Source organism: Lynx canadensis, chromosome C1 (genome assembly GCF_007474595.2).
Source record: "Lynx canadensis isolate LIC74 chromosome C1, mLynCan4.pri.v2, whole genome shotgun sequence".
Classification (NCBI taxonomy): Eukaryota; Metazoa; Chordata; class Mammalia; order Carnivora; family Felidae; genus Lynx; species Lynx canadensis.
In genome coordinates, this window is record NC_044310.1 from 28,721,376 (window position 1) to 28,842,465 (window position 121,090).

At 51.8% G+C, this 121,090-nt stretch overlaps 3 protein-coding genes across 4 annotated transcripts; 1 reads left to right on the plus strand and 2 right to left on the minus strand.

Annotated features, from left to right (window-relative positions):
- Positions 1–47,261: 47,261 nt before the first annotated feature.
- CC1H1orf109 (chromosome C1 C1orf109 homolog) lies at positions 47,262–53,720 on the minus strand. Of its 2 annotated transcripts, XM_030326231.1 has the most exons (5): positions 53,424–53,719; positions 52,955–53,229; positions 50,925–51,104; positions 48,805–48,923; positions 47,262–48,672 (listed from the first exon to the last, which is right to left on the minus strand). In XM_030326231.1, exons 2-5 carry the CDS (start codon positions 53,227–53,229, stop codon positions 48,635–48,637), a joined length of 612 nt encoding a protein of 203 aa, XP_030182091.1. In that variant the 5' UTR covers positions 53,424–53,719; the 3' UTR covers positions 47,262–48,634. The 2 variants fall into 2 exon arrangements, with proteins under 2 accessions (XP_030182091.1, XP_030182090.1); XM_030326230.1 differs by having other exon boundaries at positions 47,262–48,923; positions 53,424–53,720.
- Positions 53,721–53,811: 91 nt separating this feature from the next.
- On the plus strand, positions 53,812–69,272 carry CDCA8 (cell division cycle associated 8). The gene is made up of 11 exons (XM_030326229.1): positions 53,812–53,981; positions 54,141–54,263; positions 54,396–54,524; positions 57,254–57,294; positions 60,227–60,299; positions 62,520–62,602; positions 63,957–64,021; positions 64,585–64,680; positions 65,803–65,929; positions 66,699–66,785; positions 67,918–69,272. Exons 1-11 carry the CDS (start codon positions 53,825–53,827, stop codon positions 67,960–67,962), a joined length of 1,026 nt encoding a protein of 341 aa, XP_030182089.1. The 5' UTR covers positions 53,812–53,824; the 3' UTR covers positions 67,963–69,272.
- Positions 69,273–74,771: 5,499 nt separating this feature from the next.
- EPHA10 (EPH receptor A10) lies at positions 74,772–113,241 on the minus strand. The gene is made up of 17 exons (XM_030327947.1): positions 113,135–113,241; positions 111,162–111,226; positions 109,766–110,444; positions 103,622–103,777; positions 102,737–103,087; positions 90,800–90,933; positions 88,075–88,246; positions 84,384–84,492; positions 80,870–80,931; positions 80,621–80,746; positions 79,374–79,559; positions 78,873–78,934; positions 78,443–78,646; positions 77,993–78,142; positions 77,607–77,800; positions 76,772–76,927; positions 74,772–76,613 (listed from the first exon to the last, which is right to left on the minus strand). Exons 1-17 carry the CDS (start codon positions 113,238–113,240, stop codon positions 76,499–76,501), a joined length of 3,027 nt encoding a protein of 1,008 aa, XP_030183807.1. The 5' UTR covers position 113,241; the 3' UTR covers positions 74,772–76,498.
- Between the last annotated feature and the right edge of the window lie 7,849 nt (positions 113,242–121,090).

The following is a 121,090-nucleotide window of genomic DNA, read 5'->3' on the forward strand; positions in this document are numbered from 1 at the left end:
CCCCGACAAGCTGGCAGACTCTGCGTGGCCCTCTGGGCTTGGCGGGAGAAAAGGAAGTAAGGCTTCCCCCGGCCACAGAAACTCTGACACAGCAGGCCCTGCGGGCCTGGCCTTTGTGAGAGGATAAAAGAGGCAGCGATGCCCGCCCTGGCCAGAGACACAGAGAATGGGGATAATCCCCCAGCCCAGCGAGAGCCAGGTCTCTGGACCTGCTGGCCCGGGTGATGGGGGCAGGGGGAGCTGGTCCCTCCCCAGTGAAATGTGTCTGGAGCCCGACCGGGGAGTCCGAGGCCGAAAACCCCGCTTCACGCTCAGGATCGCGCGCTCCCACACATTCTCCCAGCAGAGAGGTCTGCCCGAGCACTGCCCTGAACACTTTGGTGCGGACCCACCCACGCTCACCCAGGGATAGAAGGAAACAGCGAGCCTTCAGGAAGCTTTGGAGATGCCAGGGAAGCACTGCCCTCCCGTCTGCTGGTTGGATGCCTCTGAACGAGTCACTGAGCCTCCCTGAACCTCAGTTTCCTCATCTATAGAATGGGGACAAAGATGCCTATTTCACAGGCTTGCTCTGAGAGTTGGCTGAGTTTTTGGCTTACGAATGAGAAATCTGAAATGCTAGAGTGGCAGTGCCCCGCCCACCCCATCCCAGTCCCTTTCCCCTTCGCCTCTCAGGGAGGCCCCAGTGAGCCCACCTGCATGGGAGATAAATCATTATCCCACGAGGGAGTTCAGCACCTCCCTCCTCGGCCTCTCCCGCCCGGCTTTGAAGGCCAGTCACACTCAAGTGGTTAAGCTGCCCGGAGAAGTGTTTACACGAGGCTGACGGGTCCCACCTGGTGCTGCAGCCGGAGCCAGGGGAGACGCCCCCAGCCACCCCCAAATGCCAGCCCCTACATGCCCCTCCAGTACTCCCTGCGTGAACTGCCAGAGCCTCCCATGCTCCCCAGCCCCCACCACACACTTCCATCGCCTACAAATCACCGTCATCCGGCTGAGCTTATCGAACTGGGGTCTTCAGCCAGAGGTTGGCCCGTAGAACATACGACGGTTAAGGGCGGAAGTCAGATCACCGTCCTGGCCACGCTATGTGTTAGCGGTTACCGCAGGTGGGACTGGGCGGTCGCCTCAGTGTCCTTATCTGCAAGAGGGTGGTTGTTTTTCATGGCTTAAACGAGTTAATGCACGCCGCTGCTCAGAACGGCTCACTCAGAGCTGTTGTATTTTCTGTGACCAAGAAGACACAATTTTGTGTCGACACGCCAATGGTCATCTAAAGAGCGAGACGGGCGTTTCATTTTGTTTTGGTATCATCTGGATCCCAACCACGATGCTGAGCACTGTTACGCAATCTCCATTTTTGGATCTTTATGGTCAGTTGCCTTGGCCCCAGTGCGATCACTCAGCATGGCAGGGTTAACTTTTAATTGAGGCATGTGTGGAACTGAGGTCCTGGGACCCCTGGCAGATACATGCTCGGGGTGCCGTGAGTCCTTACACCGGACAAACACTGCAGGAGAAGGCCACGCAGATCAACTGGTGTTAAATCCTGGGTCTCACTCTGCGATCAGTATCGATGATGGGGTCCTACGAGCAGGAAAGGTCTCCTATGCATCTCCTGTGTCTGCCTGGCTCGGTGCCTGGCACGTCGGGCTTGGTGCTCGGCAAAGGTCAGCTCCCTTCCTTGCCCTGCCTCTACTTTCCTTCTATTCCCTTCGATCCTCCCCGCCCCCACCCCCCACCCCCACTCTGGCTTAGCTTTCAGCCTGGCTCTTGCCATGCTCACCCTGGCCCTCTCCCACCTGAATCACTATGGAACCACGATCTCAGCTGGAAAATGGGCAGGACGATCCACATCGGAATTTCACTGGAGCAAATGACACTGGCCTCCCTCACCTATCACTGGATGGGAAAAAGTTCAAGCACTTTCAGTTGATTGATTGTCGATGGGCAGAAATAATGGTTTCATATGGTCAGACCTTCTGATGTTTTTAAAAAGAGAAGCTGAAAATTCAGAATCGTATGTGAAATGCAATTTTTAAAGCTGGACAGGTCTCAGACTGAAAACACGGTAGAACCCAGCCCCAGAAGATCACAGGTGGGTGCATCCAGCTAGCTCCAGCCAGCCCCTGCCCGTCCTACCCCCCGACCCTCAAGGGCAGTGGACACACACAGACTACCCTGGATGGGCAGAGCCAGCCATGGGAACTGCTGGCAGTAATCAAGGTCTCAGGCACCCCGGGGGGGGGGTGGGGGGGAAAGGAAGGGCATTTTGTCTCAGCCAGGGTGAGGGTGAAAGGCTCACATTCATCAGGCACCTGCACCACCTGCCATGCGCTAGGCCCTCATTCACTGAGCACAACTCTAGGAAGGAAGTAGAATTACTCCCACTTTTTTTCTGGTCCAGACAGGTTACGGGTCTCAGGGCTACCAACCTTAGGACTGGGTGTCTGGAGGGCGAGGCAAGGGACAGGGAGCTGACCCCGGAGGTGGGGAAGGAACTGGCGGCAGAGGCAGAGCTGGGGCGGGAGACCCAGGAGAGAGGCGGTGCCCTCCCTGTTAGGTGGTCTCGCCAGAGAAGGGCACAGGCTGCGGAGGGGAACACAGCCGGGGGGTGGAGCTGAGGGCGGGGACTCGGTGCCCCCATAAGGTTGGAGTCACTTTCACCTTCTTGCCTGTAACACTATCAGGATAAATTGGTACTCCGTCCGGGGCCGGATACAGACCCAAAAATGTAAACCATCCCGATAATTTCTCATTAACCCTCCCCGGGACCGGCTACGGGTGGAGAGTTTCGCGGCTGGCGGGGCGGGGGCAGAAGCATTGCTGGGCGGGGGGCGGGACCAAGTACGTGCCTGCCCGACCTGTCGGGATTAGCGTGTCGGCCGGAGCCAAGCCAGGTGCTGGGGCCGCCCCCCACCCCCCAACACCGAGGGCACTGGGGAAAGGCTCCTTCACGTCCCTCCATCTGCGCCCCACGCGCGCAAATTCTTCTTCCCTCCCCACTATCCGGGAGAGGCCCAGCAGGTGCAGGGGGAGGGGAGGTGGACCTCTGGCTGTCCCCCCAAATCCAAGAGGACTCTCCAAGTCTAAGAGGCCAGTTTCACAAGAAAAGCCCCGCCCCCAAGCGCCCGCACCCAGAATCCGTCGTTGCCCTCCTTTGAACCCCGGGCGAACACAGCCCCCACCTCTCCCCGACCAAGCAGCACCCCCGTCCCTCAGCGCCCGACCCGCGTGGGTCAGGGAGTCGCGCCACCTCGCAGGGCACCGGGGGAGGCCGTGCTAGCTGCCTGCCACGTCGGACCCGGACCCAGGCTGCGGGACTGGGGTGGGGGGAACCGGGGGCCGTGGGATTCAGGGGGATCCGAGGCGATGACACCAGGGGATCGAGAACTTCTGGCTTGGGGAGGAGGGGTGAATAGGGCGGATGGGTTCGGGGAATCCAGAACGATCAGCTTCGGTCAGTTTCAGAGTCAGAGTCAGATGGGATGAGATTCAGAGCGAAGACGGTCACCGGGGGCTGCGGGGTTGAGGGGAACCCCGGGCAGCAACCGGGAGGGGGCTGCGCGTTGGCTTGAGGGATGACGGAGGTGGCGGGACAAGCAGGAGCGGCTCCAGGAGGTGCCCTCTCCCGCCCTCCGACCCGACAGCAGTCAGAAGTCCCCTTCCCTTCGCTGTCGCCCCCCGCCCCCACCCCCCGCACTCAGCTCGGCGGAGCCCCGACGGCACGGCCCGCGGAGCCCCGGGTCCCGGGAAAGGGGGCGCCAGGGAGAAGGACGGGGCAGCTCCGGGGGCACTCACCTCCGCGCTGCCAGCCGCGGCGGGGGCAGGCCCGGGAGGGGCGAGGGCGCGGCCGGCTCACCCGCCCGCCCGCCGCAGGACTGTCCTGGGCGCCCGGCTCGCCCGCGCTCCGCCCGCGCGTTCCCAAGTTGCTCAATCTGCGGGCGGCTCACGCCCTCCGGGGCCAGCGCCCCACCCGGCGCATCGGTCCTTTGGGGCGGCTCGGTCCGGCCCTCGCTCTCCGCAAAGCCCCACTCTGGCGGTCCGCTCCCCGCTCCCCGCCCGGCGCTGGTGCTCTCCGTCGCGCCTCCGCTCGGCCGGAGCTCCCAGCCCGGAGAGGGGCCAGTCCTCCGCTCGCACGAGGGAGGGAATCCCCCCCCCCTTTGCAGTCCCACCCCCCGAGCCGGCCCCCCTTGCCGGGATCCGCAGCAAAAAACGGACTGGAGTGCCAGGCCCGGGAGTCCGTAGCCCCCTCCCGCAAGCGCTCGCCCGCAGCTGGGGCGCTGCGCGTGGAGCGCGGGGCTGACCGCGGCACATGTCCTCTGGGGCCTGGCGCAGACCCTCTGCCCTTGCCTCCTCCCCTCCCCACGCCCCGCACCCTGGGGATTCCAAGCAGCCGCAGCACCCGCCGCAGCTCCAGGCATCGTGGGGGTCAGAACTGGGTCTGAGAGCCTCTCGAAACCTCAGTTTCCCTATCAGGAATCTAGAAAGTGACAAGGAACAGGCTCGACAGGGCCCGTGGTCCTGGCCACGCCCTCCTCCTCTCAGGGTAGAGTCTTCAGAGCATCTTCCCAGTTCAGAGGAAATGTGAGGCTGTGAGATTCTGGTAAATCCGGGCGAGGACGCCTCCACACCGACATGCTGCCGAAGAGTGAGGGGGAATTCTGAAATAAAACCCAGAGTCAACCCCCTGCTCCATCACTTACCAGCTGTGTGGCCCTACCTAAGTGACTTAACCTCTCTGAGCCTCATCTGTTTTGAGGGTTCAGTGAAACGAAAGCTACAACAGCCTGGTAAGTGGCGGGGGAGCTGTGAATGCCTGTGGAGTGTCTTGAAGGGCTGCGGACACCCGCAGGGACCCACATGATGTTGAAGTCAAGCCTGATGAAGGGAGGGAGGGAGACTCACGTCTTGGGGCGGCAAACAGCTGTTCTCCAGCTTCATTTCAGACTGGTTAAAGGAAAATGGGCTAAAACTGTAGTTAGCAGGAGTTAAGTTAGAGCAGAAGAGCTATACTGATGGCGGGGGGGGGGTGGAGAGGTTGGGGACTCGGATAGGGGTGGTGAGTAATCAAGACAGGCTGTGGGATCTCCTCAGGACGGGAGGCGGGAGCCCTAACTATTGAGACAAGGGTGCAGGGTCTTTTACAGTGACAGGGGAATAGATGGAATGACCCCTGGAGTGTCCTGGTGGCCAGGGAACAGGGATGGTGAATGGCCAAAGAATGTGGAGCAGTTGGGTCCCAAATGCCCAGTGGCTGGGCTCATTCAGCCACAGCCTTGCCAAGTTTGCAAGAGGCAAACAGCCATTTCCAAGTTCCTCCTGCCCCCACCCCCGGCTCCCTCTCAAAGCCGCTCCCCTGTCCACTCTGCCCTGAGCTTTCCCTATGTCTCACCGGCCCTTGGCTCTGCTCCGTGCCTAATCAAACAGCCCCAAATGCCGAAAACGCAGTGTTTATTTTATTTTATTTTTTTACACACTTGCATAACTCCCTGACAAGCCACGCCAGGCGTTGGGCTTTTTGTTTGGTTTTATTTTGTTGCATTTAGGGGAAAAAAGAGAGAGAAGAGAAGGAATCACACAAACCATCCAGCCCTAGAAGATGTCTTAGGCCAGGCCGTGGGCTCGGGTTTCCTGCCTGAGGAAAAGTCTGCGGGAGTTGGGGGGCCTCACTACTAGGCTCAGGAATGAGTGAGAAAGGGAAGAAAGCCACCTGGGTCAGGGAAGATAATGAATTAGAACCATGTGACGAAAATAAAGAGCATTTCTTGTGCACCTAATATATGCCAAGCCCTGTGCCTTGCATATATATTCTGTTGCCTAATTTTGCAGCCATTTGCCTTTCCTTTTTTTTTTTTCTTTTTCTCTTATAAATGTGAGTTCTGAGCCTCAGAAACATCAAGTAATTTGCCCAGAGACATATGACCTGTAGGTGGCCAGCCCGGTTGCCATTACGCTACATGACTTGTGATTTTCCCCGAGGGAGCCAGGTTGTCCTGAATTTGCATATGTTGTCCATTCTTCCAAGAAATGCTTTTTTTTCTCTCTGACCCTTTCTCTTGTTGTCTTTCAAAATGCCCTCATGAAGTTTTACCCAGCCACCTTGCACGTCAGGCTCTGGACCTTGTGTAGACCTATACATCACTCATCACTGGCCTGTGATTGTCTCTCCCACTGCACTGTGAGCCTCTTATGGGCAAAACCTGTGTCTGATTCATCCTGAGGACCCCAGCACCATGGACATACCTAACTGATGTTTGGTGAACTGAACCTCCGGACAGCTAGGATTGTGCCTTTTGTAGATCCTGCCAGCTGATTCAGATGACATCTCAGGTCATTATCATTCCTTACCCAAACCAAGATCACCCTTCTCATTAGAAGACCAAAGGTCAGCGGATCCAGGCCTGGGCTGTAGCTCCTAGAGATCAGCAAAGTTCCTTATAGTTTACGTCATCCTTTACCAGGTGAGAACTGTTCTCCCAGCTGGCTTGTCACCTTACCAGTATACCTTCAGCTACAAGTAACAGAAGACCAGCTCAAAAAAGCTTAGACAGCAGGGTGGTTTATTATCTCATCTATCAAGATGGGCAGAGGTAGGAATGATCCAGCAGCTCAGCAACCACATCGAGAATCAGATTCTTTCCTATATTCTCATTCTATCATCCTCAGCATCACAGCTACTGCCCTCCTGCTCACAAGATGGCTGCAAGAGCTCCAGGCACCACATCTTTCCCCACTAAGTCCAGCAACAAGTCCAGCAGTCTGTTTTTAAAGAGTTAACTGGCATTTTAAAATGCTTAAAATGGTATATTCTGTGTTACATATATTGACCACAATTTTCTTTAATTAAGCTAACCGGATCACATGTCCGCCAGTGAACCAATTGCAGACAAGAATGATGATGCTATCAGCTTAGACCAATCAGGATTATGTGGGGAAGAGTGTTCATGGACAAAAGCAGAACTCTGTTGCACTGAAGAAGGGACAATGGGCTTCTGGGCAGGCAACCAACAGTGACCGTGGCCATCCGTGTTACACACACACACAAAACTGACTTTGTTAATATCAATTTATCACAGACTCCCCCACAAACCTTAGTCTCCCCGACTCTGTTAATCTCTGCGATCTTGTTATTCTCTCTTTCATGGGGGCAATATAGGATAATGGTTAATCGCATTAGCGATTAGCTCGGTTAGCCCTGAGTTCAAAGCCCATTTCTACCACCAACTAGCTCAACGTCCTTGGCGCAAGTCACTTCGCCTCCCTGAGGCTCAGTCCCCTCACCTGTAAAATGGGTATAAGGACAGTATCTACACTACCCTTCTTGTGGGGCTAATATAAAGTGATGGATTTATTTTATTTTATTTTTAACATTTATTCATTTTTGAGAGACAGAGTGTGAGCGGGGAGAGGGGCAGAGAGAGAGGGAGACACAGAACTCGAAGGAGGCTCCAGGCTCTGAGCAATCAGCACAGAGCCCGTCGTGGGGCTCGAACTCCCGAGTCCTGAGATCATGACCTGAGCTGAAGTCAGATGCTCAACCGACTGAGCCACCCAGGCGCCCCAAAAGTGATGGATTTAAAGAGCTTAGCACAGTGATAGGAATTATACTTAGTACGCGCTGGCTCTTGTAATTAGCTATGAGTTTGTCCTCTAGTGCATTAAATATTAACTGAGTGTGACTGTATCCCAGGCACCAGGCTGGTGATGGAGGGTGGAGACACGAACGTCACACTGTCTGTCTTCCCGAGGGGCTCCGGGACTAGTGGGACAGACCGATTTATAAGACAAGGAAGACTGGGAAAAGTGATTAGCACAAAATAAGGGGTGATCACCACTCCTGGAGGGAGTCAGAGAAGCTTCTCCAGAGAAGCTTGAAAGACTTGTTGGCATTTTCTAGGCACATGAGATGGAAAAGGTGTTCCGGGCAGAGGGCGCGGTGCGTGTGGGGGTCCAGAGGCCTGATGCACGGTGGCGCCCTTGGAGACCTAAGGAGTTCTGCTGTGCGGAGATTTAGGACGAGAGCGAGGTGGCGGGAGGGCGGTAGACGATAATTTTCCGAGGGGGGCTTGGGTACCAGGCTAAAGAGCAGGGACTTTACCTTGAGAGCAGTGGGCCACCCCCAGCATTGACGAGGTGGGTGAGAGGCAGGTTGGGGGAGACATGGCAGGGGGTGAGGAGCCCCCGCGAGAGAGGATAAGGGGGTCATCCCAAAGAGCACAGCTCTGTTTTTCCCCTTCCCCCCTCCACATCCCTTCCAGAGGGCCGGCTGTGCCCGGGACACCAGAAGCACAGCCTCCCAGGTTCTCCATCTTGTCGTAACGGAGACGGGGTTCCCCTAACGCACACCTGGGACACGCAGCTCTCACCCTGCGGGGTCCGGAAAACCATTGGCTCTCCCTCACGAGGAGTGAGGAGCCAGCCTGTGCCAGCGGCCTCCTCTCCCCCTGACCCTCCCTTCATGGCCCTCCCTCCACCATCCTTCGAATGCCCCCAATCCTTTCGATTCCTGCTGCTCTCCTTCCCCACCCCTCCTCACCCACGTTACCTGCCACAGGCCCCGTGGTGCCTTCTTTGCTCCCACAGGACTTTGACAACGGTCTCAAGGTCCTCTTCTCCACAGCAGCCTCAAGCATCACCCTGGGGACCTTCTCCACGCCAGCGCCACTGTCACCTCCTGGACCTCCCAGACGGTGCTGATATTCTCGTCCACTTCACTGCAGGCTCCTGCTCACGTGGCCGTGCCCTCTTGGCCCCCAAACTGTTCCATCCCTGACATCACAGGCTCTAAGACCCACCTCCCAGAGCCCCCAGGCCCCCCACCATAACCTCCTTCTGCTCCAGACCCCTTGCTCCCTTCCTCCTAACTCAGGTTCTTGACATATTGACGACTCAGTGATGATTTCGGTGCTGGCCTTCCCCGGGCCAACCCTCTGCCTCTTCCTGCTGAGCTCCGCAGGGCAATCCCCCAGCTACCTGGGACGGGGGCCGCTGCAAATCCACAGGCTCAACTGGGCCCTCGGCCACCAGCGTTGACCCCTCAAGCCACCCGGGCCCCACCCTCGTCAAGACAGCTGAGACAGCCAGGGGACGCCTTCAATTTCCTTCTGCTAACACTAAACTCGTGATCCCTACCCAGAACCTCTTTCTCCCCAGATGCCCCCTTCTTGGTAAACAGCAGTGAACCTGATAAACAGGAAACTGGGAGTTGTTTTCATTCTCACCCCTCTCCCCTCCCACATCCACTCCATCTGCAAATCCTGTCGGGTCTACCTCCAGACCCGGCCCAAATCCACGGACTCCTCACCTACTGCTGCTGCTTACCTGGCCGATTGTGAGCGTCCCCTACTATCCCCCCTGCTTCCGCTCTATCCCCCCACCGGCACAGGCTTCGCACGGTAGCCGGAGAAAAACCTGAAAAATTATAAGGCAGATCCCATCACTCACTACCCTGTTTAAACCTCCCAGTGATTTTCCATTGTACTTGGAATCAAATCCAAACACCATCCCTTATAAGGCCGCATCCCTCTGGCTTCAGCTGTCTGCTCTCTCAGCCTCTGCCTCGCTGGGCTTCTTCGACCACTGCAAACCCTTCCTCGCCTCAGGGCCTTTGCACAGTCCTTCAGATGGACAGCTGCCTTGCTTCCTTCCACTCTCAGCTTCCCACCCCTGTGTCAGAAGGGCCACCCTGACCTCTCTGTCTCAGTAGCTCCCCCATCACCCCTCACCACGGCCTCCTTTCTGTTGGACGTTGTGTTTGCTCATCATTTCCCTGTTTGCTCCCCTTCCAGCCGCCACTTCCCGGTGCCTGTGTGCGAAAGAGCCCTTCTCTCTTTCACAGCCCTCTCATGCCCTGCAAGGTCCATTGCCAAGGTCACGGACAACCTCCAAATCGTCCTATTCTGCAACTCCTTTGTCTTCCTCCTTCTCTCGCTCTCTGCAACTCTTGACGCCCCCTCCTTCTTGGAATGCTTCCCTCCACCCTCCTGGTCCCAGTTCCTTGTCCTTCTGCCTACTCTCCTCCAAGCCCTAACTGTAGGCAGGCCCAAGGTTATTGCTGGCTCTCTGCCCTTCCCTTCAACCATGAACTAATCATACAGATAAAAAACACAATATCCAATAGTAAGGAAAGTAAATGTGATGGTTAATTTTACATGTCAACTTGGCCAGGCCATGGTACAAACATTACTCTAGGTGTTTTTACATGGGATTAACATTTAAGCCAGTGGAGTCTGAGGAAAGCAGATCACCCTTCATGGTGTGGGTGGGCCACATCCAATCAGTTGAAGGCCTTAATAGAACCAAGACTGACATCCACTGAGCAAGAAAGAATCCTGCCAACAGTCAGCCTTGGCACTCAAACTGCAACACCAACTCTTCCCCAGGTCGCCAGCCTCCTGGCTTACCCTGCAGATTTTGGACTTGCTAAGCCTCCACAATTGTGTGAGACAATTCCTTAAAATACACACGCACGCGTGCACACACACACATTATCGGTTCTGTTCCTCTGGAGAACTCTAATACACTAAGTGATAACTTAAAGTTAGCCAAAACAATCTGAAACTCTTTTCCTTTTTTTTTAAGTTTATTTATTTGTGAGAGAGAGAGAGAGAAAGAGCATGCACGTGCCCGAGTAGGCAGAGAGAGGGGGGAGAGAGAGAATCCCAAGCAGGCTTTGCACTGTGGGCGTGTGGGGGCCAACGTGGGGCTCGAGTTCATGAACCCGTGAGATCATGACCTGAGCCGAAATCAAGAACAGGATGCTTAACTGTGCCATCCAGCGCCCCCCGCCGCCCGGCCCCAAACTCCTTTCCTTAATAAGATTATTCTCACAGATCCAAGTCTGTTGGGCCTGAGAGTCTGGATATCTAGGCGTCAGTCCCAAGTCTGCCACAGGCTGGATGGATGATCTCATCTAAGCTCCAGTCGTGCTCATATCAATAAAAAAAGCACCTTCAGTCACCTGACCGCTCGAGGTAAAACCTGAGAGATTCGGTTGGCAGCTTTCCTCCGATCCCCAGGTCTGGTCCACTAGCAAGTTGTCTCCCTTCCACCTCCAGAGGGTCTCCTGGCTCCAAACACTGGCTTCCATCGGCTCTGCTGTCATCCTGGTCCCCGCAACACCGGCACCTGCCTGCCGGAGCTGTCTGCCCCGTTCCCTCCTGCTTTACAGTCCATGGCAGCCAGAGCGAGTTTTAAAATCGCTCTGATTTCTAAAAAACATAAATCCTACCGTAGTGCTTGTATTAGTTTCCTGTGGCCGCCGTAACAAATCACCCCAAACTCAGTGGCTTAAGACACCCAAATGTATCATCTTACAGTTCTAGAAGTCAGAAGTCTGAGATGGGTTGCTGGGGCTGCGTGCCTTTTCCACCTTCCAGAGGCTGCCCACACCCTTAGCTCATGCCCCCTCCTTGGATCACTTTGACCTTTGCTCCTCTGACTCTGACCCTCCCCACGTCTTTTTAACAAGGATGCCGTGATTAGACGAGCCCACCTGGATGACCCAGGATAATGTCCCCATCTCAAGATCCTTAACATAGGCACAGGTTTTGGGGATTCAGATACAGACATCTTTGGGGGGTGTCTAGCTCAGCTCTTTAATCCTCCCAATGGGTCCCCACTGCACTTAGAATTAAAAGCAAACATTTCCCCTGCTTTACAACACCCGCCCCCCCTCCCTGGGAGCCGGCCCGTATTCACCTACTCTGCCCATGGAGGCAATGTTGGTGTCCCCTGCATGCACCAAACACAGTCCTGCCATAAAGCCTTTCTCTTGCTTTCCTTTCTGACTCCAAAGTTCTTCGGCTCCGTCTTGTCTTTTAGGCCTCAGCCCTCCTCAGAGAGGCTTTCTCTGATCCAAAGTGCCTCCCATGGGCCATTTGAAATTGTTTTCTTCGTTGGACTTAATCTGTGCCTGATGTTTTCTTGCTGATTATTTATTTGTTGGTTGTTCATCTCCCCCATTAGAACGCAGATGTCTTCAAAGCTAGGACCCTGTCGCTCCAGTATGCCGGCAGTGGAACTCAAGTAGTATTTGTTGGATACATCAGTGAGCCTTGGCTTCCTCATTTTTCTTTTCTTCTTCTTCTTCTTCTTCTTCTTCTTCTTCTTCTTCTTCTTAATGTTTATTTTTGAGAAAGACAGAGTGTGAACAGGGGAGGGGCAGAAGAGAGGAAGACACAGAATCCCAAGCAGGCTCCAGGCTCTGAGCTGTCAGCACAGAGCCCGACGCGGGGCTTGAACCCACAAACTGTGAGATCATGACCTGAGCCGAAGTTGGATGCTCAATCGACTGAGCCACCAAGGTGCCCCTCCTCATCTTCCCAATAATCTTACTTTCTGTCTTATCAGCTTCTTTTGAGGAGTAAATGAGGTAATGATAGCTACCACTTTTTGTTGCCAATAATGAGTCAAGCAATGCACTAGGAACTTTACGTTTAACATAGAATGTTCATGTCTTACGGGCACCTGGGTGCCCCTTAGGGTGCCCCTAAGACAATGTTCATGTCTTAGGAGCCTGCTTCGGATGCTGTGTCTCCCTCTCGCTCTCTGCCCCTCCCCCACTCATGCTCTGTCTCTCAAAAATAAATAAACGTTAAAAAAAAAAAGAATGTTCACGTCTTAGTTCAAGGTCATCAGTGACAAGAGAAAGAAAGAAAGAAAGAAAGAAAGAAAGAAAGAAAGAAAGAAAGAAAGAAAAGAAGCCCTCTCAAGCCAGCTCAAGGAAAAGGGGGTTTATTGGAAGGCTGTAACCCATGATCTTCAAGCATCCAAAGAGAAGAAACAAAAACGAGAGACGGGCTGCTTCCTGAGGACCCAGAGGTGATAGCTGTCACCCTCCATCCCTCCCACTATGAGGCTGCCTGCTCCTTCATCACCACTTCTGTCTGCACTCACTGGGCCTTCTCTCTGAAGACCAGCTTCTTCTGCGTAGACATGGCCACCCATGGCTCATCACGGCCTCAACTCTCTACTACCCTACGGCATAGCTGCCCAGGATGAATTTCTGTCTCCCGGGGTCCCCAGCCTCTTCCAGAAAAAGAGCATCCAATTGCCCTGAATAGAGTCCACGGTACAATCACCTGTAGGCGGGATGTGGAGATCATGAGGCACATGTGGCTGCCTGGGCACGTGCCTTCAGGAGGGGTTGTGGATGGGGGCCGATTCCAAAGAAAGGAGCGTGACCAGGTAGTGACCCCCCAAACACATCTGCTATAATGCAGAGCACTTGGCACAGCCCGGCACATAGTGTGTCCTCATCAAACATTCTCCCCTTCCCACCTCCCTTCCGTTTTACTGGCCCATAGTTCTCTGGCTTCCCAATACCTCTGTCTCCAGCGTGGCTCTCTTATCTTTACACCTGTCAATACTACAGGCTGCCCTCCATGTCTTCAAATTCAGCTCAGAAAAAGCCAGATTCTTCTTCCCCCCCAAATTGGCTCGTGTCCCTAGTTCTCCTGGCTCTGCCCCAGCCCAGCTCCAAACCCTGCATCTCCCTTCACCCATCCGAGAGCCTCGGACAGAGTGTCTGCTTTCCTGTCCCCACCCAGCCTGCATGGTTGTCTCCTCCTGACCCCTGCCCGGTCCCCATCCCCAGAGAATGAGTGTGCACATGCACGTGGGGCAGAGTGGTGAAGCCCCACGCTTTGGAGCCAGACAAACCCAGGTCCAAATGCCAGCGCTGCTCATTTTGTCTCTTGAACTTGACAAGTTCGGTCTCCTTGTGAGTGAAATAATAATAGTATGACATAGGGGCGCCTGGGTGGCTCGGTCGGTTGGGCGTCTGACTTCGGCTCAGGTCACAATCTCACTGTTCGTGAGTTCGAGCCCCACGTCGGGCTCTGTGCTGACAGCTCGGAGCCTGGAGCCTGCTTCGGGTTCTGTGTCTCCCTCTCTCTCTGTTCCCCCCTGCTTGCGCTCTGTCTCTCAAAAATAAATGAAGATTAGGGGCGCCTGGGTGGCGCAGTCGGTTAGGCGTCCTACTTCAGCCAGGTCACGATCTCGCAGTCCGTGAGTTCGAGCCCCGCGTCAGGCTCTGGGCTGATGGCTCAGAGCCTGGAGCCTGTTTCCGATTCTGTGTCTCCCTCTCTCTCTGCCCCTCCCCCGTTCATGCTCTGTCTCTCTGTCTCCCTCTGTCCCAAAAATAAATAAACGTTGAAAAAAAAATTAAAAAATAAATGAAGATAAAAAAAACATTTAAAATAATATAATAATATAATAATAATAATATAATAATTATTATTATAGTTCCTGCCTTACAGCGTCCTTGTGAGAACTGATGTCGTTCATGTGAAGCAGGCCTATGTATATTTTCTCAGCGACTGATTAGTTTCCCAGCAGCGTGCCAGGAAAACAAAGATAAGTGAGAAATAGTCCCTTTAAGAAACCTGAAGTTTCCTGACAGGTCTGCGTCACTCACTTGCAATAGCTTTTTGACTTCCTGCCTGGCAAGGCCCTCCTGGCAATACATGAACCATTAATTATAGTATATAGCTTTAATTATATATAACTAGCTCCCAGTTATGAGAGCAATTATAATGATTTAGAAAACATACAGGAGGATTAGAATGACCCTTAATCCCCCCTTTGCGGTAGAATCCACTCCTTCCAGGTACGCTGTTTTGCAACCATTCTATCGCTCGTCGTGTGCAGCGTGTATCAATGATCATTTTACAAGCATTGGGCTATGTCACGAAGGGGCTTTGAAGGGCCCCTGTAAGCAGCTTCTGTAGGTGAAGTGGCGAATGTAACAACACATATTTGCCCCCTTTGGTTGTCGGGACGCGTGGGCGGGCTTCTCCCCCACCACCAGTAATGCCCAACGGGTAGCAGGCCTTCACAGTCTCTGCCACTTGAGGCCTGGCGTTTTATGCCTGCGGTTCGTTTCGTGCTCAGGCCAATGCTGTGAGCGGATATCATTATCCTCATCTTACAGGATGAGGAAATAGGCCTTGACCATTCGGGCAGCTCCCCTGCGGTGCCGCGGCCACGAATGACACACTCCGGGTTTGGATCCACATCCGTGTGAACCACCGCCAGGCTCAGTCGTGTCAGTCAGTGTCACAGGCACGACTCCTTTTTGCATGGCTGGTGTGAGTCCTCTCCAGGCCCTTCGTCCATATTGCCGATGTGCTTACCAGAACCCGGACGGTGCCGGGCACGCGGTAGAGGCCTAAGAGGTACTGAATTGACACGTGAAAAGGGGGACAGTGTTTGTCTTTCTCATTATGGCTTCACTACACTGGGTATTCTCTTTAAAGGAAAAAAGGGGCGCCTGGGTGGCTCCGTCGGTTAAGCGTCCGACTTCGGCTCAGGTCACGATCTCATGGTCCGTGAGTTCGAGCCCCGCGTCAGGCTCTGTGCTGGCAGCTCAGAGCCTGGAGCCTGCTTTCGATTCTGTGTCTCCCTCTCTCTCTCTGCCCCTCCCCCGCTCACTCGCTGTCTCTTTCTCTCTCAAAAATAAACATTAAAAAAAAATTTTTTTAACAAAATAAAGAAAAAATGCTTTGCTAATTTGACAGGCAGAAATGTTATCATTGCTTTCACTTGCCTTTCTTCGATGCTTGAGAAGACATTTTACAAATGTCTATGATTTCTCTCCTCTGAATTTTGTATCCGTATCGTTCGCCCGTTAATCTACCGGGGACTTTGTGGGGCTGTTTTCCCCCTTAAGCTGTATAAGATTGTCATATGGTCAGAATATTAGTTATCTGCTTATCATGTTCATTGCAACTGTATTCGTCAGCCTCTCATGGGCCCTTCGCCTCAGATTACATTATTTTGTCTCCCAGGGCTCCTGAGCAGGCATCCATTCGCTTGGTTAGACCATCAGGTTCAAAAAGCAGGCAGCACGTTCACCTCAGACCTTTCCCGTATCTCTCAAATCCTTGTCAGGAGCCTGAGCACAAAGCAGATTTCTAATAAATCGTTCTTCTGGGTCACATGACGTTTCGTGTGCTTTGTGGACACTCTCCCTCCTTTTGATCAAAGGCTCCCCCACAGGGAAGGGATTACCATTTCCATTTTGCTGACGGGGCACAGAGAGGCTGAGCGACCCACCTGTGGGCAGCACTGATTGTCGGCGGCCAAGCCTGGATCCGAATTCATACCGCCTGACCCTCTGTCCGTGCTCCCTCTGTCACTTGGAGATGCTGGGGAAAGCCCAAATCAACAACGCGCAGCTGGCGTAGGCCCCCAACCCCTTCTTCTTGCAAGCTGGACTCACGGGCTCCGGCTGAGCTGTGGTTTTGCCCACTGTCCGTGACCGTGTGTGTGTGTGTGTGTGTGTGTGTGTGTTGCATGAGATGAGTGGAGGGAATGAAATAAAGAAGAGAACGGGGCTGAGAACAGATTGTGGAAGGCCCCGAATGCCAAACCAGAGTCAGGCTTTATGGAGTGAAGGATGCTCAGATTGACCACACACATCCTCGCCCCTCCCAGAAAACAAGACCCAGCCCCGCCCAGACCACAGGGCCCACAGTAGGGAAGCCCGAGACCTTGGGGGCACGTGAAGTGGCACGGCTAGAAGGAACTTAGGAAGCACGTGGCATGGCCATCGGCGTCCCTCCACCTCACAGAGAGGGAGCCAGGCCCAGCAAGGGGAGGTGCCTTGCCCAAGGTCACACCGCAATTTAGAGACTGGAAGCCAGGTGTCCCCACTCCTCGCTGAAGCCCCCATCTCCTAATCCCCCAGCCGCTCCAAGCAAAACCAGGGACGCAGACATTTCATTTACTCAGTTCTTATGTGTGAAGCGTCTGCTGTATACCAACTTCTCAGCTAAGACCAAACAAAACTAGAAATAAAATGGCAACACGACAGTCTTCATCTCTGCCCGTGAGGGCAGCCCAGAGGAGGAGAGGGACAAGGAAGGTAGCTATTACAATTCAGAGGGGTGGTGCTTCCTTTGGGATGAATTGGAGGTAGTGGGACCACTGAGCAGAGGTGGACAAGCCATAAAGATTCCTGAAGACAGTGACTCTCAAGCTGGCACCAGAGAGAGAGCGCACGCTGGTTAGGCCAAGAGTGGGGAGGAGAGGTCTCTCTCTATTTTTAGTGTTTTATTTACTTTCGAGAGAGAGAGAGCATAAGAGGAGGAGGGGCAGAGAAAGAGGGAGACAGAGAATCCGAAGCGGGCTCTGCACGGACAGCAGCGAGCCCGAGCGGGGCTCGAACCCACGAACCGGGAGATCATGAGCTGAGCCGAAGCCAGACGCCTACACGACTGGGCTACCTACCCAGGTGCCCCAGGAAAGGTCTATGAGGGCAAGAGCACATGGGAAGTCCTGGAGGCTGAAGGTAGATTATCATCAGAGACCCAGGAAGTAGGAGATGGCCGAGTTCACACTGTGAAGTCGGAGTGACAAGAGATGATGCTACGTGAGCAGGGCTGGTGGGGGCTGCCTGAGTCTGGGTGCACAAAGGCTGTGCCTGCCCCTCCTCCGGCCAGCCTGCCCCAGACAGGAGTGACCCAGAGTGGCCACGGAGCCTGTTAGGTTCAGGCGCCGCGGCCCCTGGACTCTGGGGAGGCCCCTCACCCATCCTTTAGAACGAACCCTCCGTTCCGTTCGGTCTAGCCTCCAATGCAGTTCAGGGCCTGGGCGAGCTCGGGTTTGGGGAAAAAGCGTATCGGGGCAGGGTGCATGGGGCAGGTGCAGGGGCAGGAGCTCCTCCCAGGAGCATGAATCTGTCTGAGGACCTGCATACGTGTGGCCGCCTGCTATGTGCAACATGAACCTGCGTCCCTGGGGATGGGAGCCCGTGTCCGTGTGTGCATCCATGCACGTTTGCACACGCGAACACGTGTGTGTGTTTGTATGTGTGGGAATCAACGGTCATAGACACGTGCTTGCACCCGTGTGTGTGCTTGTGTGACCGTGTGTACTTGCGTGTGTATGTGTTCTCACTTAACTCTAGATCTGATGCGCCCCTCTTTTTCTGGGAGTGGGGAGGAGGGTGAGCATTTGCCAACCCCGGCCCAAGCATTACTCTGCACCCCCGGTGTCCACCCCCGGCTGCCTGCTCTCTGATACACTCCTACCCGGTGGCACCAGGCCAAAAGCTGACTTCTTCTGCCTTCTTCGTGCAGCCTTCCCAGGACCCTGTTTTGTCTGTGAAGAGTTGAACGCCTGGGGCCAGGTGGGCCAGGGTCCCCGAGGCAGAGAAGCAACTCACGGCCACATGCACACGCGTGCCTACCCAACACGCCCACACGGGCAGACATGTGTACACGCGCGTGCACACCATGTATGAGGACAAAGATGCACACACATTCACACTCTTTGGGCGCTGGTTCAAGAGACGGAAAGAACCGACCAGGTTGCGGTGTGCCCCAAGCGGCCCGGGTGCCCTGTCCTTGTCCTGCGTCCTACATCCCACGTCCAGTCCATAGTCAGTGGGTGCCCAGGTCACATGAAGCTGGGGTTGGTGCATGCCCAGGTTTCTGGAAGCCCTCATGGGCATGCTGAGACACAAGAACGTGTAAGGACTTCTGTGCGTGTCTATGAGACTGTGGGGGACAATGTACCCCTTCACAGGACACTCTCATGCCAGGGCACCTACCCACACAGAAGAGCTGTGGTCCTCTGGGCCTGTTTAACAGTGAAGGGGACAGAGCAAGGGCTTTATAGCCAGACAGGCCCAGCTCTGCTGTTTTTTTTTTTTTTTAAAGTTTATTTATTCATTTTGAGAGAGAGGGCATGAGCAGGGGAGGGCAGAGAGAGAGAATACCAAGCAGGCTCTGCACTGTCAGCGTGGAGCCCCACACAGGGCTCAAACCACAAGATCACGACCTGAGCCAAAACCAAGAGTCGGACGCTCAACCGACTAAGCCACCCAGGTGCCCCCCCGCCCCCCGAGCTCTGCTATTCACTTGGCTGTGTGACCTTGAGAGAGTCACCTAACCTCTCTGAGCTTCAGGTGAAGATAATAACGGCACCTACCTCACAGAGTTATGAGAGCATGACGGGTACAAATTCCTTTGTTCAACACGTATTTACATGCCAGTCACTGTGCTTTAGGCACTGCGCTTACAACACTGACCAAAACGGAGAAAAATCTCAGCCGTCCTGGAGCTACATTCTGGTAAGTGCATACTAACATGCGCATTGTCCTGAAGCAATGCCTGGCGCACAGTAGGTACTCAGCAAACGTTTACTTGTTACCCTTTCCTCCCATCTGGTATCATTTCCCCGGCAAGGAGCCCCTCTCACTCCCCCTCCTCCCTCAGCAGTTCTTGACTCCAGCCCAGATTCCTGCAGAAGCCTTCTTCAAGGGCAGGAATGGGGTGGGTAGAGCTGTGAACCCTTCAGGAGTGCAACAGTGAAAAGCACAGCAGTAGCCAGTGCTGCCCTTGGCCTTGGGGCAGGGAGGGGAAGAAGGGCTTCTGTCCTGACTGCCCTCCTTGCGCCTGCAAGGAGAGGTCCCCATCGGGGGTCACTAGGCAGCTCCAAACATCACCAGCACCACCTGCCACCCAGCAAGCACCCCTCCTTTCCCAATGGCGTATGGCTCCTTAGGATTCCGGGGACCGACAGGAGAACCGTAAGAGCCAGAAGAGTCTCCTTGAGGGACACGCTGCCCCTGCTCATCCAGGCAGGATGCTCTCCGACCGAGGTGGACGCCCACATGGGGGTGCTTGCCAAAGGATGGGATTCCCGAGGGTACAGCCTGCCCTGGACTGGAGACAGGTCTCGCTTCAGGATTGAGTCAACGAGCTTTTACTGAGCACCTACTCAGGGCCAGGTGCTTTGGTGACCCAGAGGGTCCTCGCTTGCAGGGAAGTAAACCAAAGCTCGGAGGGGTGAAATGCTTTGCCCCAGATCACAGAGCAAGTCGATGGCAGAGAGGATCTGAACTTGAGTCTGTTCTGACTCTCAGAACAGAAGGAGGAGGCCCTGGTTTGCCTCAGAGCCCAGAGTGTGAGCAGGGAGGGGAGGGGCACCAGGGCACTGGCGGGGGCTGGGGGGGGGGGGTAGTCTCTGGCAGCGGGGCTCACACGTGTGCCGAGTTCTGCTGGGGAAGGGGCTGCTCTGGGCTCACCGAGATCTAACGAAGAAAATCCTCCCACCTGCTTTGGCGATCTGGGCTGGGGGAGCAGGGGCTGTGACTCACAGACAGGAGGGTGAGCTTGGGGGGAGCGGAGGGAGGAAGGGTGGGCCCTGGGGGCCTCAGCTCCTTGCTCTCCGGTTCTCAGAGCTCCTCAGTCCCACAGCAGCCCAGCACTGTGCCCGCCCTCTTAGGGGTTCAGAGAGTCTGCCTGGAGTGCCCCAGGCAGGAGCTATCTGATTTGGTCTGACCGAGCCATGATGGAAGCCACCTGTGGTTGGCGGGAATGCGGAGGGGGGTGGAAACTCTTATTTCCAAGTTCATGGCTCAGATCTGGGAACTAGTGTTGGTGGACAGGAGGTGCCAACCCATGGACTCTTTGGGCAGGGGAATCATCACCTTGACCCTTCACCCTCCTGATTCGCCCCTCCTCCCACAGAGATTCCCTTTCACCTGGAGCTTCTGGAGAGTTCTCCTGGGGTGTGTGTGACTGGGGTGAGGCCTGCCACTCCGGGTGTTTATCATCTCCCACCCTACCCACCCCGGGCCCCCAGAGTCAGGGGGGCTGGTCCCCCTGTCGTAATGTCCCCAGCCTGCCCAAGAAGCAGGAGAGCGGTTGACTCCCTCCCTCAGCCCAGTAACCGCCCCCCTCATCTAATCCCCAGCTCCTCCCACCCCCCCAAACCTCCCAACTGGGTAGGAATGTGTGAATGGGCTGAGAGGAGAGTGTGAGTGTGCACTATGGTGTGGGTGAGTGTGTAGGTAAGTGCGGGTGTGTTAAGGAGCGTGGATGTGGGAGGTTTCACTTCTGAGTACAGGTCCACTCGTTCACGTGCGTGTGTATGCGTTGGGGAGAGTCTGGGCTGCCGAGCGCGTGAGTATGCACAGCTGTGCTCCTCTGGGGTTCTGGGATCACGGAACCCCAGTGTTCCCAGGGACCCTAGAAACCTTTCAGTCCCACCCTGTGCCCTTGCATTTAGTGGAGGAGCCAATATGCATGTGGGGTGCATGTACGCAGAAGATAGAACGAGGAACAGTTACAATAACCAGGGTTCTCTTCTAAGAGCAGCAGCTGGCCTGCTAGGCACCAGGCCAGGTGCTTGCACACAAGATTTTAAACAGCACAATAGTCCCATGAGGTAAAGAAGGTGATGACCACATCAAAAAAAAAAAACTTCTTTCTTATTTATTTTGAGAGAGAGAGAGAGCGAGCGAGCAGGGGAGGGGCAGGGAGACAGGGAGAGAATCCCAAGCAGGCTCCACACTGTCAGCACAGAGCCCGATTCAGGGCTCAATCTCATGAACCATGAGATCATGACCTGAGCCCAAACCAAGAGTCAGACACTTAACCAACTGAGCCACCCAGGTACCCGGGTGACGACCCCCCTTTAAAAAAATTTTTTTTAAGTTTATTCATTATTGAGAGACAGAGGGAGACAGAGCATGAGTGGGGGAGGGACAGAGAGAGAGGGAGACACAGAATCCGAGGCAGGCTCCAGGCTCCGAGCTGTCAGCACAGAGCCCGACGCGGGGCTCGAACTCAAGAGCTGTGAGATCGCGACCTGAGCCGAAGTCGGATGCTTAACTGTCTGAGCCACCCAGGCACCCAGGTGACAACCCCCATTTTATAAACCGGGGAACTGAGAGGCTCAGAGGGCTAGAGCAAGGTCACAGGACTCAGAGGGTCAGCGTCCAGGCTGGAGCCTAAGGCTTGATCCCGGCCACCCTCTGGCGTGCGAGGCTCACCTGGGACTCGTGAGTATTCAGATGGTGGAGGACCTGGGGGGGCGGTGCGTGCGAGGCCCCAAGAGGGGACAAGTGCCCAAGATGTGTAGGCGTGAGGCTGTGCACGCTGGGCGGTGTGTGTCGACTTGTGCACATCTGCGGAAGCTGGGGCTCAAGGGTGGTGTGCGTACCCACGTGAGGTGGGGTGGAAGTGAAGGAGACCTGAGAGTGGACAGAGCAAGGGAGCGGACCCTGAAGGTCTAGGGTGGGGGGGAGGGGGAGGCGGCTGGGGAGGGGGGTGCTAATGCATGTGCTTTTGAGTGAGGGTGTGTGAAGCGTGAGTTTTCCTTTCTTCTCTCTCTTCTCTGACTTCAACCAGGAACAGATGTCTGAGAGGCTAACGAATTGGAAACATCTGAAACAACTGTCCGAGCCGAAGTATAATAAATAGACCTTTCATCGCATTCCCTGCAAGGGGGTTGCTGGGGACGGGCTCCAGGGAGGATCCAGAGGGGCTGGGAATTGCCAGTGGCCTGAGGATGTGTGGGTGGAAGGACAGACAGACTGGCCTCCCCTCTCCCCGGAAGGAATGGCTGCCCCAGAAGGACAGGAAGGCCGACCTGCCCCCAGCTGCCCTCTTAGCAACCACAGGGCTTGGTACTTCTATCTGGGTAGTGGGCTTGGCGTTAGTTCTGGGGTCTGAAACATGGCACCCTAAGGGAGAAGCATTTTGAACTTGGAGACAGGGTAGCAGTTGACCAGACATGGTGCTGAAGGCTATAAGCCAGGACTGAGCAACCCAGCAGACAGATCGATGCCCTCACCACCCACCCCCTCCACACCCCCCCCAACCCCCCGGCCCTGAGCTCCTTGGGCCTGGCTTCTGCACCCTCCGCAATGCACACCAATGCCTCCTCCTGGACTTCAGCTTTCCAAAGGAAGATGCATCCCTGGATATATTAGTTTGAAGGGTCTGGTAAGAAAAGCACAGAGGCTGGGGCTGGTGAGGGAAGGCAGGGGGCCTGGAGGCCAGCATCAAACAGGGGGTATCCTGGCAGGCCTCACCCCAGGCTCACATCTGCCACAGCAGATACACGCTCCTGAGAACTGCCCAGAGGCCTCAACCTGACAGGGGCCAGATGCGGCACCCAACAACTCCAGGGAAGGAGACATGGGCAGAGGCGGGCCCAGTAAGCGGGAGAGTCCGGTCCAGGCCATCGAGAGGCTGGGTGTGGGAAGAGGTCAGACCACAGGCTTAAGGATGGACAAAGGTCCCCTAGAAATTGGGGCTCTGGGGATTTGGGCCAGGTTCTGGGCTAGACTGTGGAATTTATAGCCATGACCTGTTGGGTCTCTGGGCCTCTGCACATGCTGTTCCTTCTGCCTGGAACACCCTTCTTCCCACTCTTCAGCCGGCTTCTCCTACCCACGCTTCGGGTCTCACCTTGAAAGTCCCTGCCCCAGGAGGCCCTTCCCCCAATCCAATACCCAGGTTAGGATCCCCTGCTTTGCGTTCCCTAAAGTCCTGCCTTCACCCACTACAACACTTCTTGCACATTATTGTGACTACTTGATCAAGGATGGCACCCCATTCTGTTCTCTAGCCTCCAAAACTTTGAGCTCATTGAGAGCAGGCACTATGTTCACCTTACTCATTGCTGTATCCCCGGCACCTGTCAGTGTTTAGCATACAGCTGTAAATTTTTTTAATGTTTCTTCAGTTTTTAGAGAGAGACACAGAGACAGAGACAGAGTATGAATGGGGGAGGGCCAGAGAGAGAGGGGACACAGAACTCAAAGCAGGCTCCAGGCTCCACGCTGTCAGCACAGAGCCCAACCCGGGGGCTTGAACTCACCAACCGTGGGATCATGACCTGAGCTGAAGTCAGATGCTTAACCGACTGAGCCACCCAGGCGATCCCAGTTATAAGTTTTTTTTTTTTTAAGTTTATTTATTTATTTTTAGAGAGGAGGGATGGGGGATGGGGGAAGGGGGAAGGGTAGAGAGAGAGGGAGAGAGAGAATCCCAAGCAGGTTCTGTGCTGTCAGTGCAGAGCCCAATGTGTGGCTCAATTTCAAGAACCCTGAGATCATGAACTGAGCAGATATCAAGAGTTGGATGGGACGCCTAACCTAACCTCAGATGGACGCCCAACTGAGCCACCCAGGCTCCCCCGAAGTTGTAAATTTCTTTAAGCTAACATTTACCCGGCACTTACTTTGTGCCAGTTGGTGTGCTGTGAGTTTACAAGCCACAACTCATTCAATCTTAACAATCCTTGAGGAGGATACTATTACCACCTATCTTTTAGAGAAGATAGTCAGTGGCTGCAGGTGGGGCAGCTGGTAAGAGAGGCTGAGTAAATAAATGAATGAGCCCCAGAAGCCACGCCCTGGGTTAGAGGAAGGCTCTAACCCAGGAATGAATGAGTGGAATAAATTAGTGGAGCCAGGGTCACCTAGAGCTCGGGCCTTAGGCCCAATGGAGGCGAGTTTTGTTCTAGCTCATTCTCGAAGTGTTCATTCTGATCTCTTTAGCCCCAGACGGGGCGGGGAGGGTGTCTCCTCCTTCAAATGACCCTCATCCCCTTCCTCTCCCCCACCTCAGAGCCCAGGATCCTGTCCCTCCCTGCTAAGTCCCTGCCCAGACGAGGGGGTCCAAATCAGCTATCCTGCCCAGGTTTCCTGACCTTCCCCGCCTTGTCCCCGCCCCCACATTTTCCCTGTCGGCCAAGGGCATCCGGCATCATAGGGACAGGGGCCTGAGCTTCTTACTTCTCCTCCTTTGTTTAAGCAAACAAGCCAAACGTTCTCAGCTTGGACCGGACAAGGTGTCCTCCCTAATCCAAACCAATGCTTCCCTTTGGCAAGGGCTCCCTGTGAATCCTCCTCCCGACCCTCCCCTCCCCAGAGCCCCATCTCTTTCAAAACCAGCCTCGGGCTCTAGCACCTGAGGCTTTGAGTCACTGGAGGTGGATCCCAAAGGACCAGAACAGTAAGATCCATCTGACCAAAATCGGATGTGGTGAGAGCTCCTTGACCTTGGAGCCAGGACCAAGAGCCGGTCTCCCCCCGGGGTGATATTGCAGCAGCTGGGGAGGGCTGGGGAGAGCCTGCCAGGCATAGGCATTTTCAAGGTCCATACACTTTCAAGGTCCCTTCTAGCGCTGGAGCCAAGGGTTCCTTGCATATAACCCTGCCCTAAGAATGAGGACACGCCTGAGTGTGTCTGCGACAGGCGTTAGCGTGTGCGTCATTGAGTGTGCCTGTTTGTGCATGCCTGAGCACGTGCCCCCAGAAGCGTGTTCGAGTGTGTAAGTGACCCTTAAGTGTCTACCTAGGGTGGCTGTCTGTGTGTGTTCACGTGTTAGTACCTGGCATTGCGTGCGTGTGACTGGAAGTACAGGCAGCTGTGAGTGCCTGTGTGTGCGCGCACGCGCGCGTGTACGGGTACACGTGACTAACCAGGAGTGAGGGTCTCACGTGTGTCTCCATGTGCCCGTGCGGCCGGGACAGGGCGTGTTCGTGTGGATTGGGAAGGGATGAGGGGCTCCAGCAGCTCGACTTTCACACCCTGCCCTGTCGGGGTGGCCTCTGCACTGCCGGGAACCTGGCTCGGACTCAGAGGATTTCAGACCGTTGGAGAAGGCGGCATCCTGGCCCCTTGTAGTCACCCAGACAAACCGCTGGGTGGGGAAGAAACCGGAGCCTTTGGAGGCTCCCGTGGGCCTAACTCAGTTATACGCTCATTACACAGCTTCTCCACTGTGAACCCAACGTGCCCCCATCCTAGCAGCTCTGCAGCCACTGCCCCCCACCCCCCACCCCCATGTCTCCTTCAGGGTATGGGGAGAGGCTGAGGGAGAAAGCGTTGGTTCTGGAAGGGTGTGAGGGGCCCCAGCCCTGCCTTCAGGGAGCCCTAATCAGAGAGATGGTATAAAGATGCCTTTGGCTGGATGTTTCTTCCATGTCCCTAAAGGATACAGATGAAGGCAGTGTGGCCTGGTCTCAGCGCCACCCCCCCGCCCCCAGCTCCATGCTTTAAAGGACTCCCCTCAAAAAGCCTGTTTGTTCCCTGCCTCTCTGGACAGCTCGCGAGGGCTGGGGGCACAGCTCCGAGTCACTCTGGGAAGTGGGAGAGGCCTGACGGCTCTCCCCTCACACGAGATGCACAGTTACTCACACCCCCAAACCTTCACAATTAGACGTGCGGTTTGCAAAACCCAACGCCGGCCTAATGAGAAGCACATTGTCTCCCAGAAGAAGCTGGGAGGAGAGGAGAGGGCAGCTCAGCGCCCTGCCGCCCTGGGGAGGGCCTCCGAGCCCGAGGGAAGGAGGCCAGCCAGGCCCTCTGCCCATCTCCTCCAGCCCCCCACCTCTCCCCTCCTTCTCTTGCAACAGGGTCCCCAGGCCTTCGCCTTCCCTCCTGGGGGGTCATTTGGGAGCCAGATGTGGAGCTCCAGCCTCTGGGAGGGAGGGGGGAGCAGAAGGAGAGAGAGGGAGAATGGCCTTTGGAGTCAAACAGATGTATACACTGGAATTCGGGCTCCACCACTTGCACATGAGCTGTGTGATCCCGGGCATGTTTCCGGACCTTTCTGAGCCTTTGTGCCAACACCTCCATGCCCAGGGGTTGCCCGGGGATTAAAGTAGATCATTAACTCAACAACTGTGAAGCAGTGCCTGACACGGTAGGTGCTGGGCACTTGGAGACTCCGGGGGGGGGGGGGGGGGGGGGGGGGGGGGAATGCAGGGAAGGGGGTCTTTTTTTAGCTAATGTGGGTGGAGGCCAGTCTCGGGTGTTCAGATGCGAGGCCTATGGGAAATCCTGCTCTGCCCCTCAGACTCCCCCAGGGTGGTGCGCAGGTCCCAGCACCTGTACCATAGGGTGTGCAGGACAGAGCGCAGGGCTGGGGCCAGGTGCCAGGCTCGGTCCCTGCTCCACGATTACCAGGTGTGACCGGGGACAAGCCAGTCCCCTCTGGAGGCCGGGATTTCCTCCGCTGTAAAGCAGAGAGGATCACAGTACTACCTACACCAGAGTGGCGACGGGAGAACTAAATTACCGTAAAGGGCTCCTGATGGTGCCTGGCGCTGGGTCAGCCTGCAGAGAAAGTTCTCTCTCTCTCTCTCTTAATCTATTTAAAATTCTCTGCGATTTACTGATCCAATCACTCGATAGACAGGATCTTATTTAACCCTTGAAACACCGTACAAACAACCCGAATGTCCGTCAACTGATGAATGGACAGACAACACGTGGCCCGCCTGGAAACAATAGGACTCAGCAATAAAAAGCCACTACGTGCTGCTACGTCTCCAACATGGGTGAGCCTCAAAACGTGATGCCAAGTGAGAGAAGTCAGACGCCAAATCCCACATATTGTGTGACTCCGTTGATAGGAAATGTCCAGAAAAGGCAAACCCATAGAGACAGAACCCGGGGTGTAGGGTGGGAACAGGGAGTGGCCTCAAACGGGCACAGGGGACATTTGGGGGGTGATGGGAATGCTCTAAAATTGGACAGGGGTGATGAGCACAGCTCTGTATGTTCACTAAAGATCACTGGATTATACACTCCAGGTGAGTGGGTTTTATGAGTGAGGGTTATACCTCAAGAAAGCTATTTAAAAAAAACATACAAGACGAACACTATTAGTCTTTTTGTGCTTAAGAAAATTCATAGGAAATTTCTGGAATTCAATGCCAGGGTTGTTTGCTTCCAAAGCCCAGTATTGCAGTCCTTCAATCTGGGAGACAAAAACCAAACGAACAGGGGCGCCTGGGTAGCTCAGTCGGTTGAGCGTCCGACTTCAGCTCAGGTCATGATCTTGAGGTTTGTGGGTTCGAGCCCTGCATCAGGCTCTGTGCTGACAGCTTGGAGCCTGGAGCCTGCTTTGCATTCTGTCTCTCTCTCTGTCTCTGCCCCTCCCCTGCTCACACTCTGTCTGTCTCTGTCTCTCTCTCTCTCAAAAATTAAAAACGAAAACAAAAAATGAACAAACAACTGGAGGTGGACATCCCGAGTCCAGTTTACTCTTTCCACTCAGTAGCCAAGAACTGACTCACAGAAGTGAGGTGAGGAGCAAGGAGGGGGTACCGAGCCCCCAAAACAGGCCTTCCCCGGGGAGGGGCCTCTGCCCTCGCCTTCCCAAGGCACCGCTGAGTGCCTGCTGCCACGGCCCCCACGCCCTATATACACAGGTAGCATATACCGTGCATTTAAAGCCGTATTTTGAGCGCCTCTTAACTTCCAGGCTTTGCACTCAGTACAGACGTGTTTCTATACTTCACAGTGATGCTACAAAGTAAGAATTATCCTTTCCATTTTGCAGATGAGGAAACTGAGACTCAAGTAGACGAAGGAGCTTGGCCAGTGCTCGCTTCGGCAGCACATATACTAAACAAAGCAAGGCCACACGACTGCATACCAGGTGGGCCTTTTAAAAGAGGTTGAAAGTGCAAAGCCTCCATTTTTGCCGGTTCACCAAGGTGCCCCGGATGAATCGTCGGCCATCTATTTCTCTCTGTCTCTCAGAGTCTCTGTGTCTACCTCCCTCGGTCTCTGTCTTCCCAGCTCCCTCTTCTATCTGCCGGCCTTTCTTTGTCTCTCTTTGCTTGCCTCTGTCTCTGTCTCTGTCTCTGTGTGTGTGTGTGTCTCTGGCTCATTTACTTTTTAATAACCACAATAATGAGAAAAGCTCCTTTCCGACCCTCCTGGGGAGGGAGACAAAAGGAGGGGAGTTCAGGGAAGAAGGGGAGGGATAACCTCCCCTCTTGCTCCTGAGAAATTTAATAAAGGGCCTGAGAAAGTGCTGGGCTCCCCCGGCCAGTACCCTGGGAAAGGGGGCGGCCCCCTCCCCCACCACAGACATCAGCTCTGCACGGGCCTGGGGTCAGGGGAGGGAATGTCTCCGGGCTGGGCCCCCTTCTCCAGCTCACAGGCTTTATCTCTCCCCTCCCTGCTGGTGGGAGCAGTTCCCCCAGCTAATCCGCCCCTGAATATGGTCCATACCAGACTCCCTCCCCTTGACCCAGACCTGCCTGCTTTCCCAGGAGAGCTGCTCAGAGGGGAGAATCACTTATGAATTGTAGCCTCTGGACGCACAGGAGGTCAGGCGGTCCAGCCCTCCCCTGCCGTGTCCAGGCCAGCTCCCCACAAGGCCGTGCCCAGCCCCCCACCAATGTCTGGCAAGAGGGGGCTGGGCCTGCCCACCCCCACCCCAGCCTATGAGGAACCTGATGCCAAAGTGTTCAGCTGACTCCAAGACCCTCCCTGGACTCTCTAGCCCCCAGCGGGAGAGAGCCCAAGATCCTAGGAGAGAGAAGGCTCAGCCCTCCCTTCTGCCCCCCTTGAGGACCAACGATGCCTACGATAGGTTACAGGCGTCCACCAGCCTCCCTGCACCCTCCAAGGGTCACCGGTGGAAGACTGTCCTGGTCCAATCTCAGGGAAAGGAAGACCAGACGCTGCCATGCAGCTGACACGGACCCACAGTGAGCAGTGGGATTGGTAAGATGAGGCCAACTCATCAGACGGAGCACTGAAGCCAAGGGCGGTGGTACAGGTGGGCAAGTTTGGCTCGCCAGCCAGGAATGTGCTCCAGGGTCCTGTCTGCCCAAGGAGGCTGTCCGGGCATACTCATCCTGCTGCTCCCAGGTGTCTGGACAGCCTTTCCCGTCCGCCAGGAAACCACACTTTGGCAAAGCTGACAGGGTCTCCCACCTGGCCAGGAACTAGAAGGGGGGGAGCTGGGGCGTGGGGCTGAGGACTGAGCATGCCTTCACGCACTCATTGGCTTGCTCTACTGTTCCTGGTGCTGATTCCCAGGGATGGAGGGAGAGAACTGACAATGGCTTGTTCTCCAGGCGGCTTGCAAAGCACCAGGTACCGCATTAACGCCTGATCTCACCACGCTGTCGTGGCGATGTCACATGCCATCTGCACTTTAAAGCTGAGAGAGTCAGGGGTGCGGAGAAGTTAGGCCGCTTGTCTAACGTCACGCAGCCGATCAAGAAGAGTCACATTTCAAACTTGGCATTGAATGGCATTGATTGGAGCATGGCTGCCTCGGAGGCCTGGGCATGCTGAAAGAAAGTCCCGCACAGAAATGAAGCAGGACTGGGTTCTGGGAGGCACTGGGAGGGGCAGGAGGATGGGAGCCAAGAGACAAGAGGGTTTTGGAGATGGCTTCAGCTGGGACTTAGTCCTACTTCATTAGGAACAGGGAGGCAGAGCAGTGACCTCACAGGCACTGTTGACAGATCCTGGCTGCTGACAGGCTCTGCTCAGACTAATAGAACTGCCTGCCTGCCTGCCTGCTCGCGTCTCCGGTGCCCAGTGGGCAGCCAGAAGCAGCCCACACCCCTGCACACCTGGACCAAAGGGCTGGCCTTGCCTTTCCCTGGGCCCCTTGCCTGGGGCCATGGGCAGAAGAAGGGAGAAAGGGCCAAGAGATGGATGGAGTGGGGAAACAAACACATCCCCAGCTCTCAGCCTGATTCTGCGCTGTGCTGGGGCCTGCGATGTGTATCGATGAGGCCCCTGGGCAGCTCCCTGCCCCACCTCGAGGAACCAACAGTCTGGCATTCTAGAACCTTCCAGAGAGCTGTGGCCGTGGTAAGTGGAGTTTGGTGGGCACCGAGTGGAAGGCAGAGAGGCCAACTCACAGAGTGTCTGAGCTCCCAAAGGCCCCTCTCTTGGGCTGTCAGACAGCATGGTGAGGGAAGGCCTGGCTGATTCCTTTTCTAAATCTGCAGAAGCAAAGGCCAGAAAAGTAAAATATTTCCCAGCTACCCTGCCCCCACTGGCAAAGCACTTTGTGCCTTTTAAGACCCTTCCTTGTTCTCTCAGATTATTTTGGTCCTCCAGTCCTTCAAGATAGGAGTTACAATCCCCATTTTAAGAAAGAACCTGAGGCCCAGAGAGGTAAAGAGCTTTGCCTGAAGACACACAGCCAATAAGGAGCCGTGTGCGGAAGCTGCATCTTCCAGCTCCTTGTGTCTGGAGTGGGGAGGCCTCCAGGAGATGCTGGGGTTGGCCCAGCTTGAGGGAAGCTGAGCTGGTTCTGAAGCCTTCTCTCCTGGGGAGGAGCGGGGTGGGGGGGGGGGGGCGCAGCTGCAGGTGGACCGGCCCAACTCCTGCCTGGAGTTTAGCATCCGCCCGCCCCACCCCCGTGGCCGGTGGGCGAGCAGAGGTTTTTCGGGACACGTGTTTCCACTTTCACTGGAGTTGGGAACTAATATCAGAAAAACCTGTGAAGCTGCTAATGGGATAATGGAGAGAGTATTTATTTATTTTTCGAAGGAGGCCTGTGAAGACTGGGGCAGGCTCAATGTGAGGCCGCAGAGGCGGGAGGTCAGCCTGCTGTTAACAGGGATTAAGCAGATAGCGTGGAATGAGGGGGTTTCCGGGGCAGAAGCTGGAGGCAGGGGCTGGCCCGGTGCTCTCAAAGTTAGCTCCCCCAGGAGAGAGCAAGTCTGGACACAAGGACTCAAGTCACTTCTAGACGGGGTCGGGGTTCGTGCTCGGAGCTTTCCTCCACGCCTGCTTCCTGCTGTCCCTGCCCAAGGTGCAGGCCCCCAGAGGTCATCAGATCGGTCTCCTCTAGGCAGTGTGTCCCCAACGGCATCCCGAGGAAAGTCCGGGTCTGCCTCCGTGCACAGCTTCAGGAGGGAGGCGGTTCATTTTGGTCCTTCAGGTGGAGCAGGACATCCCCAGGAACCTAGTTCTGTTTGAGAAATGTCCTCTTCACAAGCATGCCACAGCGGGCCTAGCATCCTCTGTCCCCACTACTAAACTGGGCTCTAGCATTGCCCTTGAACCTCCCAGTCCTAACCTGCTTAGGAGCCCCACTGAGCTTGAGAACAAGTGTCTTAGAGACCATGCAGTCCCATGGCTTCTAGCCATGAATTTGGCAGAGATGCTCAGAGGCACAAGGGCATGGTGGGACCCCAGGCCCTCCCCCACCCCAACCAGAGCAGCCCCACTTTTATTTGTTTTCCTTCTGGGCATTCTACCTCGGATTTCTCTCCAAATGCTAAAGTGCCTACTCCTGTAAAAAGCAAGAAGCACTTCATCGTCTCGCCCCTCACCCACTCCGTGTGGCAGAAATAACTCAGGGCTCAGAGAGAAGAGACTTGCCCAAGGTTACACACACTGGGGCCTGACTTCAAGTTCCTTGCCTCCTGGTCCAGGGCTGTCCCACCACGACCCTGCTGGAATCACCAGCATGAATTTGGGAGACTGAAAACATCACTTTAAGGAGCGAGGAAGTGGGGAGGAGAGTGTGGGTTGCGGTTTCCTGGGCCCCTGTAAATCCGTTTCGTCATCTCTCTGGGCCAGCACAGGGCCTGCTTTTCTTGCTGGGCTGCCGGGGGGCGAGTAGTCCTGGCCCGGGTTCTGGGGTCCTCTGTCCAGGTCAGGCTGCATTTCTCTTTTCGACGCCAGCCTGGGAGGCAAAGGTTCTGGAGACTTCCACCCCACTGCTTCCTCCACTACCACCTGGTAGGCATTCCAGGATTCCCGCTGCCTCAGGACATGCACTTGCCATGCTTCGGGGAGGCCTGGCTGCCCATGGCTTGAGAGATCACCCCCCTCCATCATGGGTGCCTCTCCACCAGGGAAGCTCTTAAGGTTCTGGTCATACACAGCTCTGCTTTGCCAAGCCCTACTTACCACAACTACGTTCTATTTCCTCGGGAGCATGGGCTTGACATTTGAAAGTTCCACTTCCAACCTGTCCCTCACCCCCACTCGCTTTCCTATTCTGGTCCCTGGTGCAGTCTTTCCCTCAGGGAAGCAAGGAGAGGTGTTCAGGGAGGACACCCATCTGCCCCCATGCTGCCTGGCTGTGGGACAACAGGCTTAAGTTATTCCTGGAGATTTAGGCAGACATCGGGAAGAACTTCCTGACCAATAGGGACTTCGAAACCAGAACAGAAACCAGAGGAAGACGGCGAGATCATTGGCCCTGGGGATAGTCCATACTGGCTGGGTGTGGGGGAAGCCTGAGGGACTGTCCAAGGTGGAGGTTGGTTACCTCTCAAGGGCCCCAGTCCTACACCTGGTCACAGGCCCAAAGTCCGTGTTTCACTCCTTTGTTTGACAAATATTTGTGGAGCACCTACTCTGTGCTGGACATCTACTGGTTTCTGGACAAGAGTAGACAACAAGAGACACGGTGCCGACCCATCCGAGGTCATGGACAAGGAACTGGGCAATGTCAAGGTATACATTGTTAGTGATAGAGAATGGGGAGCTGATGACAGGACACGTGAGCCAGTCAAGAGGGGAACTCGGAGGACTTCCTGGAGGAAGAGGGCTTGGACCAGAAAAAGAAGGAAAGCCCTGAACAGAGGAAGATCCTAGAACTATGTGGGCCTGGGACCTGTGCCCCAGTGAGATGCACCCAGAACCTCAGCTGGGCTCGTGTCAGGGAGCCTTTCCCTTTCATGGGTGATTTGCAGAAAATGGATAGCCCAGCAAAGAGGAAAATGAAATCACCAGATCACATGAGTGATAGTATCCTGGATAGACATCCCTATCAACTGTACATTTTGAGCCTCGCGCTTGGCACACACTAGGACCTCAAGCAATTTTTGTTAAATGAATAAGACATTTGGTCAGTCTGGAACTCAGTCCTCCCCTTCCACTGGCCTCCTTTCTCCTCCAAACCTGCAACTCGTCTCAGCTCAGGATCCCACCAGGAGGAATAACCTCCAAGACATCCCAAGAAATGTGTTTACCAGGTCTTTCTCCTATAACTGTGCCCTACAAAGGAGTAAAACCAAAGACAGCTGTGCTAAGAGTATAGTGACGTGTGCTGAGTGCTTTCTATGTGCCAGGCACCGTTCTGATCACACCCCATTCACGCTCACATCCAGCCTCACAACCGCCGTGGATGATGCACTCCATCACGGTCTCATTTTTGCAAATGAGGTCACTGAAGCGCAGAGAAGCTGTGTATCTCACCCAAGGTCATGCAGCTAGTACATGTGGGAAGAAGCACTTTCTGTGTTCTGCAGGGTGTCAGGCATAGTTGGGGCCTTTAGTTCTTAGACGAATTAAGAGAAGCAGGTATCATCTAAAGCTCGGAGAGTGAAGTGGCTTACCCAGCCTGGAAGGATGCTCCTTGCCTCGCAGTACAGTGCTCTCTCCTCTGCACCCCATCAGTTCCCTGGGGTCTTTCTCAAACCGGGGTGCGAAGAGCTGCCCCTGGCCAGCTTTGGGAATGAAGCAGCTCCAGGAGGAGAACTGGCCCAGTGACTCGCCAGCAGGATTTATGTCCCGTCTAGGGCGGACAGTTTGGCTGCTGTATGAAAGGCTGCGCAGAGCTCAAAGATGGAACTTGTTCCCATTAAACGATTGCAAATGTCAGGCAGCACGGCCTGGGAGCTCCTTGTGCACGCACCCAGGCGGCTGGGGGCCAGGCCGACCGGAACGAGCATGCCGTCTGACCTCATGGTTCCCCCTAATGCAATTAGAGCCCACTAGGAGACAGTGGGTTCCAACACAGAGCCTGAGCAACGTGCTCTCCAGGGGACACGGGGCACCCCGCCCCCCTCCTGAGAGATGGCGCTGGGACAGAGGGTGTTGTTCTAATTAATTGACTGAGATCCATTCCAGTGCAGATGGATGCAGAAATTACCTGCAGATGTGACTGTGCACAACCATTTTAACTGTCTGGGCTGTCACGCAGGCTCGGGGAGCCAAGGCTTCTCGGAGCCGGGTTCATTCCATGCAGCCCCCTGTCGCCGGACAGGGCAGACTTGTGCCAGCCTGAACTGATGAGTGATTGCTACCTCGTTCGGGCCTCCTGGCCATCAGCGCTTCTAGGGTCTGTGTTGTCCAGAGGCCCAGCCGGCAGGGGGTGACTCCCCCGTGGTGCTGGCTAATGGCTTCATGGAGGGCTTCTGCAGGGGCACCTGGAAGCAAGGTGCCATGCTCCTCTGCACACGTTCTTGCTCCCGGGGGGCCTGAGTCCTCCTCCACACGCTGCAAAGTCCCTTCCCTGGGTCTTCGAGTCCCTATGCACTTTTGGATTGTACAAAACCAGATAACAAGCTATAGCAGTGCTTCCCACACTGATGACACAAGATCCATGAGAACACTGATTGATTCTTCCTCCATTTTCAGCACCCATGAGGCTCCCGATTCTGTTCCTTGCTGGGACATAACGGAGGACCGGGCCTGGCCCCTGCTCTGGAGGAGCTCACAGTCCAGGGGAAGGAGTGTATAAATAGCTGGTCACCATAGAACGGGATGGGCTGTTCTCCCGGAGTATGAGGTACTGGGAAGCCTCAGATGAGGGAGGCGACTCGGCCTGGGTAATCAAGGCAGACTTCACAAAGGAGGTGATGTTTCAACCGTAAGCAAAAAGAACGTCCCTGGGTGGATACAGGGAGAAGGACTTCCGGGCAGAAGCCTGCGGACAAAGGGATGGGGGCAGGGGAGACCTGAGCAGTATGCTGGGAGATGAAGAGAGGGGTCAGCAGGCTAAGGAGAGGCTGTGAATATCCTGCTCGTTTCATGAAGAGTTTGGGTCTCTACCTGGACACTCTGGGAATCTTTGAAAGACTTCAGAAGTAAGAGGACCACATAGTTAGAGCTCCACTTTGCAGCAACCCTCTTGGCAGAGGGTGGACTGGAAGGGGGGAGACTGGGGGCAGAGGCAGCAACAGTCCCGGCAGCAGGAAAAGGGAAGGACAGATTTGTGAGAGGGGTGGACAGGGCCACCTCACCTGGAGTGGGATGGGGGAGGGGAACGAGGAGGCAGGAAAGAAGAGGAGTCAAGGTGGATAAGCCTGGGAGGGAGCCCTGGCGGGGAGAAGGAGGAGGGTTCTGCTGAAGGCACGACCCCGTGGGTCCCAACTCAGGGAAACGACAGCTGCATTACGGTCCTGGCTGCGTTCAGTTTTGTGAAGCCTTCCCTTCCCTCAGCCTCTATTTCCCCATATCAAGTGAGATGTTAATTCCTACCTCTCTTCCGTCCATTTCCTCCCAATATGGAGAGGGTAAGTGGGAAATACTAGGGGAAGGTATGAGGAGCTCTTTGAAGGGAAGTCCTTCTTCAAGCCAGTCTGTGGTGTCCTCTGAGCCCCTGGGTCCACTGTGGGTGGAGGGGGGTGGGGGTGGGGGCAGAAGAATCCCAAGCCAGGCTTTCTGTGAGCCCTGAAACTTCCTCACGTAGCCTCCTTGGCAGCCGTCCAAACCTTCCCTCTCTCTTCAAGCCCCCGCTGGCTGGTGCCCCATAGCAAACCACCTTGCCTCCTACCTGCCACCCAGATGATGCTCCTTCCCTTTCCTCCCTCGCCCCACACCCATTGGGACTGCTTGTGTCCTTCCCTGCCCGGGCCTGAGCCAGCCTCTCCACCTGTGCCCTGGGACTCGGTGCCACCAACCATCCCCTCTCACCTACACAAACAGTTCCTGTCCCCTCCATTCTAACAGAGCCTCTACACCTCCTTCAAGCTATTGTCTTCCTTTCCCTCTTGGAAGTCTGCACTCTTCACTCCGTGGCCTCATCCCATGTCACCCCTCAGTCCATGCAAGCTAGCTCCCCTACAACCCAAGAAACTCATCTTTTTTTTTTTTTTAATGCTTTATTTATTTTTGAGACAGAGACAGAGCATGAGCGGGGGGAGGGGCAGAGAGAGAGGGAGACACAGAATCCGAAGCAGGCTCCAGGCTCTGAGCTGTCAGCACAGAGCCCGACTCAGGGCTCGAACTCACAAACCGTGAGATCATGACCTGAGCCGAAGTTGGACGCTTAACTGACTGAGCCACCCAGGCACTCCAAGAAACTCGTCTTAAAAAAAAATTGTTTTTAATGTTTTTTTATTTTTAAGAGAGAGAGAGAGAGAGAGAGAGAGAGAGAGACAGATCATGAAAAGGGAGGGCAGAGAGCAAGGGAGACGCAGAATCCGAAGCAGGCTCCAGGTTCTGAGCTGTCAGCACAGAGCTCAATGAGGGGCTGGAACTCACAAGCTGTGAGGTCATGACCTGAGCCAGTCAGATGCCCAACCAACTGAGCCACTCAGGCACCCCTCTCCCCACCAAGAAATTCTTCTTACAGAGATCATGGCCTGCGTGGTTCTGTCCTTACCCTACAGAACCCCTCTGCACTCTTACCAGCCTAGACCTTCCTCTCTTCTTGGAACTCTCCTTCCTTGGCTCCTGGCCCCCCAGGACCTTCTGGTTCTCCTCTGACCCTCTCTGACATCAACTTGGGCCATGTAGTCCAGGGTGAGATTCCCTAGCAAGGTCCCTCGGATGCCTCTTCTTCTCTCTGCACACATTCTCCCAAAGCTTTATCACTCTAGTGCTGACTCCTCTGATGATGTCCAAACCTATCTGTCCAGAAATGGGCTGGGCATCCCCCCACCCCTGACACTACTCATATGCTGTCTCCCACCACCCACCCCAAAGCTCATTCAGCTCCTGTGTCCCCGACCTTGGTGTATGGCTAACAACTTGAAGCCATTGTCCCTCATTCCCTACATTTATTACCAGCTTGGTTGACCCCACCCTCCAAACCTCTCTGGAATGGGCTTCTCTTCATCTCCACTGCTGGAGCCCTGGTTTGATCTTCTATCTCACATCTGGACAGCCTCTCTGTCCTCCTCCGCCTGGGGTGACCCTTCTTCCAGGTCCCCGTATGCCTGGCCTTGGGCTTCCCCTCCCACCTCATCTGCCACTGACACCTCTCTCCACTCTGCCCCCCTTGCCTTCCTGCTCCTTTCTGAACATACCAAGCTGGCTTCCACCGCAGGACCCTCTGGAAGACTTTTCCATCAGATCAGCAGTTTTCAAACTTTTTGGTCTCATGACCCCATTACATTTTTTTAAATGTTTATTTTATTCTGAAGGATGGGCAGAGTGGAGAGAGGGAGAGAGAGAAAATCCCAAGCGGGCTCCGCACTGTCAGCACAGAGCCTTCATGGGGCTCGATCTCATGAACCGTGAGATCATGGCCTGAGCTGTAATCAAGAATCGGACGCTTCACTGACTGAGCCACCCAGGCGCCTCGGCACCATTACATTCTTAAAATTGAAGACCCCAAGAAATACAAATCAAAACCACAATGAGATACCACCTTACACCTGTCAGAATGGCTAACATGAACAACTCAGGCAACAACAGACGTTGGCGAGGATGTGGAGAAAGAGGATCTCTTTTGCATTGTTGGTGGGAATGCAAGGTGGTGCAGCCACTCTGGAAAGCAGTATGAACGTTCCTCAAAAAATTAAAAATAGAACTACCCTACGACCCAGCAATTGCACTACTAGGTATTTATCGAAGGGATACAGGTGTGCTGTTTCAAAGGGACACATGCACCCCGATGTTTATAGCAGCACTATCGACAACAGCCAAAGTATGGAAAGAGCCCAAATATCCACCGACGGATGAATGGATAAAGAAGATGTGGTATATATATACAATGGAGTATTACTCGGCAATCACAAAGAATATGAAATCTTGTCATTTGCAACTACGTGGATGGAACTAGAGGGTATTACGCTAAGCAAAATTAGTCAGAGAAAGACAAATATCATATGACTTCACTCACATGAGGACGTTAAGACACAAAACAGATGAACACAAGGGAAGGGAAGCAAAAATAATACAAAAACAGAGAGGGGGACAAACAGAAGAGACTCGTAAATATGGAGAACAAACAGAAGGTTACTGGAGGGGTTGGGGGAGGGGGGACGGGCTAAGTGGGTATGGGGCATTAAGGACTCTACTTCTGAAATCATTGTTGCACTATATGTCAACTAATTTGAATGTAAGTTTAAAAAAAAGAAAATTAAAAGAAAAACTGAGTAATTTACTTGTTAAATCAAAAGGATTATGACATAAAAAAAAAAAAATTGAGGCCCCCAAAGAGCTTCTGTTTGTGTTTATGAGGGTTACGTGGGTTATTAGAAATTAAATCTAAGATGGGGCGCCTGGGTGGCTCAGTCAGTTGGGCGGCCAACTTTGGCTCGGGTCATGATCTCGCGGTCCGTGAGTTTGAGCCCCGCGTCGGGCTCTGTGCTGATGGCTCAGAGCCTGGAGCCTGTTTCGGATTCTGTGTCTCCCTCTCTCTGACCCTCCCCCATTCATGCTCTGTCTCTCTCTCTATCTCAAAGATAAATAAACATTAAAAAATTAAAAAAAAAAAGAATTAAATCTAAGAATGTTTGAAACAGTCGAGCGCACAAGCACGTGTCCTATTAGCTGTCAGAGCAATGATGTCATTACATGTCATGGGGCATTGCAAAGCCCCCTTGTACACTCATGAGAGAACGTGAGTAGAAATAATATACAGTGTGTCAGTGTTATGCCACGTTTTCACCAGCGGATCCCCTGAAAGGGGCCCCGAGTCCCAGACACACTCTGAGAACCATTGCACCAGATAACGCATCTCTGTTTCTTTCACTTCATTTGTGCACACGTTACCTTCTCAGAAAGCCTTCTCTGCCCCTCTTGGCCCCTCCCCGAGTCAGTCTATCCCATTACTCTTACCATCAAAATTATCCATTTTCTTGCCTCCTTTGTCACTCCCCACCAGGATGCAAGCTCCATGTAGGTGGAGGTCCAGACTCTAGTTCAGCTTGGGGCCCAGCATAGCACCTGGCACAGAGTAGACACTCAAAGACCGATTTTTATTTATTTTTTTTAATGTTTATTTATTTTTGAGACAGAGAGAGACAGAGCATGAATGGGGGAGGGGCAGAGAGAGAGGGAGACACAGAATTGGAAGCAGGCTCCAGGCTCTGAGCCATCAGCCCAGAGCCCGACGTGGGGCTCGAACTCACGGACTCACGGACCGTGAGATCGTGACCTGAGCTGAAGTCGGACGCTTAACCGACTGAGCCACCCAGGCGCCCCAAAGACAGATTTTTAAATGAATGAGTTGTTCTCAAGCCTTTGCCGTGTATTAAAGTCATGGGGGAGAGGGCTGTGCTTTTAAAATGACTGCATTCCCGCCAATTAAACCAGAATTGTGGCGGTGGATGCAGGCATTGGCGCTTCTTAAAGTGCTCCAAGTGACTCCAGTGTGCAGCCAAGAATAAGAACCACTGGTCTAAATTTTTTTTTAATGTTTGTTTATTTTTGAGGGGGGGAGGGGCAGAGAGAGAGGGAGACACAGAATCCGAAGCAGGCTCCAGGCTCCGAGCTGTCAGCACAGAGCCCGATGTGGGGCCCGAACCCACGGGCTGCAAGATCATGACCTGAGCCGAAGTCGGACGCTTAACCGACTGAGCCACCCAGGCTCCCCTGGTCTAAATTCTTAAATCCTCGCCGATGGAGAGGCTGTTTTCCCTGACTCGGTCAGAGTTACACACAGAGTATAAATGATGGCAGCTCCAGGGCTTGCCAGTCTCCTGCTGGCCCCCGCAGCCAGACCTAGGGGTGGTGAGTTGGAGGAAGCTATTAGGTTAGAGTCCTCCAAGGGGGAGGAGTGCCCTCGGATCCCACGTCTTGGACCAAAGCGGCGGGTCCACAGCGTGCGTCACTGGCACTGGTTATGCTCACGCACGTCCACAGAGCTCTCTGCACCAGGTGCACTTGCCCCCATGCAGTGGCATGGAATCCTCATGCTTTGGTAACTCACGGAGAATGACGGTGACTTCAGCGGATAGACACAGAAATGAGGCAGGTCCCCAGATCGCCCTGGGCTGGGGGAAGTCTCAACATCCACCGCCCTTGCCTCTGAAGTATAGCCAAGTGCAGCCAGGAAATGACACACCTTCCTCTCCTATGTGAGCAACGCTTCCCTCACCTAGCAGTCACCAGAACCCCTGCCTGCTTCAGGGACTCTCAGGCCCGTGCTGGGAACTTCTGCTCAGGGCTGGTGTCAGCCACCATGCGGCCCGGAGCAGCTCCTGAGGCGAGAGTTCCTAGGGAGAGACGATGTACCCAGCACCATGTTGGGTGTGCTCCACACGCGGGCTTGTTTTATCCTGGTGGTTGTCAGAGGGAGGTAATGGTCTCCATTGCCCAGGGGAGGAAACTGAGGCACGGAGAGGTTTAGATGACTTGACCAGGGACACCCTGCCCGGTCTGTCTCAGACGACTATGCAGTAGATTGAATACTGGGGCTCGTCAAGGATGAAAATCGCAAATCGGCAGTGTGACCTTGGAGAAATCACATGACCCTCCTAAATCCGGCTCCTTAGGGAAACAGTGCCTACCCCACGGGGTTGTTATAATGGATACAAAGCTCTCGATATAAGCATGAAGCAGAGAGATTGCTCAGTAAATAGTAATTACAGGATTATTCCTGTTGGTTCCCCAATCCTTTCCATTACACCCCGGCACTTCTCAGAGGAAAATGACTTGTACTTGTATAAAATTTAAAGTTCTTCCTCATGTATCAGCCCATTTACTTTTTTTGCAGTGGCCCTACGAAGTTGAAACTTTTGTCCACCCCACTGTGTTTTTGGTCTTTTGATCAAGACAGTGGGGTCCAGAGAGGTCAAGTTACCTGCTCAGGTCCCCCAGGGGTGAGTGGCAGACGTTCCCACTCCCGGTCCAGAACCTTCTCCCCCACACTGCAGCAGCAGCTGCAGAGGCCCATGACCGACCCTGATCCCAAGCAGAGGTTACGCCCTGGGTTCCTGGGAAGGAGAGAGGCGGGGAAGCCTGAGGTGGGAGGGGGTGCAGAGAGGAGGGTGGAGCTGTGTCCTTGATGTGGTGGCTGGGCCCATTCGGGGTTGTCGCCACAGTCCTAGGGCTTGGCTGGGGCAGCAACCGCCGTTTCCGCTGGTGTGGCAATGCCGGGTGGATCTGGAAACCCACGCCAGGCGAGGTTGGGGGAGGGAGGATGCTCTGCCTGGCCTGGTCCGTGGCTCTTTGTCGGGGTGGGGGTCCACTCCTGGCCTGTTTGATTTCCATCATCTGGCCCTAGGGTGCTCCTAGACCCCTACTTCCTCCTGCTGGAGTGCATTAGCCAGAAATCATTTCTGAAAGGTGACAATGGGCCAGGAGCAGCTGAGTGGGACTGGGAAGCACCTCTTCAGGGCCTTTGAAGACATGGTCGCATGGTGGGGATGGCCTGTAACCAGAAGGTCGGGTAATAGGAGCCTTTGGGAGCGGAGCAAGGCCAGATTCCTCACTGATGGATAAGTCATCTGCTCTGCGCAGGCTCAGACTTGGGAGGAGAGGGGGTCTGTCCACAGTCTGAGGGAGCTACTACCAGGAGGAAGCAGGGCAGGACCAGCAACATACTTTGCAGGGCCCAGTGCCAAATGAAAATCCCCCCTTCTTGTCCACAAGCTATTAAGAATGTCCAGCAGGTGACGGCAGAGCATTTAGCCAAGGCGGGTGACCCTTAGATGCACAGGTCACATGTCCATGAAGCCACCCTGAAGTGGGATCGAGGGAAAAGTGAGCCAAGGAGGAAGTCGCACGAAGGGCAGCCACAGGGGTCTTCTTTCGGCCCTGATGACCTCCTGACCAAAACAAAGAGAAGCTGCAAACATAAAGACGAACAGGTCTGGAGCCACACTCAATGTTTCCTAGACCGACAGCACGCTCCACTGGGGCATTTGTAGCTCTCCCGAGTAACCCGGTCCACCTCGGCCAACCAGCGTCCTCAGAGCGTCCAGGTCTTGCCTTATTTGGAGGAGGGAGGGCATTCAACTTGTATCTCTGTCTTGGGGGAGTTCGAAGTGCTGGGAAAAGATGTCATGCCTTTTTTTTTTCTTCCCCCATTTGGGAAAAAGGCGTCTGGAGCTATTCCTTTAGTTTACGGAACTGACAACCAAGGATGGTGAGTACAAAGGGTGATGGCCCAGGAAAGAGTCAAAATATTAATAACGGGCTTGGTTGGCACTGTCCTCCAGTCCCCTGCCCTGGGGTTCGTGTGGCCGGGAAGCCTGATGTCTCTGTTTCAGCAGTGGGATCAGAACCAGCTTTCAGAGCAACATAAGCCAGGGGTAATTTTTAGCACAGACGTAACTTTCTAGTTCTTTTTCCCTACCCCTCATTTTTCAGTTGCCTTTAAAGAGGCCGCAGAGAGCTGAAAAACAAATCCAAGTTTAAAGAGACAAGTGCAAAAATGCAAACCGGGCAAGGGGACAGAGCCACCAGCTGGACAAAATGTGCCTGGAAAATAGCATCCTCTGCTTGGCAGGTGCTGGGAATTTATGGCTGAGTTTTGCAGACTTTCACCACGTTACGAGCCAGCTCAGGAGACCCTCATAAAACCCTGCTTATATGAAAGAACAAACTAGCTGATAAAAGTCAGCTGCTGCCTATAAACGCGCTGTGGGGATTGCAATTGAGTGGTGGATTTATTAGTCTGGGCTCTTTGTGCAAGTTAAGAACTACTGCCCACGGCAGAATCGGGAAGGGTTGCTCTCTGCTCACATGACGACAAGCGGGCCATGCTCACCCCTCCCCGGTTACTTTCTCCATTAGAGACCGGAGGGAAGATTCTCGCTGAGATTAGGTTGCTTGGGATCTACTCTTACACTCCCCTTTCTTCCCTCCCACAAAAACCTACTAAAAGAATCAAGTCACTCTCCATCTGCACTCCACACGTCCTTTATGACAGCAATTCTAACATGGGCTTACCTATCTGCCTGGCCCGCTGGACCATGTACTTCTGTCTCTTTGTATCCCCAGCAATCGGTTCTGTGCTGGGCACGCAGGGAGGCCTCTGAAGGAATGAATACAGATCTGGCAGACTATAAGGTGCCATATGCAGAAGTTACTCCCAGCCCTCTCTCTCTGCTGCTTTTTCTTAGGATTAAAGCCATCTTTCTTTCTCTTTTTTTTCTTTTCTTTCTTTCCTTCCTTCTTTCTTCTTTCTCTTTCCTTCCTTTCCTTCCTTCCTTTTCTTTCTCTCTCCCTTCTTTCTTTCTCTCTCCCTCTCTCTCTTTATTTTTAAATGTTTATTTACTTATTTTGAGAGGGAGAGAGAGAATCCCAAGCAGGCTCTGTTGTCAGCACAGAGCCCACCCCGAGGCTCCGGCTCACAAACTACCGGATCATGACCTGAGCTGAAAACATGAGTTGGACGCTTAACCAACTGAGCCACCCAGGCGGCCCTGGATTAAGGCTCTTTCTTTAAAAAAAAAAAAAAGAAAAAAATTCTTTTAATGTCTATTTTTGAGAGAGAGAGAGACAGGGAGCGAGCAGGGGAGGAGCAGAGGGAGACAGAGTCCAAAGCAGGCTCCACACTCTGAGCTGTCAGCACAGCGCCCGACGTGGGACTCAAACTCACGAACTGCGAGATCATGACCTGAGCCAAAGTCAGCTGCTTGACTGACTGAGCCACCCAGGTGCCCCCCAAGGCTCTTTCTTAAAGAATGACCCTGCAACAGAATAAAGGTGCTTGATAAGAATGCAGGCATTTAGCCCCTCCTCACACAGGCCAGATCAGAATCTCTGGGGCTGGGGCCCTAATATGCTGTACCAGGTACCAGTCTCAGAAAAAAAAAAAAAAAAAAAAAAAAAAAAGGCTTTCTTTTGCACTCTATAGAAAACCAAGCGGCGTTCAGGAATGATGGGGAGAGAGAGTGCCTGGAAGATAAAACCCATCATTCCTTAAGGACTGGCTATCTCCTCCCAGCCCTGGCATTAAGGGCAAAGGTGCAGGACTCTGGCAGACGGTCTAGGAACTCACTCCTGCCCTCCTGGCTATGGGTCCAGAAGGGGGGCTAACTGGCAAGGTCACGGCCACCCAGAGAGAACCCTGCCTGCTTTCATGTGCCACTGCCGCACCTGATGGGGTCAGCACTGCACTCACCTCTGCGTGGAATCCTGTCCCATGCAGGACCCCCACTCCTTGTCACAGCTGAGTGGGGTGGCTGGGGGCATTTTGCCCTCTGCAGCAGAGGGGAAATGGTGGTGAAGGGAAAAGACTCCTCTCATCAGAGCCCAGAAAACCCTGATTCAAATGTGGCGATGTCACTGATAAGCCATGGCGCTTAGGAAAACGCACCAGGTCTCAGAGCCTACTTGTTTCACGGCTTGTTGTTAAAGAGGATCACAGAGCTACCCGTTTAGGTGACTCAGAGTCTGTAGTAAATTTCCACCCCCTTACATGTTTACAAATTTGCCCAAACCCCTTACATGTCTCCTCATCACTTAGGTCCTGTAAGGACCTATACCGTCATCTCCATTATACACACGAACAAACTGTAGAGGAGAGAGGATGTCCCCAAGACTAGCTGGTGAGAGGCTGAGCTGAGACTTGAACCCAGGTCTGGGTCACTCACGATTCAGCACACTTTCCCAAGTGTATTATCTTCCTCTCCTCCCTGAGCTTGTTCCTCTAGATGCACGCCCTCCCAGGCGAATGTGCACAGAGAGAAGGGACCGACAACTCAGCACTCGGACAGCTGGGGATGGTACCTGGCTCCTATCATCCACATTAAAGTCAGACAATGAAGTCACCATGCAATCTGGACACTCTTTGGGCAGGGCAGAAGTCCTCTTCAGAGCCTAGGATGATCCCACCGGCTTTGAAAAACCCCTTCTCCACCATGAGAATTTTGAGGTCAAATTCTAAACGTGGATGCGGTAGAGACAGGAAAGAAAGAATCCTAAATTCTTCATTTCATCCCAACAGATTGTCTCATTGACAGGGAAGGGGTTCTGACCCCCAAGAGTCTATTTCCCCAACTAAAGGAAACAGAAAAGAGCTCCCATCTAATATCTCAACCCCTATGCTATGGCATGCTTAAGGAGGGATCACTGGAAGCATTCCTGCTATGAGTCTGCTTAGTTTAGAAGTTAAATAGGAGTCCAGTAAAAATACCAACAGACTTCTTTCTTTATTGGGGGTGAGCCGGTGCAGTGGGATTAGCTAGTTGAAAAATTCCAGGGAAAACAGACATAACGAACGGGGGTGGGAGTACAGGAAGGTGGTGGAAACCCATAAGACACTAAGACTTTGAAAACAACCTAAATGTCCGTCGGTAAGGGGCTACTTAAATAAACTATGGTATACCCAAACAACAGAAAAATATGCAACTATTCTAGAAAAAATTAAGGAAGCTCTTTATGTATTCACATAGAATGATCTTCGAGATACAGTAATTGGGGGAGGGGGGAGAGGTGCAAAGCTGAGTACACAGTATGCTACAGTTTGTACAAAATTTGGGAGAAAACAAAAAAACCCATTTGCTCGTTATATTAGTTATCTATTGCTATGCGACAAATTACCCCAAAACTTAATGGTTTAAAACGAACGTTTATTATGTTTCCATGGGTCAGGAATCCGGCCACAGCTCAGCTGGTTGCCTTTGTCTTAGGTCCTCATGAAGTTGTAGTCGAGCTGTTAGCTGGGGCTGTGTCTCACCAGAAGGCTTAAGTCACAGGGGTGCAGGGGTTCTGCTTCCAAGCTCAGTCACGCGATTGCTGGGCAGGCATCGGTCCTCTCACACAAGCTCTCCACAGGGCCGACTTGGAACACTGCAGCTGACTTCTCCCAGCGTGAGGGAGCCAAGAGGAGGGATGGACCAGGATGGAGGCCTGCAGTCTTAACAGCTAGTTTCAGAACGAACACCCCACCACTCCTATAGAATCTAGGGCGCTGCCCCCCTCCCAGACCTACAAAATTAGGGTCTAAATTTAACAAGAGCCCAGTGATTCTATACACGTTAAAGCTTTGAGAAACACTGGTTTAAATCTCTCCCTGGTTGAACGATTAAACCTTTCTAGGGATCTCTTTCATCTGTCCTCCAGAGCACATCATAAGGCTGACACCCAATGTCTTTAAGTTTTATTTATGATTATTAACGTATGTGATAGATTTTTTAAATTCCTGGGAGAACGTCTACCATATTGTTAAAAACAGTAGACAGTGTGCATTTTCACTTTCTTTAATACTTCAATCTTCTACAATGAGAATGTACAATCTTTATAAGTAGAAATACATGAAGATTTTGAAAAACAAAAGATATAATACATTCCTAAAATTGTATATGAGATGTACACTGGTGTATATTGTGTTGAGCTATTTTTAGAGATACGAAAGTGAAAAGATGGCTAAAAAAGTTTTTTTGAGTTTATCTAGGGACACCTGGGTGGCTCAGTCAGTTAAGCATCTGACTTCAGCTCAGGTCATGATCTCGTAGTCTGTGAGTTCGAGCCCTACATCGGGCTCTGTGCTGAAAGCTCAGAGCCTGGAGCCTGCTTCAGATTCTGTGTCTCCCTCTCTCTGTGCCTCTCCCCAGCTCATGCTCTTTCTCTCAAAAATAAATAAAAATTTAAAAATTTTAAAAATAATAAAAAAGTTTATCTAAAAAAATAATAATCAAAAAAATAAAAAGTTTATTTAACAGTATATACCAATGATGCCACATTTGTGGGGTTTTTTTTTAATTTGTGGATATGGACACAGAAAGAGCCATATATCAAAATATCTCTGATGGAGTTTGTGTTTCATACTTTTCTACCTTTAAAATTTTTCCTACAATTTTCCTCTGATTTTTTAAAAAGCATATAGATCACTTTTGTAGTAAAAAAAAAAAAAAAGTCATCTTCATTTTAAAAATATCTACACTCTTTATTAAGCCTCTCTACATCCAGTGACCCAGATTTTCCCACAGCCTAGGAAGCTGACAGGTCTGGAAGTACCCAACCATTTCACAGATGAAGGCACTGGGCTTCAGAAATAACGCTGATGGCCTGATTCTGGGCGCTCTTCTCCCACCGTGCAGCTACTCCAAGATCAGAGGGATGTGGAAAATCAGGTGCCAGCTTTGGTCAGAAAAAAACCCCCATCATTTTAGCAGTCTTACTATGCCCAGTTACTTAACTCTCAGACAGGGAACAGAGGAACACCATCGAAGACAAAGCACTGAGAATGATTCACGCTGCGCCACCTCCCCCTGGTGGCGGACTCCGGAAACTGAATGACGACGAGGAGCTAAAGCAGCTGGACAATGATAGACGACTCTGACTTACGAGTTTTCAAACTTTACGATGGTGCAAAAGCAATACGTGTCCACTGGAAACCGTACTTCAGATTTTGAATTTGGATCTTTTCTCGGACTGGCAATACGCGGTCCGATCCTCTCTTGTGACACCGGGTGACAGCAGCAAGCCCCAGCTTACGGTCAGCCCCAAGTTCACAAGGGTACACAACTTATACAGCCACTCCGTGCCCATACCACCCTTCTGTTTTGCAATCAATTACACGAGATATTCAACACTTTATGGTACAACAGGCTTGGTATTCAATGATTTTACCCAACTGTAGGCTAATGTGAGTGTTCAGGGCACATTTAAGGCAGGCTAGGCTGAGCTATGACATTTGGTAGGGTAGGTGTATTAAATGCATTTTTGACTCACGATATTTTCAACTTACATGATGACATTATCAAGATGTAACACCATTATAGGTCGAGGAAGATCTGTACTGTCTTCCATCAATATCACCCTTATTTCTTTAAATCATCAAGAAGAATCATCTTGCGTCAGGGAATCAGGCACTGATACAAATACACATAACAGGGCCGGGTGTCAACCAAGCTCAGAGCTTTGGATGATGCTCAGAGGGATGCCACCCTCTCCCCCGTCCTTTCCTTCCCTACCACATCTGTGGCTGTGGCTCCTGCCCCCAGTGTTCTCTTGCACTGCCTTTCCTGCATTCTCTCTGCCTCCATCATCCATTCCCGAGCCTAGAAAAGGGCAAGGGGTGTCCACGTACTTTCAACCATGACAGAGCAGAGGGAGGCCGCAACATTAGAAACATCTAACACAACCCTCCCAAGGGCTACTCCTCCGGCCCCAGGCACTAATCTTTCAAGTATGTTAGGTTACAATATTGACATTTCTTTAGAAATACCAGAATGCACCAGTATCAGCCTTCAACCGTGTCTCACTAGTATGCTGATAAACACACCACTTCCTTACTCTTCCAAGAAGAAGGAAACATTCAGTAGGGTATCTGGAATAGGAAGAGAGAAAAACTGTGGCATCAGATTTATAAAAAATATGGAGGCACTGCAAGGGCATCTCTGTAAGACAGAGAGACACAGAGAAAGAAAGCAGACATGAAGGCATAAATGAAAACCAGTACCTTGTACAAGGGTTTGGTGTTCATCTTCTGAAATCCGGTCCCAGGCCTTGGGCAAAGCTTGGATGTTGGCCAAGTCTCCCCACTGGATGGAGGACAGGAGGCACTTTCTCTTCAGGTAACTTCCGGGAAGTTAAGGACTGCTCAAAAAGACAACGAAATATGCTGAAGGGAAAAATACCCTGGGGAGAGCTACGAGAAGCTAGAAGGGTAAGGGGTAGCTCTCTCGCACTCACCTATGTCACACATCTTTGCTGAGCACCTCTTCACTCACAGTGCTACAGGGCCAGAGGGATGAAACATCACCCCAACAATCTAGGATCTCACCACGCTGAGCAGAAAAACCAGAAAGTAGAAAGGGAGAATCTCAGGGACACAAAAAAGGAAACTCTGTGGCGGTTCAGAAGTTGAGTGACGAGTCCCTCCCATTTGGAGGGCCTCAGGAAGATTCCATCTGGCAAGAAAAGCATAAGGTGCAGAAGTGAGGAAGCATGGAATGGTTTCAGGGCCGAGTAAATCCTCCAATCTGGCCGGCTGGAACACGCACAGCAGTCAGAAAGGTGGCCGAGAAGGCAGGCTGAGCCAGAACACAAAGAGCACCGAAGACCCACATGGGGATTCTGGAAGCTGTCGAAAACTCCTCTATAAGCAACAGGCAGAACAAAGATGTCTTCAGGCTACCGTTGAGGTCCCTAGCCGGAGCCGGCTTAGAGGGAAAGAAGGCAGAGACAGAGAAACCTGTCAAGAGGCTGCACAGATCAAGGGGCCTCACGAGAGGCAAGAGACTATGGAAGAGGCAGTGCAGATAGAGAAGAAAAATACAAGAAGCGCCAAGGAAACGGATTCAAAACACCTGACAGGCGGCCGTGTGGACGTTGGGAGAAGAGTACCTGGCACATAGCGCTCAGTAACACTGGCTGCGGCTACTGCTCCCCCGCCTAGGCTGTCCCACTGCCTCCACAGCTGCCACCGCCACAGCTGCCACCAATGCAGTGAAAAAGGAAAGAGAGAGGGAGAGGGGGAAGGGGCTGCTGGAGTTCCCACACAATGATCACACAGGGTTGATCCTACACCTGGAGGGAAAGGGGACTGAGTGTGGCGGCGGGACCGAGGAGCTTGTGCTCCCAGGAGCGACCCGGCTGGAGGCAGCTGCCGGAAGCTGAACATCAAGGCTAGAAATGAGAATGAAGGGCGGATTGGGGAGTTACTCAAATGAAGGCAGAAACTGAAGCTAGAGCGGAGATGCGTGATTCAGGCAAGACTTATGAGAGGGGCGCCTGAGCGGCTCAGTCAGTGAAGCGGCCGACTTCGGCTCAGGTTGTGAACTCATGGTTCAGGAGTTCGAGCCCTGCATTGGGCTCTGTGCTGACAGCAAGGAGCCTGGGGCCTCCTTTTGGGTTCTGTGTCTCCCTCTCTCTCTGCCCCTCCCCTGCTCACACTCCGTCTCTCAAAAATAAATAAACACTAGGAAAAAAAAAAAAAAAAGAATTGAGAGAAAAGGGCCAGAACTCCAATGAACTGGTGGTATTCCTGCAGCTCCCCTGGCTCCACACCACCCCAAGTCTTTCCTCCGAACTCAGCCAGGTGATACTGTGAGAAAACACAGGCTGATTATGTTATCCTTCTTCTCAAAACCTTCTAACAGCTTTCCACCTCACTCTGAGCAAAAGCCAAAATCCTTTCAAAGACCTCCAGGGCCCTATGAGGTCCAGCCCCATCTCTCTGACCGTGTCTCCTGTTAGGCTCCCCGTCCTCATCCGCTCTAGCCTTGCTGGCTTCCGCACTATTTCATGAACGTGTCAGGCATGCTCTCCCCCACAGGGCCTTTGCACTTGCGGTTTCCTCTACCTGGGACACGCTTTCCCCAAATATCACATGGCTCTCTCCTTCGCTCTCGTTAGGTCTTTTCTCAAATGCCACTAACCCAGTGAGCCCTCTCCTGCCCACCCTATTTCAAGTCAGGACTCAATGCTCATCCCTCACTTGCCCTGCTTTATTCTTCTCTAAGTTCAGAGATCAAAGAGAACTGACTGACCCATACTATGTAGTGGTATAATCTCACGAAAACTCAAAGACTTCCTGAAGCAGCTCTGGACGCTGCCTGAAACATGTGCAAAGGATACGAATTTCGATAATGTCTCTCAATATCTTGCAACCATTCCAACATGTCAGCCACCGAAGGGCTCACAACCGAAGCCTGGAGGACACCATCCATGCCAATCGTGTCTGCATGCTGCTCATAGGTCTGAAGCACTCGCTCCACGTGGCTGCTGACGGTGTCACGCACCTTGAGGAGGGCGGTTCTGGGGGAAAAGAAGTCTCGTATTAGGCAATATCATGAGAAAGGCCTAAGGCAGGGTTCCTCAACCTCAGCACACTCACATTTTGGCCTGGATGGTTCTTTGTGGTGGGGAGGTTGCCCTGTGTATTTTAGGACGTCGGGCAGCATCTTTGGCCTGCACCCACTAGATGACAGGAGCAAACCATGCCCCCACCCTCCCCGAGCTATGACGATCAGTAATGTCTCCAGGTATTGCCAAATGTCCCAATGGGAAAAATTGCTCCGGAGGCACAGACTACTGTGGATCCTCGGAAAGTTACTTATTCTCAATCACGTATAAAAATGGTCTGTCTTGCTCACTGCACACCCTAAGTACCTAGAACACGGACACTGGTACACACAATGACAAATACTTGTTCAATGGATGAATGAGCAGAACGGGTTCTTATGAGGACTAAGTGCAATAACACATATAAAATGCCCAGTAGGAAAGTGCCCACCTTATGGTAAATATTTTTATCATTCCACTGGTGACTCCAAGGGACCAGCCACCAAGAAGAAGGCTACAACTTCCAAAAGGACAAAGAATTCCCTAACCTAGAAGTGGGGCTTTCAAAACGTGTGGCCTTGACTCACAATTAAAAAACAGACTCAGGGGCGCTTGGGTGGCTTAGTCGGTTAAGTGTCCGACTTCAGCTCAGGTCATGAACCATGGGTTCGAGCCCTGCGTCAGGCTCTGTGCTCACACCTCAGAGCCTGGAGCCTGCTTCAGATTCTGTGCCTCCCTCTCCCTCTGCCCCTCACCTGCTTGCTCACTCGCTCTGTCTCTCTCTCAAAAACAAATAAAACATTTAAAAATTAAAAAAAAAATGCCAAAAAAAAAATAGACTTAAAGTAACAGCCCAATCCTCACAAATATGGTAACAACTGAAATAAAAGTACCTTAGAATACCACAACATAATTTAATTGACTGATGGTCTATCTCTTCTAATCAACTAAGAAACTAGGTCTGGTTCGTTGCTGTATTCCGAGCACCTTGCACTCGGCATCCCGTAAAGGCTTCATGAATGTATTCTGTACAAATGAATACAAAGAAGGGCCCCATCTTTGACCATTTTCCAAGTAGTCTATGGCACAGACTGTATACACTAGAACCTTCTCTTGCTCTAGTCAAGGAATGGCCTACATGCCCTGCCTCTTGTCTATCCTCAATACTTAGAACTCTTAGAGGGTCTCCCGTTCGGCATACTAAGAGTTTAGAGATGTGCTATGCTTGGGACAGAGACATCAACGTATAGCAGAACAGAGTGGCAGCGGACCACTCTGGCCTTGACGTCAGGTAAACTTGAGTTAGATCCCAGCTTTACCATTTACGAGTTGTGTGACCACAGGCAATCTGATGGAGCCTCGGTTTCCTCACCAGCAAAATGGGATGAAGTGAGGTTAAGTTAGAGATGCTGAAAAGATTTTATGAGATAATACCAGGGTAAAACCCTTGCCTCTTAGCACCTCTGAAGTTTAAAGTACAATTCCTCACTGCTTTTTACAAAAGAACTGTAGAGGGGGGCTAATAAGCTTTCTCCATGGCTTTTCTCTTCTCCTTTTGTAACTTCTCCCAAGGCCACCACTGCCATGCCTTACGGGGCAATGGAAATGCCATAAAATGACTTTCTGACAAGAGGTCCCATTGTGCAACAAATGGGGGGGAGGGTTGGAAGGAGGGAAAGGTTGAACAGAGGAGGGAAGGTTGGGACACCTCCAAATATGCTCTCAAGTAAGGGAGAAAACTCTCTTCTGACTGATACTGGCTACTTATTAAAGACCAAGTTTTCCCATTTTTCCGCCAAGAAGGAGCGGCACTGAACTCTTACAGCCTCTCCTCTAACTTGTCCAAGACAGTGTCGCCAGCCCACAGCTGCTTGCGCCTCAGCCGCTCCTTTAAGTCTGGGAAGGCCCGAAGTGGTGGCACGTCCTCAAACCGCAGATTCTGGGCCGCCTGCAGCTGCTCTGCCAGGTTGCTGAGGGACAGCAGGAGGGGCTGGCAGTCGCTTAGCGCACTCTGCCACAGGCCCTGCTGCTCCTCCACCACCGGGAAGCACTGCTTCAGGGCCTCCTGCACCGCAAGCAGAGGTTGGTCTTGGGTCATCTGCCGGGAACAAAAGCAGAAAGAAAAGAAAAGAAAAAAACCAACAACAGCATTAGGGCCGCAAGTGGGCGGGAGAAGTACCGGGTCCAGGAGTGATTCTCGTGTTCAAGTGAGGTTCAGCTAAGCCAGGGTCTCCTCGCGGGGGGCTGTCCATCCCTTCCGACATGAAGTCCTGGCGCGCGGCGCTGTCTTACCTTCAGAGGGGCTCTCGGAGGCCGGGCCCTCGTCTCCCACCTCCGGAAGGGTGTCCGCTCTACCCGTCGGAGGAGGTGAGTCCGCGGCTAAGGCAGTCTCCGCGGTTTCAGACCGCGGGTTCCGCAGGCCGGAGGGCTCTCTCCAAACGCGTGCTTCCCGAGCCAGAATCTTGTCTCCTTTCCTTGAAGCTGCCTTTCCGTAAACCAGCGAGAAAACTGAAAGCTAACACCGTCAAACTTTGAGGACCCGCCAGGGCTGCCCCCAAGCGCCCGCAGTCTCGCTGCGCATGCCCCTGCGAGGCTGCTTAGTCGCGAACCTATGTCGTCACCGCAATGCCTTCTGGGTGTTGTAGTCCTACATGTGGACGGGCGGCCTGGTCGCGGAGCTTCCTTGTGATTGGATGTTGTGGGACCCACCTAAGACGGCGGCTTCTCATTCGTCAGTCTGTGGCAGTTTGAATTTGGTGGCGGCGGTCTCACGTCCGGATAGCCACGGAGCCGCTCCCTCCTCTCAGCTGCAGCGGCGAGGTTTTTCTCAGCCCATATCGCGACCCGCAGGTACGTGCCTCGCGACTCCTTTATGCTCGGGCCTCCAAGGACAGGGCCTCCTACCAGCCCTACCTGTAGGGCGCCCTCCCGCCTTCTCCCGCTCCTCCGCGGCCCCCGTACTTTCCCTCCCTGATCTCGGCCGCTGACCCCCTGTGGCTGCGTCCCCAGCTCCCCGCAGCCTCCACCCGAGCGCCATGGCTCCGGCTAGGAAGGGCGGCAGTCGGGTCGCCAAGACCAACTCGTTACGGAGCCGGAAGCTCGCCTCCTTTCTTAGGGACTTCGACCGTGAAGGTAAGGGGCGGCGCCCGGGTCGTTGCCGCTACCCCGGGGCGATCGCGGGGGCCCGGCGGGCTTGGGGTGCGGGCAGCACGGGTTCCGGGCCGCGTTCGTGACCCGTGTTCTGTCGCCTCTGCCCTCTCGCAGTGCAAATCCGATCCAAGCAAATTCAATCAGACAGGCAGAACCTCCTCAAGGAGATGGATAACCTGTACAACATCGAGATCCTGAGGCTCCCCAAGGTGCTGCGCGAGATGAACTGGCTCGACTACTTTGGTAAGAGCTGCTGGTTTCCCCCGGCCTCGGCCCGGGGCGCCTCTGTGGTCACACCTGAGGTCTTCCCCGATCGCTTTCGAAATTGCAGTCCTACCGCTCCCCCCGCCCTCTTATCTCCCTTCCCTGCTTTATTCCTGCGTAGTACTTAATTAAACACTCAACCCCGCAGGTAGGCGGACGTCCTTTCTAGGAGACCGGATAGTAAATATTTTAGGCTTTCTGGGCCAGAGGGTTCTCTATGGCAGCTACTCAACGCAAGCTGTTAACAGTTACGAAACAGCTGTAATGAATGGGCATGTATGTGTTCCAGTAAAATGTACTTATGGACACACCAAAATGTGAATTTTGCATGAATTTCACGTGTCACAGAGCACTCTCTTTCCTAAAATTATCCCGTCATCTAAAAATGAATGAATGAGTAACTCGTTTGTTACCAGAGCTCCGAGGGGAGGATAACCCCAAGCAGTGCGTTCCGTATCTTGTGGAAACTGTCAGTTTAAAAACTGAGCAAATCGGGGCGCCTGGGTGGCTCAGTCAGTTGAGCGTCCGACTTCGGCTCAGGTCATGATCTCACGGTCCGTGAGTTCGAGCCCCGCGTCGGGCTCTGTGCTGACAGCTCAGAGCCTGGAGCCTGCTTCAGATTCTGTGTCTCCCTCTCTCTCTGACCCTCCCCCCGTTCATGCTCTGTCTCTCTCTGTCCCAAAAATAAGTAAACGTTAAAAAATAAATAAATAAAAAATAAAAAAAACTGAGCAAATCAAATTGGGAAGTGCACGCACTAGAGTTTTTCTGCCCAGAGAAAAATCGCAGCCTGTTCACTCCCTTGTTAAATGTCCAAGGAAATGCAAGAGGTTGTCCTTTCTGCTGGGACACCCTTACTTTTCCTATTATCCTTATTATCACCCATTGTGTAGCCTCCTTCCTGACTAGAAATGCATGTTCTGTTCAAATAGTAGATATTTAATGATCCTTTGGCTTGCCCTTTGTTTGCACATGTCTACAAATATTCACGGAGCATGTCTCTGTCACGATGCTAGGTGCTGAGAATGCTTTGGGAAATAAAACAGACTTTGTCCCTACCCTCAGGAGCTTACAAGTTAGCAGAGGAGGATCATTTTTTAAAATGCACATGTGGGGGCGCCTGGGTGGCGCAGTCGGTTAAGCGTCCGACTTCAGCCAGGTCACGATCTCGCGGTCCGGGAGTTCGAGCCCCGCGTCAGGCTCTGGGCTGATGGCTCAGAGCCTGGAGCCTGTTTCCGATTCTGTGTCTCCCTCTCTCTCTGCCCCTCCCCCGTTCATGCTCTGTCTCTCTCTGTCCCAAAATAAATAAACGTTGAAAAAAAAAAATTAAAAAAAAAAATAAAATGCACATGTGATTGTATAATTAAAATTACAAAAGAGTAGTGGTCAGTAGGCACATTTAGAGAGGGCTTCCTGTGCCAGACAGGCATTGTACTGAGTGTATTATGTATGTTAACTAATTTTATCTTCATAACAAATGTGTTACTTGTTAATATTGCCTCTGTTTTATAGGTGACAAAATAAAGTGCAGAGATGTTCGTTACTTTGCTCAAGGGCTCATAAACTAGTTAGTAGCAGAGGGTAGTTAAACCCAGGCATTCTGGTTCAAAGCCTGAATCCTTTTCTTTTTTTTCTGTTAAAAAAAATTGGGGTGGGGGGGCACCTGGGTGGCTCAGTCAGTTAAGCGTCCGACTTCGGCTCAGGTCATGATCTCGCGGTTGTGAGTTCGAGCCCTGCGTCGGGCTCTGTGCTGACAGCTGAGAGCCTGGAGCCTTCTTCAGATTCTGTGTCTCCCTCTCTCTCTGCCCCTCCCCTGCTCACGCTCTGTCTCTCAGAAATAATGTAAAAAAAAAAAAAATTTTTTTTTTTAATTTTTTTTAATGTTATTTCAGTTTTTGAGAGGGAGAGAGCGAGCATGAGCAGGGGAGGGACAGAGAGAGAGAGAAATACAGAATCTGAAGCAGGCTCCAGGCTCTGAGCTGTCAGCACAGCGCATGAATGCAGGGTTAAAAACTCACGAACCGCGAGATCATGACCTGAGCCGAAGTCCAGACGCTTAACCGACTGAGCCACCCAGGGGCCCCAGGCACCTCCAAAGCTTGAATTCTTAACGGTTCTATAGGACACTATGAAAGTTTCTAGAAGGAGGATTACCTCTACTTTATTCTACATCTAAATCTTGCACAGACCTCTTCCTTCAACATACATTGGCTACGTACTTACTCTATGCCATATTTTTTGCCAGAAACTGTCCTCAAGGAATTCAGTTCAAGCAGGGTGGACCCTTAAACAGCTCTGAGTAGTTGTTGGGTATGATGAGAATGAGCACGAGCTCAGCACTTTGCAGGCAATCTGTTGTGACAGAAAAATAAACAGAGTTTGGATTTGAACTGAGTTTTGAAAGATGAATTAGAAATGTGTCAGGCACAGCGGAGTATTTCTGGTAGAAGAAATAGTACCAAGGCAGTGAGTCATAAGAGGCAGAGGCACATTTGGAAAATAAGAACTTTGGGGTGGTGGAACGTGGAATATGTTACGAGGGGGCCAGTCTAACGTGGAGAAAAAATTAAAACTGGTTTGTGACTGTCCTTGATGTTGAACCAAGGGCTTTTAATCTGGTCCAGTTTTAGACAGATAACTGGTTATATCAGGGAAGATGGTTTATCATTAAAATCCGATAGTAACTAAATAAAATGTTCTTTTTAAAGCCCTTGGAGGAAACAAACAGGCCCTGGAAGAGGCAGCAACAGTAAGTGTTGTCCTATTTTGGAACTGTGGTTCGTTTTTAGTTTATCCAGTCACAACATCCAACCAGTGAGTGCTTACTGTGGAAGAGGTTTCATAGGGGATCTGTTTTGTTTAGGCCAACTGAAAAATTATGGTTATCCAATGTTGAGTCCATAAGGCCCAAATAGTTTCAAGTGCTACAAAAGGAGGCAGTTCTATTTTTGGCGGCCCTGCCCTGACCTCTGCAGGCAAAGTAGAAGCCTCAACTCCAAGTTTCTTTAAGCCCCTGGGCCATTACCTAATGACCTGGCTTGCTAGGTGTCAAGGAGACTCCTGCTCAGTAGGACTCGTGTCATACTGTAGAAGCTATGCTCTTATTTGGGACTTTCAGGTTTCCTCACTCCCTCTCGCCTCCTTCATCCCGCATCACTATCAGGACTGAGACAGTAAGATGGGAAGCAAAATAATTTAGATCTTAATCTGCACTGTTTAGTACAATAGCCACCAGCCACAGGTAGCTATTTTAATCAATTAAAATTAATAAAATTAAGACTTCAGTCCCTCAGACACATTAGTCACATTTCAGATGTTCAGTAGCCACACATGACTAGTGGCTCCGTATTGGTAGCTCAGAAATAGAGCATTTCTATCCTTGCAGAAAGTTCTGTTGTACAGTGTTTGGGAACTAGTCCATAATGGGCTTCACAGAGACCCTGAGCACTCTAAAATCATACATAAACAATGTGTGTATATACATGCGTCGGTAGTATATCTGGGGAGAATATGTATTACAACCTTTATCAGATTTACAAAGTGAACCCAAAAATCTACATCCTTCTGTGCACTGATCAGAATCCCTTGGATTAGAAAGGACCTGACTATAAAGGGTATATAGTAGCATTGAATAGCAGATCTCCACTGGCCTCAGAAGTTGAAGGTATTTCAGAGCCGGTTATCCAGTCAGGAAAAAGCTAGAGAGTTCGGGGGTGAATATTATAGGAGAGGAGTGGAGATAACTGAAAAAATCAAGAGCTAGTAAAACGTTCTCAGTCCTGTTTTTTCTTTGTGCTATGTTCCCCCCATCTGCACACCCAGATCTAATGTATCAAAAGACTTAACCTCTGAGATGAATTATACTCATTAGCTAATGCATCACCCTCTTTTTAATTAATCAGACATACAGAACTACAAATCAGAGAGCTTGTAATGTTACATGAAATAGCCAGTGTCATCATACCAAGTCAAAAGCAATTGTAGCCTCAGCTAATATGATTTGAAACTCAGGGAAGAAATGATACTTTGGTACAAAAGCTCATAATTATTAGGTATGTGGGGGGGTCTCCTGAGACTATTTCCAGGAAGACCCACAGGGCTCGGCATATAGTCATTCTCATGGCCATGATTTATTATAGTGCGAAGATACAAAGGGAAATCAACAAAGGGAAAAGGTACATGGGCCAAAGTCCGGAAGAAACCAGGCGCAAGCCCTCAAGAGTCCTCTCCAGTGGAGTCACATGGACACCTTAATTTAACCACATGTCAAATATCTACCAGAAAAGCATATTAGAGACTCCATGCGCAGAGTTTTTATTGGGGGCTGGTCACATAGCCATCTTCTGCCTAGCACGTACCAAAATTCCAGACTTCCAGAAGGAAAGCAGCTATGCAACGTAAGTCATGGTGTTTGTACAAAGCTTAGGCTCAGAGGAGCCATTCTTACCAGGGATGGTGGGAACCCTGAAATCCAAGTTCTCATGCAAGCCACCAGCCAGCCACGCAACAGGCCTTCCTATGGGTATCAGTCTTGGGCCTGTTAACCTCTTCTGCGTGGTAGTGATCAGTGGCCTGCCACCACCGATACCTTCATAACATGCGAGTTGTTTCTAGGGATGGCAGATAGTTGGCCACTACTTTCTATTCCATTAGCCATTTCAGACATCACTAATCTCCTACAGTGCTGTTTCTTACTAAGATTGGACAGTCTCAGAATCCTTCTTTCAGCACTCCACAGATTTGCCACCCATCTGGAGATGAAGCCAGCGTCATTCCTAGTCTGTAACAACTCTTCTGATATTTACACGTGCCCTATAAGGAAAGGTATAGGATCATGCCTGCTCGTGGCTGTTTTCAGCCTTATAGGTAGTTACCACTGGGAACGCTTAATTAGAATGACGGTGACTTTTTGAAGGGCTCAGGAGTACAACAGAAAACCTTATCAACCCTCTAGATTTTAAAAAATCAAGAGAGAGAGAAGTCTAATACAGCACCGAGTTAGAGAACGTGAATCATCAGGATCTTGTATTGTTTGCCAGTGGGACGTAATCAAGTGCGACGTCTTTGAAACATGGTTTGGCATAATATCAAGGCTGAACATTTGTGTACCCACAACCCTCCAGTGCCCTATCCCTGAGGGTACAGCCAAGAGAAAATTGAACATGTGCATCAGACACACGTAGAATATAGTTCAGAGTAGCAGTGCTGGTAATAGCAAAAGACTGTTGACAAGAGATTGGACAAATTCATTCTGGTAGAGTCACACAGTGGGCTATTACATGGCCGTGAAAACTAACTACAACTACAAACAGTGGTCAAAAATGAGACCAAGTAAAATATTATTTCAGCACATGTACATTTGTAAAAACTTACACGCGCTTTCTTTTAAGTAAATGAAAGGATAGTGGTTACCTCTGGGGAATGACAGGAAACTGGTCACCTCTGAGGGGAGACAAGGATGTAGAGCAGGGCAGAATACAGAGCTGGAAGCAAGGTACCAGCAATGTGTTAGGTCTTAGGTGGTACAGTGAATTTATGGGAATTCACCATATCTGTTATAACTAGTATGTAACAATCTTTGTATGTATCAAATAATATGTTTTTTTAATTGTTTCGAGTCTTAAAATGCTCCTCGTAGTTGATGGAATATGCCTGGTGTTTTCTGGCTGTGTTTGTCACAGGCTGACCTGGATATCACAGAAATAAACAAATTAACAGCAGAAGCTATTCAGACACCCTTGAAATCTGCCAAAAGTGAGTACTTTTCAAAACCCTTTGTTGAACTGAGAGAGTGGAGGCTCGGGTGGTTGGCTGGTTGCTCAGAGAGGCCTCGGGGGTAAAGCCTCTTCCCTCTAATGCCCAGTCTTCCGTCTTATAAATCCGATAACATGATTTTGGCTGCCGCATTGAGTTGATTGTATGCAGGACTGATAGGAGCAGACTCCCAGTGATGTGGGAGTGACAGTGAGAGTGGAAGGAGCGGGAAAGCTGCGTGGGGACCTTGGCCGCCTGCTGGCTCCCCCAGTTAAACAGGTTGGCGGGACTGAGAGGCCTTACGGGACAAGGTAAGGCCAGCCAAGGAGCTCCCGTGTGACCAGAAAGGTTAAGAGAATTGCAGAAGGACCGGTGTCCCATTGCATCATCCCACATTCCTGGATTCAGGGACCTGCTTCATGAAATCATCTCACACACACCTGGAGAGAGGCTGTCCTGGAGGGACAGCAGGTTGTGGTTAGTGAACATGGACTCAGGACACATTGGGCTCTGTCATGGATTTTAAGTCACTGTCATTAAGCTTTCATAGCTCAGTGCATCCAAATCTTGTGAGGATAGGCCTGACCCATGGCCTGGATTTGGGGCTGCCCACCAGCGCACTTTCCCTGCTGGGTAGGGTCAGAAACACCGTCCGGTTCTTAGTCCATCTTGCTTTCCATCTTGGCCTTGTAGGGTGTGGGGGGCAGGAGATTTTCACTTCACCGTTGTCACATTCCCGTGCTGCCTTGGTGAGATTATGACATAATTGGACTGGGGTATTCCTAGAGTTCCTCACCTGCACATTTACAATCTGTTAGGTCACTCTGGGTTATCTCTACACTTAGGTAATACTAGTTTCTCTTCTGAGTTCCACCAGTTTTGCTTATGTGGTTGGGGAGGGGAGGGGGTCTTTTGATTTCACCCCTGGGAGCCAAACACATCAGGACCAATGTCATCCAACAGTAAAGATTTTTTTTGTGTGCTCCCTTGACCATTGGACTTTGACTACATTGTGCTGCTTCCAAAAAAAAAAAAAAAAAAAAAAAAAAAAAAAAGATAAATATATTGTTTAATGTGTCAGAAAATAAAAAGCTGTCTAGTCTCATCCCCTGCCCCTCATGATTAGATGTGTGAATTTTCTCTGTGGAATCCCTGCTCAAGATTGTCTGGCTCGTGGTTGTACATATTTAGCAGTGACACTACTATCACTAAGCAGCTGCAATGCTTAGAAAGTTTTTTCTAATCTATGTAAATAATATTTGATTGTAATAAACAATACTTCTGACATGGGTCCGGTACTGTCCAAAAGGCTTTTACATTGATTCATTCCACAGACACTTAGTAAACACAGGCACAATTCTAGAGTTTGGGGGTACAGGGAGTAACAAAGACCCTCCTCTTGTGGAGCACATTCCAGGTCTCATAATACCCCTAGGAAGTGGCTATTCCCTTTTGTAGATGAGGAAACTGAGGCTCCACACTAAAAGCCCCATGACTTGGTTAGTGCTAAGACCAGGCCTCAAGCTCAAGTCTGGCTGACCCCAGCATCTGTGCTCTTACCAGAATGCTGGGCATCATGTGGGCTTTTTTAACCAGCCTGGTGAGTTTCCTCTGTCTAAACCTTCTTTTTAAAAAAAAGTCATCTTGTATATTCAAAGTCTTTTTCTTAATTACAACCTCAGATTGCGTAAGTTTCATTTCCTATAAGAAACATGAATACATGATAGGATGCTTGGGTGGCTCAGTCGGTTAAGTGTCTGACTTGAGCTCAGGTCATGATCTCACGGTTGGTGAGTTCGAGTTCTGCACTGGGCTCTGTGCTGACAGCTCAGAGCCTGCAGCCTTTCTCGGACTCTGTGTCTCCCTCTCTCTGCCTCTCTTTCTCAAAAATAAACATTAAAGGGGCGCCTGGGTGGCGCAGTCGGTTAAGCGTCCGACTTCAGCCAGGTCACGATCTCGCGGTCCGTGGGTTCGAGCCCCGCGTCGGGCTCTGGGCTGATGGCTCAGAGCCTGGAGCCTGTTTCCGATTCTGTGTCTCCCTCTCTCTCTGCCCCTCCCCCGTTCATGCTCTGTCTCTCTCTGTCCCAAAAATAAATAAATAAAAAAACATTGAAAAAAAAAATTAAAAAAAAAAAATAAACATTAAAAAAAAACAAAACATGAAAACATTAAAGTTTATTCCTATGAGAAATATCACTTTGTTAAAACTGTTTCTTATAGCACGAAAGATAATAAAAGTGGATGAAATGATAGTAGAAGAGGAAGAAGAAGAAAATAAAAATAAGAATCTTCAAACTGCAAGAGTAAGTAGGCACTCAGGTTTGAGGCTGGGAGAGGACAGGAGACAAATACATAATATCCTATTGCCCAACCCCCACCTGCCAGAGTTCAGTTTAGTAGAGAAGATCCCACTTAAATGGCTAAAAACAAAAGCAATCATAGATGTGTGTATAAGGTACATAGAACATAGAAGAGGAAGCTATCAAAGCTATTACCTCGCTGGTTAGGATACACCAGGCCTTTAAAGGTGAGGGAGATTTCACCAGCTGGAAAAGAAAGGGAAGGGAAATCCACAAGGAGATAGGAAAGTTCCATTTAAGGAACAAGAAGCAGTTTGGGATGGCAAGGATGTAAGCTGTGAGGGTGATCTGCATAGAGTAGGGCCAGACAACGAATGGCCTTGTGTACCAGGCTTGGAAGTTTCCATCCCACCAGGTTGGTCATTTCAGATTGGTATTTCAGAACAATATGCAGGGTAAATGGGAGAGGGGAAAAACTGGAGACAAGGAACCCAGTTGGGAGGCCATTGTAATTCTTAAATGGAGACACCGAGCCTATAAAAAGAGAAGGACGGTTTTGACATAATGTTTTAAAAGGGAGAATGAGCTTGGTGGAGGAAGGGAGGAAGCAGGGATGATCAAATGGTTTCTAGCTCAGGCAGCCATCATAGGTGGAAGGTGGGACATGGGAGGAAGAGCGGTGAAGGGGAGCAGCCACTGTCCCAGTTTTTGTTCCACACTTCTCCGAGTTTTCAGCCTGGCGCTCAGGGAGCAGTAGGAGGTTGTGAGACCCACTGTCTCCCATTGTGGCTGTTAGTGAGGTTGTGCAGGGAAGGCGTGGAGAGGGGGCTGAGGATGGGCACTTGGAGGGATGCTAGAAAGAGGACCTCATGAGGTAGCCTGCACAGGGACAGCCAGAGAAATGGGGAAGGTGGGGTGGAGGACAGGGATGGACAGAATTGTCAGAAGGTAAGGAGTGATCCTTGTCAGGTGCCCCTGAGGACTTGGGAGGGGTGAGGACTGCCGAGTTCCTTAGATTGGGCACCTGGGACCGCCTGAGTGACCTTCACAGCAGCACTTAATGGCAGAGTGACAGGGAGGTGAGGGGATGGAGAGGGGGCAAGCCAGGCCAAGTCAGTTCAAAAGAGATTTCCCTTTAATCTTGGTCAAAACCCTCTGCTTTGAAGACCCAGGCCTTAGTTGGTCAGTTTTGTTCTGTATTACCTAAGGCAACTTGATTCTGGGAGCAGACCTCATATTCGGTGTTAGTTTCCTTTTCCAGAGCTGGTTCCCCCTCCCCTACTTTTCTTACCCCTCCCTTACCTTTGCCCCTTTGGGGGCTTTTTATAATCACAGTTTCATTTGATTGTGAATCCAGGTCAAAAGGTGTCCTCCGTCCAAGAAGAGAACCCAGTCCGTACAAGGAAAAGGCAAAAGCAAAAGGTAATGGGTTTTCCAAACTTCATTGTGTGTTTTGGTTTTACTGGGGAGACCCACTCAGCGTGGCAGAAATCGGGGGTGAAAGGGCTCTCGTGGCCTGTGCTCCAGTGGAACTTGAGTCTCCAAGCTGGAGGGGCTTCTAGAAATGAACATTTCTCCAGTTCCGCCCATGTTCTCTGTCCTCCCCCACTTTTTTGGTTCGTTTGTTTTCATGCCTCCAGCCGCCGAGCTCCAGCCAAGAGGCCTACCGGGGGCTGAGAGGGTGCCTCCTTCCTCTTGTCCCGTTAGCCTGAGAAGTCGGATTCTGGAGGCTGGCCGCTCGGCTTCAGAGCGCTGGCTCCGCCCTAGTTGGCTGTGTGATCTCGGCCAGGTTGTGCGACTCAGTGTGCTGGAGTCTGCATCCGTACGCAAGGATAACAGCTGTGTTTCCCGGGTTGTTGGGGAGCTTCACGAATGAGCATGTGTGAGGTGCTCGGGACAGTACCCGACATGATCGGGGACTTCTGCGTGTGACCTGCCACGCTGCTGCTGTCACTGCGCACCTCATGGCCACTTCTTACCTGCAGGTCCAGCCACTGTAACACTGTCACCCCAGCTGGGGGCCGGTTGGAGTTGTCTATGGTGAAACCAACTCCAGGCTTGACACCCAAGTTTGACTCAAGGTGAGTGATGGGAGCGGTGCCTGTGTCTGGGTGGGAGCCCACCAGTTAACATCAGCCAGCAAAGAAGGGTGTGCGAGAAAACACTCGACTCCTCGGCCTGGCAAAGCGCTCTTGGAGGAGGGCAGCCGTCTCGGCTTCCAAGTGTTTGCCCCTCCCCTGGGTGCAGGTTAGCTGATTTCAGCGACAGAATGACTCTGACAAGAGGGAGGAGGACATTCTGCCTCTGATGACTAGGAAGCCTCTGGTGATTCTTGGTCTTTTCTGATTCTGACCAGGAAACGTAGTTTTTAAAACTGGGTAGGTACTCTCCTATACCCTTGGTAAGAGTGACAGTGGACACCACGTCACATCGGGAGACCAACGTAACCCAGGCTCTAAGCCAGTGTCTTCCAGCGGGCCGGTCAACTGGACAGGAAGTGCCGTCTCACCATTAAAGTGGATGTGCGTGTGCCGATGTGACAGCTTCGTGATCACGGGCGTCTCCAAGCACGTTGCAGAACAGCGTGTCCTAGACGATCCCATTTGTTTTTATATACATAGAACGTTTCTAGAAGACATAAGGAATTGAGAGTAGGGATCTCTGGGGTGAGGAGAGGGAGGAAGCCTTCTACTTTTAATTCCCATTCTTGAACTGGTTTTCACATGAGCGTATAGCAGAGGACATGTAGAGAAAAACAGGTAGCAGAATTCTAACTGTCTCGAGAAGGTTAGGTTGGGAATTAATATGATGTAGTCTCTGGATCCTCCTTTTTTGACCCCGGAAAACTCTTCTTGATGTAAGCACTTAGCCACTCTTGGAAATGCATTAACCATAGTTTATTTCTGGCTTTGTGGCTGGATGGATGACTGGCATCCATACAGAGCTTTGGACCTGAGATTTCCGTGGGTAAGAACTGACTTTGGCTAGATGTATGTTTGATAATTACAGCCTCCCTTCTCCAGCTGTGTTTAGTCATTACTGTTTAAAAAGACATTTTTTCCCCTAAATTTAGAACTCGCCTTCTTAGAAATGTGGGATTTGAAAACTACAGCTTGAGGCCAGATGGGGGCTGCAAGGGTTCACAGCGCCTCATGTCATTCAATCTGCCAAGCCATCTTGACGGGGATCTTCCCACTTTGTAGGGTCTTCAAGACCCCGGGCCTGCGCACTCCAGCAGCCAGAGAGCGGATCTACAATATCTCCATGAATGGCAGCCCTCTTGCCGACAGCAAAGAGATTTTCCTCACGGTGCCGGTGGGCGGTGGAGAGGTGAGTGTCTCCGAGGGATGCCGGGCCACCACGCTGCTCGCTCAGCCCTTCTGTCCTGGGCCCATCACCCACTTCTCACCCCCACAGTCCGTGGGGTGGCATGGATCCCGATCTCCACATCTCTGCAGGACTCAGAACCCAGTTTTCTCGCCCAGGTTAGAGGCCCAGGCTGGGATCCTTGCCCGGCTCCATGTTCCTATTTGTTCCTCAGCTAACATTTGCCCAGCTGCCTTGTGGCAGGCCCAAGGTGTAGAAGACACGATCCCCGCTCTCGAGAAGCTGTTCAGTAGTCAAGATAGGTTCACCGTCAAGAACAGGATTATGTGATGTGTGCAACACGGGAGGTTATTAAAGGGAACGCAGAGGAAGGCACCGTTGGGGTATGTGCTTAGTCTAGAAAGGGGACCAGGAGCTGTGTCTTCCACTCTGTATAACTCTGAGGGGTTCTGAAGCAGGGTGATACCCGTTTCTCTGGGTTGAATAGAGGAAGTTGCTGACCTCGGCTCCTCGGAGGGAAGGAAGGTGTATCTCAGATGTGTCTGCAGGGCATTTCTAAGCTAAAGTACATGCCCTTTATTCCCCGGGTGGTCCAGCCAAGGTCCAGTGATAAGCACTGATGTCACTGACGCCTCAAGGCACTCCTTGCCACTCCCCCCACCCCCCACCAAGTGTGGAGTATCACGGGCACCCCTGGGGCACACTAAGGCACTGGGTGGAGGGCCCTGCCCTAGGGGACATGGAGGTTGAACCCATTTTGCCCTCCACACAGAGCATGCGATTATTGGCCAGTGACTTGCAGAGGATGGACATCGCACAGCTGGACCCAGAGGCCTTGGGAAACATTAAGAAACTCTCCGTGAGTCTCGTAACCCTCCGCACACAAGATGCCGCCAACGGCGTTCTTAGTTTAGCCGTACTTGGGACTGTCTTTTGGGGGCTGGGCTTCATCTTTAGCACCGTGTTGTCCTCTTTCCCCCAGGGGATTTTTACCGTAATCCTACTTCCCTAGCTGCAATTCTGTCCCTAAATTGAGGTTGACCTCAGTCCACCCCAGAGTGCCTGCCACAAAAGTTCTACAACAGAATCAAAATTCTACGTCATTCAGGCAGTTGGTGTCAGTGTGTGAGGGCAGATTGACTGCCGGAACAGAAACCTCCTAGAGGGAGGGAGGGGCTTGTTCCAAGGGGTCCCACGGAGTCCAAGAAAACGCCGAACAGCCAGGCCTCCGGAGCAGTGGGACCCTCCTTGACAGGAGTTTATGGAGGTGCACCTGTTCCTGGAGCGTCTCTGTCTTTGAGGCCCACGCACCCATTTCTCTGACATTTCCTCATTCCTCCCTTGGCAGATCATCTTCTCCACAGGGCTCTCGGTTCCGGGCTGTGTCCTCCTTCAGTACTGGCTTGCGTGTGGCTTCAGGCAGCCGCAACTCTGACTTCACTAATGCCCGGCACTGACTGTCCGGCTTCTGGCCTCCGCTTACGTTCTCGGAAGGGCATTGAATTGGCTCAGCCTTGGTCAGATGGGCCTCCGTGGTCCAGTCAGCATGGTCACCGGTGGTGGATGGGAGCACTTGGTGCGAACATGGCTGCCTAGGCGCCCCCCTACTGGGGGGGGTCTGTGAAGGGTACCTCCAGGGAGGGGGGCAAGGGCGGAGCTGCTTTCCCAGCCCGGTCCTGTGGAACGAGGGCCCCGGGCTGGGATCCCACATGTACCCAGCTACCCGAACCTAGTGACAGCCGTCCCCTAGCTGTGCCTGCAGCACTACTGTCTCATCTGAGGTCTTGTTTTACTGCTTCGTTCAGATGAGGAATGGAGGTCCAGGACAGGTAATTCATTAGTTCGTGATATGAGTAGAGAACGGAGGGCTGAGATTCACTCAGACCTGCTGACCCCAAGTCCAGTGCCACCCGAGGAGACTCTGAAGTGGCCAACAGGCAAGCGTGGCCGGTGCCGTGTTCACTCAACGACCCGCTTCCTTTCCTTTGTAGAGCCGCCTTGCCCAGATCTGCAACAGCATACGGACTCACAAATGAGGCTGCTGTCTCAAGAAGCCAAACTTGACAGGATGGACCTTCAACGGGCACTTCTGGGACCCTGAAGAGACTTCTTCCCTTCAGGCTTATTGTTTGTTGGAGCGTGAAGTTCCAGAGCAGGGAGTGGTGTTCCTCTGGGAGAATTTGGGAAGCGGGGGAGACGCGCTGCTCCCCCCATCGGTTAGATAAAGCTTTGCTCTTCACACCTCCCAACCCAACTGCCTCCCGCATCCGTGCAGTCGAAACTTCCTGTCATTCTCCTGGCAGAATTCTCCTTCCTGCTCTGAGCTGCCACCTTCTGCCTCCTGTAACCCAGCATCCTCTCTGCCCCGCCCCTATCCCAGTGGAGGTGGCGTGAGAGCAGCTCATGTTCCCAGGAAGACCGCCTGCTCCCCCTCGTTGGAGAACCCTCTGCTCGAGGCTGGGAATTTTAAGCTCAGGGAAGCGTGAGCTCTGGGCCATTGGAGGACAGATCCGGAAAGCTGGGAGGAACTGTACAGATGGGAACAGGACAGCAGGATGGGATGTATCCTGGCAGTAACCACAGCAGAGCACATCTCACCCCGGCCCCCATCCCTGCTTTCTCCTGTGGTGGATACTAAATGGGCCTTCAGGATCTTCTACCCGCTGTGCCCAGTAGGCTTTTCCAAGCCGACTTGTGGAACAGTGTTTTGTATTTATCCCTTTACCGAAGACCAAAAATTGGTTTGGAGGCAGCTTCCATGTCTGGCTTCTCTACCTCCCTAGTTGGTAGGAATTTGGCTAAGACAATTCTAGGGCTTAGCTTAGTCTAGGGTTTTTATGGGACCGGCTGCAGAGGAACCGTCTCCAAGCTCTCTCTAGTCCAGTTGTCCCTGCCAGGTTCACAGACTTTGCAGGGACTGCTTCCTCTTACGGGGTTCATTGGGGGGCAGGTGTAACTTGCCTGGTGGCCTCACTCCCCATGTTTAGCCTGTCCTCCGGGCATTGACTAGTTAATCAGAGTCAGCACCAAGATCCCTGTGCTCCAGCCAGCACCTCCGCCCCAAAGAATCATGAGATGTGGTCCAAAACTAGGGGAGCCAAGAGTTCCCTCCCCGGGCTCGAGGGCACTGGGATCTAGGGTGGCTCTGTGTTCTACCTGGTGTTACTTTGCTGCGTGGCCCTCCTAGCGATCCAGTCCTGTTGCAGCTGTATTCCTTTTAAGCTGTTTTATTCTCCCTTTCCCGAGACTGTGCATATTGTGTTCCTGAGCAATGGCATCCCTAAGCTGTTCTAATTCGAGCTACTGAAAGTTACCTGTTTTCAATAAATTGTGGGTTTGTTTTTAATCAGTATTCAGCCTGCCTGTCATCTCCAAGCTGTGCTGTCTGGACTAGAGACTGTTTGGGAGCTGAAGCTATCAAGTGGGGGTCCTCAGAAGCTGCGGAAACCCATCCTTAAGGCACAATCTGACGTCTGAAGAAGGGGCCCTGACCCCAGCATCCAGGGCATAGCTGACCCACCCCGAGCAGGTTTCCCCCAACACCTTTGTTCCATGAGCAAGAAATTGACATCCGGGAGGACAGAATCCAGGGTATCTGTAGTTTGCCAGTAGTGTCAGAGCTCGTTGGCCAGGAACAAAGCAGGGGCGCGGGTAATGAATGCAGCGATCGTGTTTCTCGCTTCCCAGAATCCGTAGGCTCTGGCAGATCTGCCTTCCTAAAATTCTTTCTACACTGAAAATGACCAACACGGAACTAGTGGCAGAAGAGAAAAACGGGTCATTAGCCCCACTCACCTAGCACTGACAGTGACTGATGGGGGAAGGATCCCGTGGTCAGTGACAGCATTTGGAATAAAGGCTACTCGTTTCAAGTAGTTCAGTCACCAAACCTGAGGCTTCTGCCTTTCCCTTCATCTGCTGTGGTGTCAAGAGCCTGACATCAAGGAAACACTTAGGACCTGACGTGCCCTACCCAGAGCCACCCTCTCCGTTTTATTCCGCTTGCACCACTGCCTAAAAGAACCCAGCTGTAGGAAATGTGTAGTATGCAGCAGGTGCCTAATAGGTGCCCATCCTGTGCGGTGAAGATGGAGCAGTCGTTCATTCCACAGAAGGGCGGACTTGGAGGGTCATGAGTTCCCCCATCCCAGGATTTAAAGCACGGTCTGATGTATCACAGGGCTGGGATGTTGCAAAGGAAATTTAAATTGAAAAAAAAAATTTAAATCCTACTGCCAGTCCGCAAACCAGGGTTCACAGACACAATTTCATTGGATTTTGTTTTTTCAAGTTAGTTACTAACAATTTAAAAATGGTGAGATTTCACAAAAATGATTGCTAGCCTCCAAAAAATAAGATCTGGCAACACGGCCAGCTGGAGCTGAGAGCAGCTTTCCTTAGAGAATCCTCTCCATTCAAAGCAACCCCGGCCAGATTACTGCCCTTTGTTACAGACCTCGCCCCGGTAGTTGACTCAGTCCCCGCCGCTGTGGGTATCAAGCAGATGCAAGCGGAGCTGCTCTGGGTCCTCCCCTTCACCAGGGCACTGAGGCAGCTGCCAAGAGCCCTAGAGATCCAGTAGGCACTAGGTTCATTCTTTGCCCCGCAGGCCTCCTGATCTTTCCAGAAGCCCTATTTTGGGGCTTCCTATTGAAAGAATTCCAAACTTACCACCTCATATGAAGAGCTAGTTCTTGGGGTATGAATGGGTAGGACATCACCTAAGCAACTGTTATTCGTGGTATCAGACACACTTTTTAGCTCAAAGGAACTAATGGGTTTGCCTGCAATGGAGAACAAAGGTACGTCTTAGCACCTACACGTGTACGAGCTCCGCTGAGTGTTTTCCTTTCTAATTTTACACACTGACAGTTATTGACCCACACCTCAAGTTCAAGATGACACACGTGCTGAAGGTTTTAACGGTAGATCATTCATGAGACTTCAGAAATGGGAGGTGCCGGGAGAGACTTCATTAGAACTGGGGCCCACATCGGGCTCTCCACTTAATGGGAGCCTGGAATCCAATTTGGCAAAAAGGTGCCTCCTCCCTTTACAAGATGAGGCATTCCCCCGGCCTTCTCTCTCCCCCACGTGCATTGCCTCACCTACTGAACAAGTCCCTTAGCCCCTCGCCCACTCCCTGAGAGCTGTCACCTGCACTGCCTGCCTCTACACTTTGCCATCATCTAGCATTTTCTGACAGATGATGCACATGGTGGAGGACGTAACCTATCCTTGGCACCGGGGTGCCAGGAAGACCCCAGCTCCCCATCTGCAAATTTTCAGTGCCCACAATCACACGCCGCGTGCCACGATATGCTGAGAGCCATCGGGGTGGAAACGGGACACACCGAGGATACACCCCTTCAGAGGGTCACATGTCAACCGTCCTCACCATGCCCCGGCTGACTGTCAAGGACGAGTGTGGCGGGGAAGGGAGCGGATGGGGCCAGATGCAGTCTATCTGGGAAGGGGTGTGATGTAAGGTGTCTGCAACGGGGAAACAAATTTTGGGTTTCTGGTTTTTCTCAACTTCCACGAGCAGTCTCAGTCAAAACATATTCCTTGGAGCGAGGCTCGAGATACCCATCATCTGCCCACAAGATGCAGGTCAGCATCGAGGTCATCCGTGAACTGAAAGTTTCTGGCTCTTCTCTGCTGCCCAAGACCCCAGGGGGCCCAGCTACTAAAATGGGCCCGGGAGGCACCCTGAGGAGACTAGCAAGGTTTTGCCTAGATACTGGCAGATGCTGGAGGGCTAGATGGTAAGGGTACCAAGAGATTTGAAGAGAGGGCGTCATACAGTAAGGAGTTGTACTTGCGTCCTGAGCGGTGGGAAGGGGGCAATGGGATCCGCTAACCCAGTCGTGGTTAACACGGTTAATACTAGGTTAATATGGACGGTGAACATGCTACACGGTTTCCCCTGGGCCCTCCTGCACCTCCCTGGGGACTGGGTCAGGTGGAAGGTCCCTAGACTCCCACAACACCTAGGATTTATCCCTAATGCTGTGTCTTTCGTGCTTTTTACTTAACCGACCCCCAACCTCCCCCCGCCCCTCCATTAGGCAGCGAGGTCTTCACATCCTCATGTCTGCGACAGGGTAGGTGCTGGGTTCGCTGAATGACCAAACAGCTTGTGAAACCACAGCAGCAGCCTTGCTGCCCGGAGATGCTCCTTACTGCCCATATACTATACATCTACCCGTTGCCTTACACCTTCCTAAGAATGACATTTTGTGGGCACTTGCTGTGCGCCAGGCGCTGTGCTCAGTGTTGGTGGGGGTCCTCCACTCCTTGTCTCCACGCCTCTTACTGAGCAGCACTCCCGCCGTCCCCAACCTACCCTCGGGGAGAAGTGACTTACCCAGTGGGATAACCAGCTTGAATCGGTGCCACCTGGCTTGTCCCGCAGGTCTGCGTGCTCACGAGCCGGGGGCACGCTGGTCTGCTCCCCGTCCTGCAGGAAGTTGGGTCGGGCAAAGGTGCCCGTGCAGAGGAGGCTTGTGGCTGCCTGGCTCAGCCCGGGACTAGGAGGGTCTAATTCAGGGAAAGGCCCTTGGCCCCGATACACCACCACTCATTTATCGAAGACGTACATTTTACACATTTTAACATCTCTGAAGTTGGGATGCATCTTCCAAGCAGATGGCATGATACAGTTGAATTGGCTGTGATGTTGCTTAGTGGTACATCTCACACTCAATGGCATCTTTGATTCGAAGGAACATAGTGAGCAACAGTCTCCAGTCAGCCTTATCAAGAAGCTGGTATCTTGCTGTCCGTCTGTCCCAGTGACTAGTGCTCAACTGGTTTTGAGCACAGGAAGGGAGGAAAGGGGTCACGTGTTGCCATCCCTGCCACCCCAGCCCCGGCCCTGAGCGCTTCCCGTGGCCTGACGAAGCAAATAAAGAAGACACCTTCTCCATGCTGGGACCATGGACATCCTGGTGCAGGGAGTGCAGAAGCACTAGCAAACCGGAAAGGGCAGGGGCTCACGTGTATGTGTGTGTGTATGTGTGCGCACGCGCGTGCACGCACGCGCTCAAGGGGCACTCCAGCACTCAGCCTGCATCCCCACTCCGCCCTAATCACTCTCTTATCCCACTCTCCTCCCTTTGCAGCACACCGCAGGAGATTCCCAAACCCCACTCCTCGATCCTCAAGTAAGGGTTGAATTACGTCCCCTCAAAATTCACATGTGGAAGTCCTAACCCCTGGTACCTGAGAAAGTGACTATTCGGAGACAGGGCCTTTCCAGAGGTCATCAACTTAAAATGGGGTCATTACGGTGGGCCAGCCCAGTACTTCTGAAAGGGGGGAAATCTGGACGTGGAAGGCGATGTGATGACACAGGGAGAAGCCGGCCGTCTGCCAGTCAAGCAGAGAGGCCTGGAACAGATCCTTCCCTAAGTCCTCGGGAAGAGCCAACCAAGCCTGCTGACACCTTGACCTCGGACTTCTAGACGCCAGAACTGTGGGCGAGGAGCTCTGTCCTGCAAGCCCCCTCTTGAGGTAGGTTACGCAGCCCCCCGGGGAACATCCCCCCACCCCAGCCACTCCCCCACCTTCTGCTCGCGAGACTTCTCCGTATTTCACACCCACACTCACTGCTCCTTCGCCTCGATGGCTGACTCCTTCCTGGCTTCTCCCCATTTCTCCCCTCAGGCTCTGTCTCCTGCTCTTCCTCACCAGACTTGGGCAGTGTCACACTTGCTCCAGAGCTCCCTCTCCTCCCAGTGCTCCTCAAGGAGCCTCCTCACGGAGGCATCAACTTCGCCCCACCCCGGCCCTCAAAGCTCCGTCTCTAGCCCGCGTCTGTGCCAAGTTCCAGACCCAGCACCCACGATCTCCAGGAGGGGCATCTCCACCCGCACCTCCCGCAAGACCTCAAACACATCTAAAATCTAGTGTGTCGTTTCCCGCCTTCCCCGCACACACCTTACCCGACCTGCTCCCCTCCCCGTGACTGTCTAGCTCAGAAAATGGCACCATCACCTGAGTGTTGCCTGGTGGGGGCGGGGGGGGGGTGGAAGCCTTCTTTGGTTTGCTACTTCTGAGACCAGGCTGCCCTCTCTAGACTGGGAAGCCTTCCATGGCAGGAGTCATTCAATTAATCTCACAGACCTCAGACACACACTGGAGACACCCCACGGGGAGTTGGGGGAGGGTGGAAACCCTCCCCACATAAGCTCTTAACAGTTAAGCAACTGTCACTGAAAGAGGTACCGTATCACAGACAAGTTTTTATTATTTTGTCCTGCATATAGAACCCAGGAAATATAAAAACATCTCCAGAATTAGTCAAAGGAACTGCATCCCCAGCCAGCCCCTGCCCTCCCTGGATGGGCTCAGATGGGGGAGCCGGAGGGTTGCAGGCCACTTCCCTCTGTCCAGTGAATAAATTCCATACAAAAATAGATCTGTAAGGGCTCCCAGAGAGCCATCGGCCTGCATCTGCACAGGGCAGAGGCCTGGGAGCCCTCAGGATTACGGGACCTCGCTCCTCGGTGGAGGGGAGGTCTACCCTGGACACCGAAGTCCTGTCACCACAGCCAGAGGGCCCTTCTGCAGAACAGCTAGGGGATGGGGAGGGGCCTGGGACCTTCAGAGCATGATTGATGTAGCTAGAGATGGGGATGAGGCACCCTTCACCCAAGAAGGGACACTGGTCCTTTCCAAGCTTGGGTGGGGGGAGGGGCGAGCCTGGAGGGCACCTGGCAAGGGGCCAGACCCTCCAGCCCCGGCAAAGGTAGAAGCAGGATCTCAAGTTCCCCACCCCCCCGCCCGCCACCCCACCACCGCTATACCCTCAAAGTCACTGACTGGGGCAGTGCTTAGGAGGTCAGGAGCGGAGGGAGGGGCTCCAAGGAGAGAAGAGCAGCTTCTGGCAGGGCGAGGCCAAAGGCACTGCTGTGAGGCACCATCCCCCACCATGGGCGCTCCCCAAAAATGCGCTGCATCTTCCAGCCTCCAGCCTCCTCCTCATGCCGGCCCCTCTGCTTGGATGCCTCTTGTCCTAGGCCCTCCGCCTTGGCCTGTGCAAAACTCCACCCACGCTAAGGAAAGACAGCCCCCACACCCACCTTCCAGGCCTTATGCATCTGCTCTCAGCCAAGAAGCCCTTCCAGACACACCTCCGTGTACACAAATCATGAGTGTCCATCTGCCCTCTGGCCCAACGGCCCACAGACCCTGAGGTCTCCCGTGGGGCCTGGGGTATTTTTGGAAGGTGCACCTGTAGTACTTCTCGATGCCCGAGCTCATCTCCCCACTTAAGCTGAGCCCTCCAAGGGCCAAGGCCAGCTCTGTGTCTCATTCACACCCTCCTCCTTCCCACCCATCTCACCCCATGCCAAACCCAGGGTAGGCATATGCCAGGGATGTCCCGGACAAACTCAGCCCCTGGGACCCTGTCCAGATCCAGCTGCCTTCCTGCCATCCTGTGAAAGCCCCGGCCTCACGATCACCACTGCCTCTGGCAAGCCCTTCTGGATAAGGAACTCAGGAGTTAGCTCAGTGTGGCCCCTCCTGCCAGAGGGAGAAGGCGCTCTCCCACGGGAGGCTGAATGGTGGCCAGGAGACAGAATTTGCAAGAAGGGGTCACCTCAGAGCACCCCTGGGCTACCTTGGGGGGAGAGTGTTGGTGTCACAAAATAGGACCAAGGACCCTCTCTCCAGAGCCAACCTCATCCCTAGACTGGGAGCTGGGGGCATGGGTTCTAACTCCAGCCCCGGCCCTGACTCCTCAACAGGCCTCGGTTTTTCCTATCTGCACAGTGCGGCTCAGAGCCTGTCAGAGAGAGAAAGTCCACCTCTGAGGCTGGAAAGCAAAGTTCACGGGTCCTCTGAAGAGAAGATGTCTCCCCTCATGCTCTCTGCAGATGTCCGACCAGTGAATGTATAAAAGGAATGCAAAGGGGAGGCCACGATGGGCCTCAGGGGAGCACCAGGACCTTGATGGCCTAGTCAGGACCCTCACCCTCACCCTGAACTGTCAGCCCAAGGGCAGGGGAAGCAGAAATCAGCTCCTGAGTCTAGGGCCCTTGGGGTCCAGCCCCTGAGTTCAGCACCACCTCTGCTGCCTGAGCCTCAGGACCAGTGTGCAGACAGGGCCGAGCCCAAGCGCAGGCCCTTCAGGATGGGCTGCCGGGCAGTTGGGGTCCTCGCCAGGTCTCACGGAAGCCCACTAGGGGCCCGTGCCGCCAACCGGCCAATGGGTCTGTGGGGCAAAGGGGCACCCACTGGGGTAGGCCCCAGGCCCCAGTGGGTGTGGAAGACAGAAAAACATGAACCAGGTGATTTAAAGCTACATTTCCCCTCCCCGCCCTGACCACCTTGGTCTCTGGGACCACATCTCAGGGGTTCTCCCCAGGGATTTAAACCCTTTGGCCCCGGGGGACGGAGTCAGCAGCCAAGGTGTCCAGACTGGGGAAATGGGAAGGGTAGGCGGAGGAATGGGGGGACCGCGGTCCCGAACAAGCTCTGGGCCCGAGTGCAGGGAGAGCATGCTCACTTCCACACCCGTGGAGCGCAGCTGGCCAGGGTCCTTGACAGGGCTGGGGCCGCTCACACCTGCACCCCCTGGCCTTGCATCTGGAGCACTCGCGCCCGCAGTGCACTGATCCCGCTGAGGAGGGCCTCCCGGTGTTCGGCCGAAGAGATGCCCAGGCTCACCAGGTCCCTGAAAGAAGGGCCGGTCAGACCCAGCAGGCTCGGCCCTCTTCCACTCTCCCTCCCTCTGTGTGGACAGGGGAAGGGTCTGGAATTAGGACAGGCAGGGGGTGAGGGGGAGGGTCCCGGGTAGACAGGGGCAGGGCCCCCGGGGTTCCTCGGACTCACTGGGCGCCCATGGCAGCCACGGCCTCCAGGCTCCCAAAGCCACCTGCGGCAAAGCTGTCCTTGTAGCGGCCCAGGTCCAGGGCCTCCAGCCATGCGCCCACGGAGCCAAAGGAGGGAAAGGTGGAGAAGGCACGGTCTGCCAGGGGGGTGGGAGGCCTGGGGAGCAGAGGGGCTGTGGTCAGTTGACAGCAGGGATCTGGTGCCCAGACCTGGTCACTCTCCTGAGGAGAGGCCACCTGAGAGAGGACAGGAGATGGGGAAGGCGACCCAGCCCCAGGGTGGACGTGGCTGCATGGAGCATGAGGCACCCCCAGAGCAGGTGAGGGTTTCAAGATACCAGTCAGGTAGGTAGAGAGTGGATTACACCTGAGCCAGCCAAAGGTACTGGGAGGATCTGGAACAGTCTGGGGGACAGGACACACCTCGGACAGTCTGGGAGGTGACCTATATTATACCTGGGGCAACTAATATTCGTTTCACTTATTCTATTTATTGGAACTACAAGCTTGTTAGAACGATTTCCACACACATTCACCCAGTCAGTGATCACTGTACTGGGATGTGTGAGGCAAAACCCAGGACAAGCAGAGTGACTGAGATGGATGAAAATGTACATGAGTCTGAGGCAGGCAGAGTATTAGCTCTATCTGGGGCAACTGGGTGAGCAGGCGTAGCTGGACAGGTGGGGGAGGACGGGGTGGGGGGGGGGAGCAGGACAGGTGGGGCAGCTGGATGTGGGCCATGTGGGGAGGCCACTCACGGAGAGTGAGAGGTCGGCCGGCCAGATCTGGCGTGGTTGGGGATAGGCGGGAATGTGCCGAGGCATCGGCTATACCTGGGAGAAGTGGTCGCGGCACACTTTGGGGGTTCTGGGTCCTGCGCCATCTTGCTCAGGACGCTGTGGATCTGGGAGAACCTGGGTCGCTCGCCTGGGTCCTTCTGCCAGCAGTCAAGCATCAGTCGATGGAGGGGGGAGGGGCAGTTCCTGGGGGGCGGCAGCCGGAAGCCATCCTCCACTGCCTTGATCACCTGGGCCACGGAGGTGAGGGGCAGACAGGAAGCTTTAAGTCCCTCCAACGCATGCGCACATCCCATCCTGAGGAAGACTCAGGCAGTGGCCAGGCAAGACCGGAAGCAAGCAGACAGTGAAGTGGGGTCTCAGGCTAGGAGGTCAAGGGTCACTGGGCAGGGGTCAGGAAGTTGGGGCCTGAGGTCACTCACGTCTTGGCCAGACATGTCCCAGTAGGGCCGCTCCCCAAAGGCCATCACCTCCCACATGACGACACCAAAGCTCCACACATCACTGGCAGAGCTGAAGTGTCCAAACTGAAGCGTCTCAGGGGCGGCCCACAGTGCCGGGCTCCGGCCGCTCTGTGGACGGACAAGCACGTCAGGGGCAGGAAGGGACCGGCCCAAGTACACCCGGGGCTCCCCGCCCCACACAGCCCCAGATCCAGCCCCACCTGCCATCCTCTCAGCTGCACGTCTGGGGAAGGCACATAAGCTGACCAGAAAATGAGGCCCATGCTGGCCTTTACTCGGGACCAACTGGGGGCAGGGACGGGATTGCAGGCAGCGGCCCCGACACAGCCAGGAAGACAGGAGAAGTGGGTGAGGGGGACTCTGGTGCAGTCTGATGGGCAGGTCTGTCTGGGAGACGGGAATCCTCACCATGGTGGTGTAGACGGCCTCCGCTCGGTCCCGGGGCCCCCGCCCAAAGCCAGAGATCTTGCAGATAAGGCCACTGCTGACCAGCACACGGCGGGCCGCCAGGCCCCGGTGAACGTAGCCCATTTCCGACAGGTACTTCATGGCTGACGCCAGCCCGGGCAGCAGCCCCATCAGCTGCCCGGCCACCAGCTGGCCTTCATGCCGCTGTGGGAGGAAGTGCTACACACTCAGTTCCCTGGTGCTGTGTGACCTCAGGGAAGTCACCTGGCCCTCTCTGGGTTTGCCCTGTGACCCACCAGGCCAGCCTGGCCAGTGGGCACCTTTTTAGGGAATGATGCCAAGTGCAAGTCCCACCAAAGAGAAAAGTGAGGGACGAAGAATAACATGGCTATCAGTACCCTCCCCCACCCCAGAGACCCAGGCCACTCACCCTCAGGAAGCCGTCGAGGGCCCCATGGCTCATGTACTCGGTGACGATCATCAAGGTGCTTCCTGTGCCCAGGGAAGGGGAACACACCCACTGAGCTGCCTGCTCCCCTCTGCCTGCACACGTGCTCCCCCACCTGGGCCCCAGCCCGGGGCCAAGACGGCCAGAAACAAGTTTCCCCAGTCGTGCCACCCTCCTGTGGGGCCCAGGATCCTCTATGCCAAAGAACAGAAGAGGAGACCTCCGTAGGAGGACCACAGTCAGGAGCTGCAATAAGTTTGCTAAGAAAGATCACCCAAGGTCCAGGCGATCCACCCCACAGAGTCACTGCAGGTCAGAAAGGCCTTTCAGGGTCAGAAGGGCCCCCGAGTCAGTGAAAGCAAGCTGAGGCCTTCTCTCCATCCTGGGCGGCCTAGGAAGGGCCTAAGCCTTCCATGGCTGAAGGAAGGGCACCCCACCTCCACCCCGTGTCCACCCCCATACTTGCGGAGCACAGGGCCTTACCTCGGGTGACGACACCCTCCAGCCGCACGACGTGGCCATGGTCGAACTGGCCCAGGGTGAGGGCCTCGGCCAGGAAGCTGAGCCTCTGAGAGTCGGAGCAGCCGTCCCTCAGCGTGTGCACGGCCACGGGGAGCTCCTGGCGGCCAGGGAGCTGCAGACAGCCGAAGGACAGCTCCCCGAACCGCCCTGTGAGGAAATAGCACCTCAGACAGTCCCCCGGAGGTCACCCGCCCCCGGCCAACCCAGGCAGGGTGAGCTGAGGCGAAAGCAACTTTTGGATCACAGGCTCTTCTTGACCTGGGACTCAGAGCTCCTGAGTTCAAATCATGTAAACCGAGTACCAGCAATGTGACATGGGCTTCCTCTCTTTCCTCTCTCGGCCTCGATTTTCTTCCCTGTGAAATGGGGGTTCCTCCCGGCCCGCCTCAGCAGGAGATTTCAAAGACTCACAGAGAGGATACTGCACATGCAAGTGTATCAAAGACTATTAAAGCCCAGGGTGACCCAGGAAGGGTGACGATGACATCTCCTCTGCCACACTACCCCTTTCTGGCTTCTATCCAGTGGGTCTGGCAACGGTATCGGGGACAGTGTCTGGCTCCTGGTAAAGTGGCTGCCTTCTCTGAGCCCCGGGGCTGAGGGTTTGCAGATGGGAAGGAAGGAGGCCAGGAGACTGAAGAGCAGAGAGCAAAACACCTGCTATGAGCCAGGCCGGGGTGCTGAGGGCTGCAGAGTCCCCACCTCGGCTCTGCATGAGGCAGCTATTGCACTCATTTTACAGACAAGAAACAGGTTTGGAGCAGAAAGGGCACGCGCCCCTGGTCACACAACTGGGCAGAGGTAGAGCCAGGGCAAAAACTGAGGTTTGGTTGTCTGGTCCCAAGTTTGCAAAGGCCCCTCCCCACTGCCCCATGAAGGCCCGGGACTAAACCTCTGCCAGTGGCAGTCTGCAGAGGCCGGCTGGAAAAGGGCAAGAGCGGGGAGGTCTCAGTGACCTTGGGGACAGGGAGGGTAGGAAGGCAGGGTCACGGACTCCTCTGCCATCCCCTTCCCTGGAACCTGGTGGGCGGAGGTCCCGTTTGGTGTGGAGCAGGGGCCTCCTGGCCAGGTGGGGACTGGGGTGAAGGCAGGGCTTCCGGAAATGGGGGAGGGCCTCAGGGCAGAGGCGGGCTTGCAGGATGGAGGTGGGATGGAGTGGAAGGGGGCGGTTCTTGGGCTATACAAGGGTCCCTGGAAGCCCAGCTTGCCTGCTCCAAGGCTTCTCTCTAGTGTGACGGTTTTTGCATCCAGCTCCTTGGCAAACAGATGAACAGCCTGCAGCGGGTCCCCACAGCTCTGGGGGTCTAAGAACGTGCGGCGTGTCGGGACTTTGACTGCAATGCAGAGAGAGACAGAGATGGGCCCGAGGAAGGGGGCCCGTGGCCGGGGGGGTGGGGGGAGTAGTTACGCAAGCACAGCAAGGAAGAGGGCTAAGGAGGGGCCAGGCAACAACTCACAGTGGAAGTACAGCTCCTCCTCGTCGTGGGCATCCTGACCTCCTTTGCCATAGGGGCAGGGCCTGCGGAGGTGCAGAGTCCTTCTCTGAGCTGGGCAGCATCCCCTTCCCATCTCACCAGCGCCCAGGGTGGCAGCTCCTTATCCCTTCCAAACCACAAGATCTGTGCCCCAGATCTTGCTTGTCCTGCTTTGAAAGCAGTCAACCTATAACCCTAGCCCCAGACCTAACCCCTCATCCTAATTATTCCTCATTATTTTCGCTCTGAGACACGATGCACGTTCTTGCAATTCCAGAGGCACCCAAATCCATACCCCCGACTTTGAACCCAAGCTGCCTGCCTGCCTGCCTACCGGTGAGCAATTCAGGTGGCCCTTGCACTCAGGGGGGCCTTGGTCTAGCCAGGGAAACAAGCACTGAGCATCAGTCACAAGCCCGCTCACAGGTACCAACAGGGGAGAAGGGCACAACGTTGTGAGAACACACGGCGGAGGGACCTGACCCCCTAGACCATCAAGGGCGGCTTCCTGCAGAGGCAGTCACGGACCAAAGTACGGCATCACCATCAAAAGCACCACAGACTGGATTTGGGGCCCCTGAGGCAGGGCCTTGCTGGCCCAGAGGAGAGCCCCCGGGGTGCTGAGGTGTCATGACTCAATCTGTATTTTAGAAATATCATCCTGGCTGCAGCTGTGGCCCCGCAGGAGCTGGCCGTGGCTCAGGCTACAGGGTGAGTATGGACACAGAGAACAAAAAGCAAGAGGACACAAGTGACGTTTAGGTGACAGGGGCACAGGGCTCAGAGACTGCTAGAAGGCAGAAAGGGGGAGAGAGAAGGGAGGAATGACTCTTGGTGTTCTGGTTTGCCCACCTGTTCATGGTGGTGCCGTTTACCAGGACGGGGTGGCAAAGGGCTCATGCTGAGCCGGTAGGGTCTGCTGAGCCTACAGAGTAAGCAGGGAGGGGCGAGGAGTAAGGAGTTAGAAAGGAGTGGGGGGGGGGGGGTTTGGAGGAAGGGTCTGCTCTGGAGATACAAGTTTGGGAGCTGGGGGCATTGTCCAGGAAGATGACAGAGCCTGGGAAGGGGGACTGTGAACAAGTCTGAGGACCCCAACATTGAGAGATCGGGTAGGGAGGAAAGGAGCCGTGGAGGACATCACAAAAGAACCACCAGAGAAGCCAAAGGGAAACAGAAAAGAAATCAGGGGTGACACTGTCACAGGAACGAAGGAAAGAGAAAGTGGAGCAGAGGAGAGAGACGGCGTGAAGGCTCCAAGGAGGGGCGGTTAGGGAGACTGGAGAGAGAAGATCACCCTTCTGTACGGATGGGAAAGGGGGAAAAGGCTGACATTTAGGATAAAATGGTCACGATGGTGGTCAGTAGTCCAGGCTCTGGAACCTCATGCACAGACTGGCTTCCCAGCCCCTCCACTTGGTAGCTGCGGGACAGGGAGGCTGGGATTTCTCTTTAATAAAATCGGGATCAAGACAACCCTACCTGATACAGCACTGTTGCACAGAGCTTGCTAAGCAGTCAATAAATGTCAGCTGTTATGTGGGGCGGGGGGGGGGGCACTAGAAATAGTACGGGTTCCTGTGATGGCGAGAAGGGGTGGGGTGCGGATCACAGTGGGAAGGAGCAGGAGGAAGGCACCTCCTCTAGAGCAAAGGGAGGGGGCGGGCGGGTACAGAGACAGGTAGGTGTGCAGACTTGGGGGTGAGGAGCTGGGGGGCGGCAATGATGCAGTGAAGGAGCAGGTGCAACCAATGCGGCCGAGGGGGCAAGCTGCAAGGACAGGGCACCTGCGGGGCACACATGCAAGAGCTGGACTCCGTATCTGGGGCGATGGCCAGGTCCATGGCAGCATCTGGGAGAGGGACGTAGAGGTGGAACAGAAGAAAAGGTCCTTGGGAATGAGGAAGTTCAAGAACCAATAAGCCAAGGGCTGTCCGTTATAAGTCCCAATAAGCCACCAGTCATCCAATAGCTACTGAAGTCTCCTAGAGTGGGGACCTGCTTCCATGAATGAAGGAATCATCCAGGAGAGGTGGGTGGAAAGGAAGGGGGCAAGACTGAGTGGATGGAGGAGTCATAGAGAAATCCAGAAGCTTCCACTGGACAACACCCTCTGGCGAGAAGGGGGATGGGCCAGGATGGAGCGGGGAGAGGAAGTGGAGGCGAGGAGACCGTGCACAGAGCAAGCACTGCAGACATCAGACACCAGCCTGCAGAGGTGGCTGGACGCGCCGGACAGGTGCCATGCCCATTGGCATGAGACCGGCAGGCTCTCCCCACCTCCACTTCAGTGCCATTGGATTTTGAGCGGGTTTTGAGACCGACCGTGGCTTACTCTGCCCACCCTACTGCATCTGTCTCCAAGGTGCTCCTGGGCAGCTACTCCTGTCCTGCACAGTCCCTGCCTGGAGGGGTGCTCCTTATGCCCCTCTCTCTCTGCTCCTCCTCCCGTCTCCCTGAGCCCTTAAGCTCCCAGCCAGGACAAGAGGCTCTTGGCTCCTGGACATTCCAGCTTTCCAACTGGTCCAATATGGGCGTCTGAGCACTGGAAAGGGGCTCACTACTCCTGTCCTGCCTCCCTGACTGTCCTGGCCCAGGCAGAGCTGGTTCCCAGACCCACAGGTCAAGGCCCTCCCCTCCTCAGTCGCTTGCAGTGCCTCATTCAAGGCCACACAGACAGTGCCGGGTGAATGCTCGCTGTCCCTTCAACCCACAGGCAGTTCCGGGATGCTGAGATGTGCTGGGATGTGGCTCCCTGACCAGCCATCACTCTCCTCTGCTACCCCCGCTCCAGCGCATCACACGCAGACTTTCCAACCCTCAAGTCTGCCGACCTCAGCCCCAGCCTGGCACCTCTGCATGCAGCAGTGTAGCCGTGGGGAGAAGGGGCAAATACACGCTGTGAGGTTTCTGCTGCATGCAAAAGGACTGGAATCTTCTCTGAACCAAACTCAAGCTCCACATCCTTTCCCCTCCTCCCACCCCCCTTCTCTGCCCACTCTCCTGCAAGCTTCCTTCTGCTGAGCGTTGGGGGGTGGGGGGGAGGTTCTGGTTTATGAGTTCCCCTCCCTGTCCTCCCCCCTCCCACACGCAATTTCTGCCTTTCTTCCCTTCGCCTGTGTTCGAGGGCCTCCGGATCCCCGGCGGGCAGGGGCTGGGGGGCCTCTGAGCGCCTCAGGAGAACCCTAATCACACTGGAGCAGCTGGCGCTTGATTCCATCCTCAGTGATGCCTTCTGACATTTAATGAGTTAAGGAGCTAAATCCCCTTCATCCCAGAGCGGCTGAGCTAGCTGCAATGCTGGCTGCCGCGGGAGCAGCGAGCGGGGGAGGGGCCGGGGCCCGTGCGAGCCAAGCCTGGATCTACACAGCAGTATGCTTGCGTGTGCAGATCTGCATGTGCGCAAACGCAGGTACAGACACAGGGGCCGTGAGCACATGTTAGTGCACACGGGGACACGACCCACCAGGGGCCAGCCAGGCTGGGAGCGGCCACCTACCTCCTCCACATGGCCAGCACGCTCATCACAGAGCCCACGACGAGGAGGGCTGAGACGGTCACCACCGTGACGACGACCGCAGGGCTGTGGTCCCTGGACCCTGAGGCAGCTGGGGGTAAACCGCGAGGCTGAGGCAGGCAGAGGACCAGGCTCCTGGGGAGGCCCCAGTGCAGACGCCTGCCCACCCCCCACAGCACCTCTGCACTTGGCCCCGGCTCCCACAGCAGAGGGACCAAGGCAGCCCCACCAACCACACTGGCACCTGGAGCTTCCTCCTCTCTCAGGGCCGGGCACCTCCACGGCAGTCCAGTTCGGAGAGAGAGGACCAGGGGTCCAGAGAGGCAGGGCTGCACCTCTCCTTCTGCCTTTCCGAAGGGCACTGACTTAACATAGCTCTGCAGGGGGCACAGCCTCTCACCTGAGCTCCCCAGCCCCATCCAGACCATCCACCGACAATTACAACGTGAGTTAATGTTTAATACACACTCCATTCAGGGCACCGTGTCACGTGCCTTAACTAAATGGTCCTGTTTCGTTGTCACAACAAGCAGGTAAGGCGGTGGTGTCTCCATTTTATAGCTGAGGAAACTGACATTGAGAAAAGTTGTGTGATAGGCCCAAGGTTCCACGACTAATACATGGTGAGCCGGAGGTCTGAACCTGATTCCAAAAGTCTCCACTTTGAACTATGTCCCCAAGAGAGTGGCCTAGAGGACCCCAGGCTCTCAACTCCATCTATCCATCCATCCAACAAGGGTGACAGGCTGGCGCCAGTACTGGGGAGACAGTGATGAATGAGCCAGAATCCCTGCCCTGGAGGAGTGTCCAGACCAGTGGGAGAGACAGAAACAAAAATCCTAACTGCAGAATGACAACAGAAACAGACTGCTGAGCAGAGGCATGCTCATTACTTCCTAAAAGCCAGCGAGGAAGGCTTCGCAGAAGAGACGTGACATCTGCTCTGGGCCTGGGAGATCGGAAAAGGTCTGGGTGGTGCTCAGACGCACATGCTGGGTCTGGAAAACGGCAAGCCATCCTGTGGGGCTGGGATACAGACCACAGAAGGCTGAGAGCGCCAAGACGTGAAGCTGGACAGCGGGAGGAAAATGGGAACTGGGGGATGAAAGGGCGCCCGGAGGGCCTGGGATGCCAGGCCAAGAAGTGGGAACTTCATCCTGAGGGTGACAGGGAGCCAGGGAGCAATGGACAGGGTTCCTGCCTGAGGGGGAAGGGCTGGAAGTATCTGCGGCCGGGAGCAGGGATGGACAGGAGGTGCGCGAGAGAGGTGCAGGTTTGGGGAAACTATCGAGAATGGGGGAGATGCTATGCAGCCCTGAAGACTCCACTGAGATGAGATGAGACGTGGGACACAGGACTTGCGCTGGCTCTGGGCTCCAGGAGGAGGAACACAAGTGCAGCACAGCGTCCGGGCAGTGAGGGCCAGCACAGCTGGGGAGCGTTTCCCCAGGGAGGATCTGTAGCGCCTGGGGTGACATGGGGCCAGAAGGGGGGTGACAGCCTGGGATATGAGGTCGGAGCCCCAGGGCTGTCGGAAAGATGTCACAGTCAAGTGACAAGGGACAGAAAAGGGAGGGAGAGTTAGGGGCCAACAAGGCCATGGTCAAAGGGGGGATTTTAGAGCCCATGTTCCCAGAGGTGGGGACATGGCCTGGGGTCTGGTCAGGCCAGAGGTGGGCGGAGTTGCCAAGAACTATGTGGAATGAGGTATCCGTGTGGACATGGAAATGGAGACGGGGCAGTTGTGGAAGGTGGCCTCTGAGATGTCCCCGCTGGATTCTCTACCTCCTGGTATTATTTAGTCCCCTTGAGTATGGGTTTGACATAGTGACTTGTTTCTAACAAACAATGCAGCCAAAGTGATGGGATGTCACCTCCAAGATGAGGTGACAAGAGACTGCAGCTTGTCTCGGGCACCCTCTCTCTCTGTCACTGTCTCAGGAAGAATCTAGATGCTGTGTTATGCAGAGCCCTAGGGAGAAGCCCAAGAGGCAGAGAACCACGTGCCCCCAGCGAACAGCCAGTGAGAACCTGAGTTGGGAGGCAGATTCTCTCCCCATTAGGCCTTGAGACGACCGCAGCCACGAGGGACCCTGAGCCGGTGGCACCTAGCTAAGCCGCACCCAGATGCCTGGCCCACAAAAACCACGAGAGAATGAATGTCTGCCGTTCGCGGCTACTCGCCTGGGGGTAATTTGTCACGCGGCAATGGATAACTGATACAGTGCTGAAGCACCGTCCCTCATTGTGCTCCTGAGCTGGGATCACAGCTCACTGGAAGAAGTGCTCTGCAGACTGGGAGACCCATTCCCGCAGAACCAGGACCACAGCAAAGGAGGCTGGGGGTCCGAGCAGGGTCTACTCACTGAGAAGGACCAAATGAATGGAAACCCTCAGCCCTTTTCAGCGACCAGCCAGCCCCCAGCTCCTGCCCCCACCACGCCCACTCCAGCCCAGCCCGTGAGCCTTTGTTCAGGTGGATTCTTCTACCTGAAATGCCTCCCCTGCGCGTCTTGGCATTCAAATGCTCCCTAGCCTTCAAGACAGAGCTCTAATCTCCTCTCGCCAGCACCTGGCCGAGGTCTGGCACAGACAGGCATTCGAGCAAGAAGTACCGTCTCTTTTCCCAGAAGCCTGACTCCCTCTACATTTTATCTCCACCTCCCTTTGGAGCTCAGAGCTCTTCCTATCTTGGATTAGACTCGTGTAGCAGGTTGGAAAGAATTATTATCTTGACAGCTGGTGTCAGAATGCCTCTTAGGGGGAACCGCCTTTGTCCAGGAAAATACTTTCATGAACTGCTCGGGGTAGATAGAGGTGAGATCCTGAGGGCGGGGTTAGCAGCAGGCAAAACCACCAAAGCCAGAGCTAAGCTGCTCATCGCTCACCATGAAAGGGAGTTTGGGGGTGGGGGGTGGGGAGAAGAGGAGCCAGGGGAGGGAGGTGAAGGGAGGAAGTGGGCAGCACAATACCACGGAGAAGCCGGCACGGTTTTAGAATCAGGGGATCTGATGTCTGATGTACAGCTTTTGTTTTGTTTTGTCTTGTTTTGTCTTGATGACGGCTTTATTGGAGGAATTAGTCATGTACCGCACAATTCCCCCACTGAATGGGTACAATTCTTGTTGTGTTTTGTTTATTGCTGCAGGGCAGCCCCTTTGGGGCCCCAGCCTGCACAGAAGCCTGCCTCTCGCTCCAGGGCCTGGTGGGGGAAGGAATGACATCCCGTGTGTGAGCCTGTATCATGGCAGAGGGAAAGCAGCAGAATGGGAAAGCATTTAGCCATCCGAGCAAGAAGTGACCATGAGACTGAAACTCCTCCCAAAAAAATAGTCAAGAATCTTGGAGAGGGCACAGCATGTTTCTACAAGACCTGAGAGGTCTTGAGAGGCTGGGAGACTCCAGCTGGAGACATGGGTTAGAATTGCTCGTGAGCCCCTCCCCTATGGGCTCCCCCAGGACAGGCCTCCCCACCCCCAACTTATTCATGTCACTGAATAGGCCCCAGTCAGTGGATTCCAAGTTCGGTAACTATTCAGGTTGTAACTGAGCTGTTCTGCGGGCTCCCTTAATTGCACAGAGGACCACCCCCTCCCCAGTCTGTCCCCCTGCCCCAGCCCCATGCCTGAGTTTTCTCTGCCCAGAGCCCTTTCCACATACACACATCACTTACCCTCCCCTGGGGTCTGCACTTCAATGGAGGGATTGAAGCTCTGAGTCTCCCAGGAGGGCCCCGGGGAAGCCGCCCGGATCTGAAAGACGTAGCGGGTAGCCGGCTTCAGGTTGGTGACAGTGACCGCGGGTGCCCCTGTCTTCACCGTGGAGTAAGTCTGCTCACTCTGACCCTGAGGAAGGACCAAGAAGTGAGGCCTGGACCCAGGGCCAGACCCACGCTCCTTGGAGAATGACAGGGGAAAGGAGTGGGGAGGCGGAGAAGGGAGAAGAGCCCTCAGGTGAGCAGGGACCAGGTGGAAGAAGCTGACTCCGACAGTCTGGGGAGGGCTCCATCCGTTTCTTCCACAGCTTCTCCAACCCCTCTCTCCACGCAAGTCCCCACCTGGGCTCAGTGGTACTCGTGGCGAAGAACAGTAAGAGAAACTTTAGAGAAGATGCTAGATCCTCCTTCTTGGGGATGGACATCAGGGCCTGGAAGTCCAGAGGGTGAGCAGGGCCTGATGTCACAGAGGAAAGAAGAAGAAACTGAACCCTGACACCTGCCTGGCCCTTCCCGGCTCACAAAGATTTTCCTCCTCTTTGTCATCTGGTTTTCACAATGTCCTGCAAGGCATGGATTCACAGATAAGGAATCGGGGGCAGAGGGGTAGACAGACTTGCCTGAGGCCCCCACTGGACAGTGGGGACAGCAACAGCTGTCATGGAGTGAGGGTCAGCTTGCTGCCAGCTGCTATGCAGACTCTTTAGAGGCCTAACTACCTAAGTCCTCACAACAGTATTTCCATCTTTTATAGGTGACAGTCACATCAAGGAAGGAGCAGGACGACACCTTCTTGATTCCTTCAGGTCCCGTGCTTTATCCCTATATCATGCTGCCCCCCAACATGTCTGAGAATGGGGTCTATCAGAGATGCTGTCATCATTTTGTCTCTGTCCCCACCCCCTGCCACCTTATTACAGCCCCTGCCACAACCACAGCCTCCCGATATCATGTGGCCCAGTTCTTTGACCATGGTATTCAGGAATGGGGCAGACGCTGACCCAAACCGGGCCAATCAGAATCTCCCTTCCAGGTATTTGAATGAGCCACTGGAAGACAGTGAGGCAAGGGCTGTGGCCCTTCTGAGCCGGGCAGGCTAGGGCCCGGGTGGAAGAAAGAGGCAAGGCTGTCAACCCAGGCAGCTGTGATATGCCCTGAGCAAAGCCCCTCTGCAGAGGACGCGGGACCGGCACCCAGAGAGCAGAGTGTAGATAAGGAGCACTGTGCCTCCCAGATTTGTGGTCACTGGGTTCCAGGCGACGCCCTTGAAGCCTTTCAAACAGAGCCCCTCTTGCACAGGACCCTCTTTTCAAGGCTTTTTGTTCCCAGCAAATTCACACCCCCTAAGGGCCTGGAGCATCTGCCAGCTCAGCTTCTGGACTCTACTGCACGGCCCAGCTCCTTCCCAGTGTCCTTCTCTGCCATCTCCCAAATGTCAGGGTTCCTTAGAGCCCTGTCCTGTCCCCTCTTCCCACCCTCCCTGTCCTCCTAGGCCATCTCTTCTGGCCCCTGGCTTCATTCAGCTCCTAGCCCCATGCAGAAAGGGCCCCAACTCTCTGTCCAGCGCCAGGCCTCTCCCTTGAGCTGCAGACCTGCAAGCCCACCTGGATGTCCCAGAGGCCCCCTGAACACTGCATGGGCCAAATCAAACTCATCCTCTTACCTCGATTCTGCTCCCCCTTTTCAGTCCACGGCACCCCATCCCCTAGATGGCCCAGCCGTGACTCAGGAGTTCCACCTCCTTTGTGTTCACCAACCCCCCCAACCCCAAACTCACAGCTCTCGGTAGACTTCTAGTATTCAAAAACTATTATCTGACTCAGCCAAGAAGTCCCCTGAGTCACTCAGGAGTGAGTGAAGCTCTGACACATTAAGTGCTGAAGATGAAAGCAAGGTTTCGCTTGAAGGAATAAGATTTGCACCAAGGTGAGAAGCAGTTTAACAGCAGATTACATATCACGTTTAAAGACAATACATTCAAGGAGGAAGGAGACAGTGGATCGGGATATATCTCCACTTGGCAAATCGAGGTTGAACTGCGACTATTGATTGACAACAGATACAAGAAGTTAGCAAAAATCAGCAAAAGCATCCTGTAAGAATCAATTGGCTATGCGGGGTTTACAATATGGAGAAGCTGTGTACCTTTCCTTATTCCTTGTAAACGACATATGACACATCTTTTCTATAGTAAAATTGTCAGGGTAACTCATACACTCATTGTTCCGGAGAGTGGGGCGTTAAACATTGACCAGCACATGGTCAAGCCCCAGCAGACCACCTGACCTACCAATGTAGGTCAATTTGTAAATTTTGAAAGAGTATGGTACTTCAGCCTTCTTTTTCTTAAAGAGGGCTGCAAATTGCATACGGTCCGGCCACACAAGATGGGAATGAGTCCCTAGAGAAAGCTCTTAGTGAACTGCAAACACTAGGCAAAAGTGGTGACAATGGAGCTGATGACCAGTGAGGGGCAGGGAAGGGGACAGCCGACGAGCAGTGGGGTCCATGCACGGAGTCGAGGGGAGGGATAGGAAGAAACTCAGGCCTGGCAAAAGCCACTTAGGAGGCCGGTGGATGTGTTCACAAGGAAAGTAAGAAGGGCTTTTGCCTCGAGGAGGTTGTGAAGAAAAGGACCACAGCCCGGAATGCAGCCTCAGGTCCCGCCCAGACCTCACCTCACCTTCTCGTAGTATCGGATCTCGTACTCCGTGCCGTTAGCCTCGGGAGCTCCGGCAGGGATAGGCTCCCTCCACGACAGGGACACACTCTGGGGCTCCACTCGGTCCCTCCGGATCTCATCCTCCTCCCAGGGCGCTGAAAGTAAGGAACACTCGGTTCTCCATGGGAACCCACTGTGGGGCAGGGCGGGGGCTGGAAGGGCGGGGCATGCAGGGTGGGGGCGGGGCCAGAAGCTCCTGAGGGGCGGGGCCTGAGTTGTCTTAGGACCAGAGGGGAGCCCGCTCTCACCTTACAGGTCTCAGCTTCCCTGTCTCTTCGAGCGAAGCGCCAAGCCACCTGATCCTTGCCCACCCCCTGCATTCCAGCTGCACTAGTGGTGGCTGGTTCTAACACCCCAGGTTCTTTCTACACTTTCTGTGGTTTGGAGGCATTAAAAAGCATAGGAGCAGGAAGACCACCTACTTAACTCTTCTAACGGTCTGGTTAAGAGTCAATCCGCTCGGCACACACTAGGAATCGCAGGAAACTACCTCAATATAATAAAGACCATATGTGAGAAAGCCCCAGCGAACATACTCAATGGTGGAAAACTGAAAGCTTTTCCTTGAAGATCAGGATCAAGGCAAGGATGTCCACTCTTAACACTTCTAATTAACATAGTACTGAAGTCCTAACCAGAGAGCTTAGGCAAGAGAAAGAAAGAAAAGGCATTCAGATTGGAAAGAAAGAAGTAAAATTATTTCAGTCCACAGGTGACATAACCCTCTATGTAGAAAATCCTAAAACTTCCACAAGACCCTGTTAAAATTACTAGACGAATACAACAAAGTTGCAGGATACACCGTCAACATGCAAAATCAGTCCCATTTCTACATATTAACCACGAACAATCTGAACAGGAAATTAAGAAAACAATCCCATTAACAATTGCAGCAAAAAATTATAAAATATTTAGGAATAAAGTTAACCAAAGGAGTGAAAGACTTGTACACCGAAAATCAGAAAACATCGCTGAAAGAAATTAAAGAAGATACAAATAAATGGAAAGACATCGTGTTTATGGAGTGGAAAACTTAATATTGTTAAAATGTCCAGGCTATCCAAAGCGACTTACAAATCCAATTCAATTTGCAACAAAATTGTTTTTTGCAGAAATAGAAAAGAAATCCTAAAATTGATATGGAAAATCAAAGGACCATGAATAGCAACATGATCTTAAGAAAAACAAGGCTGGAGGCCTCACACTCTGACTTCAAAACACTGCAAAGCCACCATAATCCAAACAGTTTGGTACTGGTAAAAAGACAGAAATGCGGGCCAACTGAACAGAATAGAGAGCCCAGAAATAAACCCTCACAGATATGATGAAATGATTTTCGATAGGGGTTCCAAGCCCACCCAATGGGGAAGGGACAGTCTTTGCACCCAACAGTGCTGGGAAAACTAATTGTCCACATGCGAACGAAAGAATGAGGTTGGATCCTTACCTGATACCACATACAAAATTTAACATGAAATTAATTACAGACCTAAATGTAAGACCTGAAACCATAAACTCCCAGGAGGAAACATACAGGGAAGCTTCATGCCATTAGATTTGGCAATGATTTCTCAGATGTGACACCAAAAGCACAGGAAATGAAAGCAAACATAGACAAATGGGATCCCACCAAACTTAAAAACATCCTCACAGTAACGGGAACAATCACCAAAATGAAAGGCAACCTATGAAATGGAAAAAAAAATATTTGTTAATCATATATCTGATAAGGCGTTAATATCCAGAATATATAAAGAACTCCTGCAATTCAACAACAACAAACCTACAAATAACCCAATTTAAAATGGGGAGGGAATTTGGATAGACATTTCTCCGAAGAAGACAGACCAATCACCGATAAGCACATGAAAAGATGTCTAAAATCACTAATCATCAGGAAAACACCAGTCAAAACCACAATGAGATACCATCTCAGATCTGTGAGGATGGCTACTGTCAAAAACAAAACAAAACAGAAAATAACAAGTGTTGGATGTGGAGAAACTGGAATCCTGTGCATTGTTGGTGGGAATATAAATTGGTGCAGCCATTATGGAAAACAGCACGGAGGTTTTCCAAAAAATTAAGAATAGAACTACCCTATGATCCAACAATCCCACTGCTGAGTATACATCCCAAGAAAATTAAATCACTATCTCGAAGAGACATCTGCATTCTCATGTTCATTGCAACATTATTCACAATAGCCAAGATATGGAAATCACTTAAGTGTCTGTTGATGGATGAATGAATAAAGAAAAGAAAATGATATATACAAAGGGATGTTATTCAGCCCATAAAAAAAGAAATTGTGCCATCAGCAAAAACATGGGTGAACCTTGAGGGCATTATGTTACGTGAAAGAAGAAAGACAAAGACAAATACTGCATGATCTCACTTATATGTGGAATCTAAAAAACCTACATTCATAGAAACAGAGTAGATTGGTGGTTGCCAAGGGCTAGGAGCTGGGGAAATGGGAGACGTTGGTCAAAGGGTACAAACTTTCAGTGAGAAGACGAATAAGTTCTAGAGATCTAATGTACAGCATGGTGACTATAGTCAACAGTACTGTATTGTAGGGGCACCTGGGTGGCTCAGTCCATTAAGCTTCTGACTCCTGATCTCGGCTCAGGTCATGATTTCACAGTTTGTGGGTTCGAGCCCCACATCGGGCTCTGTGATGACAGTGCAGAGCCTGCTTGGGATTCTCTCTCTTCCTCTCTCTCTGTCCCTTCTCCGCTCACGCTCTCTCTCTCAAAATAATTAAATAATAAAAATTAAAAAATAAATCTTAGGGGCGCCTGGGTGGCTTAGTCGGTTAAGCATCCGACTTCGGCTCAGGTCATGATCTCACAGTTCGTGGTTCAAGCCCCGCGTCGGGCTCTGTGCTGACAGCTAGGAGCCTGGGGCCTGCTTCAGATTCTGTGTCTCCCTCTCTCTCTATTCCTCCCCTGCTCATGCTCTGTCTCTCTCTGTCTCAAAAATAAATAAAAACATTTTTTAGAAAATCTTTAAAAATAACAATATTGTATTGTATACGTGGAAATTGCTAAGAGACATCTAAGTGTTCTCACGACACACACACACTTCCGAGAGAAGATGCTGGAAAGGCAGCTATATAGGTGGTTTCAGGACTCACAAAAGGTATCTGGAAATGAGATGGAGACCCAAGAGCCATCAGAAGGGGACTGGATGAAGCTTCCCAGGAGGAGGCACAGAAAGAGAGAAAGAAAAGCTTTTAGGAAACATACATTTAATTTAAGAGGCAGGTTAAGGAAGAGGAGCTTGAACACGACGAGCCAGAGAGAGAGCAGGAAAGCCAGGAGCAAATGAGACCACAGAAGCCCAGGGAAGAGAACATTTAAGAAGGTTCCCTCCTGAGTCTTCTGGTTATTAGCTTCCAGTCCATGAGCAAGAGACTCAGTTTCCTCATGTGTAGAATGGAAACAATTCTGACCTCATTAGGCTCGCTGTAAGAATTTTATAAAGTGATGTATATGAGGAGCTTAGTACAATATCTGACACGGAGCAAGCGCTCCATGCAAGTTTACTAACTAGAAGAGCCAGCGGTTGGCAGTATCATTTGCTGAGAAAGGACAGGGTGAGACTAGGATTCAAAGCGCCCTCTGGCTTTACAATGTGGAGGCTCCTGGTGACTTTGGGGGATTGAGGGGAAGTAGATACCAGGTGGCTATGGGACAGGGCCCATGCAGCTCACTCTTTGAAAAGTGCATGAACATGGCTTCCGGTTTTAAATGGTAACCATCTAGCAGCCCCCACCTGCAGTCTCTTCCCAATTCTGATGAAAACAGAAAGGTACAGAAAGAGTTGAAAACTCAGAACATCAACGTAAGCTAGTCTAGACAGCTGAATGCCAGAATGGGGGAGATATGCCACTCCACCTATGAGAAAGCCGGTGGAACGGGACTGAAAAGTGCAATTGTCGTGAAGCCCCAGGCTATGCTGCCCACAGAGTGACACGGTCTCCCATCCTAAAAATAACCTGAAAGATTTTTTAATCCCTCCTCCCACTGTCTGACCCTTACAAAAAGGCAAGGTCTTTGTCAACAGGACAATGCACAGCCATCACTCTCCTGCTTGGTTGCTTTGGAGGAAAAGTGTCCTTCCGTATCCCCCAGGAGTGCCTCTCGGCCTAAATCCACTGGGAGATGACAGCTGTCAGAAGAGACGTGGGTTCAAGGGGAGAGGAGAGAGAAAACGTCCCAGGATGGCACAGACCCTTGCAGATACGGATGGACAGCAGAGAAAGGAAGAGGCCAGGAATGTCGTGTTTTGGAGCTACATTTGTTGAAAGCATTAGACGGCCATACAGAGGTAGGAGACGGTTCCATTTCAGACCCACAGAGATACGTTAGATGAAAGCCTGACAAATCCTGAGACCGGAGCTCAAAACCGAGCCCAATGCCCTCTCCTGCTGTAGGTGGATCTGTGATGAAATCCAGCCAGCGCCCACGGGGGACCGAGACCACAGCAGACACGAGTGGAAAACTATTCAACAGCCATGTCCCCCCTTCCTGGCCTGTGGAGCCCAACTTCTGATTCAGGGTCTACTGTCTCCCCCTGTAATTCCGATTGTTCTAAGACAGCTGTGTGGACTCATTTCCTGTGCCAATGACTGCGGTCGGGCTTATCATCCAGTTCTGGCTGATGTAAGGAGAAAGCAGCTAAGGGGAGGACGGACTCTGGAAAAGGTTTCTTGTTCTTAAAATGATACCTACACGAAAGAAACAGTCCTTTTCTTCTGCTCTGGATGGTAAGGATGTGATGTCTGGAGCTACTGCATCCAACCTGCCACCATGAGGGAGCCAGCCTATGTGACAAGGAGTGGCATAGCACAGTAGAAAGACACAAAGAACCTGGGTCCTTGAGGACCCCGATGAGCTGCTGAAATAACCATGCTCTGACTCTACTCTTAGGTACGCTGAGACATCATTTTCAGCGAAACATCAGCTGGGTTGAGATTTACTGTTACTTGCAGCTGAAAAGCCTTACAAACCAACCCAGAGGGCAATTCACACATGGGGTTTTTTGGCAAACACCAGCCATCTCCTTGTTCAAGAACAAGGAAAGAGAAAATGCCAAAAACATCAGGCATGTGAGAAAAACATTTCAGAATAAATGAATGGTAATATTATTTCTGAAGATTCAGGAGGCGCAGCTTCTTAAGAGGGATTTAGTGTGACAGAGAAACAAGAAAGGCGACTGTCTGGCATCCTCGAGAAGATGAAAGAAAACACAGCCTCCGCAAAATGGGAGCAGAAGACCATGAAGGAACAACAGGCAGAGAAGAAAAAGAAAAAAGATGAGGCGAGGTAAAAGCGGAGGAGGTAAGCGAGGAGGCCTGTGGGGAAACTACGTGTGCATTAGGAAAACTGAAATATTTAAAAAAAATTTTTTTAACATTTATTTATTTTTGAGACAGAGAGAGACAGAGCATGAACGGGGGAGGGGCAGAGAGAGAGGGAGACACAGAATCGGAAGCAGGCTCCAGGCTCTGAGCCATCAGCCCAGAGCCCGACGCGGGGCTCGAACTCACGGACCGTGAGATCGTGACCCGAGCCGAAGTCGGACGCTCAACCGACTGAGCCACCCAGGCGCCCCAGAAAACTGAAATATTTAAAAGAAAATGCACTGCAGGGGCACCTGGGTGGCTCAGTGGGTTAAGTGTCTGACTTCGGCTCAGGTCATGATCTCACCGTTCACGGGTTCGAGCCCCCCGTGGGTCTCTTTACTGACAGCGCAGAGCCTGGAGCCTGCTTCCAATTCTGTGTCTCCCTCTCTCTCTGCCCCTACCCTGCTCACAGTCTGTCTCTCTCAAAAATAAATAAACATTAAAAAAAAAAAAAGAAAATGCACTGCAAATACAAGGAATTTTAACAAAATCACAAGCAGAATGGAAACACCAAGTAGACAATAAGAAGAAACAGAATTGAATAATGTGTTTCGTTTATATATGGAAAAAGCGAGAGAAAAACTACGGAACAAAAATAATACACAATGCTGTAGGGTAGCCAGGAAATAGTTAAAATGTTTACCATATCTTCGACAACAAAGAAAACTCAAGAACTACTTAAAAAAGGAAAAGCTGGGGCGCCTGGGTGGCGCAGTCGGTTAAGCGTCCGACTTCAGCCAGGTCACGATCTCGCGGTCCGTGAGTTCGAGCCCCGCGTCAGGCTCTGGGCTGATGGCTCAGAGCCTGGAGCCTGTTTCCGATTCTGTGTCTCCTTCTCTCTCTGCCCCTCCCCCGTTCATGCTCTGTCTCTCTCTGTCCCCCCCCCCCAAAAATAAATAAACGTTGAAAAAAAAAAAAAAAAAAGAAAGCCCAAAAAAAAAAAAAAAGGAAAAGCTGTGCAAACCTCTTTCTCTAAGCATGGAGCAGTAAAATCAGAAACAGAAGAAAAGCAAATCGTCCAGAAATGAAAACACGTTCTCTAAAATAAATCTAGGCAAAACTACAATACTAAGAAGAAAACACAGGTCTAAATCTCCATGACCTTGAACCAGGCAGTGGTTTCTTAGATATGAAACCGCAGGCACAGGCAACCAAAGACTTCATCAAAATTTAAAACCTGGAGCTTCAAAAGGCACGACTCAAAGTGAAAGGTGTCTGCCGGAGGCATGACGGGGAGCTGGGCAAAACAGGGGAAGGGGGTCAAAAGACACAAACTTCCAGTTATAAAATAAGGAAGTCCTGGGAGTGTAATGTACAGCATGGTGACTATCGTTACCGATACTATGCTGTATATTTGAAATTTGCTACGAGAGTAGGCCTCAAAATGTCTCATCACAAGAAAAAAATGTGTAACCACGTGTGGTGATGGAAGTTTACTAGACTTACTGTGGTGCTCGTTTCACGATCTATACAAATACGACTCATTACGTTGTAACAGAAACAGACATTAGGTTATATGTCAATTATACCTTGATTTTCTTTTTCAAAAAGTGACCGACAACCCACAGAGTAGGAGAAAATCTTTGTAAATCATATATTTGATGGGGGTTGTTATGTGTTGCACTGTGTCCCCCCCACAAAGATATGTTGAGGTCCTAGCCCCCAGTACCTCTACAATGTGACTTCTTTTGGAAATAGGGTCTTCACAGTGAGATTCAAGTTAAAATGGGGTCGTTCAAGTTGGCCCTAATCCAATACGAACGATGTCCTTATGGAAATTTGGACACAGAGACAGACACTCACAGAGGGGAGACAATATGAAGACACACAGGGAGAAGAGCCATGTGCCTGGAACAGGCATCTACAAGCCAAGGAAGACCAAGGACTGCCAGCAAACAGGAGGCTAGAAGCAAGGAAGGATCCTCTTCCGGAGCAGAGAGAGCATAGCCCTGCTGACCCGTTGATTTCTGACTTGTACCTTCCAGAAGTGTGAGACAAGAAATTTGTTTTAAGTCACCTGATTTTCAGTACTTTGTTACAAAAGTCCTAGAAAACGAATACAAAGGTCTAATACCCAGAATATATATATATGTATATATATACATATATATAATTTTTTTAAGTAGCTCATAACTCATTGGCAAAAAGAAAACCCAGCATATGAAGAGATGTTCAGCATCTCTAGTCATTAAAGAAATGCAAATCCAAACCACAGGGAGATACTGCTTCACATCCCCTAGGGTGGTGGTAATCAACAAAACCAGTAACAAGTGTTGGTGAGGATGTGGAGAGACTGGAACCCTTGCACACCGCTGGCGGGAAGGTAAAATGGCGCTGCTGCTTTGGAAAACAGTTTGGCAGATCCACAAAAAGTTAATTAGTTCCAGAAGAAGATAAAAAGCCAACCGTACGTCTCAGTTCTAGAGGCTGGAAATCCCAGATCAAGATGCTTACAGATTTGTTTTTAACAATTTTTAAAAAAAATTTTAATGTTTATTTACTTTTGAGAGAGAGAGAGAAACAGAGTGTGAGCAGGGAAGGGGCAGTGAGAGGGAGACACATAATCTGAAGCAGGCTTCAGGCTCTGAGCTGTCAGCACAGAGCCCGAGGCTGGGCTCAAACCCACAAACTGTGAGATCATAACTTGAGCCAAAGTCGGACGCTTAACTGACTGAGCCACCCAGGCGCCCCAAGATGCTTACAGGTTTGTGTCCATAGTACTCTGGTAGAGTTTCTCCTCCTGACCTACAGACACCGTTTCTTGCTGTGTCCTCTCCTGGCCTTTCTTTTGTGTGCACAGAGCAGCTCTGGTGTCTTCCTCTTCTGTAAGAACACCAGTCCTATGGGACCAGGGCCCCGTCCTTAACATCTCGTTAAACTTACTTACTTCTTTAAAGGCCCTATCTCCAAACACAGTCACATTGGGAGTTGGGGCTTCAGCATTATGAATTTGGGGAAGACGCAATTCAGTCTATAACATCATATGACCTAGCGATTTCACTCCTACACAGACACTCAAAAACAGTGAAAACATGTTTTTACAAAAACATGTACATGGATATGCATAGCAGCATTAGTCATGATAGCCAAAAAGCAGACACAGCTCCAAGTCCATAAACTGATGCATGGATAAACAAAACTGTGGTATACAATGGAATATTACTCAGCCATATAAAGGAATAATATACTGATACATGGACAAACCTTGAAAACATTATGCTAAACAGACAAAAAAGGCAGACACAAAAACTCACATGTTGTATAATTCCATGTGCCTGAAATGCCCAGAATAATCAAATCTATAGAGACAGAAAATAGATTAGTGGTTAGAGGGTGCTAGACAGGGCAGGAGGAATGGAGAGAGTAACTATTAATGGGTTTCTTTTGGGGGTGATGAAAATGTGGGCTGCACAACCATGTGAATATATGAAAAAGCACCAAATTGTATACTTCAAAAGGTATGTGAAATTTTAGGGCATGTAAGTATCTCCAAAAAAAGTGACAATACTAATGAGATGTATGATGTATAAAAACATACTGGATGTGACCAAAGTTATACTCAGAGGAAAATTCATAGGCTTAAAATATTAAAACTAAGCACTGAACTCATCTAAAAAAAAGGCTTCAGGAAAGCAAGAGGGTGGTATTAATAAAGATAAAATCATAAAATAAATGACAAAAGTACAGAACACTGGAATTGATTAATTCAAGAACTGATTGTCATAACCAGTAAAATAAACTTCCAGCAAGGATAATTAATTAAAAAGAAATCACAAGCACATGACATGAAGAAAGAAAAAGCACAGTTACACAGATACTGAGGAAAGTTTTAAAACGTATGTCTCTAGGCTACTGAATTAGAAAAATATCAAAATATTTGCTACGAAAACACAAATTAACAAAACTCATTCAAGAAGTATGGAAAAGATTGGGAATATCATTAAAATTTCCCCCAAAGAAAGTGCAGGCCCCCAAAAGCAGTTTTGCATGCCTTCAAAGAATGATAATTATGCTATTTAAATTGTTCCAGAGCAGAGAAAAAGAAGAGTTTTTTTCTGATGCCTTTTCCAAAGCCGGCAAAACTTGACAAATGCTAAAACTTGACAAAGAACACAATAAAAAAAGCACTAATCTCTCTTATAAATGTACACGGAAAAATATTAAAATATAAGCAAATGAATTCAGCAAAATATTAGAAGAATAATACACTCACATACAGTAGGGTATAATCTAGGAGTGCAAAAAGAGCTCACACTGAAAAATCCATGAATAGAATTCATCATGCCAACAGCTCAAAGGAGAAAAAACATTTGGTCATCTTGAAAGATGCTGAAGAAGCATTTTATAAAATTAACATTCCTGATTTTTTTTTTAAGTTCAATAAAAAACGAAAGCATTCTGGGGCACCTAGGTGGCTCAGTGGGTTAAGCGTCCAACTTCGGCTCAGGCCACGATTTTGTGGTTCCTGAGTTCAGACCCCACATCAGGCTCTGCGCTGACAGCTCGGAACCTGGTGCCTGCTTCAGATTCTGTGCTCTCTCTGCCCCTCCCCCACTCACACTCGGTTTTGGCCTCTCAAAAATAGATAAACATTAAAAAAAAATTTTTTTTTAAGTGAAAACATTCTATGGCCAAGGGGCTAAAAGCATGGGGAGCTCTGGTGGTTGACAGACCTGAGTTCAAAGATGGGTGTCTACTTACTAGCTGGGTGACTTTAGACAATTCACTTGTCCTCTTAGGCCCCAGCTTCCTCATTTGAAAGATGATTAGGGGCGTCTGGCTGGTTCAGTCGGAAGAGCCAGTGACTCTTGATCTTGGGGTTGCGAGTTCGAGCCCCACATTGGGTGTAGAGATTACTTAAATATTTTAAAAACTGAAAGATGATTACCATTCCATTTAAACGAATGAATGTAGAAAATCATATTGCAAGTTCCAGCACCAAACACAGAGCAGCATTCAATCAGCGGAAGCTTAGTATTTTTATTAATAAAAGGAAACAGTATCTCGACACGATTTTTAAATCCATCTATATCAAAATAGGATGTTAATATGAAATACCAGATAAAAATCTCATATCACATATATTATACAAAAGGGATTTTATAGTAGATAGTTCTAGATATGGATAGAGAGATAAGAAAAAAATGTGGAAGGATACACTCCAAGATATTAATAGTTGTATATCTCTGGGTAATAGGATTATGGGTGCTTTTTTCTTTCTCAATATTGATTTTTTACATGTAAATGGAATAACAAATGTTAAGTCATAATCGAGATAGTAAAAAACAGAGCAAAACTGTTATTCCAAAAAACCAGACAAATTGGAAATCTCTCCCAAAAGGCAGAGAAAATGGATTAAGAGCTAAAAATGATAAAGCGAGTGACAAGATTTGAGAATCAGAAAATGGATGTACAACCTAAGGCTTAGAGAGATTCTTAAGAGAGATATTGGAAGCTATCAGAAATTCTAGTCAAAGCAATAACTGAAAAAAAGTATTCCCCAGGAATACCAAAAAAATGTGTGCAGATCACAAGTTTTACTATGTACCAGCCAAACTCAATGGAAAGAATTCAATATTGGTCAAGTTTTATTTTCACTAGTAGGTGAAAGAATCACACACACACACACACACACACACACACACACACACACACACGCTACTTACACAAGAATAAAAATCACCCTGGCCTCAGACTTCTCTGCAATACAACTGCTAGAAGACGGGGAAGTCGAGTCACAAACCAATCAAATCTCAGGTATGAAAAGGCTCAGAAACCACACGCACTTTCTTGCAAAGGGTACTTGAAGGATTGCGCGAAGGTGCACCCCAGCTGGGTGAAAGACAAGTAAAAGTAATTTTCGAGAGTGGGGATGGTGTAGCCTAAAAGGAGTGTAGGTCATCATTTACTCCTCTCTAGTCCAGACTCAGAAATGTGACCGCTCCGTGTTGACTAATGACTTCTTTCGTCCCTACGGTCTGACCCTAAGTGCTTCCTTGCTCTTCTCCGGGACCAGGAAAGAGGGTGACCGATGCTGCAGGGATGGAGGCTGCGGGCTGGGGGCGGAGGGGGGGGGGAACAACACGACAGAACCCCTCTTTCTGAGACAGTAAAGGAGGAGAGACGACTCTGCCCTTCCTGCTGAATTTTTTGAAAAGGGACAGCAAAAGGTGGCGAGGCTCTCCGCTCTTTCCCGCGGGAGATGAGAGGCAGGGCAGCCGCGAGCTGGGTGCGGTGCCAGGCTCTCTGCGAGGTCGGGAGCAGGGGCGCCCACTGCCTCCCGCGGACTCCCGGAAACGCCCGCAACCGCTCTGGCCCGGCGGCACCGCGTCACCCGCGTCCTCAGTCCCTCCCCCGGGGCCCTCGGGCACGGCTGGCCGTCTGCGAGGGGTCCCCGCCGTCAGGGACGTCGGTGGGGGCCTCGCCTCCGGGGGAGACGCGGGGAGCCCGCTCTAAGCGGAGAGGGGCGCGGGCGGCCTTACCCCCGGGCCCGGTGGACACGGTGACCTGCGCGTAGGTGGCTCCCGCGGCGGCAGCCGGGCCCGACACGCCGTTGAGCGCCGCCACGCGCACCGTGTAGCGCGCCCCGGGCCGCAGGTGGAGCAGCGTGGCGGCGCGCTCCCGCAGCCCGGCCTGGCGCGGCACGAAGGCCACGCGCGGCCCGCACGGCTCGCACGCGCCCGCCGGGCCCTCGCGGCCGCAGCGCAGGCACAGCAGCGAGTACGTGACGTCCGAGCGGCCGCCCGAGTCGGCGGGCGGCAGCCAGCGCAGCCTCAGCGCCAGCGGCGAGCGGCTCAGGCTGTACTGCAGGTCCCGTGGCGCCGACGGCGGCCCTGGGGGGCGGGGCGAGCCGGGGCGGGGGGGGGGGGGAGGTTAGTGGGGGGGGCAGAAGGGGCGTGGAGGTGGGGGGGAGGGACTGGGGGGTAAGTGAGGCCATTGATGGGGGAGAGACGGAAGGGGACGTGGGGGCCAGTGAGTGGGGGGAGGGCCAGGGAGGCGGGAGGAGGTTAGCGAGCGGGCGGACGAGGATGGGGGTGCGGGGCGCAGCGCTGAGTGTGAGGGGCGGGAGCCCCCCTCTGGCCCCGGCGCAGGGTGAGGTGAGGGCGTGGGGGGGTGGTCCACTCCACGAGAAGCCGGCCTCATCCCTCCGTCCTCTGGACTCTTGCCCTGGTTCTTCCCACCCAAGGCCCGGGCCCCATCCCCACCCCCGGCTCCCCTCCCTCCACCCCGCCGTCCGTCCGGGTCGTGGCCCCCACGCCCTTCCCACGCTCACCAGTGCGGAGCCCCCTGCCCTCAGCAACCCCTCCCCCACGCCTTTATTGACTCCCCCCTCCCCCTCTGCGAACGCCTTCCGGAGGGGCACTCACGGGTGCAGGAGGCCGACGGCGGGTCGGTGGGCGAGCGCGCGTAGCTGTCCTGGCACACGCAGAACGTGGAGGCGTTTTCCAGGGCCCGGCTGTGCTCTGGGCACGGGGAGCAGAGCGGCCGGCGCGAGGACAACTTGTAAAACCCTGGGGGACAGGCTGCGGGGCGGAGCCACGTGAGGAGGGGTCTCCTCCACAGCGTGTCTCTCCCTCCACCTTCCTGCCTGCCCCATTAGGGTGACTTTAAGTCCGGGAACTGTGCCCGGAAGGGAGTCTCAGCTAGTCCAGTAACAGCCGCGTGGGATGGCAGCTCCCGACGTAACCCAGGGCTACCTAACCCTTAGCGAGCGCTTAATGTGTGCAGAACACTAGCGTTTTACCTTTAGTAATTCGTTTAATCCTCCCAACAGTCTGTGAGGTGCGTCCTTTATCGTCATCTTTTTAAATGAGGGAACTAAGGCTCAGAGAGATTCAGTAACTCGCCCAATGACCCACAGCTAGTAAATAGTGGGATTCCAGCCCAAGCAGACAGCTTTCGGAGCTCGCACCATGCTGCCCTAATTAATGCCCACTGGAAGAAAATAAGCCAAACTCTCCAGTCTTGATGTGAGCCCAGAAGAGAGGTGCCTCCAAGGGGTATTTCACAGCTACCCAAGGACAGACACCCACACACTTACAGTGACACACACACTCACTGTTGTCAGAGCCCATCCTCCCACCACTACCATCAGGGGTTCGTGGCATCACAAATCCTCAACTGATGCACTTGGTTCCAGTTTGAAAGTGGAGCCAGCCAGGTGTGGGGGCTGGGGGCGGAGGGTGAGAGTAGACTGAAGGAAGGTGAAGTTTCTCTACTTTTGGTCTGGACACCCTCCCCAGTTACTTACTTTGCTTCTGTCACTTCTCCGGGCTCACCCAGAATGCAGGTTGTTAAGAGCACAGGCTCTTTATATCCGAACAACCTGGGTTTGCGCCTGGGTTGTTTACCACTTACTTGCTGTTGGCCTTGGGCAAATTGGTTGACCTCTCTGAGCCTCGGGTAGAACACCCACCTCAAAAAGGTTGTTGGAGGATTAACTGAGGTGAAGTGTAAGCCGCTTAGCCCGGCACAGACAACACATACACAACAGTGGTAGTAATTACTGTTCCTCCGTCACAGGCCTGAAGTGGAAACAGCTGAACGCCCACTCGAAAAAATGTCTCACCAGCTGGGCCAGGTGGCAGGGAGGCAGTGGCTCCTGGCCCTCCTCTCAGCTTCTGGGTGGTTCTCACCTCCCTCCCTGCACCCACCAGGCCTTCTTGCTAGTTTAGCTGGTTCTGGAAGGCTGGCTGCTCTCCAACCCCAAGAAGACACACACAGTACAACAGAGGGGATGCAGACTAGCCCTCAGGAAGGATTTTCAGCCTGTCTGGGAGAAGAGGGGAGTAAGCTGCGGGTTTCTCGTTATCTGGAAGGCTTAGGCTTTGGAGGTTCCACCTTGCTGAGTCCTGGGCAACACAGCTTTGGGCAGGGCCTGTGAAGCTTCAGAGGCTTTGGAAATAATCTGTCTTCAGAGCAGAGCATGGCACTCACTAACATGGTGGGTTGGTGACCAACGGCAACCCCCGCTGGGACTCGGATGGCCTGGGTTCCAGTGTTAGCTCTGCCCCTTTCTATGCCTCTCTGGCCTCAAGAAACCATCAGTCAAGTGGGGATGATAACCTTGGCCTGCCCACCTCTGTTGTGAGGTCAGAGTGGAGATCTGTCGGCAGGATCTCCCAGCAGTAGGGAAAAGTACCAGGGGCTCCCTTTCTCTGCGTGTTTGGGACATCCACTGTCCCAGAGATGTGTGTCCCAACGGAGACCGAGGTGGTTATCTCTACTTTGACAGACTCTGTTTAGAGGAGGTTTGTGTGGAGGCTCAGACTCATGAGAGCCTCTTGACTGCGGGCCCCTCCCTGTCTTCATCAAGGTCAGAGGCAAATGTCAGAGATCACCTAGTTCAACTCCCGCCGGCCCGGTGCTCCGGCACCTTTCCTAGAAGTAGCCACAGTCTCTGCTCAGAAATGGGGAGCCCACCTTCCTCTGAAGCTGCCTCTGCTGAGAAAGGGCTTCCTTATATTTAGTCCATATAAGCCTCCCTGTCTGTAACCCCCCTCTCCTGCCACCCCACCACAGGGTCTCTGTGTGCCGAAGGGAGCCTTAGAGAATATTTGCTTGGGTCCCCCTGCTCCAGGGCACTCCCACAGAGATCGGAAGACTCAGGTTGTACACCCTGATCTCCCCCACCCCCCAAAACCCTAGTGACCGGGAGAGGGTAAATAAAAGAGAGAAACAAAAGGGAGAGAGAACATCTTGGTTCTATCCCCTCCACATCAGTCTACCTTTAGAGAAGGCTCTGTACTCAGCTGTAGAAGGCACTGGAAGGCCTTCACTTTCTGAACACAAACCTGAGCATTTCACTTCCCTTCTTAAAACCCACCAGCACCTCCCCAGTGCCAACCACCCCGCCCTTGCCACACTGAACTCTTCGTTTCACACCTCTGGCTCTTGTCCTGTAATGTCTCACAGCCCTTTTCCTTGGCAAACTCCTATGTTTCTCCAGACCCCAGTTCAAAATAATAACTCCCTTAAAAAATAAGAATAAATGAAAAAATAAATAAATAAGAAAGAGAAGAAACAGGAAAAAAAAAACAAACCTCGCTTATGAACCTCTCCCTGGCACCCTCCCCAGCTCCCCATTCCCCAAGGCAGAGATGATACCATTACAAGTGGCTTTTTGTCTGGTCTCAGCTTAAGTCAGAAGGAGGACTGGGTTCCTGAGCGTGTGTGTGTGTGAGATTGCCCAGAATGTGTATCCAAACCCCCTCCTCCAGACCCTGATCCATTCATTGGATGATTTTTTTTTTTTTTTTTAGCATCTACTATGAGTCAGGTGCTCTGGAGCTAGGATCTAGAGACAGAGTGAATGAAACAGACCAGGATCCTACTGTCCACTGGTGCAGATGCCTTCCTCCCACGTCACAAGGAGAAGAGAGGCTGTCAGTTGGTAAGTCCCTCAATGTCCGGCCGTCAAACCGGCGAACCTCCCTCCACACCCATCTTTCTTCTCCCCGTTCCTTCTAGACCTAGAGGAAAGGATGAGCCACCTTCTGTTGGAGGCCTCCAGCCCCTCCTCCTTCACTCTGGGTCCTGCCCCCTTCTCCTCCTCCCAGACTATCTTCCATCACTCATATGGTTCCTACTTCTTACATTGCTCCTTCTCTACTGCTTCCTCCCGGTGACAGAACAGAGGAATGGAGCGGTAAAAGTGGTCCATCTGGGGTGCAGGCAGGAAGGGCACGATGTACGGAGTATTAAAAAACAATGAAACTGACGAAAACATGGCCCGATCTTGGTTAGCAACAAGTGTCAGCAATTCTAAGCCATGTCTGTAATAAAATACATCCCCCCTGGGGCAGACCACTCCCACCACCCCCTGCTTGGTGCCCCACTGGCTCCTTCCCTCAGCATATAAATAAACAAGGCTCCCATCTACAGTCAAAATCTCCTCTCAACCCAATGTCTTCCTCAAGATACCACCTCCCTCTCCTCCCCTTTCCAATCCAGCCTCCCAGAGACTTTGCGTGTGTTCCCTACTCTAGCTCCCCAACTTCCTTCATCCCCCAGCCTCCTGGCAGCCTGGTCTCTCTCTCTGTTACTCAACAGAAACTGCTTTGGCCAGGGCCACCGGGTGGACATTGTCCAAACCTCACCTTACCTGACTGCTCACCAACACTATAAGCCGTTCCCTCCTGGACCCCTCCGCCTCCCTTGGCTGCCAAAAATAACACTCTCCTAGATCTTCCCCAGCCTCTGATTCTCCCTCAAGGTCCTTTTTTATGGGCTTTGATTCTCCTACTCCCCCTTAAACCCTTAAATATCGCTGTTCTATGAGGCTTCATCATTGGCCCTCTTGCTTCTTACCTCGCCTTGGTCTGTCCCAACCGTACCCACAGCTTCAAGTAGTATCTCTCTCTCTCTCTCTCTCTCTCTCAATCTCTCTCTCTATCTCTCTGTTGCTGAGCTCCAGACTCACTTTCTAGCTACCTCCACTTGATGCATCCCAGACACCACAGATTCGGTGTCCATCGATGTCCTGTGATCTCTACCCCAGCAAATGATCCTCTGTCCATCCAATCCCCCAGAAGTAAATGAATCAAAAAGGACTCTTCTTTTCTCCTGTGTCACATGGTCACCAAGTGCTGTGGAGGCTGTCACATCCATCCTCATCTCTCAATGACCTCTGCTACTGTCTCACTTCAGACCATGCGTTCTTTCTCCTGGACTGTTGTCCCATCTTTCTTATTTCCTACCCCTTAATCCTTCCTTCCTCAATTCTTTCTTTGTAATTATGGCTTGAGTGATCTTTTGAAAATACAGATCTGAACATGTCAGACCCCTGCTTCAAAGCCTCCCCATTGGTCAACAGCATATAGTCTCAGCACTTTATCCTAAAGTTCAAGGCCCTTCATGATTTGTTCCTGCCCCTCTCCAGCCCCATCAGCCCTCACACCCCCAAATGCCCTCTGCCCCCAGCCCCACTCATGCTACATTCCCTCCTGCCTCCATGCTTCTGCAGACAGTCTCTTAAGTCAGAATGCTTTTATTTGCCTGGAAGAAAGGCCTTCTCACTGTCTCTCTCCACGCTTAGATTTGGGTTCTCCCTTCTCCAGGCTTCCTCAATTCTCTGTTGATATGTATCACACCCTATGGTTACCACTCCTTCACTCAATACATTTCCATGGGGCACTTACCACATCCTGTTATGGATACTGGGGCTGCTAAAATGTGATACAACCATTGCCTGAAGTCAGTCACTAGTCCAGTGGTGGAAACACACACAAGTAGATCACTACATAGCATGGGGTAAGTGCAGAAACAGAGATTGCAGTCAACTGTACTTAATTTTGTTTAAACAACAAGTAGAGGTTGCAATGGGTGCTGGAGAACAGAAGTGGATCCTAACCCTACTTGGAGAGTTCAGGAAGGTTCGTGCCTCCAAGTCCCTTACTAATCCATAAGTTCCCACCAGGAAAGAGATGGTGACATTCATCTAAATATATATAATAAACCCTCCCTACATGCACTTGGCAAGTTCTCAACTCATATCGAATGGACAGTTGAACAAAGGAGTGACATTAAGTTGAGTCATTTCCTCCTCTGTCTTCCCACCTCTATATTAATCCCTCCATTGGATCACATATCACCTTGTGATTTTTCAATTTTTATGTTTTCCATCTATAGAGCTTCTGAAGAGTTGAGACTATCTCTGACTCATTTCTGTTGTCCTGGCACCCAGAAAAGGACGTGGCTTAGCAGAAGCCTCTCTTGATCTGTCTACACTAAGGGCACACATCCATACCCCATCTTTACCCTCAGTCCTCAGAGCCACAGATAGGGGAGAAAAGGAGAGGTCTGGCCCGGTGCCCACACAGACCTGAGAACCCAACAGAGCCCCCACATGAAGGGTCTCCCTCAGGGGGCACTTTGACTCACAGTTCGAAGAGTTGGGTGGGATCTTACTAGTCATCTAGCACAACCTCTCAGTCTTTCTCTCCAGCTCAAGAATCCCCTGCCAGACACTGACTTGCATATTATCAGTGACAGGGAGCTCACTATAATGTAACCAATCCCCCTAGTCCATAGCTAGTAGAGTTGGGCTGCTGTATCATTTTTCTTTATGCATACGGGAGGCAGCATGGCGTAATAGAAAGAACTTGGCAGTTGGGCAAATCTGGTTCGAACCCTTGTTCCCCATTTACTAACTTTGCAAGCGAGGTGCTAATCTCTCTGAGCCTCCGTTTCCTCATCTGTGAAATAGGGATACTGGTGACTTACTTTATTGCCAAGAATAAATGAGACATCCTTTGCGAGGTGCTTATCATAGTGCCTGAAATATAAGCCCCTAATGCCCCCTTATATGGAGTCAAATTCACCTCCTCGTAACTTCGTTCAGTGGGCCTGGCTGGACCCACTGGAAAGCTCCACAGAAGGTCAGGGCTCTGGGCTCCACAGCCCACAGCTGCTCCACTCCTCCTTCTGCCTGTTTGATCTACGGCACACTTTCTCCCAATTGCCACCTGCGCGCTACGCCCCCACGCCACGCCCCCTCGTCCGCTGAATACCTTCACAGATGTCACCACGTTCCTGGAATCCCGCACTGCAGCTGCAGCGGCCCACGGGCACCAGCCATTCACCATCAGCGCCACAGTGCATGCGCGGGGGGCTGCCGGGCTCCCCTTCTGAGTGCGCCACGCACGTTCCCGTCACCTCCACCAGCGTGGAGAAGGCACTCTCAGCTGCGGTGGCTGGGAACGCCGCCAGGCCCCGCACCGTCGCGCGGCACTGCTTGTAGTAGACGCGCACAGAGACCAGCGCAACGCATGCGCCCACGTCCTGAAAGGCCAGGTGGAAACCCCGCCGGCTGAGCGGACCGATCTCGCGCACCTCTGTGTTCAGCTTCATCTTGCGCTCTCCCAGGTCGCCCTGCGTGAAGCTCTCATCTGCAGCGATTGTATCGATCTTGCGGGGCCGGCTGCCACCTGGGCGGGGACGCCCGCGGCCCAGGTCAGCCTCTGTTTCCAGGTAGTAGACGTTGAAAGTCTCCTTGCAGGTGCCCGCGGCGCCCGGGATGCTGCTGCAGTCGCGCAGTGTGAACTGGAGCTCCACGAAGATGCGCTGCCCGCGGCCACGGCTGATCCAGCCAGTTTGCAACCAGTTGTCCTGGTTGGGCTCCAGCACGTTGCACACCTGGTATGTGCGGATCGGACGGTCATGCTCGTCCACGCCGCTGATCTCCTCCCACTGGGGAGGAGAACAAAGATGTGGGAAGCTCAGAGCCAAGGCGCCCCCAGGAGGTGAAGCCCTGGTGGTGTCTAAAGCTGAAAAACCCCTTCCCCATCATCTCGCATTCCACACACACCCCATCTCCCTGAAATTATAAGATGCAGAGCTGGGAGAAACGTTGGAGACAAAGAGTCCAACCCTTAATTTTATAGGTCGGGAAACTGAGGCTCCAGAAAGAGTGATTTGACTGGATATGAACATCGAATTAACAGCAGAGCTGGGAATGGTGTCTGAAGTCTCCCGGCTCTCCACCAGGTGCCCACACGGGGACCAGGCTGCAGTCATACAGCCACATCTGCCCACCCCCACCAAGCTTCTAAGCCACTTTCAGGATTTTAAATCTTGCTCCTTCTGTCAATCCATCAATCAGCAACACTGCTTGGAGGACCTGCTATGCGCAAGACACTGTCCAGCATTGGCTCATCTAGATGACACATTTCTATTGCTAGACACAGTCGGTTTTCCCCTCACTATCTCTCTCTTTTTTTTCTTTTCTTCTTAGACTGACTGAAGACTCAACGTTTTCTAATAGGCCACTCTGGCTTGAAGCCAGTGCCGCTGGAGATCACGTGCTCTGAGGAGCATTTTGATCTGCTGTAACCACAAAGAGCTAAAGGAATTGAGTCTCAGACCACCAGAAGATTCCTGGGAGAGGGAGAGAAAGGTTACACTTACTCCATTACTTGGCAGTGCAGTCCAGCCCAACTCAGCCTGGGAGGCTTTGGAATCCAGGAGGATGACTAGGGAGAGGAAGAACAGAGATGTCAGAAAGTCAGAAGGTCAGGAAGGTGGGAGGGACGCTTTTGTGAGTTCGTTGTAAACTTGCTGAGGGAGCAGAGACAAATTTTTCCCACCCCGTACCTTCCCATGAAGGCGTGGGGTGTGAGTAGCTTGAGTCCAGAAAGAGGTAGCCACAACAAATAGGCAAGGAGCCTGTAGCAGTTTCCTGTGGTTGCTGTAACAAATCATCACAAACTCTGTGGCTTCAAGTATCAATTACTTATTTATTCTCTTATAGTTCTGGAGGTCAGAAGTTGAAAATCAATTTCATTGGTTAAAGTTGGGCTGTCAGCAGGACTGGTTCCATCTGTAGGTTCAGAGGGGAGAATCCATTTCCTTGAGTTTTTCAGCTTCTAGTGGCCACCTGGATTCCTTGGCTTGTGGCATCCTCCTCCATCTTCAAAGTGCTTCACTCCAGTCCTTCTGTGATCAAGTTGCCTTCTCTCACTGACTCCTTCTGCTTCCCTCTTGTAAGGACCCTTGTGATTACATTGGGGCCATCCAAATAATCCAGGATAATCTCCCCATCTCAGGATCCCTAACCACATCTGCAGAGTCTTTTGCATTTAGAATAAGATTGATTGGTTTTGGGGATGAATTAGGATGTGGACATATTTGGGGAGTCATTATTCAGCCTGCCAGAGTTCATGGAAGTACTCTTAACATTGGCTCTAAGAAAGGAGTGGTGGTGTCAGTGAGCCCCCCTTTCCGCCTTCTAGGCTCCCTAAATTATAACTGCATGTCAAGAAGAGACAGAAAGTGAGCATATTAGAGGATTTCTGCATACATCCTGAATTCATTCATACTCAGGGGCTCATCTGAGGTCTGAAGCCACCAGGGATGGAAGAGACTAGAACCTTTTTAGTTTGACTCTTAGGGGCTCTGGGAAAAATGAGTGGACTCTGCCAGCAGCAGGAGAAATGAAAATTTCTTCTCTCCTGCTCTCAGTATCGGTCCCAAAGAAACATTGGTCTGGATAGCACACAGCTCTGGGCTCAGAGACAGGAGCCCAGGCCATCTTGAAGTCTTGGAAGATTACAAATCTAGAGCTTAAGCAAGGGGGTGGGGCTCCAAGGTGAGGGTCTCTAAGAGGGTTGGCTCCAGAGGCATCAGTGACAATAAGCAGGACCACCGACAGCTTCCTGATTTTGTTATAACTGACAGCACATCGGAATTGCATATTGGCGTCAGAGATCCAGCGCCCCAACCCCCCGGTCAGCGCTTTAGATTCCAGCTCCTCAGGATTCTACACCTGGATATGACGCCTCTGGATTCAGTTGAGTGTACGGCTCCCCCAAATCCAGAGGCAAGGCGCGAGCCCTGGTACCGCAGGCAGCTCCAAGCCCAACAGCGCGGACCGCTTCGGGTAGTCTGCGCTCCAAATTCAGCACTGCGGACAGCTCCCTCGCCAGCACGTCGGGCTACTCCCGGACCCAGCCATCCCTCCCCTACCAGCGCTCCACCTCCTGCCTCGCGGTTCGGGCTCCATCCCGTCGTCCCGTACTTCGATCTCACCTCCACACCTCCCTGTCTCCTCTGCTCTCTTCATCTCCCTGCCCCCACACCTCCCACCTCCAATCGCTCAGCCTGTCCGTCTCACCGGCACCTGAACCGCCGCCTCTGGCTCTCACGATTCCTGGTCTCTTTCCTTCCCAGCCTTCCAGGTCTCCAGCCCGATCTCCTTAGCTACCTTTGCTTAGCTACCTTTTTCTCTGCCTCTTTAGTTCTTTGCTTCCCGCTGCCCGCTTGCCTCAAACCCCAATACAGACTCCAGTCTCTCTATACGATTCCTTCCCTCAGACCCCCAGTTCTCCAGCCTCCTATCTTTTGGCATTCCAAGCTCCAAGAACAGCCACCAGTTTCCTCACCTTCCTCGGCGATCCCGGGCCTCCCTGGTCCCAAAAGCAACGCCAGACAGAGCGGCATCAGGCAGACGAACAGGCGCAACGGATGTGGGCCCGCACCGGTCTCCATGGTCCGCAGACCGAGCTGTCAGTGCGGCGGCGGCTCAAGCCGCGCCAGCCCCAGCACCGCTGAGCAGTGCCCCCAGACCCTAGCTCCTTCTGGGGGCGGGATCTCGCTGGTTACCGTCATCCATGGGGGCCAATCACTAGGCACCGCCGCGGGAAGTCCACCAATCCCCGCCAGCAGAAGGTGGAGGGGTGGAGTTTCATAGGCCAGGGGCGGAACGGCGAAATGGAGGGGGGAAGGAAGGGGTCCCGCCAATCTCCAAACGTGGGGGTGGGTAGCGCTGAACGCTGGTCTGGCTCCTGGGGAGGAGGATGAGCCGGCGACGAAGGTCCAGAGCGCAAAACCTTAGCCTCTCATTCCCGAGAAGTAGACAATGTGGGCGTGGCTTAAAGAGGGGCGAACCTCGGGGAGGCCGCGACACTTGCAGCCTCTGAGCTAGGCTGGAAGCTCCCTTGTTCCCAGGACTTTCAAGGGGTTTTGAAGCCTGATGTCCCGACCCCAAGCTCTAGGGAGCTCCTCTATCTACAAGCCCTTGGCTTCTTCCTGTGTCTGAGGCTCCTGGTGTCTTATGGCTCAGTCCTGCCCTCTTCTCTCCCCGCCCTCCTCACACAACACACACACACACACACACACACACACACACACACACACCGGCAGGAGGAAGGGGCTAAGGCTGACCCTGGGAGCTACTCTAGAAAGGAGAGCAAAGTGGGAGACGGAGTCCCACCCTACCAGCAGCGCTTCCGAGGTTGGGAAACCATGTGGACGCCAGGATGGGGCGGTGGTAAATTTTGCATGAACGATCGGTTCCTCAGGTTCCTGCTCTTGCTGCCAGGACACAGGCAGCACTCCGCACAACTACCCTTTTCCCCAGTCTGCTCAGAGCCTGGAGTCCCCCCCCCCCCGCCTTGATAATCCCTCTCCGCCCATCCCAGGGGACTGGGAAGGAGCTCAGCGGCAGGGACTCCCAGGGGTCTGCGAGAGAGGCGGAGCAATCCTCGCGGAGTTCAGCCAGCGCTGGGGAAGCTGCAAGGAAACGTGGAACACGACCTCTATCTAGTGAAGGTCATTTATGTGCAAGCTGAGGGTTTAAGGCGTTGGTGGTGGGAAGGGCTGGAGCCCTCCAGGACGAGGGAGGCGGCTATTGAGCGCCACCATCTGGGCTGAACTTGAGCAGAGAAAGCTCCACCCACCCTGTGGCTTTTCAAAGCTCTTTTCTTGGGGGACCCAACACCGCTCCTTTATGGTGGCTAAAGCAGCCTGAAGAACCCTTGAAAATTAATGAGTCGTGTATCCCCATGACCTGCCTGGCCTGAGTGTACATTTTGTGTGTATGTATATGCTCCTTACCTTTCAACCAACACTCCCTGAGTGCCATGCTCTGTGCTGAAAATATCTGGGTGAATCTCTGTCTCTGCTACAATCCATACCTCCTTGGGGGTAATGGATAATGAATAATGAAAATTGCTGGCATCGTAGACAACTGGCCACTTACAAGCCTCTGAGCTAGCCTGGAAGCTCCCTTCCTGTGTCGTGTGTGTGTGTGTGTGTGTGTGTGTGTGTGTGTGTGTGTGTGCGCGCGCGCATGCGCATCTAGTATGTGTGTGTTTATGCACCCTTGCTCACAGACATACTTGCTGGACAGCAAGAAGGAGGAGTGGCTGGGAAGAGTTGGGATCCTTTGCCGGTAAAAAGAAAGGTCATCAGGAGGGGCTGAGGCTCGGACACCACAGGACACCGAAGCCCGCTGAGAAAGCAGAAGGAGGTGTGGCATCCAGCTGTTCTTAGATGCAGGTAGGGTCTTTGAAATCAGATCTCCCTGAAGAAGCGTTCTTACACCCCTACCTCCTTCCATCTTCATTCTTCTCACGCTCAATTTTCCCCTCCCCCTCCACCCCCAGCGTTGGGAGTTGGTATTTTTAGAAGCTGCTTAGAGACCCAGGACTCCTTTCATTTCAGAATGAGTCCTCACTCCACTACCCCTCACCCTTCTCTTCAAAACCAGGTCCCATCCCTTATGCAGTCTCTAAGGCGCCAGTCACAGCTTCTCTTCGCTCCAGGGACTTCAGCCCAGAGGTTCTGGCCCTGTATGCTAACACAAAATGCAGACTCCTTAGGAGCCTGGAAGGATCATTCAGGAGCCAAGCATATGGAGGAAATTATCTGGGGAAAGCCATACAGGATGCCCCAACAAACCCCTGGCTGTCTGGAGTCTGGTTCTCATCCTCTCCCACCACATGCATCTGTAGCCTCCTTGGGGAAATTGCCAGATTGAGACCCTAGCAATGGGGGAAAGAAGAGGAAAAGAAGATTTGAAACAATCCTTCAGTCCTTTTCTTTCTTCCTCAGAACAATTCATTTATAATAAAACCAGGACGGAGATGCCTCAGTGTATAAGGATATATGCAAATCAGCAAGATCTTAAGAGTTCCTCCAAAGCGGACTCCACTCAACCAGGTGACTGCTGAATAGACACCTAAGTGAAGATATTCAAAAGGGCCTTAGAAGGAAACTAAGCTGTTTTACTGTGAACTTAAAGTGCTGGGGTCCAGTCAACCAAGGGCCAGGTTAGATTCTTCCCTGGAATAGCCAGTACAGGAGTGGGGTGGGGGTGGGGTTCTGGCATAGTGCTGAACTGTGAGCCCACCTGCCAGCTTCAGCCTGTAGAAAATTTTCTGTCCGTGGTGCTGAACCTACCAAAGTCTGGACCGTCCATTTTCAACTGGACCTGGGGCCCTTCTGCTTCCTTGCTCTAATCATCGGCCCAGGGCTCTCTGCCTTGTTCCTCCAGCCTATAACCCAGACCTAGCTATTTGCGCCTCCAGAAGGTAAGCAGTCTTACTTCATGGAGTAAGAGTGGAGGAAACTGGCACCCATCTGGAAACTCCTGTTTTCTCCTCTGCTCCTCCCCAACCCCATATGAGGTGGGATAAAAGGGATGCTTCTCTCTACTTCTACTCTCTGCAGCATGATGGGAAGAACACCTGTTGGAGCTGAGCAGCTTAATTCAACATCTAATTATTTATTAGAAGTGATCTTCCAGGAAGCCAATCCAACTTTACTGCAACTTCCATTTCCAAGTTACTGAAAGTTATACATCTAGGGGCTGAAAATTTGATCTCTTCCTTTTGCACAGATCCGGAAAGTACATTCATCCTGGCTAGACAGAGAAGGTCATCGCCTCCATGGAGAAGACTAAGATTGCTTCAGAGAATCAGGGCCAATCCCTCTCCTCAGAAAAGAGGACAAGGAAGGAGCAAAGAACAGTGGCAAGCCCTACTGCTCAAAGGGACATTTCCAATTTGTCTCCTTCCTCTTCCGGTCTATCTCCTACTCCCCAGCTTAAGAAAAATAAACATCCCCAAGGTGAATTATTTTCCAGGACAATAAATTCACAGGCAAAAATAAGATGGAGGTTATATACAAGTGTTTACATTGTATTTTTCTAAGATAAAGGAAATATAAAATATTGAATTCATTGACTTTGAAAATTAAGCAGCAAAAACCTTTCATTAATACAAATATTCAGACTTTATGATACTCTGCTTCCTCCTCTGTAAAATAAGAGTGAAAATACTTCAGAGTTATTGTGAGGTCAGAATATAATTTATATATATATATATATATATATATATATATATAAATTATATATATATATATATAAATTATATATATATATATAAATTATATATATATATCCCAGCACATAGTACTTGGCACATAGTTCTGGTATGTTTTATTATTCAACTTCATGGTTAATTAAGGTGAAAAACAGAAAGAAAAAAGTAAAGGATAAAGAAAAGTTAGGCGGTAAGATAGGAAGAGAGAGAGATAAAATTAGAGAGACCGTCATAGAGGAAAAGACATAATGAGGGATAAAGAAGGAGACAGTTTGTTGAGATGAATGTGACTAGAAAGTACGAGAGCCTGAAAGAAATGTGCTTGAAGAGACAGGAGTGTCATCAGGGTTGGCTGGCTGGCCAGCTGCCAAGTGCCCTCAGAGGTGACACTTACCTTGGTGAATTAATCATGGTCCAGGATCATAAACTTGACTTTAACAGCACTAAGAAAGAACCTATGAGTTGGAGGGTTGGAAAGTAGATCATACTAACTCAGCTCCAATATTGCTATCTGATTCAAAGAACCAATGAATTAATATACAATGAGAAATGGAACTGCCAAGGAAGCCAGAATTCTCACATTACCATGTCCAGCAAATTCTTCCTTTGTAGGAAAATGTGCATAGGAAGCCAATTTATGACACAAAGGCTGCTTTGAGAGTGTAAGGGGAGGCAGTTGGATGGTTTAAATATTTGAGGGCATCAGGCTCTGGTACCTTGTGCCTCCAAATTCCCAATAGGGATAAACCTGCCACTGGCACCTCAGTGACTGTACGAAGGGCCAGGGCTTGGAATGGGATCTATCAACATATGCTTCTCTGTTTTTAAAATCCTAATTTTGTTTCTGAAGAGCTCATTTTGAGATTGAAGCAGACCTTTTAAATTTAAGTGAACAAAGTAATATAAACTGATAAAAAATTTTGTAAGTAAAAAGTAAAGATATCCATTAGTACTACCCTCATATAGTCCCATTTCAAATTTTAAACATGTTAATAGATTGATATGTACCCTTCCTGATATTTTCTATGCATACACACACACACACACACACACACACACACACCTTTACAGAAAATATATCTGTTAGTGAGGTAAATACTATTGACTACTCAATACCTGTCTCTTTTATATTTTTCATTGCTAAGAAATCCCCAGTTTTGTTCAGATGTTCATCTACTACAGTCCTTTGCTCAGAGAAGATGACCTTCTCCCCAAGTTCAGGGATGAATAAAGATTGTTATTGGTTAATCATTGTCATCCCATTCCATGTGTCAGGGTTAACTTAGGCATGGGTATGTAACACAACCCTGGCCTTCTGAATTAGAGATTCTGGAAAAGGTTTTCTCTCCTAATAGAAGGAATTGCCTAACAGGCAACATCCCACTTCTTCTCTGCATGTCATATCTGCAATTGACACCTGAAGTGGCTGCAACCATTTCAACATGATGAAGACAGAGATATCAACACTTTGGTAAGATTTTTCAGTTGTAGTAACTGGAAACCTAACTAAAATTGGCTTAAACAAAAAATGGTATTTTATTAATTTTATTCACATTATTTTATCAGTGTAACTGAATGAGCTAGATCTGCATAGAACAGCAACATTTTGCATTGGGATTGTTCTGGAGTTTTAGCTAATCACCAAACTTGGATTCTAAAAAGAAGTGCAATTGAAATCCTAGAACTAGGGGCGCCTGGGTGGCGCAGTCGGTTAAGCGTCCGACTTCAGCCAGGTCACGATCTCGCGGTCCGTGAGTTCGAGCCCCGCGTCGGGCTCTGGGCTGATGGCTCAGAGCCTGGAGCCTGTTTCCGATTCTGTGTCTTCCTCTCTCTCTGCCCCTCCCCCGTTCATGCTCTGTCTCTCTCTGTCCCAAAAATAAATAAACGTTGAAAAAAATTAAAAATAAAAAAAGAAATCATAGAACTAAAAAAATACAATAACTGTATGTAACAAAATGGGTGGATTTAACATAAGGTTAGACACAACTAATTCTAGGAGTAATAAGCTGAAAGATAGGTTAGTATACAATATCCATACTGAAGTATGTAGAGAGAGAAGAGAATAGAAAATATAGATAAGAGAGTAAGAGACATATGAGACATAGTTAATAAGCCTAAGTACATGGAATTAGAAAGAGGAAAGAGAGAGGATGGGACAGAAGCAATATTTGAAGACAGGGCAGTTGAAATTTTTCTAAAACTTATGAAAGACATTAAGACATATACTCAGGAAGTGTCATCAATCTCAAGCAGGATTAATGCAAAGAAAGCAATATCTAAACACCTCATAATAAAACTGCTGAAGACCAAAGATAATGACAAAAGAAAAAACCCTAAAAGCAATTAGAAAGAGAAAATATGTACGTTACCTTCAAAGGAAGAACATTATTAAGACTAGCAACTGACTCCCCAACATAAATGATAAAATCAAGGAAATGATGGAATAGCATCTTTAAGGTGTTGAAAGAAAATATGGTTAATCTAAAATTTTATACCCAGTGAAAATATCCTTCAAAAATGAAAGAGAGGCACCTGGATGGCTCAGTTGGTTAAGCATCTGACTCTTGGTTTCGGCTCAGGTCATGATCTCACGGTTCATGAGTTCTGAGCCCCACAGTGGGCTCTATGCTGACAGGGTAGAGCCTGCTTGGGATCCTCCCTCTCTCTCTCTCTCTGCCCCTCCCCTGTTTGCTCTCTTTCTCTCTCTCTCTCTCTCTCTCTCTCAAAATAAATAAATAAATAAATAAATAAATAAATTTTAAATGAAAGAAAAATACATGTTTTCAGACACTCAAAACCTGAGAAAAATTTTCATCCATAGGCCCTCACTAAAAGAAATACTAAAGGAAATTTTTCAAACAGAATGAAAATAAACCAAGGAAGCACAACATGCAGGAAGAAATAAAGAGCAACAGAAAGGGTAAATATAGGTTAAAAGTAAATGAACAATGACTGTATAAAGCAATAATATTTTGTGGAATTCTAAGCATATGTAAAATTAAACTGCACCACAGAAATGGTACACAGGGTAGCAGCAGGTGAATAGAGTTAAAGTATTTTAAGTTCCTTTCATTGTCCAGAAAATGGTAAAAGAATTAATTTATACTAAACTTTAACAAGTCAAGAATGCATGCTGTTATCACCATAGTAATCATGGAAGAATAGTTAAAAAAAAAATATATATATATATATATACATGTGTGTATATATATATATATATATATATATAATTCATGCAGTAAAATAATGGAATAATAAAAGGAGTCAAGGGATGCCTGGGTGACTCAGTTGATTAAGTGTCCAACTCTTGATTTCAGCTCAGGTCATGATTTCATGGTTCATGAGTTCAAGCCCTTCACTAGGACTGGGATCCCCTCGCAAAATAAATAAACTTAAAAAAATCCATCAAAAAAGGTTTAAAAGGTTAGAGGAAAAAGGAACATAGAACATGTGAGAGAAATATAAAATAAATACTACAATATCTTGAAACTCAAATATATAAATAGCAATTAAACCTAAGTGAACTAAATACCTCTTTTAAAGACCAAAATTGTCAAATTGGTTTTTAGAAAGAAACTCATTGCTGCTTTAAAAAAAATCTTATATATAAGAATTTGGATATGTTAAAGAAAACAGTTGTAAAAAACATGGTACACAAACAGTAACTAAAAGAAAATCAGTAAAGCAAAACTAATATTATACAAATTAGACTTCAAGGCAAGAAGCATTATTAGACGCTGTATAATGGGGAAAATGTCAATAAACTAAGAAGATATAACAATTCTAAATTTGTATACACCTAATAACATAGTCTTAAAGTATATAAAAGCACATCACACCACACCTCCACATCTGCAGTATAAAAACTAAAATTCCTGGGAATCCAAGGAAGACATTTTGGGCAAAAGAATGAACATGGAAGGTAGTGCACTCAGTGTTATGAACACAGCATAGGAGTATCACCCGGTGTAATCAACTGCTGCTGCCGCGACACATAAATCTCCCCATATTTCAATGACTTTGTTCAAGTTTATTTCTAGCTTTCATTATATGTTCAGTGTGGCTTAGTAGGGACTCTGCTCCATTCACAGTCCTCAAGGGGAAGAAATTGACAGAGGCTTGTTGACCCTATAGAATCGGGAACATGGGATGGGGGAAGAGGGTGTTGTATGAGCCATGCAAACCCCTAACTATCTCAGCTCAAAAGTAACACAAGTCGCTTCTGCTTATGGG

Bases quoted from the DNA above. Each gene is read 5' to 3' on its own strand.
- CC1H1orf109 (XM_030326230.1), bottom strand. From the start codon at position 53,229: ATGACCCAAGACCAACCTCTGCTTGCGGTGCAGGAGGCCCTGAAGCAG. The intron at 51,105-52,954 runs GTAAGAGTTCAG...CTTTTCCCCCAG, and splicing joins GACAAGTTAGAGGAGAGGCT to AACCGCCCTCCTCAAGGTGC. The intron at 48,924-50,924 runs GTATCCTTTGCA...ACTTCCCGGAAG, and splicing joins GAGAGACATTATCGAAATTC to TTACCTGAAGAGAAAGTGCC.
- CDCA8 (XM_030326229.1), top strand. From the start codon at position 53,825: ATGTTGTGGGACCCACCTAAGACGGCGGCTTCTCATTCGTCAGTCTGT. The intron at 60,300-62,519 runs GTGAGTACTTTT...TGTTTCTTATAG, and splicing joins ACCCTTGAAATCTGCCAAAA to CACGAAAGATAATAAAAGTG. The intron at 65,930-66,698 runs GTGAGTGTCTCC...CCCTCCACACAG, and splicing joins TGCCGGTGGGCGGTGGAGAG to AGCATGCGATTATTGGCCAG.
- EPHA10 (XM_030327947.1), bottom strand. From the start codon at position 113,240: ATGGAGACCGGTGCGGGCCCACATCCGTTGCGCCTGTTCGTCTGCCTG. The intron at 88,247-90,799 runs GTGAGGTGAGGT...GTCCTTCCTCAG, and splicing joins AGATCCGATACTACGAGAAG to GGTCAGAGTGAGCAGACTTA. The intron at 76,614-76,771 runs GTGAGTCCGAGG...CCCTTCTTTCAG, and splicing joins GTGGCTGCCATGGGCGCCCA to GGACCTGGTGAGCCTGGGCA.